The sequence below is a fragment of the Taudactylus pleione genome, unplaced genomic scaffold, assembly GCF_031769625.1.
Source record: "Taudactylus pleione unplaced genomic scaffold, aTauple2 ptg000010l, whole genome shotgun sequence".
In the NCBI taxonomy this organism is placed as follows: domain Eukaryota; kingdom Metazoa; phylum Chordata; class Amphibia; order Anura; family Myobatrachidae; genus Taudactylus; species Taudactylus pleione.
Genome location: NW_028284413.1, coordinates 6,820,539 through 6,964,717, shown reverse-complemented (window position 1 = coordinate 6,964,717; position 144,179 = coordinate 6,820,539). Strand labels below are relative to the sequence as shown.

The following is a 144,179-nucleotide window of genomic DNA, read 5'->3' as shown; positions in this document are numbered from 1 at the left end:
CTTGTTGGAGGAGGTGTAAAAGGGGATAGTGCATTAGTAGCCAATTATACAAGTAAGTATCTATGGGAAGTGGTAAGTTGATGTATTAAAAATCATTCATATTCTTTTATAAGGTAAATATATGATGTTTGAATAATGTCACCAAACATACAATATAATGTCCTTATGATGATAGCTAGCATTATTGGGAGCTACTTAGAAATACTATATAGAGTTGAGTGTCTTACAAGGTACCAGTGATAATATATATTCAGGGCGTTCTTCATCATTCTAAAATAAATGAAGATTTTACAGAGATTAATTCATATTTTCTAGCAGTCTTTATGATCAAAAATCTCCCCATGTAATCCTACAGCTCAGCTCATGTGTATCCTTATAAGGTTGTTCATGATCTAAAATAAAGACATAGAGGTGATCCCCCAGGAGGTTTTTCATTGTCCATAGAATAAGATAAGATGGGAAGTAAAGGGGGGTTCCAGTGAATTCAATGTACTGTGGTATTAAAACTATTTACATTGTATATAGTGATGGTGGGAAAGAATAAAAATCTGAAATCATGATTAAATATCCACAAATGATGGAAAATATTACACGGGGCTAGAACTGTGAACAATTGAACACTCACCTCAAGTCCATGCAGAGATAATGGGTGGATTTAGGACTGTAGAATTTGTTTGGTTATTCCACAATGAGGTCATAAGTGATGAACTAAATCCTGGGATTTAGGCATTACCTTAGCAATTATAACTAGAAAGATGAGAAAAAGGGAGTTAAGTTGATGTCTCATCTCACATTTCAATGTGGGGAATTAAGCCATAGCAGACTAGTTGCATCAGTCTAGATGTCTTCCTAAGTTCTTATGTTGGGGACTGAATGCAGTAGGATGCACTGAATGAGATTAGTCAACCTTTTTGTTAAAAAACATTGGGAACCCCTTGTCATTCCTACTAAACTGGTTCTATAAGGCATATGCAGATTGTAGGTTTTCTTGCAGATTATATAAATTTATTAGCTAGTTGTTAATGGAGTTTGAAGGTGTTATCTGTGATCATAAGGGGATGTGTTTGAAATAATAAGATCATGTGTGGTGATACATACATACTTAAAATGGTAATTCTATCTACTTAAGATGTTTAGACTTATACATTTATTTATGACAACAGTCATAAATAAAGCAATATTTCATACATGGCTACAATATGATTAAAAATAAATCTCTGGACCATACTATGTTATAGTAGCCATTGCTATAAAAACAAAATGTCTTAAAATGAATCAAAGCCAAATTAATCTAAGGCCTGTCCTCAGTAGTTATATATTGGTTTACTTCATTACTAAAATGTTTTCTAAATTTGAAGCAGTATGTTAAAAATAATAAAATATTCTTCTACCTGTTAACCCACTAGATTGACAGCAATGTAATACATCCCAAAAATGGGCAGTGCTGTTTCAATTTTCTATCCCACCCTTTTTGTCAGCTAACCCAAACAATAAAAATGGCTGCAAATGATGGTGGATAGGATTGAGTCTAGAACAATAGAAACTCTGGTCTGCTTTGTTAAAGTACTTGCATGAAAGTGAAGTAGGTGCAGCTGCTCTATTACTAAATATACAGTACAAAGATATTTAATGTTTGGGACCACTGACAAAGATCAGGGGAGATAATGTTTTCACTTATTTCTTAATTTATTTTAAGGTTACCATTCTGGTCCATACCTGTATGAGCATATAGGTAAAAAATAGGTATTATTGAAAATGTGAAAGCACTAATCTTTTGAATATCTTAATAAAGGCCCTTCTTGACTATTTTAAAATGTGCCAAGATTAAAGTTTACAGCATGTGCTATTGAAAGATATTGCTCCTATGTTTTCAAATAGTACCTGAAAAAGTGAAGGACCTAACAGCAGAGAATATCACCACCACTTCTGTATCTCTGATCTGGCTGCCACCTGATGTATATGCAAGTTCCTATATCATAGAAATCTTGGGAAATTCAACATTCAGTGCAACAGTGTACAAAACATTTACTACAGTTCAGAATCTTCTCCCTGGGAATTATTACACATTCCTGGTGTCTGCTCTTGTTGGAGGAGGTGTAAAAGGGGATAGTGCATTAGTAGCCAATTATACAAGTAAGTATCTATGGGAAGTGGTAAGTTGATGTATTAAAAATCATTCATATTCTATTATAAGGTAAATATATGATGTTTGAATAATGTCACCAAACATACAATATAATGTCCTTATGACGATAGCTAGCATTATTGGGAGCTACTTAGAAATACTATATAGAGTTGAGTGTCTTACAAGGTACCAGTGATAATATATATTCAGGGCATTCTTCATGATTCTAAAACAAATGAAGATGTTACAGAGATTAATTCATATTTTCTAGCAGTCTTTATGATCAAAAATCTCCCCATGTAATCCTACAGCTCAGCTCATGTGTATCCTTATAAGGTTGTTCATGATCTAAAATAAAGACATAGAGGTGATCCCCGAGGAGGTTTTTCATTGTCCATAGAATAAGATAAGATGGGAAGTAAAGGGGGGTTCCAGTGAATTCAATGTACTGTGGTATAAAAACTATTTACATTGTATATAGTGATGGTGGGAAAGAATAAAAATCTGAAATCATGATTAAATATCCACAAATGATGGAAAATATTACACAGGGCTAGAACTGTGAACAATTGAACACTCACCTCAAGTCCATGCAGAGATAATGGGTGGATTTAGGACTGTAGAATTTGTTTGGTTATTCCACAATGAGGTCATAAGTGATGAACTAAATCCTGGGATTTAGGCATTAGATTAGCAATTATAACTAGAAAGATGAGAAAAAGGGAGTTAAGTTGATGTCTCATCTCACTTTTCTATGTGGGGAATTAAGCCATAGCAGACTAGTTGCATCAGTCTTGATGTCTTCCTAAGTTCTTATGTTGGGGATTGAATGCAGTAGGATGCACTGAATGAGATTAGTCAACCTTTTTGTTTAAAAACATTGGGAACCCCATGTCATTCCTACTAAACTGGTTTTATAAGGCATATGCAGATTGTAGGTTTTCTTGCAGTTTATATAAATTTATTAGCTAGTTGTTAATGGAGTTTGAAGGTGTTATCTGTGATCATAAGGGGATGTGTTTGAAACAATAAGATCATGTGTGGTGATACATTCATACTTAAAATGGTAATTCTATCTACTTAAGATGTTTAGACTTCTACATTTATTTATGACAACAGTCATAAATAAAGCAATATTTCATACATGGCTACAATATGATTAAAAATAAATCTCTGGACCATACTATGTTATAGTAGCTATTGCTATAAAAACAAAATGTCTTAAAATGAATCAAAGCCAAATTAATCTAAGGCCTGTCCTCAGTAGTTATATATTGGTTTACTTCATTACTAAAATGTTTTCTAAATTTTAAGCAGTATATTAAAAATAATAAAATATTCTTCTACCTGTTAACCCACTAGATTGACAGCAATGTAATACATCCCAAAAATGGGCAGTGCTGTTTCTATTTTCTGTCCCACACCTTTTTGTCAGCTAACCCAAACAGTAAAAATGTCTGCAAATGATGGTGGATAGGATTGAGTCTAGAACAATAGAAACTCTGGTCTGCTTTGTTAAAGTATTTGCATGAAAGTGAAGTAGGTGCAGCTGCTCTATGACTAAATATACAGTACAAAGATATTTAATGTTTGGGACCACTGACAAAGATCAGGGGAGATAATATTTTCACTTATTTCTTAATTTATTTTAAGGTTACCATTCTGGTCCATACCTGTATGAGCATATAGGTAAAAAATAGGTATTATAGAAAATGTGAAAAGCACTAATCTTTTGAATATCTTAATAAAGGCCCTTCTTGCCTATTTTAAAATGTGCCAAGATTAAAGTTTACAGCATGTGCTATTGAAAGACATTGCTCCTATGTTTTCAAATAGTACCTGAAAAAGTGAAGGACCTAACAGCAGAGAATATCACCACTACTTCTGTATCTCTGATCTGGCTGCCACCTGATGGATATGCAAGTTCCTATGTCATAGAAATCTTGGGAAATTCAACATTCAGTGCAACAGTGTACACAACATTTACTACAGTTCAGAATCTTCTCCCTGGGAATTATTACACATTCCTGGTGTCTGCTCTTGTTGGAGGAGGAGTAAAAGGGGATAGTGCATTAGTAGCCAATTATACAAGTAAGTATCTATGGGAAGTGGTAAGTTGATGTATTAAAAATCATTCATATTCTATTATAAGGTAAATATATGATGTTTGAATAATGTCACCAAACATACAATATAATGTCCTTATAACGATAGCTAGCATTATTGGGAGCTACTTAGAAACACTGTATAGAGTTGAGTGTCTTATAGACAAGGTACCAGTGATAATAGATATTCAGGGCGTTCTTCATGATTCTAAAACAAATGAAGATGTTACAGAGATTAATTCATATTTTCTAGCAGTCTTTATGATCAAAAATCTCCCCATGTAATCCTACAGCTCAGCTCATGTGTATCCTTATAAGATTGTTCATGATCTAAAATAAAGACATAGGGGTGATCCCCCAGGAGGTAGTTCCTTGTCCATAGAATAAGATAAGATGGGAAGAAAAGGGGGGGTTCCAGTGAATTCAATGTTCTGTGGTATAAAAACTATTTACATTGTATATAGTGATGGTGGGAAAGAATAAAAATCTGAAATCATGATTAAATATCCACAAATGATGGAAAATATTACACAGGGCTAGAACTGTGAACAATTGGACACTCACCTCAAGTCCATGCAGAGATAATGGGTGGATTTAGGCCTGTAGAATTTGTTTGGTTATTCCACAATGAGGTCATAAGTGATTAACTAAATCTTGGGATTTAGGCATTACCTTAGCAATTATAACTAGCTAGATGAGAAAAAGGGAGTTAAGTTGATGTCTCATCTCACTTTTCTATGTGGGGAATTAAGCCATAGCAGACTAGTTGCATCAGTCTTGATGTCTTCCTAAGTTCTTATGTTGGGGATTGATTGCAGTAGGATGCACTGAATGAGATTAGTCAACCTTTTTGTTTAAAAACATTGGGAACCCCATGTCATTCCTACTAAACTGGTTCTATAAGGCATATGCAGATTGTAGGTTTTCTTGCAGATTATATAAATTTATTAGCTAGTTGTTAATGGAGTTTGAAGGTGTTATCTGTGATCATAAGGGGATGTGTTTGAAATAATAAGATCATGTGTGGTGATACATACATACTTAAAATGGTAATTCTATCTACTTAAGATGTTTAGACTTCCACATTTATTTATGACAACAGTCATAAATAAAGCAATATTTCATACATGGCTACAATATGATTAAAAATAAATCTCTGGACCATACTATGTTATAGTAGCCATTGCTATAAAAACAAAATGTCTTAAAATGAATCAAAGCCAAATTAATCTAAGGCCTGTCCTCAGTAGTTATATATTGGTTTACTTCATTACTAAAATGTTTTCTAAATTTGAAGCAGTATGTTAAAAATAATAAAATATTCTTCTACCTGTTAACCCACTAGATTGACAGCAATGTAATACATCCCAAAAATGGGCAGTGCTGTTTCAATTTTCTATCCCACCCTTTTTGTCAGCTAACCCAAACTGTAAAAATGGCTGCAAATGATGGTGGATAGGATTGAGTCTAGAACAATAGAAACTCTGGTCTGCTTTGTTAAAGTACTTGCATGAAAGTGAATTAGGTGCAGCTGCTCTATGACTAAATATACAGTACAAAGATATTTAATGTTTGGGACCACTGACAAAGATCAGGGGAGATAATGTTTTCACTTATTTCTTAATTTATTTTAAGGTTACCATTCTGGTCCATACCTGTATGAGCATATAGGTAAAAAATAGGTATTATAGAAAATGTGAAAAGCACTAATCTTTTGAATATCTTAATAAAGGCCCTTCTTGCCTATTTTAAAATGTGCCAAGATTAAAGTTTACAGCATGTGCTATTGAAAGACATTGCTCCTATGTTTTCAAATAGTACCTGAAAAAGTGAAGGACCTAACAGCAGAGAATATCACCACTACTTCTGTATCTCTGATCTGGCTGCCACCTGATGGATATGCAAGTTCCTATGTCATAGAAATCTTGGGAAATTCAACATTCAGTGCAACAGTGTACACAACATTTACTACAGTTCAGAATCTTCTCCCTGGGAATTATTACACATTCCTGGTGTCTGCTCTTGTTGGAGGAGGTGTAAAAGGGGATAGTGCATTAGTAGCCAATTATACAAGTAAGTATCTATGGGAAGTGGTAAGTTGATGTATTAAAAATCATTCATATTCTTTTATAAGGTAAATATATGATGTTTGAATAATGTCACCAAACATACAATATAATGTCCTTATGATGATAGCTAGCATTATTGGGAGCTACTTAGAAATACTATATAGAGTTGAGTGTCTTACAAGGTACCAGTGATAATATATATTCAGGGCGTTCTTCATGATTCTAAAATAAATGAAGATTTTACAGAGATTAATTCATATTTTCTAGCAGTCTTTATGATCAAAAATCTCCCCATGTAATCCTACAGCTCAGCTCATGTGTATCCTTATAAGGTTGTTCATGATCTAAAATAAAGACATAGAGGTGATCCCCTAGGAGGTTTTTCATTGTCCATAGAATAAGATAAGATGGGAAGTAAAGGGGGGTTCCAGTGAATTCAATGTACTGTGGTATTAAAACTATTTACATTGTATATAGTGATGGTGGGAAAGAATAAAAATCTGAAATCATGATTAAATATCCACAAATGATGGAAAATATTACACGGGGCTAGAACTGTGAACAATTGAACACTCACCTCAAGTCCATGCAGAGATAATGGGTGGATTTAGGACTGTAGAATTTGTTTGGTTATTCCACAATGAGGTCATAAGTGATGAACTAAATCCTGGGATTTAGGCATTACCTTAGCAATTATAACTAGAAAGATGAGAAAAAGGGAGTTAAGTTGATGTCTCATCTCACATTTCAATGTGGGGAATTAAGCCATAGCAGACTAGTTGCATCAGTCTAGATGTCTTCCTAAGTTCTTATGTTGGGGACTGAATGCAGTAGGATGCACTGAATGAGATTAGTCAACCTTTTTGTTAAAAAACATTGGGAACCCCTTGTCATTCCTACTAAACTGGTTCTATAAGGCATATGCAGATTGTAGGTTTTCTTGCAGATTATATAAATTTATTAGCTAGTTGTTAATGGAGTTTGAAGGTGTTATCTGTGATCATAAGGGGATGTGTTTGAAATAATAAGATCATGTGTGGTGATACATACATACTTAAAATGGTAATTCTATCTACTTAAGATGTTTAGACTTCTACATTTATTCATGACAACAGTCATAAATAAAGCAATATTTCATACATGGCTACAATATGATTAAAAATAAATCTCTGGACCATACTATGTTATAGTAGCCATTGCTATAAAAACAAAATGTCTTAAAATGAATCAAAGCCAAATTAATCTAAGGCCTGTCCTCAGTAGTTATATATTGGTTTACTTCATTACTAAAATGTTTTCTAAATTTGAAGCAGTATGTTAAAAATAATAAAATATTCTTCTACCTGTTAACCCACTAGATTGACAGCAATGTAATACATCCCAAAAATGGGCAGTGCTGTTTCAATTTTCTATCCCACCCTTTTTGTCAGCTAACCCAAACTGTAAAAATGGCTGCAAATGATGGTGGATAGGATTGAGTCTAGAACAATAGAAACTCTGGTCTGCTTTGTTAAAGTACTTGCATGAAAGTGAATTAGGTGCAGCTGCTCTATGACTAAATATACAGTACAAAGATATTTAATGTTTGGGACCACTGACAAAGATCAGGGGAGATAATGTTTTCACTTATTTCTTAATTTATTTTAAGGTTACCATTCTGGTCCATACCTGTATGAGCATATAGGTAAAAAATAGGTATTATAGAAAATGTGAAAAGCACTAATCTTTTGAATATCTTAATAAAGGCCCTTCTTGCCTATTTTAAAATGTGCCAAGATTAAAGTTTACAGCATGTGCTATTGAAAGACATTGCTCCTATGTTTTCAAATAGTACCTGAAAAAGTGAAGGACCTAACAGCAGAGAATATCACCACTACTTCTGTATCTCTGATCTGGCTGCCACCTGATGGATATGCAAGTTCCTATGTCATAGAAATCTTGGGAAATTCAACATTCAGTGCAACAGTGTACACAACATTTACTACAGTTCAGAATCTTCTCCCTGGGAATTATTACACATTCCTGGTGTCTGCTCTTGTTGGAGGAGGTGTAAAAGGGGATAGTGCATTAGTAGCCAATTATACAAGTAAGTATCTATGGGAAGTGGTAAGTTGATGTATTAAAAATCATTCATATTCTTTTATAAGGTAAATATATGATGTTTGAATAATGTCACCAAACATACAATATAATGTCCTTATGATGATAGCTAGCATTATTGGGAGCTACTTAGAAATACTATATAGAGTTGAGTGTCTTACAAGGTACCAGTGATAATATATATTCAGGGCGTTCTTCATGATTCTAAAATAAATGAAGATTTTACAGAGATTAATTCATATTTTCTAGCAGTCTTTATGATCAAAAATCTCCCCATGTAATCCTACAGCTCAGCTCATGTGTATCCTTATAAGGTTGTTCATGATCTAAAATAAAGACATAGAGGTGATCCCCTAGGAGGTTTTTCATTGTCCATAGAATAAGATAAGATGGGAAGTAAAGGGGGGTTCCAGTGAATTCAATGTACTGTGGTATTAAAACTATTTACATTGTATATAGTGATGGTGGGAAAGAATAAAAATCTGAAATCATGATTAAATATCCACAAATGATGGAAAATATTACACGGGGCTAGAACTGTGAACAATTGAACACTCACCTCAAGTCCATGCAGAGATAATGGGTGGATTTAGGACTGTAGAATTTGTTTGGTTATTCCACAATGAGGTCATAAGTGATGAACTAAATCCTGGGATTTAGGCATTACCTTAGCAATTATAACTAGAAAGATGAGAAAAAGGGAGTTAAGTTGATGTCTCATCTCACATTTCAATGTGGGGAATTAAGCCATAGCAGACTAGTTGCATCAGTCTAGATGTCTTCCTAAGTTCTTATGTTGGGGACTGAATGCAGTAGGATGCACTGAATGAGATTAGTCAACCTTTTTGTTAAAAAACATTGGGAACCCCTTGTCATTCCTACTAAACTGGTTCTATAAGGCATATGCAGATTGTAGGTTTTCTTGCAGATTATATAAATTTATTAGCTAGTTGTTAATGGAGTTTGAAGGTGTTATCTGTGATCATAAGGGGATGTGTTTGAAATAATAAGATCATGTGTGGTGATACATACATACTTAAAATGGTAATTCTATCTACTTAAGATGTTTAGACTTATACATTTATTTATGACAACAGTCATAAATAAAGCAATATTTCATACATGGCTACAATATGATTAAAAATAAATCTCTGGACCATACTATGTTATAGTAGCCATTGCTATAAAAACAAAATGTCTTAAAATGAATCAAAGCCAAATTAATCTAAGGCCTGTCCTCAGTAGTTATATATTGGTTTACTTCATTACTAAAATGTTTTCTAAATTTGAAGCAGTATGTTAAAAATAATAAAATATTCTTCTACCTGTTAACCCACTAGATTGACAGCAATGTAATACATCCCAAAAATGGGCAGTGCTGTTTCAATTTTCTATCCCACCCTTTTTGTCAGCTAACCCAAACAATAAAAATGGCTGCAAATGATGGTGGATAGGATTGAGTCTAGAACAATAGAAACTCTGGTCTGCTTTGTTAAAGTACTTGCATGAAAGTGAAGTAGGTGCAGCTGCTCTATTACTAAATATACAGTACAAAGATATTTAATGTTTGGGACCACTGACAAAGATCAGGGGAGATAATGTTTTCACTTATTTCTTAATTTATTTTAAGGTTACCATTCTGGTCCATACCTGTATGAGCATATAGGTAAAAAATAGGTATTATAGAAAATGTGAAAGCACTAATCTTTTGAATATCTTAATAAAGGCCCTTCTTGACTATTTTAAAATGTGCCAAGATTAAAGTTTACAGCATGTGCTATTGAAAGATATTGCTCCTATGTTTTCAAATAGTACCTGAAAAAGTGAAGGACCTAACAGCAGAGAATATCACCACCACTTCTGTATCTCTGATCTGGCTGCCACCTGATGGATATGCAAGTTCCTATATCATAGAAATCTTGGGAAATTCAACATTCAGTGCAACAGTGTACACAACATTTACTACAGTTCAGAATCTTCTCCCTGGGAATTATTACACATTCCTGGTGTCTGCTCTTGTTGGAGGAGGTGTAAAAGGGGATAGTGCATTAGTAGCCAATTATACAAGTAAGTATCTATGGGAAGTGGTAAGTTGATGTATTAAAAATCATTCATATTCTATTATAAGGTAAATATATGATGTTTGAATAATGTCACCAAACATACAATATAATGTCCTTATGACGATAGCTAGCATTATTGGGAGCTACTTAGAAATACTATATAGAGTTGAGTGTCTTACAAGGTACCAGTGATAATATATATTCAGGGCATTCTTCATGATTCTAAAACAAATGAAGATGTTACAGAGATTAATTCATATTTTCTAGCAGTCTTTATGATCAATAATCTCCCCATGTAATCCTACAGCTCAGCTCATGTGTATCCTTATAAGGTTGTTCATGATCTAAAATAAAGACATAGAGGTGATCCCCGAGGAGGTTTTTCCTTGTCCATAGAATAAGATAAGATGGGAAGTAAAGGGGGGTTCCAGTGAATTCAATGTACTGTGGTATAAAAACTATTTACATTGTATATAGTGATGGTGGGAAAGAATAAAAATCTGAAATCATGATTAAATATCCACAAATGATGGAAAATATTACACAGGGCTAGAACTGTGAACAATTGAACACTCACCTCAAGTCCATGCAGAGATAATGGGTGGATTTAGGACTGTAGAATTTGTTTGGTTATTCCACAATGAGGTCATAAATGATGAACTAAATCCTGGGATTTAGGCATTACCTTAGCAATTATAACTAGAAAGATGAGAAAAAGGGAGTTAAGTTGATGTCTCATCTCACTTTTCTATGTGGGGAATTAAGCCATAGCAGACTAGTTGCATCAGTCTTGATGTCTTCCTAAGTTCTTATGTTGGGGATTGAATGCAGTAGGATGCACTGAATGAGATTAGTCAACCTTTTTGTTTAAAAACATTGGGAACCCCATGTCATTCCTACTAAACTGGTTCTATAAGGCATATGCAGATTGTAGGTTTTCTTGCAGATTATATAAATTTATTAGCTAGTTGTTAATGGAGTTTGAAGGTGTTATCTGTGATCATAAGGGGATGTGTTTGAAACAATAAGATCATGTGTGGTGATACATTCATACTTAAAATGGTAATTCTATCTACTTAAGATGTTTAGACTTCTACATTTATTTATGACAACAGTCATAAATAAAGCAATATTTCATACATGGCTACAATATGATTAAAAATAAATCTCTGGACCATACTATGTTATAGTAGCTATTGCTATAAAAACAAAATGTCTTAAAATGAATCAAAGCCAAATTAATCTAAGGCCTGTCCTCAGTAGTTATATATGGTTTACTTCATTACTAAAATGTTTTCTAAATTTTAAGCTGTATATTAAAAATAATAAAATATTCTTCTACCTGTTAACCCACTAGATTGACAGCAATGTAATACATCCCAAAAATGGGCAGTGCTGTTTCTATTTTCTGTCCCACACCTTTTTGTCAGCTAACCCAAACAGTAAAAATGTCTGCAAATGATGGTGGATAGGATTGAGTCTAGAACAATAGAAACTCTGGTCTGCTTTGTTAAAGTATTTGCATGAAAGTGAAGTAGGTGCAGCTGCTCTATGACTAAATATACAGTACAAAGATATTTAATGTTTGGGACCACTGACAAAGATCAGGGGAGATAATATTTTCACTTATTTCTTAATTTATTTTAAGGTTACCATTCTGGTCCATACCTGTATGAGCATATAGGTAAAAAATAGGTATTATAGAAAATGTGAAAAGCACTAATCTTTTGAATATCTTAATAAAGGCCCTTCTTGCCTATTTTAAAATGTGCCAAGATTAAAGTTTACAGCATGTGCTATTGAAAGACATTGCTCCTATGTTTTCAAATAGTACCTGAAAAAGTGAAGGACCTAACAGCAGAGAATATCACCACTACTTCTGTATCTCTGATCTGGCTGCCACCTGATGGATATGCAAGTTCCTATGTCATAGAAATCTTGGGAAATTCAACATTCAGTGCAACAGTGTACACAACATTTACTACAGTTCAGAATCTTCTCCCTGGGAATTATTACACATTCCTGGTGTCTGCTCTTGTTGGAGGAGGAGTAAAAGGGGATAGTGCATTAGTAGCCAATTATACAAGTAAGTATCTATGGGAAGTGGTAAGTTGATGTATTAAAAATCATTCATATTCTATTATAAGGTAAATATATGATGTTTGAATAATGTCACCAAACATACAATATAATGTCCTTATAACGATAGCTAGCATTATTGGGAGCTACTTAGAAACACTGTATAGAGTTGAGTGTCTTATAGACAAGGTACCAGTGATAATAGATATTCAGGGCGTTCTTCATGATTCTAAAACAAATGAAGATGTTACAGAGATGAATTCATATTTTCTAGCAGTCTTTATGATCAAAAATCTCCCCATGTAATCCTACAGCTCAGCTCATGTGTATCCTTATAAGATTGTTCATGATCTAAAATAAAGACATAGGGGTGATCCCCCAGGAGGTAGTTCCTTGTCCATAGAATAAGATAAGATGGGAAGTAAAGGGGGGTTCCAGTGTATTCAATGTTCTGTGGTATAAAAACTATTTACATTGTATATAGTGATGGTGGGAAAGAATAAAAATCTGAAATCATGATTAAATATCCACAAATGATGGAAAATATTACACAGGGCTAGAACTGTGAACAATTGAACACTCACCTCAAGTCCATGCAGAGATAATGGGTGGATTTAGGACTGTAGAATTTGTTTGGTTATTCCACAATGAGGTCATAAATGATGAACTAAATCCTGGGATTTAGGCATTACCTTAGCAATTATAACTAGAAAGATGAGAAAAAGGGAGTTAAGTTGATGTCTCATCTCACTTTTCTATGTGGGGAATTAAGCCATAGCAGACTAGTTGCATCAGTCTTGATGTCTTCCTAAGTTCTTATGTTGGGGATTGAATGCAGTAGGATGCACTGAATGAGATTAGTCAACCTTTTTGTTTAAAAACATTGGGAACCCCATGTCATTCCTACTAAACTGGTTCTATAAGGCATATTCAGATTGTAGGTTTTCTTGCAGATTATATAAATTTATTAGCTAGTTGTTAATGGAGTTTGAAGGTGTTATCTGTGATCATAAGGGGATGTGTTTGAAACAATAAGATCATGTGTGGTGATACATTCATACTTAAAATGGTAATTCTATCTACTTAAGATGTTTAGACTTCTACATTTATTTATGACAACAGTCATAAATAAAGCAATATTTCATACATGGCTACAATATGATTAAAAATAAATCTCTGGACCATACTATGTTATAGTAGCTATTGCTATAAAAACAAAATGTCTTAAAATGAATCAAAGCCAAATTAATCTAAGGCCTGTCCTCAGTAGTTATATATTGGTTTACTTCATTACTAAAATGTTTTCTAAATTTGAAGCAGTATGTTAAAAATAATAAAATATTCTTCTACCTGTTAACCCACTAGATTGACAGCAATGTAATACATCCCAAAAATGGGCAGTGCTGTTTCAATTTTCTATACCACCCTTTTTGTCAGCTAACCCAAACTGTAAAAATGGCTGCAAATGATGGTGGATAGGATTGAGTCTAGAACAATAGAAACTCTGGTCTGCTTTGTTAAAGTACTTGCATGAAAGTGAATTAGGTGCAGCTGCTCTATGACTAAATATACAGTACAAAGATATTTAATGTTTGGGACCACTGACAAAGATCAGGGGAGATAATGTTTTCACTTATTTCTTAATTTATTTTAAGGTTACCATTCTGGTCCATACCTGTATGAGCATATAGGTAAAAAATAGGTATTATAGAAAATGTGAAAAGCACTAATCTTTTGAATATCTTAATAAAGGCCCTTCTTGCCTATTTTAAAATGTGCCAAGATTAAAGTTTACAGCATGTGCTATTGAAAGACATTGCTCCTATGTTTTCAAATAGTACCTGAAAAAGTGAAGGACCTAACAGCAGAGAATATCACCACTACTTCTGTATCTCTGATCTGGCTGCCACCTGATGGATATGCAAGTTCCTATGTCATAGAAATCTTGGGAAATTCAACATTCAGTGCAACAGTGTACACAACATTTACTACAGTTCAGAATCTTCTCCCTGGGAATAATTACACATTCCTGGTGTCTGCTCTTGTTGGAGGAGGAGTAAAAGGGGATAGTGCATTAGTAGCCAATTATACAAGTAAGTATCTATGGGAAGTGGTAAGTTGATGTATTAAAAATCATTCATATTCTATTATAAGGTAAATATATGATGTTTGAATAATGTCACCAAACATACAATATAATGTCCTTATAACGATAGCTAGCATTATTGGGAGCTACTTAGAAACACTGTATAGAGTTGAGTGTCTTATAGACAAGGTACCAGTGATAATAGATATTCAGGGCGTTCTTCATGATTCTAAAACAAATGAAGATGTTACAGAGATTAATTCATATTTTCTAGCAGTCTTTATGATCAAAAATCTCCCCATGTAATCCTACAGCTCAGCTCATGTGTATCCTTATAAGATTGTTCATGATCTAAAATAAAGACATAGGGGTGATCCCCCAGGAGGTAGTTCCTTGTCCATAGAATAAGATAAGATGGGAAGTAAAGGGGGGTTCCAGTGAATTCAATGTTCTGTGGTATAAAAACTATTTACATTGTATATAGTGATGGTGGGAAAGAATAAAAATCTGAAATCATGATTAAATATCCACAAATGATGGAAAATATTACACAGGGCTAGAACTGTGAACAATTGGACACTCACCTCAAGTCCATGCAGAGATAATGGGTGGATTTAGGCCTGTAGAATTTGTTTGGTTATTCCACAATGAGGTCATAAGTGATTAACTAAATCTTGGGATTTAGGCATTACCTTAGCAATTATAACTAGCTAGATGAGAAAAAGGGAGTTAAGTTGATGTCTCATCTCACTTTTCTATGTGGGGAATTAAGCCATAGCAGACTAGTTGCATCAGTCTTGATGTCTTCCTAAATTCTTATGTTGGGGATTGATTGCAGTAGGATGCACTGAATGAGATTAGTCAACCTTTTTGTTTAAAAACATTGGGAACCCCATGTCATTCCTACTGAACTGGTTCTATAAGGCATAAGCAGATTGTAGGTTTTCTTGCAGATTATATAAATTTATTAGCTAGTTGTTAATGGAGTTTGAAGGTGTTATCTGTGATCATAAGGGGATGTGTTTGAAATAATAAGATCATGTGTGGTGATACATACATACTTAAAATGGTAATTCTATCTACTTAAGATGTTTGGACTTCTACATTTATTTATGACAACAGTCATAAATAAAGCAATATTTCATACATGGCTACAATATGATTAAAAATAAATCTCTGGACCATACTATGTTATAGTAGCCATTGCTATAAAAACAAAATGTCTTAAAATGAATCAAAGCCAAATTAATCTAAGGCCTGTCCTCAGTAGTTATATATTGGTTTACTTCATTACTAAAATGTTTTCTAAATTTGAAGCAGTATGTTAAAAATAATAAAATATTCTTCTACCTGTTAACCCACTAGATTGACAGCAATGTAATACATCCCAAAAATGGGCAGTGCTGTTTCAGTTTTCTATCCCACCCTTTTTGTCAGCTAACCCAAACTGTAAAAATGGCTGCAAATGATGGTGGATAGGATTGAGTCTAGAACAATAGAAACTCTGGTCTGCTTTGTTAAAGTACTTGCATGAAAGTGAAGTAGGTGCAGCTGCTCTATGACTAAATATACAGTACAAAGATATGTAATGTTTGGGACCACTGACAAAGATCAGGGGAGATAATGTTTTCACTTATTTCTTAATTTATTTTAAGGTTACCATTCTGGTCCATACCTGTATGAGCATATAGGTAAAAAATAGGTATTATAGAAAATGTGAAAAGCACTAATCTTTTGAATATCTTAATAAAGGCCCTTCTTGCCTATTTTAAAATGTGCCAAGATTAAAGTGTACAGCATGTGCTATTGAAAGACATTGCTCCTATGTTTTCAAATAGTACCTGAAAAAGTGAAGGACCTAACAGCAGAGAATATCACCACTACTTCTGTATCTCTGATCTGGCTGCCACCTGATGGATATGCAAGTTCCTATATCATAGAAATCTTGGGAAATTCAACATTCAGTGCAACAGTGTACACAACATTTACTACAGTTCAGAATCTTCTCCCTGGGAATTATTACACATTCCTGGTGTCTGCTCTTGTTGGAGGAGGAGTAAAAGGGGATAGTGCATTAGTAGCCAATTATACAAGTAAGTATCTATGGGAAGTGGTAAGTTGATGTATTAAAAATCATTCATATTCTATTATAAGGTAAATATATGATGTTTGAATAATGTCACCAAACATACAATATAATGTCCTTATAACGATAGCTAGCATTATTGGGAGCTACTTAGAAACACTGTATAGAGTTGAGTGTCTTATAGACAAGGTACCAGTGATAATAGATATTCAGGGCGTTCTTCATGATTCTAAAACAAATGAAGATGTTACAGAGATTAATTCATATTTTCTAGCAGTCTTTATGATCAAAAATCTCCCCATGTAATCCTACAGCTCAGCTCATGTGTATCCTTATAAGATTGTTCATGATCTAAAATAAAGAGATAGGGGTGATCCCCCAGGAGGTAGTTCCTTGTCCATAGAATAAGATAAGATGGGAAGTAAAGGGGGGTTCCAGTGAATTCAATGTTCTGTGGTATAAAAACTATTTACATTGTATATAGTGATGGTGGGAAAGAATAAAAATCTGAAATCATGATTAAATATCCACAAATGATGGAAAATATTACACAGGGCTAGAACTGTGAACAATTGGACACTCACCTCAAGTCCATGCAGAGATAATGGGTGGATTTAGGCCTGTAGAATTTGTTTGGTTATTCCACAATGAGGTCATAAGTGATTAACTAAATCTTGGGATTTAGGCATTACCTTAGCAATTATAACTAGCTAGATGAGAAAAAGGGAGTTAAGTTGATGTCTCATCTCACTTTTCTATGTGGGGAATTAAGCCATAGCAGACTAGTTGCATCAGTCTTGATGTCTTCCTAAGTTCTTATGTTGGGGATTGATTGCAGTAGGATGCACTGAATGAGATTAGTCAACCTTTTTGTTTAAAAACATTGGGAACCCCATGTCATTCCTACTAAACTGGTTCTATAAGGCATATGCAGATTGTAGGTTTTCTTGCAGATTATATAAATTTATTAGCTAGTTGTTAATGGAGTTTGAAGGTGTTATCTGTGATCATAAGGGGATGTGTTTGAAACAATAAGATCATGTGTGGTGATACATTCATACTTAAAATGGTAATTCTATCTACTTAAGATGTTTAGACTTCTACATTTATTTATGACAACAGTCATAAATAAAGCAATATTTCATACATGGCTACAATATGATTAAAAATAAATCTCTGGACCATACTATGTTATAGTAGCTATTGCTATAAAAACAAAATGTCTTAAAATGAATAAAAGCCAAATTAATCTAAGGCCTGTCCTCAGTAGTTATATATTGGTTTACTTCATTACTAAAATGTTTTCTAAATTTTAAGCAGTATATTAAAAATAATAAAATATTCTTCTACCTGTTAACCCACTAGATTGACAGCAATGTAATACATCCCAAAAATGGGCAGTGCTGTTTCTATTTTCTGTCCCACACCTTTTTGTCAGCTAACCCAAACTGTAAAAATGTCTGCAAATGATGGTGGATAGGATTGCGTCTAGAACAATAGAAACTCTGGTCTGCTTTGTTAAAGTATTTGCATGAAAGTGAAGTAGGTGCAGCTGCTCTATGACTAAATATACAGTACAAAGATATTTAATGTTTGGGACCACTGACAAAGATCAGGGGAGATAATATTTTCACTTATTTCTTAATTTATTTTAAGGTTACCATTCTGGTCCATACCTGTATGAGCATATAGGTAAAAAATAGGTATTATAGAAAATGTGAAAAGCACTAATCTTTTGAATATCTTAATAAAGGCCCTTCTTGCCTATTTTAAAATGTGCCAAGATTAAAGTTTACAGCATGTGCTATTGAAAGACATTGCTCCTATGTTTTCAAATAGTACCTGAAAAAGTGAAGGACCTAACAGCAGAGAATATCACCACTACTTCTGTATCTCTGATCTGGCTGCCACCTGATGGATATGCAAGTTCCTATGTCATAGAAATCTTGGGAAATTCAACATTCAGTGCAACAGTGTACACAACATTTACTACAGTTCAGAATCTTCTCCCTGGGAATTATTACACATTCCTGGTGTCTGCTCTTGTTGGAGGAGGAGTAAAAGGGGATAGTGCATTAGTAGCCAATTATACAAGTAAGTATCTATGGGAAGTGGTAAGTTGATGTATTAAAAATCATTCATATTCTATTATAAGGTAAATATATGATGTTTGAATAATGTCACCAAACATACAATATAATGTCCTTATAACGATAGCTAGCATTATTGGGAGCTACTTAGAAACACTGTATAGAGTTGAGTGTCTTATAGACAAGGTACCAGTGATAATAGATATTCAGGGCGTTCTTCATGATTCTAAAACAAATGAAGATGTTACAGAGATTAATTCATATTTTCTAGCAGTCTTTATGATCAAAAATCTCCCCATGTAATCCTACAGCTCAGCTCATGTGTATCCTTATAAGATTGTTCATGATCTAAAATAAAGACATAGGGGTGATCCCCCAGGAGGTAGTTCCTTGTCCATAGAATAAGATAAGATGGGAAGTAAAGGGGGGTTCCAGTGTATTCAATGTTCTGTGGTATAAAAACTATTTACATTGTATATAGTGATGGTGGGAAAGAATAAAAATCTGAAATCATGATTAAATATCCACAAATGATGGAAAATATTACACAGGGCTAGAACTGTGAACAATTGAACACTCACCTCAAGTCCATGCAGAGATAATGGGTGGATTTAGGCCTGTAGAATTTGTTTGGTTATTCCACAATGAGGTCATAAATGATGAACTAAATCCTGGGATTTAGGCATTACCTTAGCAATTATAACTAGAAAGATGAGAAAAAGGGAGTTAAGTTGATGTCTCATCTCACTTTTCTATGTGGGGAATTAAGCCATAGCAGACTAGTTGCATCAGTCTTGATGTCTTCCTAAGTTCTTATGTTGGGGATTGAATGCAGTAGGATGCACTGAATGAGATTAGTCAACCTTTTTGTTTAAAAACATTGGGAACCCCATGTCATTCCTACTAAACTGGTTCTATAAGGCATATTCAGATTGTAGGTTTTCTTGCAGATTATATAAATTTATTAGCTAGTTGTTAATGGAGTTTGAAGGTGTTATCTGTGATCATAAGGGGATGTGTTTGAAACAATAAGATCATGTGTGGTGATACATTCATACTTAAAATGGTAATTCTATCTACTTAAGATGTTTAGACTTCTACATTTATTTATGACAACAGTCATAAATAAAGCAATATTTCATACATGGCTACAATATGATTAAAAATAAATCTCTGGACCATACTATGTTATAGTAGCTATTGCTATAAAAACAAAATGTCTTAAAATGAATCAAAGCCAAATTAATCTAAGGCCTGTCCTCAGTAGTTATATATTGGTTTACTTCATTACTAAAATGTTTTCTAAATTTTAAGCAGTATATTAAAAATAATAAAATATTCTTCTACCTGTTAACCCACTAGATTGACAGCAATGTAATACATCCCAAAAATGGGCAGTGCTGTTTCTATTTTCTGTCCCACACCTTTTTGTCAGCTAACCCAAACAGTAAAAATGTCTGCAAATGATGGTGGATAGGATTGAGTCTAGAACAATAGAAACTCTGGTCTGCTTTGTTAAAGTATTTGCATGAAAGTGAAGTAGGTGCAGCTGCTCTATGACTAAATATACAGTACAAAGATATTTAATGTTTGGGACCACTGACAAAGATCAGGGGAGATAATATTTTCACTTATTTCTTAATTTATTTTAAGGTTACCATTCTGGTCCATACCTGTATGAGCATATAGGTAAAAAATAGGTATTATAGAAAATGTGAAAAGCACTAATCTTTTGAATATCTTAATAAAGGCCCTTCTTGCCTATTTTAAAATGTGCCAAGATTAAAGTTTACAGCATGTGCTATTGAAAGACATTGCTCCTATGTTTTCAAATAGTACCTGAAAAAGTGAAGGACCTAACAGCAGAGAATATCACCACTACTTCTGTATCTCTGATCTGGCTGCCACCTGATGGATATGCAAGTTCCTATGTCATAGAAATCTTGGGAAATTCAACATTCAGTGCAACAGTGTACACAACATTTACTACAGTTCAGAATCTTCTCCCTGGGAATTATTACACATTCCTGGTGTCTGCTCTTGTTGGAGGAGGAGTAAAAGGGGATAGTGCATTAGTAGCCAATTATACAAGTAAGTATCTATGGGAAGTGGTAAGTTGATGTATTAAAAATCATTCATATTCTATTATAAGGTAAATATATGATGTTTGAATAATGTCACCAAACATACAATATAATGTCCTTATAACGATAGCTAGCATTATTGGGAGCTACTTAGAAACACTGTATAGAGTTGAGTGTCTTATAGACAAGGTACCAGTGATAATAGATATTCAGGGCGTTCTTCATGATTCTAAAACAAATGAAGATGTTACAGAGATTAATTCATATTTTCTAGCAGTCTTTATGATCAAAAATCTCCCCATGTAATCCTACAGCTCAGCTCATGTGTATCCTTATAAGATTGTTCATGATCTAAAATAAAGACATAGGGGTGATCCCCCAGGAGGTAGTTCCTTGTCCATAGAATAAGATAAGATGGGAAGTAAAGGGGGGTTCCAGTGAATTCAATGTTCTGTGGTATAAAAACTATTTACATTGTATATAGTGATGGTGGGAAAGAATAAAAATCTGAAATCATGATTAAATATCCACAAATGATGGAAAATATTACACAGGGCTAGAACTGTGAACAATTGGACACTCACCTCAAGTCCATGCAGAGATAATGGGTGGATTTAGGCCTGTAGAATTTGTTTGGTTATTCCACAATGAGGTCATAAGTGATTAACTAAATCTTGGGATTTAGGCATTACCTTAGCAATTATAACTAGCTAGATGAGAAAAAGGGAGTTAAGTTGATGTCTCATCTCACTTTTCTATGTGGGGAATTAAGCCATAGCAGACTAGTTGCATCAGTCTTGATGTCTTCCTAAGTTCTTATGTTGGGGATTGATTGCAGTAGGATGCACTGAATGAGATTAGTCAACCTTTTTGTTTAAAAACATTGGGAACCCCATGTCATTCCTACTAAACTGGTTCTATAAGGCATATGCAGATTGTAGGTTTTCTTGCAGATTATATAAATTTATTAGCTAGTTGTTAATGGAGTTTGAAGGTGTTATCTGTGATCATAAGGGGATGTGTTTGAAATAATAAGATCATGTGTGGTGATACATACATACTTAAAATGGTAATTCTATCTACTTAAGATGTTTAGACTTATACATTTATTTATGACAACAGTCATAAATAAAGCAATATTTCATACATGGCTACAATATGATTAAAAATAAATCTCTGGACCATACTATGTTATAGTAGCCATTGCTATAAAAACAAAATGTCTTAAAATGAATCAAAGCCAAATTAATCTAAGGCCTGTCCTCAGTAGTTATATATTGGTTTACTTCATTACTAAAATGTTTTCTAAATTTGAAGCAGTATGTTAAAAATAATAAAATATTCTTCTACCTGTTAACCCACTAGATTGACAGCAATGTAATACATCCCAAAAATGGGCAGTGCTGTTTCAATTTTCTATCCCACCCTTTTTGTCAGCTAACCCAAACTGTAAAAATGGCTGCAAATGATGGTGGATAGGATTGAGTCTAGAACAATATAAACTCTGGTCTGCTTTGTTAAAGTACTTGCATGAAAGTGAATTAGGTGCAGCTGCTCTATGACTAAATATACAGTACAAAGATATTTAATGTTTGGGACCACTGACAAAGATCAGGGGAGATAATGTTTTCACTTATTTCTTAATTTATTTTAAGGTTACCATTCTGGTCCATACCTGTATGAGCATATAGGTAAAAAATAGGTATTATAGAAAATGTGAAAAGCACTAATCTTTTGAATATCTTAATAAAGGCCCTTCTTGCCTATTTTAAAATGTGCCAAGATTAAAGTTTACAGCATGTGCTATTGAAAGACATTGCTCCTATGTTTTCAAATAGTACCTGAAAAAGTGAAGGACCTAACAGCAGAGAATATCACCACTACTTCTGTATCTCTGATCTGGCTGCCACCTGATGGATATGCAAGTTCCTATGTCATAGAAATCTTGGGAAATTCAACATTCAGTGCAACAGTGTACACAACATTTACTACAGTTCAGAATCTTCTCCCTGGGAATTATTACACATTCCTGGTGTCTGCTCTTGTTGGAGGAGGAGTAAAAGGGGATAGTGCATTAGTAGCCAATTATACAAGTAAGTATCTATGGGAAGTGGTAAGTTGATGTATTAAAAATCATTCATATTCTATTATAAGGTAAATATATGATGTTTGAATAATGTCACCAAACATACAATATAATGTCCTTATAACGATAGCTAGCATTATTGGGAGCTACTTAGAAACACTGTATAGAGTTGAGTGTCTTATAGACAAGGTACCAGTGATAATAGATATTCAGGGCGTTCTTCATGATTCTAAAACAAATGAAGATGTTACAGAGATTAATTCATATTTTCTAGCAGTCTTTATGATCAAAAATCTCCCCATGTAATCCTACAGCTCAGCTCATGTGTATCCTTATAAGATTGTTCATGATCTAAAATAAAGACATAGGGGTGATCCCCCAGGAGGTAGTTCCTTGTCCATAGAATAAGATAAGATGGGAAGTAAAGGGGGGTTCCAGTGTATTCAATGTTCTGTGGTATAAAAACTATTTACATTGTATATAGTGATGGTGGGAAAGAATAAAAATCTGAAATCATGATTAAATATCCACAAATGATGGAAAATATTACACAGGGCTAGAACTGTGAACAATTGAACACTCACCTCAAGTCCATGCAGAGATAATGGGTGGATTTAGGACTGTAGAATTTGTTTGGTTATTCCACAATGAGGTCATAAATGATGAACTAAATCCTGGGATTTAGGCATTACCTTAGCAATTATAACTAGAAAGATGAGAAAAAGGGAGTTAAGTTGATGTCTCATCTCACTTTTCTATGTGGGGAATTAAGCCATAGCAGACTAGTTGCATCAGTCTTGATGTCTTCCTAAGTTCTTATGTTGGGGATTGAATGCAGTAGGATGCACTGAATGAGATTAGTCAACCTTTTTGTTTAAAAACATTGGGAACCCCATGTCATTCCTACTAAACTGGTTCTATAAGGCATATTCAGATTGTAGGTTTTCTTGCAGATTATATAAATTTATTAGCTAGTTGTTAATGGAGTTTGAAGGTGTTATCTGTGATCATAAGGGGATGTGTTTGAAACAATAAGATCATGTGTGGTGATACATTCATACTTAAAATGGTAATTCTATCTACTTAAGATGTTTAGACTTCTACATTTATTTATGACAACAGTCATAAATAAAGCAATATTTCATACATGGCTACAATATGATTAAAAATAAATCTCTGGACCATACTATGTTATAGTAGCTATTGCTATAAAAACAAAATGTCTTAAAATGAATCAAAGCCAAATTAATCTAAGGCCTGTCCTCAGTAGTTATATATTGGTTTACTTCATTACTAAAATGTTTTCTAAATTTTAAGCAGTATATTAAAAATAATAAAATATTCTTCTACCTGTTAACCCACTAGATTGACAGCAATGTAATACATCCCAAAAATGGGCAGTGCTGTTTCTATTTTCTGTCCCACACCTTTTTGTCAGCTAACCCAAACTGTAAAAATGTCTGCAAATGATGGTGGATAGGATTGAGTCTAGAACAATAGAAACTCTGGTCTGCTTTGTTAAAGTATTTGCATGAAAGTGAAGTAGGTGCAGCTGCTCTATGACTAAATATACAGTACAAAGATATTTAATGTTTGGGACCACTGACAAAGATCAGGGGAGATAATATTTTCACTTATTTCTTAATTTATTTTAAGGTTACCATTCTGGTCCATACCTGTATGAGCATATAGGTAAAAAATAGGTATTATAGAAAATGTGAAAAGCACTAATCTTTTGAATATCTTAATAAAGGCCCTTCTTGCCTATTTTAAAATGTGCCAAGATTAAAGTTTACAGCATGTGCTATTGAAAGACATTGCTCCTATGTTTTCAAATAGTACCTGAAAAAGTGAAGGACCTAACAGCAGAGAATATCACCACTACTTCTGTATCTCTGATCTGGCTGCCACCTGATGGATATGCAAGTTCCTATGTCATAGAAATCTTGGGAAATTCAACATTCAGTGCAACAGTGTACACAACATTTACTACAGTTCAGAATCTTCTCCCTGGGAATTATTACACATTCCTGGTGTCTGCTCTTGTTGGAGGAGGAGTAAAAGGGGATAGTGCATTAGTAGCCAATTATACAAGTAAGTATCTATGGGAAGTGGTAAGTTGATGTATTAAAAATCATTCATATTCTATTATAAGGTAAATATATGATGTTTGAATAATGTCACCAAACATACAATATAATGTCCTTATAACGATAGCTAGCATTATTGGGAGCTACTTAGAAACACTGTATAGAGTTGAGTGTCTTATAGACAAGGTACCAGTGATAATAGATATTCAGGGCGTTCTTCATGATTCTAAAACAAATGAAGATGTTACAGAGATTAATTCATATTTTCTAGCAGTCTTTATGATCAAAAATCTCCCCATGTAATCCTACAGCTCAGCTCATGTGTATCCTTATAAGATTGTTCATGATCTAAAATAAAGACATAGGGGTGATCCCCCAGGAGGTAGTTCCTTGTCCATAGAATAAGATAAGATGGGAAGTAAAGGGGGGTTCCAGTGAATTCAATGTTCTGTGGTATAAAAACTATTTACATTGTATATAGTGATGGTGGGAAAGAATAAAAATCTGAAATCATGATTAAATATCCACAAATGATGGAAAATATTACACAGGGCTAGAACTGTGAACAATTGGACACTCACCTCAAGTCCATGCAGAGATAATGGGTGGATTTAGGCCTGTAGAATTTGTTTGGTTATTCCACAATGAGGTCATAAGTGATTAACTAAATCTTGGGATTTAGGCATTACCTTAGCAATTATAACTAGCTAGATGAGAAAAAGGGAGTTAAGTTGATGTCTCATCTCACTTTTCTATGTGGGGAATTAAGCCATAGCAGACTAGTTGCATCAGTCTTGATGTCTTCCTAAATTCTTATGTTGGGGATTGATTGCAGTAGGATGCACTGAATGAGATTAGTCAACCTTTTTGTTTAAAAACATTGGGAACCCCATGTCATTCCTACTGAACTGGTTCTATAAGGCATATGCAGATTGTAGGTTTTCTTGCAGATTATATAAATTTATTAGCTAGTTGTTAATGGAGTTTGAAGGTGTTATCTGTGATCATAAGGGGATGTGTTTGAAATAATAAGATCATGTGTGGTGATACATACATACTTAAAATGGTAATTCTATCTACTTAAGATGTTTAGACTTCTACATTTATTTATGACAACAGTCATAAATAAAGCAATATTTCATACATGGCTACAATATGATTAAAAATAAATCTCTGGATAATACTATGTTATAGTAGCCATTGCTATAAAAACAAAATGTCTTAAAATGAATCAAAGCCAAATTAATCTAAGGCCTGTCCTCAGTAGTTATATATTGGTTTACTTCATTACTAAAATGTTTTCTAAATTTGAAGCAGTATGTTAAAAATAATAAAATATTCTTCTACCTGTTAACCCACTAGATTGACAGCAATGTAATACATCCCAAAAATGGGCAGTGCTGTTTCAGTTTTCTATCCCACCCTTTTTGTCAGCTAACCCAAACTGTAAAAATGGCTGCAAATGATGGTGGATAGGATTGAGTCTAGAACAATAGAAACTCTGGTCTGCTTTGTTAAAGTACTTGCATGAAAGTAAAGTAGGTGCAGCTGCTCTATGACTAAATATACAGTACAAAGATATTTAATGTTTGGGACCACTGACAAAGATCAGGGGAGATAATGTTTTCACTTATTTCTTAATTTATTTTAAGGTTACCATTCTGGTCCATACCTGTATGAGCATATAGGTAAAAAATAGGTATTATAGAAAATGTGAAAAGCACTAATCTTTTGAATATCTTAATAAAGGCCCTTCTTGCCTATTTTAAAATGTGCCAAGATTAAAGTGTACAGCATGTGCTATTGAAAGATATTGCTCCTATGTTTTCAAATAGTATCTGAAAAAGTGAAGGACCTAACAGCAGAGAATATCACCACTACTTCTGTATCTCTGATCTGGCTGCCACCTGATGGATATGCAAGTTCCTATATCATAGAAATCTTGGGAAATTCAACATTCAGTGCAACAGTGTACACAACATTTACTACAGTTCAGAATCTTCTCCCTGGGAATTATTACACATTCCTGGTGTCTGCTCTTGTTGGAGGAGGAGTAAAAGGGGATAGTGCATTAGTAGCCAATTATACAAGTAAGTATCTATGGGAAGTGGTAAGTTGATGTATTAAAAATCATTCATATTCTATTATAAGGTAAATATATGATGTTTGAATAATGTCACCAAACATACAATATAATGTCCTTATAACGATAGCTAGCATTATTGGGAGCTACTTAGAAACACTGTATAGAGTTGAGTGTCTTATAGACAAGGTACCAGTGATAATAGATATTCAGGGCGTTCTTCATGATTCTAAAACAAATGAAGATGTTACAGAGATTAATTCATATTTTCTAGCAGTCTTTATGATCAAAAATCTCCCCATGTAATCCTACAGCTCAGCTCATGTGTATCCTTATAAGATTGTTCATGATCTAAAATAAAGAGATAGGGGTGATCCCCCAGGAGGTAGTTCCTTGTCCATAGAATAAGATAAGATGGGAAGTAAAGGGGGGTTCCAGTGAATTCAATGTTCTGTGGTATAAAAACTATTTACATTGTATATAGTGATGGTGGGAAAGAATAAAAATCTGAAATCATGATTAAATATCCACAAATGATGGAAAATATTACACAGGGCTAGAACTGTGAACAATTGGACACTCACCTCAAGTCCATGCAGAGATAATGGGTGGATTTAGGCCTGTAGAAATTGTTATTTATTCCACAATGTCATAAGCCATGAACTAAATCCTAGGATTTAGGCATTACCTTAGCAATTATAACTAGATAGATGAGAAAAAGGGAGTTAAGTTGATGTCTTATCTCTCTTTTCTATGTGGGGAATTAAGCCATAGCAGACTAGTTGCATTAGTCTTGATGTCTTCCCAAGTTCTTATGTTGGGGATTGAATGCAGTAGGATGAACTGAATGAGATTAGTCAACTTTTTTGTTAACAAACATTGGGAACCCCATGTCACTCCTCCTAAATTGGTTGTATAAGGCATATGCAGATTGTAGGTTTTCTTGCAGATTATATACATTTATTAGCTAGTTGTTAATGGAGTTTGAAGGTGTTATCTGTGATCATAAGGGGATGTGTTTGAAATAATAAGATCATGTGTGGTGATACATTCATACTTAAAATGGTAATGCTATCTAGTTAAGATGTTTAGACTTCTACATTTATTTATGATAACAGTCCTAAATAAAGCAATATTTCATAAATGGCTACAATATGATTAAAAATAAATCTCTCGACCATACTATATTATAGTAGAAATGGCTATAAAAACAAAATGTCTTGAAATGAATCAAAGCCAAATTAATGTAAGGCATGTCCTCAGTAGTTATATAATGGTTTACTTCATTACTAAAATGTTTACTAAATTTTAAGCAGTATGTTAAAAATAATAAAATATTCTTCTACCTGTTAACCCACTAGATTGTCAGAAAAGTAGTACATCCCAAAAATGGGCAGTGCAGTTTCTATTTTCTATCCCACCCCATTTTGTCAGCTAACCCAAACAGTAAAAACTGCTGGAAATGATGATGTATAGGATTTAGTCTAGAACAAAAGAAACTCTGGTCTGCCTTTTTAAAGTATTTGCATGAAAATGAAGTAGGTGCAGCTTCTCTATGACTAAATATACAGTACAAAGATATTAAATGTTTGGGACCACTGACAAAGAACAGGTGGGATAATGTTTTCACTTATTTCTTAATTTCTTTTAAGGTTACCATTCTGGTCCATACCTGTATGAGCATATAGGTAAAAAAAAGATATTATAGAAAATGTGAAAAGCACTCAACTTTTGAATATCTTAATAAAGGATCTTGTTGCCTATTTTAAAATGTGCCAAGATTAAAGTGTACAGCATGTACTATTGTAAGATATTGCTACTATGTTTTCAAATAGTACCTGAAAAAGTGAAGGACCTAACAGCAGAGAATATCACCACCACTTCTGTATCTCTGATCTGGCTGCCACCTGATGGATATGCAAGTTCCTATATCATAGATATCTTGGGAAATTCAACATTCAGTGCAACAGTGTACACAACATTTACTACAGTTCAGAATCTTCTCCCTGGGAATTATTACACATTCCTAGTGTCTGCTCTTGTTGGAGGAGGAGTAAAAGGGGATAGAGCATTAGTAGCCAATTATACAAGTAAGTATCTATGGGAAGTGGTAAGTTGATGTATTAAAAATCATTCATATTCTATTATAAAGTAAATATATGATGTTTGAATAATGTCACCAAACATACAGTATAATGTCCTTATGACGATAGCTAGCATTATTGGTAGCTACTTAGAAATACTGTATAGAGTTGAGTGGCTTATAGACAAGGTACCAGTGATAATAGATATTCAGGGCATTCTTCATGATTCTAAAACAAATGAAGATGTTACAGAGATTAATTCATATTTTCTAGCAGTCTTTATGATCAAAAATCTCCCCATGTCCTCCTCCAGCTCAGCTCATGTGTATCCTTATAAGATTGTTCATGATCTAAAATAAAGGGGTAGAGGTGATCCCCAGGAGGTAGTTAATTTCCATAGAATAAGATAAGATGGGAAGTAAAGGGGGGTTTCAGTGAATTTAATGTACTGTGGCATAAAAAATATTTACATTGTATATAGTGATGTGGGAAAGAATACAAATCAGAAGACATGATTAAATATCCACAAATGATGGAAAATATTGCACGGGGCTACAACTGTGAACAATTGAACACTCACCTCAAGTCCATGAAGAGAAAATGAGTGGATTTAGGCCTGTAGAAATTGTTATTTATTCCACAATGTCATAAGCCATTAACTAAATCCTAGGATTTAGGCATTACCTTAGCAATTATAATTAGATAGATGAGAAAAAGGGAGTGAAGTTGATGTCTCATCTCACTTTTCTATATGGGGAATTAAGCCATAGCAGACTAGTTGCATTAGTCTTGATGTCTTCCCAAGTTCTTATGTTGGGGATTGAATGCAGTAGGATGCACTGAATGAGATAAGTCAACCTTTTTGTTTACAAACATTGGGAACCCCATGTCACTCCTCCTAAACTGGTTCTATAAGGCATATGCAGATTGTAGATTTTCTTGCGTATTTTATAAATTTATTAGTTAGTTGTTGATAGAGTTTGAAAGTGTTACCTGTGATCATAAGGGGAAGTGTTTGAAATAATAAGATAATGGGTACATTCACACTTAAAACGGTAATTCTATCTACTTAAGATATTTAGACTTCTACATTTATTTATGACAACAGTAATAAATAAAGCAATTTTTCTTAAATGGCTACAATATGATTAAAAATAAATCTCTCGACCATACCATTTTATAGTAGCCATTGCTTTAAAAACAAATTGTCTTGAAATGACTCAAAGCCAAATTAATCTAAGGCCTGCCCTCATTAGTTATTTAATGGTTTACTTTATTTCTAAAATGTTTTCTAAATTTTAAGCAGTATATTAAAAATAATAAAATATTCCTCTACCTGTTAACCCACTAGATTGACAGCAATGTATAAAATCCCAATAATGGACAGTGCTGTTTCTATTTTTTATCCCACCTCTTTTTGTCAGCTAACCCAAACAGTAAAAACTGCTGGAAATGATGATGGATAGGATTGAGTCTAGAACAAAACAAACTCTGGTCTGCCTTGTTAAAGTATTTGCATGAAAGCGAAGTAGGTGCAGCTGCTATGTGACTCAATATACACTACAAAGATATTTAATGTTTGGGACCACTGATAAAGCACAGGGGAGATAATGTTTTCACTTACTTATTAATTTAATTTAAGGTTACCATGCTGGTCCATACCTGTATGAGCATATAGGTAAAAAAAATACGTATTAAAGAATAATTGAAAAGAACTTATCTTTTGAATATCTTAATAAAGGTCCTTGTTGCCTTTTTTAAAATGTGCCAAGATGAAAGTGTACAGCAAGTACTCCTGTAAGATATTGCTCCTATGTTTTCAAATAGTACCTGAAAAAGTGAAGGACCTAACAGCAGAGAATATCACCACCACTTCTGTATCTTTGATCTGGATGCCACCTGATGGATATGCAAGTTCCTATATCATAGAAATCTTAGGAAATTCAACATTCAGTGCAACAGTGTACACAACATTTACTACAGTTCAGAATCTTCTTCCTGGGAATTATTACACATTCCTGGTGTCTGCTCTTGTTGGAGGAGGAGTAAAAGGGGATAGTGCTTTAGTAGCCAATTATACAAGTTATGGTGCATACACATGGTCAGATTTTTCATCAGATTTGAACGATAACGATTTTAAAAATTGTTCAATCATTCAAATCTGATGAAAAAGTCGTTCATGTATACTACATGAACGATTTTCGTTTGAACGATGCGCGGTCACGTTTATCACAGAACGATATCTGAGATCTGACATGTTTGCAGTCAGATTTGTCAGATATCGTTCTTTTTCTTCAGATATCATTCAAATCGTTCACTGTTTCTGGTTTTGAACGATTTGGACGATTTGGATGATTTTTTAACTGGTAACCACTCCCCAGCCTCTCCCCGAGGTTCCATTTTGTGATCAGCATGAGCAGAGCCAGCAGTGCAAGCCGGTGGTGCAGATGAAGACGCCCAAGACACTCAAAATAAGGTAAGTGTTTTTTTTTTTTTAATAGCTGTATTTGAAAGCAGTGGGGGCCGCCAGCATGGGGGTTTAAAGGATTCCAGCGGGGCATCAGCAGCGGGAGAAGTGCGGGGGGGAGGGGGGGCTGGAATTGAGCACACATGCGGTGGCCTTTTTTTATATCACCTGCAGGCCCATCAGCAGTGGGGGCAGTGCGGGGGGGAGGGGGGGCTGGAATGGAGCATACACGCGGGGACCTTTTTTTTATATCACCTGCAGGCCCATCAGCAGTGGGGGCAGTGCGGGGGGGAGGGGGGGCTGGAATGGAGCACACATGCGGGGACCTTTTTTTTTATATCACCTGCAGGCCCATCAGCAGTGGGGGCAGTGCGGGGGGGGGGGCTGGAATGGAGCACACATGCGGGAGCCTTTTTTTATATCACCTGCAGGCCCATCAGCAGTGGGGGCAGTGCAGGGGGGGGAATGGAATGGAGCACACACGCCGGAAGCTTCTATTCATTATCACCTGCAGGCCCATCAGCAGCGGGGGCAGGGCAGGGTGATGGGGACATGGAGGAGACAGCAGTTGTGGACAATGTATTCAGCATGGCATTTGCATTGCCACTGCTGCAAAACCTGGCATGTTGTTATTTTATCATCTGCGATGTTATGGGAAAACCTGGCATGTCATATAGGACCTGCCATGTTGCTGCAACACCTGGCATGTTGTTATTTTATCATCTGTGATGTTATGGGAAAACCTGGCATGTCATATAGGACCTGCCATGCTGCTGAAAAACCTGACATGTTGTTATTTTTTCATCTGCCATGTTATGGGAAAACCTGGCATGTCATATAGGACCTGCCATGCTGCTGCAACACCTGGCATGTTGTTATTTTATCATCTGCGATGTTATGGGAAAACCTGGCATGTCATATAGGACCTGCCATGCTGCTGCAACACCTGGCATGTTGTTATTTTATCATCTGCAATGTTATGGGAAAACCTGGCATGTCATATAGCACCTGCCATGCTGCTGCAACACCTGGCATGTTGGTTATGTGACAGAAGCCCTCACAGGTATCACGGGAAGAGGCACAGCATGGGCTAGTGCATAAATGGATCTCAGCGACATAAGATATAGTATCATTGATGGTCCATTTTTTTTTTTTTTAAAAGGCTTTTTTTTTAAATTTTATGATAATTGATATACCTGTCTTTTGAATGTCTCTTTGAATCTTTGTATTTCAGACATGCCTGGTAACAGGGAACACTGGACAGGATTTCTTGAAATCTACCAAGCCAATGAGTGTCTGTGGAATTTGCAATTGAAAGAATACTCAGATCGGGGCTTGAAACACAAGGGCTATGTGAAACTGCAGGAGTATTGCAAGGCCCTGAACAAAAATCTAACCATTGACTGGGTAAAGCAGAAGATCAATAATTTCCGAACAACCTTTATGCGGGAGCACACAAAATATGAGAATGCCAAATGTTCGGGAGCTGGGGCAGAAGAGGTGAAGAAACCAACATTATGGTATTACGACATCCTGTCCTTCATCCTGACGAAAGAGGTGGAGACACAGTCAGTTAGCTCACTGGAGCCACCCGTGGAGGTGACTACTCCTATTGAAGTATCGGAGACTCAGGATTCTGTAAGTTCATGGACTATATAGTTTTTTAAAATATTGTGGAACCTGTTAAATATAGTTTTCCAATGCAATGTAGTGATGTTGGTGTTTTTTTGTTTTTTAATTTTACAAATGATTTTGATTTAATTTTTTTATTTTTTAGTAATAATTTAATATTTTCTTCCCTAGCTTCGTCCTATGGAGGAAGTGGATCCTGAGCCTCCAACCAGTGAGCTAACGGAACTTGAGGCAAGCATGGTGGAGGCGCCAGCCACAACACCGCAGCCACAGACAGCGGCGAAGAGGCGGAGGTTGGCAGCCAAGGGGGCACAAGCCTCAAGTTCCAGACCTGATCGGGCTGAAAGATTTTTAACACATGCTGAGGAGGTTCTTCAGACAAATTCGGATGACTTAACAGTTTTTGGTATCAACATGAGCAATGAGTTGAGGCAAATGAAGCCCCGAACCCAATTTCTTTGCCGGCGGCTTATATATGGGCTTATTTCTCGTGGTATGACAGATGAGGTGGATGAAACCACGACAATCAGCCCATACATACCCCAGCAAAGTATTCCCATGGAAATAAGCACCAGTCACCTCCTTGCGCTGAATCCCCCAATTCCTCCTCCACAAATGTCTCCCCGTTCTGCGTCGGGATCCCCTCCATCACGGCCAAACCTTCCTGGGCCGTCCTCAATTGGCCTTCACTCAGCTGTTGGGAGTGCATTGGCCACTCTTGCCCATGACGATTTTTTTGATACCTAATTTTTGTAACACGTTTTTTTATGGCATGTTGGTTAATTTTTTTTCAGCGCGATTTCTCCTTCTCTTTCGTCTGGATGTTGGACACTTGCTCATAATACCATAATGTTGGACTCTCTTCACCTTATCGTTGCCCTTCCTTTGGAATGTTTGGCATTCCATATTTTGTGTTGACTTCCGCTGACATTGTTCGGAATATTTTTTGATCTTTTGCTTTACCCAGTTTGGGTTGCATTTCTTTTTTGGCCCATGCAATACATCTGCAGCAGCTGATGAAGCCTTGTAGCCCCGATCTGAGTATTCTTTATTTTCAAGGCACTCATTTGCTTGGCACTACCCAGAATATCCTGTCCAGTATTCATGGGCGATTTATTTTTTTGTATATTACAAATTAAAAATTATATTTCATTTAAAATTCAAAATTTGTCTGTCTTTATTTAAAAACTTATTTTAATTAAATATTTTTAAGCAAAACAATTTATGTCTTTAGTATTTGCAATGTAAAACTATTGATTTAAATCATTGACAAGACAGTGTGCCTGATTTAGACCCCCTTGCACGTACAGAACACCTACAAGTGGGTCGATGTTCCATCATCCTGGACATTTGCTAATGCTGTGGGTGGTTACCCACAAGTTAATGAGTGGCCAGGAGTATGGTTTTAATAAACAAATTTTCCACCTAGATTACGACCATTTGTAGATGATTAAAAACAATGTTTTGGGAAATATTTTACAAAATACCCAAATTGTCCCTGGGGTGGTGGCTTGGTGAAAAAGGGCCGAAGATATTTTAATAATTGCATATATTTGCAGTCGGGGGGAAATCCACATTTATTTAAAATTTAATTTTACAATGAAATCACAGGTGCCACATAGCTGCTAGAATTTGAAGTTCCACAAGAGCATAATGACAGGCATGCTGGCACTTGTAGTTCAACTGTAAGATTCCAAAAAATAAGATCATTTCACCAACACATTACACCCATACACAAGGGAAATGGATAGGGAGACGAGCACCAGGCTTCAGCGTAAGGCGGGGATGGTGGTGAGGGGGGTAAACTTCTTTGAGGGGTTCCCCACTCCCCCAAAAACCCTGGCTTACCCTAAGTGATTTAGGGTGGTAATGCTTTGGACCTAGAGGCCAGGAGTTTGGGTCTTGGAAGCTTTGGCGGTACTCATGTACAAGAACAAAGTAAGTAAAGAGACAACTTAAAAAAGACAACACAGGAAAACATAACAAAGAAGGGTTCAATTTATTTTTCCTTGTAAATACAAATTGTCTGCCAGGTAATGTTTTAAAACATTTTATGCACGGTCTGTCTGCCAGGGAACGGCACCTTCACCATTAAAATAAGAGACGTATCGGTCCCTCATTTGCTTGGCCCCTCCTGTGACACCTTGGGGAAGCAAGGGAGGATTGACAGAGGACCAGTTTGGAAATGCCGGTTCAGTGGAAACTCCTGTTGTCAAACTGGGTTATCCTTGGGTTTTACGCAGCAAAAGGTTATGTAAGACACATGCTGACATAACCACCCAATTTATCTTATCCACACGCAGATTTATAGCCGTGTGGAAAACTCTAAAACGATTACTCAAAATCCCAAAGGCATTCTCCACTGTTCTTCTGGCTCTGGATAGACGATAGTTGAAAATGCGCCTTTCTGGTGTCAATGTTCTTTGGGCAAATGGCTTAAGGACATGTTTGTGCAAGGCAAATGCCTCATCACCCACAAATACAAATGATAACCCATGTGAACAATCATTAGCAGTAGGAAGTTGTAACATGTTCTTCTCCATCCTTTCATAAAATGTCGTGTTTTTAAATGATCCACCATCGGAGGCTCGACCATTCTTTCCTACATCAATAAAGATAAACTCATATTTGGCAGAAACTATTGCCATTAGGACGATACTGAAGTAGCCCTTGTAATTAAAGTACAAGGAGCCAGTATTGCTGGGTTGGGTAATCCGGATGTGCTTGCCATCAATGGCACCACCGCAATTTGGAAAATCCTATCTCCTTTCAAATTCTGCAGCAATGTTCTGCCAATCGCCAACTGTAGCAGGGAACTGAAATGAAAAACATAAAATATGTTTCAGCACATATAATTCTTAAATTGATGATCAAAAAATACCAATATTTACAAGGGTCAATTTACTACCCAGTGTTTTCAGAGACAGAGTGAAACAACAAAAAAAGGTGACAGGCAATTGGGGTATTTATGAAAAGACAATGTGAAACTGTTGAAATAGCATCCTTACATAACATCAAATTTGGAGGGGTATTCAATATGAAATGTTAACCTCGCCAGCAAGGTTTTCGCTGCTGCACATTGGAGGTTTTGACAGCGAAAAAGTATCGTGTCTGCTCCTGCTTATCCCCGTATTCTATTTGAAATAGTCAAAACGTGACCCGCCGATACTTGGATCTTAGAAAAAAAATAGGGATTTTAAGGAATTAATTGTAGGACCCCTCTAAAGATGTCCAGACCTCGGGGATCACTATGGGTACCCCCATTTTTGCCTGCAGAAGAAAGTCTGGGTTTTTCAATAGCTTTGAAAGGTGTTTTTTCCTGCCGCGGCTATTATAAACCCCGACTTCATTCATAAGTTAAAAATGGGGGTACCCATAGTGATCCCCCATGTGTAGACATCTTTAGGGGTGTCCCTACAATATTTCCAGAAAATTTTAGTTTTTGTTAACGCGTAAAAAAAATTATTAAATTTTTTTTTTTTTAAATGGCATAAGGTTCCCCCCCAAAAGCCAAACCAGCCCCAGGCTTGCCAGCCAGTGGTGGTTTCTAAAAATACGGGGAACAAAATGTGTAGGGTTACACCGTATTTTAGAAACCAACACCAGGCTGCAGGGACTAGTGCTGGTTTTAAATATAGGGGGCAAAAATGACATGGGGTAACCACTATATTTAAGACCAGCACCAGACCCAACTGACCAGGGTGCAATGCCACAGCCCGGAGACCCAATCACCGGGGCTCCAGGTCCAAAGCATTACATCCCAAGTCGGCCAGCGCTAGCCGGTGATCTCGGGGGAGTGGGGGACCCCCCAAAAAAGGGTCCCCCCTCTCCCGAACACCACAGGCTTACACTGAAGCCTGGGGCTCATCCCCATACCCCTGGAGTGGTGGGTATGGGGGTAATAGGGGGCCAAATAATGTCAGACTATTGTACTTTTACAGTGGAACTACAAGTGCCATCATGCCTGCCATTTTGCACTTGTGGAACTACAAGTGCCAGCAGACATGCGGCACCTGTAATTTTACTGTAAAATAAATAGTTAAAAAAAGACAAAACACACAAACCGTGTCCAGTATAAGTTTATTACACACACCTACCCATTCACACATATACTCACCTATATCAGATGTTCTGTCCTCTTCTCCAGTAGGATTTCCCAAAAACATGGCTCTGCAAGAAAAAATTCATACTCACCTACATCCAGCGCTGGTCTCCGCAGTAATCCATGGTATTTAAAAAGAAAAAACGAATTTAGCCGACCCACGCAACAGAGCTATCTATATGTGTGTTGCCACACATACAGCTAGCTCCCGAATGCCTGCCATCGGCACTTCACGGGGCATTGCAGTCCCGTCAGCCAATCAGCGGCCACGCTGACTGTAGAGTGCCCGCTGATTGGCTCCGGCAACTGACAGTTCCCACATGGTGTGAGTCGCCCACGTGGGAACTGTCAGTGGCTGGAGCCTATCAGCGGCCGCGCTACGGTCAGCGCAGCCGCTGATTGGCTCTCAGGACTGCAAGCTCCGTCGATGTGCCGTCAGCTGACATTCGGGAGTTATGAGTATGCGTGGGAACACACATATTCATAGCTCGTTTGTGGCTCGGGTAAGGCGTTTTTTGTTTTGCCAAGTACGTGGATTACTGCGGAGACCAGCGCCAGGATATAGGTGAGTATATGTGTGAATGGGTAGGTGTGTGTAATAAACTTATACTGGACACGGTGTGTGTGTTTTGTCTTTTTTTAAATATTTATTTTACAGTGAAATGACAGGTGCCGCATGTCTGCTGGCACTTGTAGTTCCACAAGTGCAAAATGGCGTGGCATGATGGCACTTATAGTTCCACTGTAAAGTACAATAGTCTGACATTGTTTGGCCCCCCTATTACCCCCATACCCACCACTCCAGGGGTATGGGGATGAGCCCCAGGCTTCAGTGTAAGCCTGTGGTGCTCGGGAGTGGGGGGACCCTTTTTTGGGGGGTCCCCCACTCCCCCGAGATCACCGGCTTGCGCTGACCGACTTGGGGTATAATGCTTTGGACCTGGAGCCCTGGTGATTGGGTCTCCGGGCTGTGGCATTGCACCCCTGTCGGTTGGGTCTGGTGCTGGTCTTAAATATAGTGGTTACCCAATGTCGTCTTTGCCCTCTATATTTAAAACCAGCACTAGTCCCTGCAGCCTGGTGTTGGTTTCTAAAATACGGTGTAACCCTACACATTTTGTTCCCCGTATTTTTAGAAACCACCACTGGCTGGCAAGCCTGGGGCTGGTTTGGCTTTTGGGGGGGACCTTGTGTAATTTAAAAAAAAAAAATTTAATAATTTTTTTTACAGGTTAACAAAAATGGAAATTTTCCGGAAATATTATAGGGACCCCCCTAATGATGTCTACACATGGGGGATCACTATGGGTACCCCCATTTTTAACTTCTGAAGGAAGTCAGGGTTTCTAATAGCCGCAGCAAGTGAATAAATGCCACTTTGAAGAAAGTAGTGCAGAAGAGCATTTAGAATATTTTTTGGTGAAAAATAACTATGCCCAGCAAATTTGGGGTACATCAAAATGGGGTTCAGCATATTTTAAAGTTGTTAAGAGACTTGAAAAAATTGTGAAAAACCCACTTGCGCAAGGAGCTGCAATGAAAAAAACATCTGGGGCATACTTGGGGACCCCCCCAGAGTCTAGTTCGCTTTTTTTTAACTTTGTTCCCCAACATTTATTTTTTGGCCCTCAAATTCAAAGTGCTTTTTTTGGGGTGTCCCGATTTTTTTTTTTTTACACAGATCATTTCAAGGGGTCATTCTGAAGGATGCTGGTTATTTTTTTAAAGCCTGCATCCCTAAACTGAAATTCTGCATTTTTTTTTAACTGCTAAAGGAAGAAAATGTTTCCCCCGATTTTACATTGACTTTTCACTGGCAAAAAAAACTTTAATTAAATGTAATTAAATTATATTGAATACGGGGATAATGAAAATCGTCAAACATATAACATCATCGCCCTTATTTTTGAGCCCAATCCGAACTTTTCCCTACAAATTTATTACCCCAGTCAGTTGGTTTAAAAAAAAAAAAAATACAGTATGTCATTACATGCAAATAAAAATAAAAAATTTAAAATACCTTTAAGTACTGGGGCTGGAGGGCTTGGTATATGGCCTTGCACGTCTCCGGTATGATGACGCCCAATGCCTGAGGTGAAATGAGGGAACCAAATTTCAGGTCAGCAAAGGATCTTCCGGTAGCCAAATATCGTAAGGTAACCACCAGCCTCTCCTCAGCCGATATGGCCCTCCTCATATTCATATCCTGTCGCTGAATAACAGGAGTTACAAGCTACAGAAACTCCTGAAAGATGACGTCGTCCATCCGCAAGAAATTCCGGTAGTCATCCGGATTATTCTCACGGATTTCCATGAGCAAAGGCATATGGGACATGGTATCCCTCCGCAAAAGCCACTCCTTTGTCCAGCAAGAGCAAGGCCTCCTCCTCCTCTCGGCCCTCTCCCTCTCAGACAAAATTGCGACTCCTGCGTAGGCCACCATCATTCGCTGACAAATGGGATCCATATCACTATAGCACAATAAACACACTTTGAAAAAGGCAAGCCAAAAACAAAGTGGAGCAAATTAGCAATGTAACGACGTTTAGCTGGTATAAACCGAACCAAACTAGCCACAGAGCAAGAAATGCAATGCTTTAAAATGGCCCCCAGCTTTTTATTCCCTCATGCTAGTCACACCCAGCATTTCACTGTCAATCATTAACTTTGGACCAATCTTTCTCATTTGAATTTCCACCCTTTTTTCTGTCAGATTTGTCCAATATCGTTTCAATCATCCATCGTTAAAAAAAAATCGTTCAACTCGTTGAGTAAATAGTTTCAAAAATCGTTCAAATCGTTGACATCGTTTTAAAAAAAAATCGTTTAAATCGTTCGAACGATATCGTTCAAAAAAAAATCTGACCGTGTCTATGCTCCATAAGTATCTATGGGAAGTGGTAAGTTGATGTATTAAAAATCATTCATATTCTATTATAAGGTAAATATATGATGTTTGAATAATGTAAAAAAACCTACAATATAATGTCCTTATGACCATAGCTAGCATTATTGGGAGCTACTTAGAATACTGGTTAGAGTTGAGTCTCTTATAGACAAGGTACCAGTGATAACAGATATTCAGGGCATTCTTCACGATTCTAAAACAAATGAATATATTATAGAGATTAATTCATATTGTCTACCAGTCTTTATGATCAAAATCTTCCCATGTGCTCCTCCAGTTCAGTTCATGTGTATCCTTACAGGCTTGATCTAAAATAAAGAGGTAGAGGTGATCCCCCAGGAAATAGTTCCTTGTCCATAGAATAAGATAAGATGGGAAGCAAAGGGGGGTTACAGTGAATTCAATGTACTGTGGCATAAGAAATATTTACATTGTATATAGTGATGGTGGGAAGGAATTAAAATCTGAAATCATGATTAAATATCCACAAATGATGGAAAATATGGTATAGGGCTAGAACCGTGAACAATTGGACACTCACCTCAAGTCCAAATGGGTGGATTTAGGCCTGCAGAAATTGTTGGTTATTCCACAGTGAGGTCATAAGCCATGAACTAAATCCTAGGCTTTAGGGATTATGGGCCTGATTCAGACCCACTCGCGAGCGGCTGTCCGCTCGCAAGTGGGTCGATGTTCTGCACTGAGCATGCGCACGACGGAAGGAGCTCCGTCGTGCGCATGCGCCAGACGCGATGAGCGAAGGACTTTCCTTCGCTCGTTGTGTCTGATCAAAGGGGGCGTTCATCCGATGTTGATTGACAGCACGCCCCCTTTGGTGGGCGTGCCAGGGGGGGTGCCTCCCTGACGGGGGCATTCCTATGGGAACGCCTACCGTCAGAAGCCGGCCCACTGACATCACTAGTGATGTCAGTGGGAGTGATTTTGGCTCTGATAGAGCCAAAATCACTCCGAGCCTTGCGGTTGAAAACCTCAACCGCAGGCTCCGGCTCGCAGTTTCGATGGTCGTGATGGTCAAGACCATCGTGACCATCAAACTACATGCTCGTATAGGCTGTGGGTGTTGACCCACAGCTATATGAGCGTCCAGGAGGACGCTCCATAGTTATGGAGGACGGCCCTCATTCAGAGCGTGCGCTCTGCTCAGAGCGTACGGCTCTGAATGAGGGCCTATGTTAGCAGTTATAACAAGATAGATGAGAAAAAGGAAGGTAAGTCGATGTCTTATCTCACTTTTCTATGTGGGGATTTAAGCCAAAGCAGACAAGTTGCATTAGTCTTTATTTGAGAAAGTTGACAACCCCAACTCCTCCCTCTTGAATGGGTTTTTATAAAATGTATAGATTTGGATTCAATGTTATCTTGTGGACCATATAAATTTATTGACAATTTGTTGAAGGAGTTTGTATGTGTTATCTGAGATAATAAGGGGAGGTGTTTTCAATAGGTAGAATAGGTGTTTTAGTATATTCATTTTGAAAGTAGAAGCTCTCCCTGCCCAATATATTTAGACTAATATAATTTATTTATGATAGAACTCCTAAAAAAATCTATATTTAATACAGGCTACTATATGATTGAAAGAGAAGCTGTGATCCATAACTAGGTTTCAGTAACTATTGCTTTCAAGAAATTTTCTGGAATTGCCCCATAGATAAATTAGTCTAGAACTGTCCTCATTCATTATATAAGGGTTTATAAAGCTTACTAATTTTGAATGTTGTATATATTGTCCTGGTGCACAAATGTTTTAAAGTAGGGGTGGCCAAACTCTGTCCTCAAGATCTACCAACAGTTCACATGTTCCAGGTCACCCAGCAGGTGCACAGGTGTAGTCATTACTCACTGACACATTTTGAAAGATCTACAGGTGGACATAATTATTTCACTTGTGATTCTGTGAGGAGACCTGGAAAATGTGAACTGTTGGTAGCAGGGGCTGGTTGGCAACTTTTAGCCTGGGGGGCAAATGCATGCAGGTGGCCCTGGCAGAGGAGTAGCATGTAGCCAGCGTGCCCTGAGCACGTGCATGCTTAGGCACCGCCCCCTCAAGTGATCCAGGGAGGAGGCATCTCCATTTGGAATTAATGTAAAGTAAAAATAAAAAAATGGGGCTGCCCCCTGTAGTGGTGCTCACGTGCAGTACCCCCTGTGCCCCAGGAGAGAACCCCCTTATGCAGGTCACCAGTAGTGCCCCTAGTAGTGATTCTCCTATGCAGTGCCCCTTATACAGTGACCCCAGTAGTTGTCCCCCCTGTGCATTGTCCCATGTGCCCCCAGTAGTAAGCCCCTTATAAAGTGCCCCCAGTAGTGGTACCCCCTATGCAGTGCCCCCAGTAGTAGTCCCCCCCTTGTAGCTTGTAGTGCCACCAGTAGTAGTCCCCCCTTGTAGTACCCTCAGTAGTAATCCTCCTTTGTAGTTCCCCCAGTAGTATCCCCTCTTGTGGTGCCCCCAGTAGTAGTCCCCCCTTGCAGTGCCCCCAGTAGTGCTCTCCCACTTGTAGTGTGCCCAGTAGAAAGTCCCCCCTTGTATTGCCCCCAGTAGTGCTCTCCCACTTGTAGTGCCCCCAGTAGTTGTCCCCCCCTTGTAATACCCCCAGTAGTAGTTTCCCCCTTGTAATGCAACCAGTAGTAATTCCCCCCTTGTTGTTCCCCCAGTAGTAGTCCTCCCCCTTGTAATGCTCCCAGTAGTAATCCCCCCTTGTAATGCCCCCAGAAGTAATCACCCTTGTAGTGCCCCCAGTAGTAGTCCACCCCTTGTAATACCCCCAGTAGCAGTCCCCCCCTTGTAATGCCACCAGTAGTAGTCCCCCCTTGTAGTGCCCCCAGTAGTAAAGCCCCCTTGTAGTGCCCCCAGTAGTAGTCCCCCCCTTGTAATGCCCCCAGTAGTAATCCCCCTCTTGTTGTGCCCCCAGTAGTAGTCCTCCCCCTTGTAATGCCTCCAGTAGTAATCCCCCCAGTAGAGAGACATGTAATTAAAAAAACAAAACAAACCCTTACCTGAAACCCTGCTCCTGGTCCCTCCGCTGCTATCACCTCCTCCATCCGTCCTCCATTATGGGAGAGATGTCATGATGTCATGTCATCTCTCCCATTACCCACTGCGGGAGCCGGAAGATGGCTCCCGCAGTGGGAGCAGCAACAGCCGATGAGAGTCTGACAGACTCTCATCAGCTGCTGAAACAAACACACAGCTGCAGGCACTGGCAGCTGTGTGTTTGTCACTGTGTAGCATTGACTGAACTCCGTCCGGTCAGCACTACATGCACGGAGCAGCTATGTCACAGTGACACAGACGGCCCATGGCCTGCATGGCGCTGCGGCCCAGGGGGCACATGACACCCTGCCCCCCGGCCCAGCCTGCCACTGGTTGGTAGCTTTCGAGGACCGAGTTTGGCTACCCCTGTTTTAAAGGATCATTGCATATTGAAATGAACCATTGCATGATTGCATTGTTTTATTAGTTGTTTTGCTGTGCACAGCATTTGCATTGCATTTAATAAATGTTTATGTTGTAAAATACCCCATAGTAATATTTTTATTTTGACTAGCGCCAGCACAATTTATACAATATGTGAATTATTTATATATACCAAAATAGAGGGAATTTATGTTAAAACCTTGTCCAACAGGCAGCTTGCAAAATAAAGGAGCAGCGCTGGTTCCTAACATTCTCAATTAGGTTGATTGTTTTAACTTACTAATTTTGAATTAGTTTTTTAAACTTCATAAAATGTCTTTCTATCTGTGAATCCTTAAGTGATTGTTCATGTTTTAAATTGAAGCAGTTGTACAGTAAATACTTATATGCCATTTATTAAGTATTAGATTGTAGATGTGAAATTTCAACTACACACGCTTGTCCTGGTCTGTGCTGGAGAAGTAGCTATGGCAGAGTGGATGGAGACAGAAAATGGATGTATTAGTATTGATGTCAATCCAGGTACGGGGGCTGCTTTTGCAATAAAAAATGGAAGAACCATGTCAGATATCTCCAATATCCACTGTCACTACTTTATATACAGTATTTGGGGACAGTTCAATTTTGCAGGAAGCATCCATAAAAAGCTGTTTTTGGAAGATTGTGTGCAAAATGCTTTTAATAATTATTCTCCTTAGACATTCGTATACATTTTATAACAGGACATACTAATGGACCAGTTAGTTATGTTTATGCAAAGTTAGATTCTCAGCTACATTGCTGTCTGTTAATGAAGTCAGCAGCAGTCATTCAACTTAGTAAGCTTGATGGTTTACAAGTGGTTTCACAACATTTTATATACATGAGAAAAAAAGTACCAAGGTACAAACAACTTGCAGTCAATTGCGCTCCTCCGGGATACAGGGATTCCCAAGGTACAGGAAAATTCCAGGAGCCTTTATCCTTAAAAATTTATTTCACAGTCCTATTCAAAGAACTTCTTAACCTCTTTAAATCAAACGCTTCTTCAAACGTATAGGTATTTTTCCTCAAAGAGAAGGTATATTCACAATACAGTGAAGCATAGTTTATATAAATTTATCACATTCAAAAAAATACAGAAAAACAATCTGATAAAATAGCAGCGTACCAGAATGTGTGGGGTGTAGAATAACACACACCCAAATAGGCATAAATGTGGGGTACAAACAGTTGCCTTCCAGGTATAGAGTCTCTGTGGTTCCCCCAAATGTTTATCCAGTATACTCCATTCCCACACAATGTCACCTGGTATAGTCTGCTCTTCTGAATTCACCAATGCGTTTCTGCTCCTAGAGCCTTTATCAAGGTGTACTTCTTATGCTGACCTTCTCTTAATATATACCCTGTGCACATACCTTATTGGTTCTTTACCAGCCTTCATTAATTAACACTTAGAACTTCAATTTTTATCTTCTCATTATCGAATTAAAATTTCCTCCTTCTATTCATTCATATTTCTATACATTTTATATTCATATAACCAGAAGAAGGCAGAGCCCCTGCCAAAATTCGTTGGAGACCCCCTACATTCTGACACCACAGCCAGCTTACACCAGAGCTCTTCATTCCTGCGGAGAACTCGGTCGAGCCTTACTGCTTCCAGAACCCTCTCTACCCACCACCCGCAGGGCCGCACTGGGCATCACACCTAGCAAAGCCCTTCGCACCCCTCTTGATCACTACTCCACCTGCTAGACCCAGGCGACCACGCACCGCCCCCTGGGAGCAACCAACACCAGCTCCACTAACAGCTGTTCATCCAGCAGCAATCCCTAAGCGATCCACACCAGCAGGCACCCACCAGGCAGCGGGAACAGAACACCAGCAACACGGTGCACCAAGCCCCACAGTGCACCAGCAAGCCACTACCACACACAGAGCTTCCTCCAACCGCTGACACCGCAACAGCCATCCAACACCACATCTGCAAAAGGAAACTAACACCAGCTACCAGCAGCCCAAGCCTTTTTCACCAACAAATCCTACCGGTAGGTAAGTGACTCCAAGACTTATACCCCTGCGCGGGACTCCACAGGGTGTACATCCACAACGGTCAGACCCGCTGCCAACCCACCACTCCCCTCCCCCCGAGACATCCTAAGACTGTTGACCAAAGGTCCAGCAGGGGTAATGTGCCGGTCTATTGAACTGCACGGAAAGGAGCCCCCTAAAAGGGTCCACTCACCTCCCCAGTCTCCACCCACACACATCCCAAAGTGGATCGCTCACCCCACCTGGGTGCCTGGGACCAAACAGGATTAGTACTGTTTTTTTCCAATAAACCCTTTGGCCCCCATTTCTGCCTCTGTCTTCATTTCCTCACCCACCACCTCCAGTCCATTCGACCCCCCTCCCTCCATACACCCCATGACTCCACAAACAACATCGAACACAAAAGACCACAACACACTATTACTCCAGCATTACACCCATAGGGCGAGCGCACCCTCCGCACCCTCTACCCCATTATATCGTTACACAGGACCCGGTACTCCTGCTTTTAGGAAGGAGCAGCACCCCGACACAAACAATACATCTCACATCCCATCTGCCCATACAGCAGAGCGCAGTTCTAACCCATCATTTGCAGAAACGGACAAAATATAACACGAAAACCGGCGTGCGTTCCATCTCATGTAACGCATGCTACTTCCGGTTCTGAGATGTAGGGCATTAACTTCTCCCATCCTCCCTCAAATATACCGCTTCCGGTTTCGGACTATTTCCGATTCCGGTCTGTGGATGTTTTGGCTATCCAGCGTGCGTTCCATCATGTGGGACGCACGTTCAACCACGTGGAACGCACGTTTCCAACACATGGAATGCATGCGCCCTCGTATTTCCGGATGCCTGGTACCCATCCGGAGAACTTAGTAAAATCCTATTGGAAAGACTGCTGTAATTATCGGCGTCAGGTATTCTGGAGATACTTTAGTAAACAGAAGTACCTCAACCTCCATCCATACAGTATAATTCAATCTAACTCTCCGACTTATTTATATAGCTCTCCACGGGTTTCTTCTACATTATCCATAACGGGTAATCTCTCTAATAAAATTAAGAGGTATAACCTCTCATCTTAACCCACATACAGTACGAGGATAGAATAAATACAATTGAAATCTTAGAAATAAATACATATAAAAAATATATATAAAAAGATCCAGTAAAATGTAAAACACATAAAACCATTAAAAAGGTACCAATAAAAACAATATCATAAAACCCATTTAAGTTCAAAATCCAAACTTAACCATTTTAGAGCCAACGAACCCATCTCATAGATCCATCTCATCTCTGTTTGGGCTAGGGTTTGATCAATTCTTTTCTTTCGCCAGTGGTTTTGAACAACTTGTATGCCTATAACATGTTTTAATGCTCTACAACATCTGTTATGGCTATCCTTAAAATGATTTGATAATGAATGATTTTCTACTCCATTACGTATATTATGGAGATGTTCACCCCATCTGTCTTTTAAGGGTCTGGACGAACGCCCAATATACTGTAACCCGCATTCACATTCCATTAAATAAATGCAATTTCTAGTATTGCATGTAATAAAATCGTTTATGCAGTAAACCTTATTGCTTGTAGATGATTGGAATTCTTCTATCTTACTTGATTGATTAATATGATTACGGCACATTAGGCATAAACCACACCTAAAAAAACCTTTTGTTTTAATTCTCCCAGATTTTTTAGGGGGAATGGCACTTTTAACTACTTTATTTTTTATATTCTTCGCTCTCCTATATACAAACTGTGGTTTGGATGGAATAATAGAATTCAGTTATGGATCGTTTATCAAAAGGTGCCAATGTTTCCTGACTACCCGTTCCATATCCTTACACTGTTTATTATATGTAGAGATAAACGGTAAACTCACTTCATTATGTGTTACATTTTTTTCAATTGGTTTTAACAATTCTGATCTTTCTATATTCGTTAAATCAGAAATATAGGAGTCCAATATTTTTTCTTCATATCCTTTTGATAGAAATTTTTCCTTTAGCTCCTCTGCTTGATTTTTGAATACCATCACATCTGTACAATTTGTACAAATTCTCCTAATCTGCCCTTTTGGTACATTCTTAATCCAAACTGGGTGATGATTACGTTTTGTTGATAAATAGGAGTTACTATCAGTGAGTTTAAAATACGACTTCGTTTTTAGTGACCCCTCTTCAATATATAGGGTCAAATCTAAAAAATTAACCTCTTTCTTACTGATTTGGAATGTAAGATTAATATTAAAATCATTTTCATTCAGTTTTTTACAAAAATATTCCAAATCTGAGTCACTCCCATCCCAAATAAATATAATATCATCAATAAAATGGTACCATAGCTTAATATTTTTAAAAAAATCATTATTGGTCCATATGTTTAGGTCCTCCCATCGACCCATAAATATGTTTGCATATGAGGGGGCAAATCTTGTGCCCATTGCAGTGCCTTTACATTGTTTATAAAATTTACCATTGTACCAAAAAAAATTATTATTCAGAATGAAATCAATACCATCTAAAATGAATTGAATCTTTTTTTCTTCTAAATGACTTCTCTCCAAATAATTTTCCACAGCTTTAATACCTTTTGGATGTTCTATTACAGTATACAAACTGCTAACGTCGGCCGTAATCAAACTAAAGTTCTCTTGCCATGTAATCTGGCTTAATTTGTCTAACACATCCATAGTGTCTCTAATGTATGATTTCACCTTTATTACCTCTGGTTGGAGAAAATGATCAATAAAATGTGATAGATTTGCTGTGATACAGCCTGTACCAGCAACAATAGGCTGGCCAGGAGGGTTATTTTGATCTTTAGGGATTTTTGGAAGTATGTAGAAGACCGGTAAGCTTGGGTCTTCTACATTCAAATTTTGTTCTACTTTATCCGTAATTACGCCTTCCAATTTGTATCGGGTTAACAAACTTCTCAATTATTTCTCAATCCGTTCACTGGGATTGTTCCGCAACAAAATATAGGTCTGTTTATCCTCTAATTGTCGTAATACTTCTTTCTCATAATTTTCCTTGTCCATGATAATAATACTCCCCCCCTTGTCTGCTGGTTTAATTACAATATCATTATTTTGCCCCAGATTATTAATAGCATCTCTTTCCTTTTTACTTAGATTCTGTGACTTATCCCATTTTATATCGATTTTCTCCATATCTGCTATAACTGCTTTATTGAAACTCTCTACAAAACACCCACGACTGAAAGTGGGATTAAACGTAGATTTGGCTCTGAACGGGTCCCTATCTAGTATGGATTCTCCTTTTTGGCTAAGAAAATATCTTTTCAATGACAACTTCCTGATAAACTTTTGAATATCCAGGAATGTCTCGAATTTATTAAGTTTGTTATCTGGAGCAAATTTAAGTCCTTTTTTCAGGACCTTACTCTCTTCATCCGAGAGTATATATTTGCTTAAATTGAAGATTTTTGTTTCTTCTTTAGCTCTCATTTCATTTCTTTCTTGATTCATAACATCCTTATTTTGCTTTCTAGATGGACCCTTTCCTCTTTTGCCGCTTTTTTTTGGTTTTCTTTTAAATACTAAAATCTTTTGGATCTCCTCCTGCTCCCGCCTAAAAAATCTTCATTATTAAAAGTTTCAAATCTATTCCTAGTACCGATCGGATACCGGCCATCCGTTTCTGAGTTTATGTGCCACTCATCTTTAATGAAAAATTCATTTCTCCTCAGTATTCTTCTAGTCTTTTCCCATCGCTCATTATCTCTTATCCTTCTATTATTGAAGTTCTGTCTATATGATTTTCATTTCTTAAAATATATTTTGATCTATACCTATCTTTGTAGTCTCCTGTTCTATGTCTCCTTCTATGACTTATTTGATTATTTTCCCTTCTTTCTGTCCTTGGACTGAACTCACATGAACATAATGAGTCTTCTCTCAATTTGTTTCTTTCTACTTTATGGGTATCCACCCAAATTTCTCTGACCTCATTCAGATTTTTATTTTCCTCCATTTCTACTTTATCTCTTCTATATTTCCTTTTTTTTCTTAAAATTATATCTTTCTCTTTTCTGACTATCCTTACTTCCATGTCCCTCTCCAATTTTATATAGTCTTCCATTTCTCTAACCGGTGTTAACATATTCGTGTAAGTATCTATCTCTTTTTCTAGATGTTCTAAGTTCACTTTCCTTTCTTGAACTATTAACTCCATAAGGGAGAGAGAGCAATTTTCTAAAATCTTGTTCCATTTTAAATAAAATTCCTCACTTTCACTGTCAGATGATGGTTTCTTATCCAATTTTAATCCTCTGGGTACCATTTTATCTACTAAATATTTCTCCAAAGTAATGGATTCCCACCAAACTCTTCTCTCCTTTAGTAGCGTATGTTCTAATTTTTTCATAAAATGATTAATTTCATCTATATTCATTTCTCTTTCTTCTATCTCCTCATCTATAACTTCTTCAAATATGGAATTAATCAATAATTTACGTTGGTCTCTGTAACCCTGCATGGTGCAGCAAGTATTAGAATGACAAAGAAGCACTATAAAATATACAAAGATTAATAAAACTTGCGCTCCACTACACACAGTGCTGCACTGACCACGAGGATGGTCATCAACACCCTCAATAAACCAGACAAAAAGTACCAAGGTACAAACAACTTGCAGTCAATTGCGCTCCTCTGGGATACAGGGATTCCCAAGGTACAGGAAAATTCCAGGAGCCTTTATCCTTAAAAATATATTTCACAGTCCTCTTCAAAGAACTTCTTAACCTCTTTAAATCAAACGCTTCTTCAAATGAATAGGTATTTTTCCTCAAAGAGAAGGTATATTCACAATATAGTGAAGCATAGTTTATATAAATTTATTACATTCAAAAAAATACAGAAAAACAATCTGATACGCTGCTATTTTATCAGATTGTTTTTCTGTATTTTTTTGGGTCTGCTGTATGTCCTGAACTTGGATTTAAAAATAACAAATATTGGGTTTGGATTGCACGTATACAGATCCAAACTACATAATTTTTGCTATTTTTAACAATTATAAAGAAATAAAAAAATAAAATAGAAAAAAACATATGAAGGAGGTTTTGCCAAAACTAAACCACACACAGGGTCTATGAACATCTACAAACACAAAGTATTATATATGTTAAAACAGTCAATTTTTTTTCAACCAGTAACATCAATGATTTTCCTTCTTACCCCATAGAGTTATGTTGGAAAATTTTCAGTGTTGCGCTACCATATGAACTATGATGTCTGCAGCCAGACATTGCAGTAGAAATTTTATATATATATATATATACATATATATATATATATATATATATATATATATATATTTATAGTAGTGATCCATCCGAAGAGCAATTTCATCTCACTACAGCCCCCTGCATCTCATTAAAGGAAGTAAAGTGCTCTCAACTGATTTAATTTTCTGTGTTTGTAATATAATTGATTCCCTTAGGCTAGAATGCATCTCATAACAACCTATGCCATGTTACCACAACCCCCTGATTCTCACTCCAGCCCCCTGCATCTCACCAGTGTCACCACAACCCCCATTGCTGCTGCCCTGAAGTTGTCTGGTGCCTGGCCACTGGGATGTGCTGGGAAGGGCAGAAGGATTACAGATTAGAGATTTGTATTGCAGTTACTGTAAACATTATCAGCACCATGTTCTCGGGTCTGGGGTACCTGTGCATATTCCGCAGCCTCTATGCACACCCCTCCCCAGCTGTTGAACATGGCTATGAGCATTGTCCTCTTTGCACAATGCATCCTATATTTCCTGGGCTTCCTTTTAGCTTCCTTGCTGTGGTGCCCCTGTCTAAGAACAGCACCGACTTCCATGGGAGGTGTCTCCTGATTAACAAGGGTAGTGGAGGAGGGGTTGCTGGAGCCTGTCTGCAGGTCCAGCATAGGGATGGACATTGAAGTCTGATGGTTACTAACCCTCAATGTTTTTGCTCCAATAGTAGTGTTTTTGCCATTTGATTATGGCATTCTGATGCTTGCCACCATTGTATGGAAATGATTCCATGGTGTTCCAAATTTTTTGTTTTTTAAATTCCCTACCTTGCTACTATATCTGCAACAGGGCATCTTAATGGGTTTGTTTTAGATTGTCTCTCATTCTGTGCCTGCCTGAGATGTGACTGTGCTCAATCCCTGACTGCATGCATTGCTATCTCTGATTGGCTATCACTGTCTCAAAGAGCCTATGACAGTGCAACCCTTGGCCCTGCAGCAGCAACAGTCAGTCACTTACACAGCTCAACATTTTGTTTATGTGACTTTCTTCATTCCAAACCTTTGTTTCAGACATTCTCTTGGTGTTTCAGCATCCTGGCCAGTTCCTATAAAGCAGCTTGGTGTAAGAATTTTTTGTGTGACTTGCTTTACTAAAATCATCACTGCTCAGATCCCTTTTGTCACAGATGAATGATTCATACACCTGAACCTTCCTTGACCAATGCTGTATAGAACAGTAAAAACTTATCATCCAGTGGTTCAAGAGATTAGTCCAAATGAACAGACAGACCTCTATACCTTGGACATATATATATATATATATATATATATCAAATATATAGGAAAGGGCGCTAATAATGATTTAAAATCTGCAATAGATGAATGATCTCAGTCTATTCTTTTTGATGATTCAATCTTTTGGTAGAAGAGGATACGATGATGACCCAGAAGTCTTGTTGTGCTCTCTGAGACTGTATGGTCCACGTTGTAACCTTTGTCTGGAAGGAATTTTTTTGTGGATGACCTTTTACTAGAAATGAACCCTCGCACCAAGGGAAGAACACACAAAGTATAAAAAATCAACCATTCATGTAAACATGAATATATTTATTCCAGTATAAAATCTTTTTTGATACAAGTAATTTTTTTACAGAATATTTTTCATAGTAAAAACAATACTCAAAATAATAAAGCGCAGCATTTGTTTTACAAATATTTTTTAAAAATATTTTTTAAAAAGGTTTCCCCACCTTTGCATTCTTTGATTCACAAATTGTGGGGACCCAAAACAAACGTGCCCAAAACTGTACCCAACGCGTTTCGCCCTAATAAGGGCTTCCTCAGGGGTAGTTTTAACACTATATTATAATAATAAAAATGGGTGTTAGATATAATAGTGTGAGGTATTATATCTAACACCCATTTTTATTATTATAATATAGTGTTAAAACTACCCCTGAGGAAGCCCTTATTCGGGCAAAATGCATTGGTTACAGTTTTGGGCACGTTTGTTTTGGGTCCCCACAATTTGTGAATCAAAGAATGCAAAAATATTTGTAAAACAAATGCTGCGCTTTATTATCTTGAGTATTGTTTTTGCTATGAAAAATATTCTGTAAAAAAATTTATTTTATCAAAAAAGATTTTATACTGGAATAAATATATTCATGTTTACATGAATGGTTGATTTTTTATATTTTGGGTGTTCTTCCCTTTGTGCGAGGGTTCATTTCTAGTAAAAGGTCATCCACAAAAAAATTCCTTCCAGACAAAGGTTACAACGTGGACCATACAGTCTCAGAGAGCACAACAAGACTTCTGGGTTATCATCGTATCCTCTTCTACCAAAAGATTGAATCATCAAAAAGAATAGACTGAGATCATTCATCTTTTGCAGATTTTAAATCATTATTAGCGCCTTTCCTATATATTTGGTGTGTTTTTCCTAATCCTTCTAACGGGATTTTGAGAAGGGAGCAGCTTGTGAACTTACTAAGTACTGGTATTTATTTTCTATACATTTTATTGTCAAAGCGCAAGTTGAAGGCACTGTTTTTGTGTGATATATATATATATATATATATATATATATATATATACACATACAGGTGTATATACAGTATATTATGTATATATCTAATTTTCTTTATTCTGTTTAGTAGCAGGGTGTCTCAATAGCAATCTCATTCTCTTGCCATCACCAGTTTCTCATCTATGTGTACAGGCCCAGTTTCCTGTAGATTCTTAGCAGATACAGACTACTATTGTCAAATCATATAATCATATGATTAATAATTATTTTTTCAATTTGACTAGGCTTTTACTCTGTCTTGGGATATTGAATGCTTGTTATTTAATAGTTTTTTTATTTTCTTTGCTTTTTATAGTTCAATTATTTTCACAAATCAATTTATTAATCAATCAATCTAATTTAGATTATTGTTCTTTAATGGTTTGTTCTATTTATAAATTTTTTTTATGCAAATGTTATATTCTATAATAAATCAAGCTTATTGGGATTTTAGATGCTTGTTTTATAATGTTTTCCATTTGTTCACTTTATATTTTTATAGTTAAATTATAAATACTAATCAATCAATTTAATTTGTATTCTTGTTTTTTAATTGTTTGTTCCATTTATCAGTTTTTTAATTATAGTTATATTCTGTAATCAATCAATACATTTAACAGTCAATTAATCAAAACTTTACCTGGCTTTCACTAAATACTACTCTTTCATTTACCTATGTTAGTTTTGGGTCTCTAATCTAGTTCTTGAATAATGAAAACATACTATAGCATCATATACTTTATAATAACCTTCCATCCTATCAGCCTCTGCAATGTCACTATGTTTCCTAGATGTGCTATATTCTTTTATAAACTGTCATGTGTTTGTGCTGCTGCTCTTTCGCTTGTTTAGCCAGTCAGCTTGCGGCAGTCTATGGCCGGTATGGGTAAAAATTGAAAACAATTGTCCTAATTTAGATACAGATGGTAATCCATATGTAATTGCATACTCTCACAGATTGCAGTAGCTAAAATATGCTAATGCAACAGGAGCAAGATTTTGTATTGAGACCGTACCGGAGCCCTCATAGCTGCCTGCAAATGTCTACACAAATGAAGAAATGTATACAGATTTTCAAAACATCGACAGCTCAAATAATTCTATGGTTGCTCAGAATAGCTATGGTAATTAAGACGCTGGATCAGTGGCGTCAGAAGGTGGGTGCGGGGGTGCGGCCCACACCAGTTGTCACCCTTCAAGGGGGTGACACCAAAAAGAGCAGCATACAAACCCGTGGGCCGCACCTGCTGGCAGCACACCCCCTTCCTCTGCACCACCGATGACCCCAAGGCCCTGCACGCCGCCGCCGCCGGGGGTAACTTGGTTCTCTCACCGCGGCTGGCGTCCAGCTCCATACACAGGCATAGAGCATCTCTATGTGACTGCCTGTGTGTGGCTCTGGACGCCGGCCGTGGTGACATCATCATGCATGCGGCATGCCAGAGGAAGAAGGAGGTGCGCGCCCAGAACCCTCCTGGTGGAAGCCAGCCTGGACATCCTGAAGATAGGTAAGTAGTAGGGTAGGGGGCACAGCATAAGGGCCATTACTGGGGGTGTTCTGGGGCCACTGCATAGGGGCACTACTGGGGTACTGTATAGGGGGTACAGTATAAGGGCATTTTAGAGGGCACAGCATATGGGGCACTACTGTCTGGGGGCACTGCATAAGGGGAGCTCCTGGGGGTACTGTATAAGGGCACTACTGGGGTACTGTATAAGGGCATTATAGGGGCACTGCATAAGGGGCACTACTGGGCCTACTGTAATAGGGGCACTACTGGGGGCACTCCATAAGGGGAGCTACTGGGGGCACAGCATAAGGGGCTCTAATACAGGAGGCATTGCATAATGGGCTTTAGTATAGGAGGCATTGCATAATGGGTTCTAATACAGGAAGCATTGCATATTGGGCACAACTACAGGGGGCATTGCATAAAGGGGTATTAATACAGGGAGAACTGCATAATGGGCACTAATACTGGGGGCATTGAACGAGGGGCACTACTACTGTGGGCATTGTGTATAAGTGTCAATAATGTGGTCATTGTGTGAAATGGGAACTACTGTGTGTCAGAACATAAATAAGGGACACTACTTTATGGTGTAATGTGAATCAGGGGTACTATGTGCGGTGTAATGTGGATAAGATTGTGCTACTGTGTGGCGTAATTTGAATTGGGAATAGTATTGTATGACCATTTCCCTTTCTTTCAAGATCACGCCCCTTTTTTGTGCTACACGCTTTAGGCGCACGCTGTCCTTTTATTGATAAATCACTTGGGGGAGGGGGGGTCATTCCACCACGTCTCTAGGACCACTTTTAGCACTGCTACCCAGAATATCGGGCGTGGCATAGTCACTGGTAAGGGGAAAGAGTTCGTGGAGCTGTGCACCTTGGTCCCGATTTTTACTTTTTTTTGTGGAGGGGTGGTGTCACCGTGCATTACAGCACCGGGTGACACCAACCCTAGTGACGCCTCTGCGCTGGAGGTTCACTCTGTGTGTGCGCGATCACAAACGCTGACTGGTAGATGCTCAGGAAATGGACCCAATATGCCAGCATTTTGGTCAGAACTCCTGTTAACCAACCACAGATTGGTCTCTTCCTGTCAATCAATTGCAAGTGAATCCTCACATTGTGCGAGTTCGCAATTCATTCGCTGCACATGTGCAATGCAGCTGGGATGCATAAGCAGTTGCTGAACTGCGTGATCATCAGAATAGCATTCAGCTCTGAATCTGGACCAATATTGTGAGCTGTGAGGTGGTCAAAATTGTCTGGAAATGACTGGAAATTAATGTTATTGAGGTTAATACTGTAGGAACAAAAACAGGCTCAGATCCAGACACAAAATCAAAATCAAAACCCTCAAAGCAGTTTAGCAAAACCTTTAAGGGTAGTTTTGTCAAAACCAAAACATAGGGGTCCACACACATCTCTATCATAAATAAATTTTTTGTAGCATGACACCCCTTCTCTTATCTGCTGGATGAATAATGATTTGATTATTGTCCCTCAAAAATTTAATTAAGCACTCTAAAACATGTAAATATGCTCTCTCCTCTTTACATATATTGCATAAATATTATTTGACTTTTCATGAATTTACAATGGGCCTGATTCAGAGGTGCAGCCATGACTGCATCCTTTGCCACAACTGCTACTGCATCTTCATCCTAATGCCCCAGTCTATGGTCTTTCTACTAAGATGCCCACTAACTGTGGTGCGAATTTGTCCCTGTGTGTAATAAAATGCACCATTAGTCACACCATCATACACATCATCTGAGATTGTACCAGCCCTATGGAGGCACAAAATCATCATCTGGAAATGTCCTTTGGTGTCAGCGCAACTGCGTGTTTGGATGCAAAGACCACAACATGACCGTGACATGCCCACATCTGGCTAGCCACTCCCCTCTTACCTCTCTCAAACTCCAAAGTCTCTCACACTGCAAGGGAGACGGGACAGACTTAAAAGAGGAGGACCAGCCTTCAAGGAAAAGGGGTTGGGATGGAGCTGTGATGGGGAGATGGGATTTGAGGTAGAGGACAACAGAAAGGAGACAGAGACTGAGCTGACTTAGATCCCATAAGCTAGTATGTGTGCGTTTATATATATATATATATATATATACACATTATATATATATATATATATATACTGCACCAAAACATAGGCGGCACTCGGAGACTGGTAAACAATGTCACCCCCTCGGCAGAGGGACTGTAATAGGTTGACGTTTCGGGGTCTTCCGCCCCTTCCTCAGGACAACAGAATAACACATGCACATATAAACACCTTATTTATACATTTCAACTTACCCCTAAATAGCGCCATGTCCACCGGAGCTCCGTCCAGCAGCCAAACTTCCGGACACGGCAACTCCGCAAAAACCGGAAGTGACATCACCGGACCGGAGTCCGGAGTCATAGCAACCTGCAACAACATCTCAATTACCAATGTGATCTTAACTGTGAAGAACATGCAGATAACGCATGTACAGTGAATATAAATCTCATTAAGATCTATGCTAAATAACTGCCCCCCCCAAAAAGTGTAAATACATATTACAATACTGAATAACATATGAAACACCCTTCCACAAAAACTATGTAATCATCACATAAATTTAAAAATACACATCATAATACACATGACACACTACAAATAAGTAACACTTACTCTTAGATCAGCGCTGCCTTAGATCATGCTGCATTGACCAAAAGAATGTCCCCCTGCTACCACATTGGAGCAGTGCTGACATCTAGTGGTCAAAGAGCTACAAATCTCACCAAAGCGGCACATAGATTAAAATACAGAGCACCTGTGTTCGTCCAAAAAAATGGACCTCTCCTTCAACATTTATATATAATTTGCGTACATATCAAGTAACAATACATTAAACAGCAGTACATGAAAAACTTCTAGTGTGTGTAACCTAATAAATCTAAGATCTATATACATCAATGTAATGTGAAAATTAATGGCCAATGCCTTTTGTCTAGCCACCAAAAGATCCGGTGGCTAGACAAAAGGCATTGGCCATTAATAGAAAAGATCTGCTGAGTCACAGAACAAAGGAAAAAGCGAGAGATCGTTTACCATGGGTACATGAATACGATGTGAAGAGTAGATATGTAAACAAAATAGCCAAAAATTATGGCCTATCATTACATCTGATCCCGATTTAAAATGCCTACACAATACCAAGCTTCTGCCAAGTTACACTAGGGGGAAAAATATCAAAGAGTTAAGACAGATGTGACCAATTTCTTAAAACCTAAATCCAAACCTAATTTTTTGACACGGAAAAACGGTTGTTTTAAATGTTTGGGGTGTACGACCTGCACATATCTTGAAACTGGGGATACTATCCTCCATCCACATTCAGGTACAAGATTTAAAATTAAATGGCCACTTACGTGTACTTCCAAGTATGTTGTGTATGTGATTATATGCCCATGTGGTATGTATTACATAGGCAAAACAGAATGCCAATTCAAAATCAGAATGGCACAACATAGATCCGCGATTAGGACAGCAATTGCGTCCAATAGCAGTGATCAACCGGTAGCACGTCATTTCGCGCAACATAAACATGGTATGGCCACGCTTAGGTATAAGATCATAGACCAGGTACCTATATCTTTAACAGGTGGTGACAGAGGCAAGAAATTGCTACAATTAGAAACACAATGGATCTATAGATTAGATACCCTGTTTCCACGAGGGTTAAATGATTCCCTGGGGTTGATTCATTTTTTATAATAGTATATGGGTCGAGTTTGATGTATTTTTAGCATGTTTTTGCAGATTTCATTGAAGTATATAGGGTTGATATAGTTAAGGTGAAAAGATATTGGGGAGTTATGTAGCATGTTTCCCACTAGGTGGCAATATAGCCTCAATTTTAGTAAGTAGGAGGTATCAATTTGTTTTACAAATATAGGTGAGTTATGAGGTTGTAAATATATGATATGTTCACAATATCTAAATGTTGTAATGTTGATTGGCCTATATAGATATACATTGATGGAGAGTAGTGGATTCTATAGATTCATCAGTGTTTTGACATTATAGTGAGGGTCTAGTATTATATTGCTGTTTTGGTCTATAATGTAGAGGTTTCACGAGTACTACAGATATAATTTTCACATTACATTGATGTATATAGATCTTAGATTTATTAGGTTACACACTAGAAGTTTTTCATGTACTGCTGTTTAATGTATTGTTACTTGATATGTACGCAAATTATATATAAATGTTGAAGGAGAGGTCCATTTTTTTGGCCGAACACAGGTGCTCTGTATTTTAATCTATGTGCCGCTTTGGTGAGATTTGTAGCTCTTTGACCACTAGATGTCAGCACTGCTCCAATGTGGTAGCAGGGGGACATTCTTTTGGTCAATGCAGCATGATCTAAGGTAGCGCTGATCTAAGAGTAAGTGTTACTTATTTGTAGTGTGTCATGTGTATTATGATGTGTATTTTTAAATTTATGTGAAGATTACATAGTTTTTGTGGAAGGGTGTTTCATATGTTATTCAGTATTGTAATATGTATTTACACTTTTTGGGGGGGGCAGTTATTTAGCATAGATCTTAATGAGATTTATATTCACTGTACATGCGTTATCCGCATGTTCTTCACAGTTAAGATCACATTGGTAATTAGGATGTTGTTGCAGGTTGCTATGACTCCGGACTCTGGTCCGGTGACGTCACTTCCGGTTTTTGCGGAGTTACCGTGTCCGGAAATGCGGCTGCTGGACGGAGCTCCGGTGGACATGGCGCCATTTAGGGGTAAGTTGAAATGTATAAATAAGGTGTTTATATGTGCATGTGTTATTCTGTTGTCCTGAGGAAGGGGCGGAAGAACCCGAAACGTCGACCTATTAAAGTCCCTCTGCCGAGGGGGTGACATTGTTTACCAGTCTCCGAGTGCCGCCTATGTTTTTGGTGCAGTGTGCATTGGGGGTGCTGTCCTCCTAAGGAGGGCACCAGAGCAAGAATTGACTACGTGTCTGGAGACACAGTGTGGAGGAGTGCCGGAGGAGTGTTTTCTTTATATATATATATATAGAGATAGAGAGAGAGAGAGAGAGGTTATGCAAATAGCACAGGCTGTGTTGTTTAAAGGGCTATGCTGAAGGGACTGTTAATATCACTGTTTAATAGGTACGTCTATATAGTATTATATTGTTCGTGACAGTGTCTCTGTTATACTTTCATCCTGTTAGTCCCCAATGGTATTTTATAAAGTTTTACGTGAACTGGTCACAGTAAAGTTTTCCCAAATCATTACCTATGTGTTTTGTGCTTTAGCAAAGCAGCTTGTTCTGTAACATAAACTGCTGTGCAATTTTCTCACTGTTTTAGCTAATTAAAATAAGAATATTGTCTTAATAATGTCAGTTGTATCATGTTCATGTAATTATTAATGTGGCAAACCTTGCTGAGGATCCAGGTTATTAAGAAATATGGATTTATTTTTTCAGTACCTGATGTTGTGCAGGACCTTATGGCAGAGAGTATCACACCCAACTCTATAACTGTGACATGGCGGAAACCAAAAGGAAGCACAAGCTCTTATCTCATCCAGATCTTAGGAAAGCCAGCATCCATTGCACCTGTGAACACAACAACATATACATTTGAAGGTCTCACACCTGGGTGTTATTATGCATTCCTGGTCTCTGCTCTTGTTGATGAAGGCACAATAAAAGGGAGAAGCTCACTTGTAGCTACATATACACGTAAGTGTCTATGGGAAGTGGTCAGCAATTATCGGATATGAGTTAAACAAAATGTTTGTGATTTACATTTGAACAGCTCAGTCATCCCTACCAAACACAACACAAATTAGGTAAAAAGCAACAAAGAAACATTACTTCTGACCCTATAATACAGTATATTGCACTAAAGGCTACACATATGAAATTGAATGTTTCTGGCATGTAGCAAATTTTACAACCATAATCTGTTAATAGATGAACTGCTGTAGTTGTAATTGGAAAATTACAGAATGCTGATTGCAGAATGGTGGCCTGCTGTTATACATTGATATTCATTATAGAGTTTCCTTAAAGGTTTGGTGCCTTTCTCAAGATTACTGTAGGTGCAATGTATATGACTACAACAGGGCCTATTTTCCCAAATTTTTCAGGACTATGCTATGATCAGTCAATACACTAACTCTGTAACATGTATTTTCCATACATTCCATTTGAACATTTATTTGTATTTTGTGAATACATTACATTTATTTTATTGTTGTATTTCCTACTATATTTGCTCACTATATATAGATGATATGCCATCCTAGATTATTCTGTGATCTGCCTGACAAATGGACTTCTGTAACTTGAAGGAGTGTAAATATTTCCTTTACAGCTAGTAGGGCTCCAGCACCATCCATCCATATCGATAAATCAAAATGAATGACATGAAAAAGTGACTGCAAGGATTAGTAGCTTTATTTCTTCTTCCTCCATAGGGGACACAGGCTTTACATTGGGTATGGGTTGCTGGAAAGCAGTCTGGGCACCACACAGTTAACTTTGTCAGGCACAGCCAAGGCTCCTCCTTCCCCCTATATCCTGCCCCCAGCCGCAGGCCACCTCCATTTTTTGTGTTGGTGACTGCAATGAGGCACAATTTGGAAGCTATATTAACAGCTTCAAAAGTTTTTTTTATTATTTTTTCATGCAATTGAGTAAGCAGTGCTAGGCATCCTACAGGACTCCCATGGTGCTACTCTATCACCCCAGCACTGGTGGCCGTGGCACTGGCGATGTGCAGGGTCCTTGGCTGGATGCTCTGGTCTCTGTGGAGCTCCAAGCCGTAGCTGGTGCAGCAATTGGAAGGTAAGTTCTGCTCCCTGTTTACAGGAGGCAGTGGGATTGCAGCTTATCACTGTCGGTATAGCAGACAATGGCGGTGCAGGCAGGGGAAACCCAGGTTGTTTCTACATCTTCCCTAAACCACCAGGTTAGCAGGCAGCAGGGCACCAAGGTGGCCATTGACCTGGAATCTATGCCTAAAGGGGGAGGTAGGTTCTCCCCGCTGGCTCCTCCTCCACCTCCTGATGCTTTTTCTCTTAAGAGGATTCAGGGTACTTGCTCTTCCTCTATCTCCTCCTCACAGACTCTGGGCAGCCATTATTTCAGGGCCTGCAGTTCAGATGGTCTTTGGAGATTACAGGCTCCCGGTCTCCCTGTATTCCTCAACATCACAGGTCAAGTTATACATATTGCTTCTGCCTCCCCTGTTGGGGCTGGTTTATTGAGCATTTATTGCCTTATATTGTCTATATTGCATTGAATGTTCTGTATGTTTGACTGTTAATGTGTTTCGCATAAGTCAGTCTCTGCATAGCCCCACTTATTTGTTTATCTGTGGTGCATTTAATTTCTCTGCTCTAATTTATTTTTGCACATCTCAGTTCTTGCTTTGGTGTGTGGGGTTCTCCTTGGATTCTGTGCTATGTCTTCCAGGAGTAAAGCTCCCAAGGAGGGGGTGCTTCTAAGCTAAGTAATTGTACATCTTGTGCTGTTGTGGTTTCTACATGATGGTCTCTCTGTTCGCTGTGTTAATACTTCACAGCAGGGGGTTATCTCCACTGCAACTTCCAGCCAGGAACCTGCTTGGATTTCCTCACTGTCAAAGGTAATACTATAATAGTGGATAGACTCTCAGCTACTGTGGTAGCTGGCTGGCCCTTCAGGTCTGGCCCAGGGTTCTAATGTGATGCCATCCCAGTTGCTGCCTGTTGCTATGGAACCTCCTTCGATGCAGCACATTATGCAGTCAGTTCAGAAATTAGTACAGGTGTCTGAGTCCTTTAAACAGATGCTGGATAGGGAGCATGCTATTAGGCATAGGCCTACTAAGAGGGACAGCTTTACACCATTGTCTGACATTGAATCAGACTCCTGTGTCCTTTCCGATCTTGCGGAAGATTTATCTGTGGTTTCTGATGAAGGATTCCCAGCCTCAAGTGGATGTGGTTTCCTTGATGAAGGCAGATAAATCTGTTTTACTAATCAAGGATGCGGAACCAACCCCCATATCCAATGCTCCAGTATTTAAACGACAAAGAAAGGCAGTGTCAGAATTTCCTTCATCAGCCCAGCTTGAGGATTTTTTGGCAGATGCTTGGTCTCACACTAATAAGCATTTCCCAGTATACAAGCTTATTATTAATTTTATCCTCTGCTGGCTGCCAATCGGACTTGATGGGAATCTCGTCTCCTGGTTGATGTGCATGTTGCCCTCTTGGTTAAGAATACTACTCTTCCTCTTCCTAATTCGGCATTACTTAAGGATCCTATGGAGAGGAAGTTAGAGAATTATTTCAAGTCTATTTACTCCAATGCTGGTGCTGTAGCTCAACAAGCCCTTGCTTCTGCCTGGGTTGATAAGGCCATCATTCTTATATTGGGGTATCTGCCATAGACACTGGTATATTAACATTCAAGGTGTCGGCTTTTTCAATGTCTGCCAGGAGAGCTCTCTGGCTATGTTCCTGGTGGACAGATTCTAAGATGGCCCTTGAGGCTGTCCCTTTTTTGGGAGTGTTCTCTTTGGTCCAGAACTTGAAATATTAATGGCTACATGGGCTGCATCTAGGACAGCCTCTTTGCCCTCTGAAGTCATGATCTTCTAATTTTTTGTCCTTTTGTCTGCAGTTTAAGGCCAAGGTGTGGTCGGTCTCTAGGTTCCTGGGTTCCTCTTCCAAGGGTTCTAAACCAGCAGGTAAGCAGCCATCTGGTCCTCCAGATGGCCCACTGCTAAGCCAGACAACAAGCCTTCTGCATGATGGGGCAGGACTCCTCCTGGGGTATCCCAGGTTGGCAGACCGGCTTCTTTTTTCTGAAGTTTGGAAGGAGACCAAAGAGGATGCCTGGGTAAGAGGGGTAGTCTCCCATGGGTACAATTGGAGATTCTAGCCCGGTGGAACAAATTCCATCTTCAGCTCAAGTCTCATATGCTTATTCTTTCTCAGTAGGCTTGTCATTCCCTGTTTTGATGGCTCCAGGAGTCCCATCTGCTCAAGGGACATCTCTTTTGGGTTCTGGATTGGGTCCTTCTCACCACCGATGCAAGTCTTTTGGGAGCAGTTTTCTGTCAGCAGACCTTTTAGGGTCTGTGGTCGGATTTGGAGAGTCGGTTGCTGATCAATATTCTGGAAATCTGAGTGATTTTCAGAGCTCTCTGTTGGGCCTCCTGTGGGGTAGCCCAGTGCAGGTACAGTCAGACAATGCAATGGCTGTCGCCTACATAAATAATCAAGGAGGCACTCGCAGTTGTGCAGCCATGAGGGAAGTTACTTGCCTTCTCCATTGCGCTGAGAAGCATCTTCCATCACTTTTGGCAGTTTACATTCCAGGAGTGCAAAATTGGGAAGCGGACCATCAGGACATTCATTCGGGGTGAATGGGCCCTACATCTAAATGTCTTTCAACTCCTGGTTCTTCTCTGGGGTTTGCCAGACATCAACATGATGGTGTCCTTGCACAATCACCAAGTTCTGAGAAATTGCTCTCGCATTAGGGATCTGGAGGCCCTTCTAGTGGATGATTTTGCTTTCCAGTGGACCTTCCTGCTCCTTTACATCGTCCCTCCAATCTCTCTGATGGCTCAGGTTCTCCCCAAATTGAAGTTGGAGGGAGGCAGGTTGATTGTATTGGCTCCCAATTTGCCACAAAGTGCATGGTACACAGACTTTAAGAGCCACTCAGTTGATGCTCCTCTGCATCTTCCACTGTGGCCAGATCTTCTGCCTCAGGGCCCTTGCTTGCATCCAAGTCTGGCCTGTCTGACTTTGATTGGGTGGCTCTTAAGAGCTAAAAGATTCTCCAGGTCAGTCATTAATACTATGCTTAATGCCCATAAGCCCTCCTTGGCTAGAGTTTACCATCAAGTTTTGATGACTTACTTTGACTGGTGTTCAACTAGAAACCTTAACCCCAGGTCATTTCTACTTTCTCAAATGTTTTCTTTTTTACAGGCAGGGCTGGATTGGGGCCTGCACCTTGCCTCACTGAAAGTGCAGGTTTCAGCTCTTTTGCTCATCTTTCAGAACAGATTGCACTGTTGCCTGATGTTCAGACTTTTCTTAAAGGGATCCTCCATGTACAAGCCCCATTTGTACTGCCAGTGGCTCCTTGGAATTTGTCTCTGGTTCTTAGGGCCCTGCAGGCTTTGCCTTTTGAGCCCTTGGATACTGTGGACATTTCTTGGCTTTCCTGGAAGATTGTCTTCCTCTTGGCCAAATCTTCTGCCCGACGGGTGTCAGAATTGAGGCTTTATCCTGTTGCTCTCCATTTCTAATCTTTCATAAAGACAGAGATGTCCTTCAAACATGACTAGGTTACCTTTCTAAGATTGTATTCAGGTTTCACATCAATCAAGAGATTGTGGTTACTTCTTTACAGGTTCCAGATTTTTATCTGGAGGTGACCTCTCTGGATGTCATGCGGGCCCTCTGGATTTATGTAGATAGGACAAAGGACCTGCATAGGACTGAATGCTTTCTGACACTGGCCATATGGATACATTTGACTGTTCACCATGCCTATGGCTGAGGGGGATCTTCCTGCACTGTTGGTGGTGAGGGCTCATTCATCCCGGTCGATGGAAACTTTGTGGGCAGTACCAAGTGGTGCTTCTGCAGAGCAGCTGTGTAGGAAAGCCATGTGGTCTTTTGCCAATATGTTCCTGGATTTCTATTCCTTTGATACATTTGCCACACCTGATGCGGCTTTTGGGCAAAGGGTTTTTAGCACAGCCCAGGAGCATGTCATCCCTTAGGACATTAGCTTTGAGACATCACAGCATAAAGCATGTGTCCCCTATAGAGGAAGAATAAAAGGATATATATGTGCTTACCTGTTAAATACTTTTCTTTGATTCCATAGGGGACACAGGGCTCCCACCCTGATGCACCTGGCCTGTGTAGCTTGCTCTGTTTTTTGTTCTCCTGGTCACATATATTGTGTGCTTGGACCTGAGTGTGTGACAGTCTTCCTTCTTCTTCTTCTTGCTCCTTGTTATAGACTTGTTAACTTAACTGAAGTGGCCTGTGGCTGGGGGCAAGATAAAGAGGGAAGGAGGAGCCTGGGCTGTGCCTGACAAAGTTAACTGTGTTGTGCCCAGGCTGTTTTCCACCAACGTATTCCCAGCATAAAGCCTGTGTCCCCTATGGAATTGAAGAAAATGATTTAACAGTTAAGCATATAAATCTCCTTCTTATGCAAGGAAAATTTTATAATAATATATCTACTGGAACAGGCACTCTGATGGGTACTCTTTCCTCAGCAGCTGTATGGAAAGGGGCTAGGCTACCCAATGGAAAATACAATAGCTAAAGGCTTACAGCACTATTATGAGGATATCAGTGTATTAACATCACAGTCAGATTGAGTGTAATATATAGATTAATATAATTTATTACCTGACATAATTAAAACAACAGTTTAAACTATACATAGTCTAGACATGCAATGCAGTAAAATAAACATTTGACATGAGCACCTTAACTCTGGATATGGATATTAATTGTCTGAAAAGATAGTAGTAATGTCCTATTCCTATTTGACTCCTGAATAATATGATTTATTAAATATTATCAATATATAAAATATATGAACATAAAATCTTCTAGACTAGGTAGAACTTCTTCATAGGAGTATCCACTATACATTCTAAATCTAGTCATTATTGCCAAAAAACTATATAAATGTGTAAAAATACTAAGTATCTGTTATAACATCCATGTATGTACCTTTTATTTCTAAAGAGAAACATTGTTTATCTAACCAATATAGGGAGCACGATCTCTCTCTATTTTAGATATTAATTACTATTACCATCTTGATGCAATTAATTGAAATGTATTAAACGACTGTGACTAGATGTTTGGAATCCAGAGTATAATTAGAAAGCCCTATAGAAATAAGGGCACTTCTCCTAAATACACGGATTAAGCAAACTGTGTGTCATGTGATGTGCTCCATCCGATCCCGCGGTCACGTGGGCTTTTGTTTACGTCACGTGACTGGTGAGTCAGACAGGAGCTCATGACATTACCAGAAGTACCATTGTAAGTAAGGGCAAACCCTGTATTGAGCAGGAATGGAGAACCCAATATCACACATCGAACTCCTTCCATTCCAGCGATCACGTGACCTGCTGTTACATCATGTGAGTGGCAGAATGGATGGATGCTTGCTAAGGGGTAAAGTAAGTTACTTTTTAATTAATTCTCTAAGTTTTAAAGCATGGCTTTTTTAATGATTAAAGTTTTGCCTCCAAATATTATCTATTTATCAGAATGTTTTGTTACAACTGGGCTCACGCAGATGAAGTGTAATTACACACATGTGTACCAATTAGCAGCCATATTGATCAGGGTATATAATACTGGTCTGTTAAAACAACTAAATACCTTTGATAAAGCTGGGAGTTGCCCAGCGAAATGCATCAGGTGTGAAGGACCCCTACTCCTACTCTGCTGGATTATATTGGAATACCACCTCATCATTACGGACAATCTGATACCTGAACCAGACTCCTGGACATTGCTGTCTTCTAACTTGAAAGTGGGCAAAGGTCGAATCACAAGTACTCAAGTCTGCAGGGAAGCTTTTCCCCACCACTCCAAGGGACCTGCCGGAGAGTGAGTTTGCTGTTCCGCTCATTCTAATGGATCCCCAAATTGTGAGTTGGCAAGAGACTGTACCATCCTTTTGGACCTAACACCAAGCCCTCACTAATCAGTGACTATTATTCAGGCATCATATAAGAACAGGACATTACTACTATCTTTTCAGCCAATTAATATCCATATCCAGAGTTAAGATGCTCATGTCAAATGTTTATTTTACTGCATTGCATGTCTAGACTAAGTATAGTTTAAACTGTTGTTTTAATTATGTCAGGTAATTAATTATATAAATCTATATATTACACAACATCTGACTGTGATTTTAATACACTGATATCCTCATAATAGTGATGTAAACCTTTAGCTATTAAATCTCCTTTTCAGTCTAAATAGTTACTCCTCCTAGTCTATGTATCCATCTTTGGCACTAGATGAAGCTGCTCACACAGGTTAAGTGAAGTCCACTGAGCCACACACCCCAAGGAAGGGGTGCACAAATATTATCTAAAACTACAGCCCAATATTCAAGTCTGTGGCCCTGTATTATCTACAATATAATCCCTCTGCAGTTTGTGTCTGACAGGGGAACTGAGAATCAGACAGTGTCATGCACTGGCGCCCATGCTGAAAGCCCCAACTCACATTAAAGAGAAACAAAATTCACAACATTCACATTAACACACTTGGGTCAGCAAGAGCAGTGCAGGCACCCACTTTCCCCACTTCCCTAATTATCTGCCAACTACTGCTATTTGCACACTTTACCATGGGGGCTGAGGCATGGGTGGGCACATTTGTGATTATGCATACTGTGCATGGTCAAAAATATTACAAAATACATTCAAATAATACAAAAGTACTTCCTGAACAGAAGAAATAGATAGGAAAGGACACAGGGAGGGACCAGAGAAAGCATTCTCACTATCAGAGGAAGAAAAACAACAAAAGATAGACAGAAAGAAAACTATAGGCAGGGAGAGAGGAAAGAGAGCAAAAGAAAAAAAGGGGAAAGAGAGAAAAGAGAGGGAGAGTGAAATGGTTGTGAGACAGGGTTAAGAAAGATGTGAAGAGAGGGAAGAGGGAGAGAGATATGGAGAGAGATGGAGGAAGAATGGGGGGAGAGAGAGATGTAATAAGAGAGTGGGACAGATGTGTAAAAAGATGGGATTGAAGGAGATTACAGGAAAAATAAATGCCAGGCACACAGTTATAGGTACCCATGCAGATCACATTTTGTGCTCAAAAGCTAGTGAAAGACAGGTCCAAAATATTAGGTACATATAATCTTTTTATATAGGATTACCACATCATCCCTTTAAACTGGGACACTCATGGATTAATATACTGTAGTGCAACTTTGGTTCATTTTTGGGGCGTGGTCCCCCTGGATTGCCTTTGTTGATCTGTTTCAGGTCACCGCATTATAACACATTTTTCTTTAATAACACATTTTAACACTTCACTGTTTGTTTATTATATATGTACCTCACTTTTTATTTTCATTCTTTATATGCAGTAGTATCTGCTCCTAACTATCTATTTCACACTGCACTTACTATGGCAGTGCCCTGGGGCGGCTTAGCTGGGCTAGTTTGGGGATGTCCTGCGCTCTGGATTTGAATTGTAGTATGTTAGGGACCTACCCTACAGAGGTTACCTGGATATGGTGGGTAGGCCCATAACCTTGGCCAAGATTATGCTAAAAACCTCTACTGATTGCAAAATTCTATTGCATTTATATATTATTAACAGTCTGGAGTTGTGCACCTGAGACTTTTCTGTTTTTGTACACTCATGGACTACACAGGTTCTGTGTATTTCATGAGTGTCCAGGATTAAAATGATAGTATGGTAGGCCTATTAATATTTACATATATATATATATATATATATATATATATATATATATATATAAACTGCAACAGGATAAATCAAAGATGATGCATATTTTATGAGCATATAGCAGGAGTAACACTTTTGCTGTTAGGCTAAACTAATCTGACATGACAGTTTAAACCCTGCTCATGTTCACTATTAGAGGGAGACAGGCTAAGACTGGCCTGCTGGGGGAGCCAGGGTATTCCCCACTGGGCCCCACTGATTCTAAGCCACTCACTCTGTTTTGAGGGGGCAGTGCCTACAACGCTTCCAATGTCTGCAGGGGCCACCTGCAGTGGGTAATAAATATACTTTATTTTTTCAAAGTCTTAACACTCAGAGGGGTGGAGCTTCAGGAGAGGGGAGAAGCTTTGGGTGATGGGCGGGGACTTCAGTGTCACAGGAAAGACCAATGTGAACTGCTTTCCTCTTTCTGTGACTGTTCCTGTTGGCTGCACGGCCGCAGACAGGATGTGACAGGGATGTCGGGCTCAGTGAGTAATAGCGCAGGAGATTTCTTGAACCCAGCCTCTGCTTGACACACAGCTACAGTAGGATTGGATATCCAGAGCTGTGCCCTGCTGAAGTCAGGATTCCAACCCGTCGGGCTGTCGCTGTCAGTATTTGATCTGTCGCTGGCATTACATAATGATCCCCTTCCCAGTCTATTTCTCCCTATATTCATCTCTCTTTTCCCCATCTCTCTCTCTCCCCCATATACCCCTCTCTATCTCTCTCTCACTCTTCCCCATCTTTTTCTCTCTCCCCATATACCCCTCTCTCCCAAGTTACCTCTCTTGCTATATACTTCTCTCTCCCCATATTCCTCTCTCTATCTCCCCATACCTCTCTCTCTTGCTATATACTCTCTCTATTTTTATCTCTTTCCCCATATACCTCTCTCCCCATATACCTCTGTCTCTTTCTTTTTCTCCCCATATATCTCTCTCACCTTACTCCTCTCTCTCCCCATATGACTCTCTCCCCATACCTTTCACTCTCTTGCTATATACTTCTCTCTCTATTTCTATCTCTCTCTCCCCATATATCTTTCTCTCCCTTTCTCTCTCTCTCCCCATACCTATCTCTCTCTCCGCATATATCTCTCTCCCTATACACTTCTCTCTCTATTTCTATCTTTCTCTCCCCATATATCTCTCTCACTTTACTCCTCTCTCTCCCCATATACCTCTCTCCCCATACCTTTCTCTCTCTTGCTATATACTTCTCTCTCTATTTCTATCTCTCTCTCCCCATATATCTTTCTCTCCCTTTCTCTCTCTCTCCCCATATCTCTCTCTCCCCATACCTATCTCTCTCTCCGCATATATCTCTCGCCCTATACACTTCTCTCTCTATTTCTATCTTTCTCTCCCATATATCTCTCTTTCTCTTCCCCAAATGTCTCTCTCACTCTTGACTATGTCTCTGTCCTCTCTCCTGACTATTTGTATATACAGATGTGTCCTCATACACCTTTCCTTTCTTTTTTCATTTGGCACAAGATGCACCATGACAAGTAGCAATTAGATAACTCCCAAAAATTTTTTTCCTGCAAAAGTATTCACATAAAGTATCAGATTAAAGTAGCAAATTTTAGGAAAAATCACTAGGTGTGGATAATACACAGATTCAAAGGCACGGCACATTTGGTGACACGGCTCAATTTTAGGAAAGGTGTATGTGTAGGTTTAGGATGCCGACACCAGTCAGTAGGAATCCTAACCCTCCCCCTTCTCCCTACCTCTAATGCTAACCCTCCCTTCATGGTGCCTAAATCTAACCTCCCCCTAGTGCCTACACCTAACCTCCCCCTACCTGCACCCTAAACCTAACCTTCCTCCCATAGTGCCTAACCCTCCCCCTTGTGCATATCTCTAACCCCTAACCCTCCCCCTAACATTGCTTATTACCTTCCAGTTGTAGACAGTCAGGATGCCAGCACTGGGATTCTGACAGGTGTCAGGATACCATCGCCAGCATTATAAGTGCTGGTATCCCTTGTGCTGGGATATTGAACATATCCCAAAAGTATACCCCACCCTTTTTACTGTGACAGAAGGAAAGAATAATCACTGAGATGAGGTAACTATGGCAGTTATTCTTCTTTCTGCCACCCAGGCTGCTAACCGCACCTATTGAGCTTTGTGGGGCCCCACTTCAGGATTCCCCCACCATCGCATTTCCCCTGTGGGCCCTGCATGCCCCAGTCTGACACTGGTGGGAGGAAAGTCCAACTCTTTGAGGCATATTTATCAAAGTGCCATGCCCCAGTAAACATGCAGAAACAATAGATTCCACATAAATTGTGCATTTTCAAATATCCTACCAATTTATCAATCTTGTTAAGCAGGAGCTAACGCCTGCATTGATAAAGTTACGATGTGCAATGCTGTCCCTATACCCTGTTAAAATCTTATTTATCAGCTTCAGTTTTCAGAGCTTGACTGTGGGACCAAACAGTCCTCTCTATTAGAAGAGGGACTGCATTGTGAAGAGGAATCCACATGGATCCCTTAATCTCATCCAACCCTCCAAGTATGCATATGCAAATTAAGGTTAACCATGCGTAGAATGACTGTCGGTATGAAACTCACAGTATAAACTTTCACTGTTACTATTAGCAGTGAAACTGTAAATGTTACACATAACAGGGACATCTGCCTATCAGAGAAGCTTTCCCGGAATTGAAGCAATGATAATTTGGCCCAATAGAGTAGGGTCTGTCACCGCAGATTGTGGTGGGTTAGAGTGTTCAGTTGTTTGGGGCCATTATGTTAATTGATAGTTAGGCTCCTTTGTAAATTATAATTCTCTTTGAAATGAAAATCTATGCTTGAATTATTATTTTTTTAATTCAAGTAAGAAATATATAGTATATCCATGTAGATCAGACCAGGCTAATATAAATAGGTAAATCAGGAATGATTTTTATGCATTGATACATTTGTCAATATCTTTCTTTTTAAAACATAATGAATGTAATGTTCCAATTGCAGAACCCTCCATGGTAACAAATCTAACAGCCTATAAAATAAACAGCAGCACAGTTAATGTCATCTGGCAGCTTCCGGAAGGAAACAGAAGTTCATATCTGGTGGAAGTGTTGGGAGATCCACCTCAGAGGTTTAATGCCATGTCAGAATCAGTGACCATCATTAACCTGACTAGAAGGAACCAGTACACAGTGAGGATCTCTGCAGTAGCAGGCGATAGCATACATGGCAGCAGTAGTAAGATCCTAGTATTAGGTGAGTATAAGCCTCTGCTTTACCAGTGTGTTACCACGTGTGCAGAATATAACTAAATGGCTATATATAACCTGTAAAATATAGTTTTAAGCATCATGTTACCAAATGTACTTACTAGGTGTTGAAGACAAGAGGCACTTGTTCTTTATTTTTCCACGTCCTATAAATCCCACTTGCTATGACAGTATGTAGTTAGGAAGCCAACGGTCAAAATGCCAACCGCCAGCTTCCAGACTGTCAAATCCCGACATGGGACTAATGATAGTTGTCAAAATCCTGATTCCTATCAATATCCACCTGCCAAAATCCCAATGCCCGGCATACCAAATGAAAGTAATCTGGGCATCGGAACATCTTAACCACGGAAGGGGGGGTTAGGTTTAGTGACTTCCGGAGGGACTTAGGGTTAGGCTACCCCCTGGTGCGTTAGGGTTAGGCTAGGGGAATGGGGTGTCAGGGCTAGGCACTCCCGGGGGCGGTTAGGGTTAGGAACACCCTGGAAGGGTTAGGTTTAGGGTGCGGGGAGGGGAGGGGGGTAAGATTTAGGCACCACTTTGGGGAGGTTAAGGTTAGGCACTAGGGTTAGGGGGCGGAAAGGGGTAGGGATAGTCTACTTACTTCCATGGTCGGGATCTTCACCCATCGGCTGCCAGCATTGGGATTTCAACCACCAGCCTCACGTCTGGTGGTCATACATAATGATTACGCTGTGACATTATGGAGCTCATTCTGAGTTGCACGCAAAGTGACTGTACTGTGGTAACAGGCAGCCATGGAATCCATATTTACTACCTAATATTAATCCAAGACTGTGTTTCTAATGCAGGAGATAATGCATGTGCAAGCAGAAACCCAAGCTGTTTATTATTTTTATGCCAATAGTCATAACCATAATTATTATTATTATCCTTTATTTATATGGCACCACAAGTGTTTCGCAGTGCCTTACATAGAATAGGTGAACAAGAAACAAGTAACTTACAGTACATTACAGTGCAGGACAAAGACACGATTTATATACATTGCTGCAATAGAGATTAAAGAACTCACTATAAGCAGCCAGGAGTTGGCAGTCACGTGTTAGGTGCACTTATGGGGAGTAAAGAATAGAATAAAATGTAAAGAGAAGCACATGAGGAAAGAGGTCCCTGCTTGTGAGAGCTTACATTCTAAACGGGAGGGGCAGACAGACAAGCGAGACACAGAAGGGGAAGACAGGGAGGAAAGAGCATGAGGTGAGTTAGGATGAGTGCTGGAAGGTCTTGATGAAGTAGTGGGTCTTGAGAGCCCTTTTGAAGATTTGTAGAGAGGTGGAGAGTCTGATGGGGAGAGGTAGAGCATTCCAAAGGTAGGGAGCAGCACAGGCAAAATCTTGGATGCGGGAGTGGGAGGAAGTGATCAGTTGGCAAGAGAGGTGGCATGCATTTGTTGAGCAAAGTGGACGGGCGGGAGTGTGAAGGGAGAGAAGGTCAGAAATGTATGCGGGAGATGATTTGGTGAGGGCTTTGTAGGTGAGTGTAAGAACCTTGAATTGGCATCTGAAGGGGAGGGGAGCCAGTGTAGGGCTTGGAGGAGAGGGGAAGCAGGTGTAGAATGTCTGGAGAGGAAGATGAGCTGAGCAGCAGTATTGAAAAAAGATTGTAGTGGAGAGAGGTGAGAGACTGGGAGGCCAGCTAGGAGAAGGTTACAGTAGTCCAATCTGGATATGACCAGTGAGTGGATGAGGGTTTTGGTGGCATCCTGGGTGAGGAAAGGTCTAATCCTGGAGATATCTTTTAGGTGGAAACAGAAGGACTGCGAGAGGTGCTGAATGTGTGGTTTAAAGGAGAGGGAGGAGTCTAGGATAACTCCAAGACAGCGCACTTTGGGACTAGAGGAGATATTTGTGCCATCAATGGATAATGAAATTGTGGGAAGTGATGCAGTGGAAGAGGGTGGGGAAATGATCAGCTCTAAGACAGACATGTTAAGTTTAAGAAAGCGCTGGGATATCCTTGAAGAGACAGCAGAGAGACAGTTGGAGATACGGGTAAGGAGAGATGGGAAGAGCTCAGGGGTGGAAAGGTAAATTTGAGTGTCATGAGCATGGAGATGATATTGGAGGTCAAAGAAGTTAATGAGTTCACCTAAAGAGTATGTATATAGGGAGAAAAGGAGAGGTCCAAGAACAGAACCTTGGGGAACTCCTACTGTTAGTGGAAGTGGGGGGGAGGAGGAGTCATGAAAGGACACAGAGAAGGAACAATCAGAGAGGTAGGAGGAAAGCCAGGAGAGGGCAGTGCCATGTAAACCAAGAGAGTAAAGGATTTGCAGGAGGCAAGGGTGGTCTACAGTGTCAAATACAGCAGGAAGGTCAAGGAGAATGAGCAGAGAGTAGTGGCCCTTGGCAGCAAGGAGGTCGTTGATGACTTTCGTGAGGGCAGTTTCAGTGGAGTGGAGAGAACGGAAGCCAGATTTAAATGAGTCAAGGAGGGAGTTGGAGGAAAGAAAGGTGGTAAGATGGTTGTAGACAATATGCTCAAGGAGTTTGGAAGCAAAAGGGAGAAGAGAGATGGGTCGATAGTTGGAAAGTATGTTAGGATCAAGGGTAGGTTTTTTAAGAATGGGGGAGACAAGGGCATGTTTGAATGCAGAAGGGACAGTGCCAGATGATAGGGAGAGATTAAGGAGGTGAGCCAGATGGGAACAGGCAGAAGGAGACAGGTAGGAGAGGAGACGGGAAGGGATAGGGTCAAGAGGGGAGGTGGAAGGAGGGGAGGACTGGATGAGGGCCATGACTTCCTCTCCAGAAGCAGGGGAGAAGGATGTCAGAGTTGGTGAGATAGAAGGGGAGGGGTGGTCAGGGCAAGGAGGGGGAGGATTGCTGATGGGATATGATGTCTTCATGTATGGAGTCAATTTTAGATGTAAACTAGGTGGCAAAGTCAAGGGCAGAGAGCGAGGAGGGGAGGCGAGGAGGGGAAGGGCAGAGGAGGGAGTTGAAAGTGGCAAGGAGACACTGGGGACTGGGAGGAGATGAGGTTCTTGAAATATGTTTGTTTGGAGAGAGACAGGGCAGCACTAGGAAGAGAGAATAAATTTGAAATGGAGGAAGTCAGCCTTAGAGATTAATTTTCTCCACTGATGCTCGGCAATTCTTAAACACTTTTGCAGGTATCTGGTGAATTTGGAATGCCAGGGTTGTGGTGTGGATCTGCGAGGGTGAGTAGTTCTTGCCGGAGCAAGAGCAGAAGTAAGGAAGGCATTGTACAGGGAAGTAGCTTGTTCAGGACAAAAGAGAGAAAGGATAGGGGAGAGAAGACAGTCTAGCACAGAGGAAAGGGCAACAGGGTCAATAGCCTCAATATTACACGTAGCAATGATAGCCATAGGAGGTAAAGGAGGGGAAGGAGAGAGGGATAGGTTAAAAGAGAGAAGGTGATGGTCAGAGAGGGGTATTGGGGAATTAGAGTAGTCAGAAATATCACAATGGTGAGTAAAGACCAGGTCAAGTGAGTGCCCACTCACATGGGAGGGTGATGAGGTCCATTGGGCGAGACCAAATGAAGAGGTGAGGGTAAGGAGTTTAGCTGCAGAGGATTCTGTGGGAATGTCAATAGGAATATTAAAATCACCTATGATACTGGAGGGAAGATCTGAGGAGAGAAAGTGAGGGAGCCAGGAAGTGAAGTTGTCAAGGAATTTAGAGGGAGAGCCAGGGGGGTGGTAAATGACAGCTACTCTGAGGTTTACTGGTTGGCAAAGGCATCTAGCATGAACCTCAAATGTGGGGAATGTAAGGGATGGTTCAGAGGGTATAAGCTGGTAGGAATAACTTGTGGATAGAAGGACCCCAACACCACCACCATGGCGACCCCCAGGCCGGGGGGTGTGGGAGAAGGCAAGGCCCCCAGAGGATAGAGCAGCAGGAGAAGCAGTATCAGAGGGTGAGATCCAGGTTTCAGTAATGGCTAGGAAATTCAGGGAGTTGGAGATGAAAAGGTCATGGGTGGGAACCAGTTTATTACAGACTGACCTGGCATTCCAGAGGGCACAGGATAGAGAGATAGCATTTGTGGGGGAGATGTGAATAAGATTATCTGGGTTGCAGCAACATGGAGGTAAGATTAATTTGGGGGACCGATATGAATAGAATTTAGTGATGGTGTGGGCACCTCAGCTAGAAGGGGAACCTGTAGGAGGTGGGCAGGGAGGGAGATATGGATGGCAGTGGGGTGAAGTGACAGGAAGAGGAGTGTAGGAGAAGGGTTTGGTGGTGGGGTAGTAGGATATAGCAGGAAGAAAGTGGAGTAATGGAAGAGGAGGGAAGAGTAGGCAGACAGAGGTGGGGGGAGAAGGGGAGGAGGTGGAAGAGATAAGGGGGAAATGATAAATGTGGAAGCAGGGGGCAGAACAGAGGATTAGGTAGAGACTGAGGACTTCATTCAGAGTCGGTCGTTGCGGCCGCACGGTCATAAGGGAAAAGGGGCCGGATATGCAAATGATGCACTCGCAAGTTGCGTCCCTAAGATCGGATCGTTAGCTGGCCGACCAAGGGGAGGATGCGGCCGTAAGACAAAAAAAACGCCCCTTTCCCGTGCATATTACACGTCATCTCCGGGCATATAAGGATTAATCGAGAGCATCGGGAACCAACGGAACTGGTCGTAGAGCTTAAGGTTGACCATACCCTCTCTTAAGCTCTACGATCAGGTCAGTGTACAAACCACCCATGTCACGTGTGCCATGACACTGCTTTGTTAATTATGCACTCCATAAAACGCCGTTCACATAATTAGGCACACCTGCGTTCGGATCTCCACTCCCCCGTTTTCAAGCACCTTCCCCTGTTACCACCCACAAATGCCTCATTCTGTCACTCAAACTACCGACCTGGCTGTGTTCAAGGAGAGAGAAATTTCTGATCGTAGCCGCTAGTTTGCGCATGCGCATTGTGACCTTTACACATGCGCAGTTTAGCGAACATCGGTGGCGTACGACCATGCGGCCGCAACGACCGACTCTGAATGAGGTCCTGAGTGAGGGAGGGAGTTGACGAAAACCTTGTCAACCTTATAAACAAAAGGAATGAGATTGGAAATGTAAATGAGATATGAATGCAAGAGATTTGTGGAAATGCAAGAGAAAGAACAGTGATGGTAAATATGTATGGAGATTAACAAGTTTGTTATAGGGAGGATTAAAAGTGGGGAATTAATGTGTGCAGAATTTGAAAAATAACACAGATTGTAAGCAGACAGAGGATGCGAGGCAAGGCAGGAGAGTTAAGATAAAGGACAGTGGGCCTGATTCAGAGCCGCTCGTAAGCAGCCGCTCGCTCGCTCCAAGCGTGTTCGCACATCAGCGCATGCATATGGGTCATAATGCGCATGCGCCAACCAGTCATTGCGGTCGGAAATCGTGCGCTCACAAAACAATGAGGGCCTGCTAATTTGAGTGACAGAATGAGGCGTTTGTGGGTGGTAACAGGGGAAGGTGCTTGAAAACGGGGAGTGGAGATCCAAATGCAGGCGTGCCAAACGGTCAAAACGGGCGTTTAATGGGAGTGCATAATTAGTAAAGGAGCGTCATCGACCACTTCACTTGGTTGTTTTTTAGCCTGAACTGCTCGCAGTGATTGCGGGAAGTAAAACCTACCACAAGCACTGCGTGCAGTTCAGACGCCTTTCGATGTACTCGATTAATCTAATGAATAGTGGAGATGACATATGATGCAAACGGTCAGGGGGTGTCTTTACAAAATAGCGAGCGCATGTTTTGTATGCTCGCTCAGACATAGAGGCGTCAACAGACCGCAAAGAGCGAGCGCTCAATTTAAATAGCCGGCCCCTTTTTCTGATTGACCGCTCGCAAATAGCGTCCGGCTCTGAATCAGGCCCAGTGTTTCAAAGTGGAAAGATGTAAACTGACATGTGAACAAGTAGGACAAGCATTAAGATATATGCGAGAATCAGAAGGCCAGCATTATTAATAGCAGTAGAAGTGTTCTTGCCATGACTGTACAGGGAGTCCAGTTGTAGCCTGTACTTTTAGTCCGTTGAGGTTTGTTTCTTGACTAAACGTTTTCTCCTTCTGGTTATCCTTGGTTTAACGCAGGTCTAACGCTGGTTTTGCACTTAAAAACCACTGCACTTTGAAAAACTGCACCACCCAGCCAAGGCTTCCAGTCAAACTACTGACACTTATACAGGGAAGCAGGCAATTGTGGACACTGATTAATGAAAACCCCCAATTGGCCAACCAAAGAAAGCTGGCAATAAACATGGCTAAAGTCAACAAGGAACACATATCAAAGAACTAAGGCTAGAAATAAATCATGCCTTCACTTCAGTCAATAGACTGAGAGAATCCTTATAACAATTTAACTATTAAAAATCATAAGGCATTAGAAACAATAGCAAAAGGAATCAGTAAATAATAAGCTAGTTACCTATATGTATAGTTAATAAAATAGGCACAGAATACTTTGCAATCACATCAAATTCAGTTACCTGTGGATAAGGAATAATCATTAGTATTGGTACCAGCACTTGCTAGGTGCAATAGATCCATCAGAAACAGGCTTCCCTTCCTGGTGCACACAACTCAGAACCACACAGAGCTTTTCCTAAATGCCAACAATACTCCCATGACACTTCCACAAGTCAGGATAGTTACATGCGATTGCTTTGTCATCACCCAGTTTACACCCTGAAATGCCCTATTTCATGTTAAGACAGATCCAACCAAGTCCAGAACAGGACAGACCTAAATACAGTATGCAAAAATACGGACATTTGCTTCTTACCATGTGCTGTATGCAGCAACTCAGTTTGTATCCAGGTTAAGAGTCTGCCCAACGCAGAATCAGGCCCAATAGGATGTTGAGTTAACAGACATTGGATGATATTCTTGTACTATATATGTGACTTCATTACACATTAGTGAGTTTGGTCTACTCGCCTGAATGCAAGTCACATGTCATTTGATCACAATTTTGTCTTCTTTCTGTGATAAGAAGCCCCATGCAAATATCTGACATCTGACACTTTTTTGAGACAGACACCCACGGGCGCCGAGAGGGGGGAAGCGAGTACAGTTTACCCAGGCCCGGGCTTCCTGAGGGGCCTGGCAGGGGCCTGGTGGCCCGGGTCTGGAGCCACCCCCCCTCCCTCACAGCAGCCCAGCACACAGTGTGTGCTGAGCTGCACTGGGAGACTGCTCGTGGCTGCTGAGCAGCAGCCACAGCAGTCTCCTATGCCTCTGGGGGGAGCAATCACCCTGATCATGCCACCCCTGGCTTTGAGCAGGGCTGAGGGGGCTCAGAGCGCCCCCCCTCCCCAGCATGCAGCGACGCTTTGCATCGCTGCAAAGTTTCTTCTTTATCGGGAAGGGGGCATGGCCACACCTCCCGCAATTAGTCCACGCCTCCTGTTACCCGGGCCCGCAGCGGCTCTTGGCGGGCCTGCAGACACCTATATATGACCAATTGTTTCTCAATATCAATATCAATATAATCAGCATTTGCATCAGCCTTATACTTGGACCTGCAGATCATTCTGAAATCAGATAGATTTTTGAATAGACAACTCAGAATAGGATGCACAGTAGCTGTGTACATGCCCATGACAAACCCATTGCAAATTTATTCTAATTGCAAATGTCCCATTACTGCCCCATTCCCACCCAGTAATGCCTTCCTAGCTGTAAGTGTGAAGCATCCATGATGCTTAAGATGCATGCGCAGTTTGCTAAAAAAAATGCTTGATCTGTACACATTTGGAATTGTATATAAGTCAGAAACTGTCACAAAAGCCATTAATATTTATCTATCAATCCTTCTAGTAGTAAGCTAAGTAATAAGACAATTCAACATTTTTAAATGAATAAAAAATCCAAACCAGTTGCATGAATATTTCTTAAATGTAATATATATTTTCTCCCCCAGTGTCAGATATCATCAGTGTTACAAATATCAATACTACCTCTATCTGGCTCCACTGGGATCCTTATGTTGATGAAAACACAACTTATAGAATCTCTGTTTATGGAGAACCATCCATCAATGTAATTGTGAATACCACCCAAGAACTAATTCGTAATCTGACCCCTGGGTATTTCTATCAGATCTGGATTTCTGCGTATAAAGGAAACATGTTATTATATGGCTACAGTGATGAGATCACCTTGTACACACGTAAGTAGTTTTCATTAAATCATTTTCCACCCAAAGTACAAAATATCAAAGCAGTCTGTTTACTCTATATAAAATGATGTCCAGTAATGGCTGACAATGTGCAGTACATTTTTCTACATAATTTTTATATATCACAATGGGGCAGATGTATGAAGGTCTGGAAAGTGATAAAGTGCAGAGTGATAAACGACCAACCACTCAGCTCCAAACTGTCATGTTACAGGATGTGTTTGAAATAGACAGTTGGGATCTGATTGGTTGATCGTTTATCACTGTCCACTTTACCACTGCCCAGTGCTTCATACATCTGCCCCAATGTCCGTTGTATGTGCCTGTATCTTTCTCATTGTGGTGTAATGTACCTGAGAACAGAATTAGAGGAAGTACTTTTGGTGATTAATTAATGGGTGGTTTTGTACAGTATATGATTTGCACTCACAGAATATACTGACAGATATTAAATGAATCTGCATCAATTTGGGTTGATGCAGAGTTCATACGAACACTATGATGGTGATTTAGAGTTGGATGCAGGGAAAGCACCTAGCACAAGTAGCCAATGTTTTCCCTCTGCTCATGCATCTGAGAAACACTGCACATGCACCCCTATGGTTGCCACACAAAGACGCAGATAGAAATTGCACGGTGATCCATGCAATTCCGATGGGCATTTCTGGGTGGTAACTGCGGGTTGGCTAACAGATATGTGTGTGTCACAATGCTGTTACCTATGGTGTGTAGAGAGTGCATATTTCTATGCAAAATTTGCAGAATCATGCCACAGCCAATGGGCATCTCAATAGGATGCCCATTTGTTGTAGCATTATTTTAAAGATGCCATAGCGGCTGTGCCAAAAGCAACTGTGTGCACCTCTGAATCACCCCTAGAAGAGATGGCAATGATTTCACTAGGATGCCCATTGGCTTCAGCATTGCCTTAAAGATGCAATGCCTTAAAGACGCTGTGCCAAAAGCAACTGTGTCCACCTCTGAATCAACCCTAGTAGAGATGGCAATGATCTCAATAGGATGCCCATTGGCTTCAGCATTGCCTTAAAGATGCAATGCCTTAAGGATGCTGTGCCAAAAGCAACTGTGTACACCTCTGAATCACCCCTAGTAGAGATGGCATCTGAATCTGAATCACCCCTAGTAGAGATGGCAATGATCTCAATAGGATGCCTGTCAAGGTTCAGCCAAGGATCGTCCTTTTCTTACCTCTGGGCCGGCTTCCCCTGACTTCTTGTGCAGTCAGACATCTGGTGCAGCAGTGGGTGATGCACTGAGTATTCTGCCTTATGCACTTGTGGACTTCCATGGTCGGTCTTGTGTCTTGGGGATCATGGTTCCCGTCATGGGTGCTGCCATGACAGTCCTTCTCCTGTGACAGTATCTCCAACCAATGGTACAGTAGCATGGTCTTGGTCAGCTGACACTGTTCTCCTATCAACTACTACACCTGAGTAGAATTTGAACTTGGCGGGAAAATTAGAACCTATACGAGCCTGCGCATCCCTAGTCTAAACACCTTTACCTGTGGGTACCTCAAGTACCATTTCCTGGTGCAGCTGTGCCTCCTGGGAGGCATATTCCATGGGCCACCATATGTGTGTATCTCTGTTCCCACGGGGTTTGGATACCAGATCAAAGGACCGTGACCTGATAAAACCCATATCCTGATTGGTAGGGGTCACTGGTGAATGCCTCCCAGCAGGTTAGACTCCGCACCGTTGATAGGGTCTCATTAACATCCAAACTCTATGGATGAGGAGATCATACTTTCAGGCCCCTCACCTCTGATTTCTCCCCCAACCTCGGACCTCTGCTTTCAACCCCTCAGTGGCAAGCGTGACAATGTCTATTGGCCACAGCACTGCCTTAAAGACGCAATGCCTTAAAGATGCTTTGCCAAAAGCAACTGTGTCCACCTCTGAATCACCCCCAGTAGATATGGCAATGATCTCAATTTTAATTAGAGATGATCAGTTCAGTTTTTGAGAAACAAAACTAGAACCAAAATATGGGGTTCCATGCACATCTCTCATTTTAACCACTAAAAATACAGTAGGATGTGAATGCAGTCAGAAAGGCATTTGCTGATATGCCCGCATCCCATGCAACTCTGCTGTCTGCTTGTGATTTCAATCTAGCATAGTATTTTTGTCGGTTTTAGTTGTTTTATTTGAGTGAATAAGATGCACATTTTAAGCAACAAAGACATTCGGTGTGTGCCTGAAGTGGGGCTGTTTGGAGTGACTGAAACCACAGTGTATTATGGCACATCTGTATATTAGCATTGTGGGTAGGAGATAGTATTACAATGGGGGCCTATGGACATAGGGGGGATGCACAACACCCCCAGGCTTTTCAATAAGATATTGAAATACATTTTTAATAATGTTTTCAACTTAACTAATTTAAAAAATCAAGTTTTATTAAATAAATAATATATTTGTTGAGATAAATCACTGGTCAATAACTGGTCAAACTGCTGTGACAGCTCAAAACAAATGCTACATATGTGAGCCCTAAATAAATGCAGCACTAATTAAACAGTGTAAGGTACTTGTTACAGTACGTCACATTTTTGCAAGATCACCTGAATACATGAAAACACCCAATATGACTGCAAATCAGCTTCCTTTTGTAACCTCTCATCCTTCAAAATGTACAGTATCTAATCACTAGTGATATTCAGGAGTGTACACCTATTTACAAACCTTAGCCAAAGATTATTAGTACAATTCTGATGTCATAGATAGCACAAATTTAACTTCTCTATTAGCCTGATTGTATCCTGACCAGGCTCCTTCCTAACCAATGCTTTGACTGTTTAGGATATAGGACAATGTTTATTTATATGTGCAATATTTATGATTTAGAAACAATATATAAATATATATATTTGTGGTGGACGATGAGTAAGGGCCTGATTCAGAGCCGGTCGCTATTTGCGCTCGCTCGTCCAGAAAATAGGGGTGGCTATTCAAATGAACCGTTCACTGTTTGCAGTCTGTTCACGCCTCTAGGTCTGAACGAGCGAACAAAACTTGCGGTCGTTTTTTGGGAAACTACGCCCCCTGGCCGCTCGCATCCTACGTCATGTCCGCTATTTATTAGATTAATCGAGTACATCGAACAGGGTATGAGCTGCTCGCTATTCTTGTGGTTGGTTTTTGCTACCACAATTTTGTGAGCAGTTCTGGCTAAAAAAACACCCAGTGACTTGGTCAATGACGCTGCTGTTTTAATTATGCACACCCATAAAACGCCCGTTTTGACCTTTAAGCACGCCTGCGATCGGATCTCCACTCCCCGTTTTCAAGCACCTTCCCCTGTTACCACCCACATACGCCTCTTCCTGTAACTCAAATTATCAGGCATTCGCTATTTTGCGAGCACATGAATTTCGGCCGCACTGACTGGTTCGCGCATGCGTATAACGATCCGTATGCATGCGCAGTTGGGCAAACATCGCTCGAAGCGAATGAGCAGCCACTTGCGTCCGGCTCTGAATCAGGCCCTAAGTCTTCTCATCTACATAGACATGAAAACTGGGGATGATACAGTAGGTTTCAATCACTGTTCTGAGCAAAGAGACCAGAAGAAAAGAAGAAAAAAAAACTTACCCTCAACACACTCAGGGGCTGATTCAGCAAGGATCGCAATAGCAAAGACGCACATAATCGGTCGGTTAATTTGCATTACGCATGCGTATGCATTGCAGTGCGTGTGTGCAAACTGGCAATTGGGATGGGAAATGCATTTGCAGAGGCTACGCATACCCAGAGCACATTGATTGACAGGAAGTGCCATTTGTGGGTGGTTACGGAGGGGTGGTCGGGCAAACGCTGGTGTGCCAGAGCTTTGCAATACTGTTGCAGGGGTGTGCATAAATTATCCACTGTATAACCATACGCAGCATGAGGGCTCATAGCGTGTGCTGAAGTAAGCAATTCCTGAGTGAGGTCTGACCTGCCTTAACTGTGCGTATGGGTCTGATGTTACTCGATGTTACTGACTGTTTTGCTATATTGCCCAAGTATACGGATGTGTGTAAGGGGAAGTGGACATCCATATGTTAGGCTGTGATCGCAATGCAATTGCAAACATTTGCATTTCACCACTAATATTAGCAACTGCAGTGTGTGCGTTCTAGCAGAATAGCGATCCTTGCTGAATCAGGCCCTCAATTTTAAGTCAGGGAATGATGAAGGATCTTGCCATAATTTTTTTTAACTATTAACATACAAAAAGTTGTTTAGGGGCATTACAACACATACAAGTAGGTTGAAAATATATATTTTTTCTATCTGTGAGTTTTAGATTACAATTACAGTGTTATTGTTTTTTTAACTGTGTTTACCCCTGGATGTCTCACTCAACTATATGTAATTTTACTACATTGCATTCTTATTTTTTGTAGTGACAATCAACATTAATTGATTTAGGACTGCAAATCCCCTATGCTCTGTTTCCCTCATCCAGTGGAAGTACCCATAATTGAAAGAGTAGTGTATCATCCATTAAAAGATCTGGCCCCTTAGTAGTTATTTATCTGTTGGTATTAAACTGTCTTACTCTTCTGTTTCAAAAATATGCTGTGTTTATCAACTATAATTACCAGACATTTACATACAACAAAAATTTTAATTATCCAGATACGGGGCGATAGAGTGTAAATTAAATAGCATAACCCACAAAAATTGCATATAGTGTTGGGGTGTGCATACCTCCCAACAGTAGCATAAGATCATGTCATACATGTAAAATCATAACAAAATAAAACCAACTCTGATCTGCCTAAACACTTTCCCAATCTGACTCAAAATGCCCACTTTATGGAAGAGCTCTGCCCAATTTACCTGAAGCCTTTCCGTGGATATGTAGACAATTTGGGACTACCAAAATCGGGACAGTTTGAACTTCTGGGTGTATCACTATTTTGCCCCTCTTCTATGTGAAAACCTTTCTGAGCATAATCCTCTTTAAACCTTTATGTATTGTTTCTTTATTTTCTTATAGTACCAGAAAAAGTGAAGGACCTAACAGTAGAAAATATCAGCACCACTTCTGCAGCTCTGAGATGGCTGCCACCTGATGGAAATGCAAGTTCCTATATCATAAAAATCTTGGGAAATTCAACATTCAGTTTAACTGTTACCACAACCTCTGCTATAGTTCAGAATCTGGTCCCTGGGAATTTTTACACATTCCAGGTGTCTGCTGTTGTTGGAGTAGGAATAAAAGGGGATAGTTCTCCAGTAGCTGATTATACAAGTAAGTGTCTATTTGAAGTGGAAAATTGATGTCTTAATTATCATTCCTATTCTGTTAAGAGATAAATATATGATGTTTAGTTTTCAATGGTTTGCATGTTAAATAATATATAAAATCGTCATTATAGGTAGAGGTTTGAATCAAATATCTTGTACCTGAAACTTTGTTTTGTAGTACTCAGCATTTCATTTTTTTTATTTTTGTGTAGTCTGCTTTATGTCTGTAAGACTATTGCGTTAGGCTACTAACTGCCTTCGTTATTTTTTTTAAAACAAAAAACTTTAATGAATGTTTTTTAAAGAATGTATAAAAAGAAAAATATTTGAAGCTAAATCTATGGCTATTATACAAGTAGTCCTGATATATTTTCAGGGGCAAACATTTTTTCACAGATAATTCCCATTTTTTAGGTGAACAAATAGGATATTTCAGCCAGAAAACCATAGGATTTATGATAAGTTGATGGAGCTATGTGTTTTTGCCATTGCGCCAGCGAAAATAAGGCACTTTTCTGGATAATTTTTTGGGACACATCAGGTCCTTAAAAAGATCCCCAATAAGTGCTGGCTTCAGGCTTTGCTTAGGGGCTAATTGGATTGCCATTAGTGCCCAAATAATGTTTGGGGCTAATTGGATACCGGCCTATGATGTTTAGGTTTTACCAGAGTTCATGTTAAATAAAACATAAAATCTTGATTGGAGGCAAATGTTTTTTTTCAAATATCATGTACTTGAAACTTTGTTTTTTAGCATTCAGTATTTATTTATTTTTATTTTTGTGTAGATTGCTTCAGTCTTCTGTTATTTTTTTAACTTTGTTAAATACTATTTAAAAAAATTATAAAAAAAACAACATTGAAGTGGTAACAAAATTAATAAATATATTTGAAATCTTACATTTGCACCACAAAGACATGGATTAAAACAAATAATTAAATTTAAACCAATACTAATGAATGCTGTATTTGAACAATGTGATCCATACAATTGAGAGAACAAAGGAAGAACACTGTAAGAAAGATAAGGGACAAGGAGAAGACCAAAATAGTGGAAGGGGGGAATGACTGCTGTCACTTGAGAGTACATACCTCCCCAGACCCCCCCCCCCCCAACAGAAAAATTGGAACGTGTCTTATATTCCATTTGGTAGACTTGCAATATTCTGTAAATAATGCATTAAAAAAGGTGGTTTAGGATTTTTTCATTAGAATCGAATTTGGGATTTAGTGCTGTTGATTTTTTTTTAAATAAAAGGCTATAAGTCTCAGTGTAGGTTTACATTTATCTGGAGTAACATGAGATTAAAGTTAGTAGGAGAAAGTGTTCATTATGTGCACATTGGTATTTCAAGTTATGACAAAGTAGACCTCCCTCCAAATGGGTGATATGTTTGAGCAATGTCTCCAAACATAAAATAAGGGGCTCTACTATTGTGGCTTGTGTATAAGGGGCACTACTACTGTGGAATTATGTGTATAAAGGGCACTGTTAGTTTGTGGAATTTTGTGTACAAGGGGCACTTATGTGATTAAGGGGAACTACTATGTGATGTAACATGATTAAGGGGCACTACTGTGTGTCATATATTGAATAAGGGACAATATGGTTGTGTAATATGAATCTGGGACATTACATGCAGTGTAATGTGAAAAAGATTGCACTACTGTGTGGCGTAATTTGAATTGAGGGTACTTTTGTGTGGCCACACCCCTTCCTTGTGAAACCACACCCCATCGGAATGTGTTGTCCCTTTAAAAAGTATGAGAGGGAAGTGGGGCGCAGAACACCCTAGCATTGGCCTTGCTGGTCTGCCTTCTTGATAAACTGGGATATAAGTCAAGCAGATACAGCTGTATTACGACCACAAGTACAAAGATTTTTACTGCTCGGACCACTGACAAGGGACAGAGGAGGTAAAGTTTTAACATACTGCTTCCTAAATTACTATGAGCTGGTCAATAACTGCACAAACAGATAGGTGATAAAATATTCTGCATTGTAAAAAATTTAACAAATCTTGTAAGTTTTTAAGTAAAAAATCTACTGCAAGTCCTTAGTAGTAAGTGATGTACTGTACAATAATTATTGAGGTTAAAATATTTATCATATTCTCTTTTAATAATTGCTCCTATTTTTGCCTAATAGTACCAGAAAAAGTAAAGGACCTAATAGCAGAGAATATCACCACCACTTCTGTATCACTGAGCTGGCAGTCACCTGATGGAAATACAAGTTCCTATAATATACAAATCTTGGGAAATCCAACATTTAATGTAACTGTAACCACAACCTCTCCTACAGTTCAAAATCTGACTCCTGGGAATTATTACACATTCCTGGTGTCTGCTCTTGCTGGAGGAGGAGTTAAGGGGGATAGTTCTCCAGTATCTAATTATACAAGTAAGTGTCTATGGGAAGTGTTAAGTTGATGATAATATAATTAATATTTTATTTTTAGTTCAATTCTTTGGTGTTTAGGTTTTTTTTAGATTTGAGGATCTCTGTATTATGACTTGGAGAGACATAAAGTGGATGGAGATAAAGTACCAACTAAACAGCTCCTAACTGTCATATTTTAAACACAGGGCCTGATTCAGCAAGTAACACCGTTGCTATAATGCAGGCAACTGGACGATTAATGTGCACTGCGCAGTGCTCAAACTAGCAATTGCAATGGGAACTGCATTTGCAGAGGCTATGCAGACCCAGAGTAGAGTGATTGACAGGAAGTGCCATTTGTGGTGGTGACGGGGGTGGTCAGGTGAACGCAAGCGTGCCAGTGCGTTTCAATGCCATTGCAGGGGCATGCATAGATTAACCACTTCGTGGCTATAAGCAGCCAAAGCACTGATAGCAATATCTGAGTAAGGTCAGGGCTTGTGCAAGTGTGCATGTGAGTCTGATGTTACCGATAGTTTCTCTATGTTCCCCTAGTATACGGATTTGAGTACTGGAACGTGGGCATTTTTATATCAGGATGTGATCTCAATGTGAATGTAAACATTTAATTAGCACCCCTGATATAAGCAACTGCGGTGCATGGGTATAAGCAGAATAGCGATCCATAGTGAATCAGCCCACAGCCTGTAAAGGAGCTGATTGATTGGTACTTTATCTCCATCCACTTTATCTCTCTCCAAGGCTTAGTCCACTGACCCCTTAATGTTAAATAAAACATAAAATCTTGAATGGAAGCAGATGTTTTATTCATATTCTTGTACCTTAACTATGTTTTGTATTGCTCAGCATTTTATTTTTGTGTAGTCTGCTTTATATATGTCATATTCTTGTGGTAGGCTCCCTCCTTCTCTCAATGTATTCAAATTCTTTTCAATCCTGTACTATTAATATTTGTTCTATAAGCCTCTGTGTAGGTTTAGAAATGTCTGGAATAGAACAAATTTAAGTACTAGGGAATGTTTGCAAATTGGAATTGCGGGAAATGAGACAGTAATCCTCCCTCAAGAAGAGAGATATTTTTGGACTTGTTGTGTATGGGATTTTGATGGTCACAATGTCAACAGTTAGATTCCTGACAGTGGAATCCTGATGGTCAAAATTCAGATAGATTTTGGTAAGTATTTTATCTTACTTTAAACCTTAAGCCTAACCCATCCCTCCTGAAGCCTAACCCTAACCCACCCATCCTGGAGCAGAACACTAGCAGGACTACCCTGTAGTGTAACCCTAACCCTTCCCTCCCACAGCCTAACCTTACCCCCTAGTGCCTTACTTTAACCCTAATACTTATTTTTGGGATCTGTTGGGCATGTGTGTGTCTGTCGGGATGCCGCTGTCGGTATTGTGAGCATCGGCAACCAGACTACATCCCCTTTGGACAGTGTCATCAACCAAGAAATATAGTGCCTTCATGGCCACAGCCAGCATAATTGGGAGTAGTTGAGGATATTGGAGTTGAGTCTTTTTGCATCAAGATACCAGTGATAATAGATATTTCTGGCATTCTCAATGATCCTAACAAAAACAGAGGTCTTAGAGAGATTAATTCTGATTTTCTCTCAGTTGTTATAATAAATAATCTCTGCCATCCCTTCCTGCAAGCCAAATATCTGCAAATCCTTATGTGGCTGTTTATGTTTTAATATAAATCTGTAGAGATGAGCCACCCTAGAGGAGGATAGTTGCCTACAGAAAGATATAAGAGGAGAAAGACAAGGGGAGTCACAATGAACATGATGTAATGAACCTTAAAAATATTTAAGATTAATGGTGATTGAGGCAAGGAGTCAATATCTCAAATCATGATTGAATGTCCACAAATGATGGGAAGATATGAACACCCCCTTAAAGTCCATTCAGATAAAGAAGGTGACCTTAGGCCTGTGGAAAATGTTAATTACTTACCAATGGGGTCCTATAACATGAATTAAATCCTAGACAATAATATTAATTGTGCAATAACTAATAAATGTGCAGATGTGTCCACATACATCTATCCTCCGTGTGCTACAAGTTGCATTACACATAATGCGACTCGGTAGCGCCAAGCATCTTTTTGTGCAATTTTTTTCTTTCCAATTGCTTCTTATTCGCAGAATGATGTGAATTGAAAGCACAAACAGCTTCTGCTGATTAAAATTATATGGGAATTTTTTTTAGTACTGAACAAAGTAAGCCATCAGTTTTGCTCAAACTGTCATCTCATATGAGCATAATACAGGCTGTACTGATCATCATTTATACATTGTGTTATCAATTAATTAAGGATTACTGCTAAATATTGCTTCAACTATTTTCTTATATTATATCACTGTGTTTTTCTGTCATTGGGTTTGATTTTCTGCGATCCCTTGATTTATGGGCATACAGGAGCAGAGACCAAACAGTTTCAGCATAATTACTCCAAAAGGGAACAGGTTATGACATGTTCTCAGGATACTGGTTATATAATAGCCAAAGTATTTTCTGACCAAAGATATCAGTAGGTGAATTTGGTTGATATACTGTTACTTAATAATATTGCACCTTGTGATGATTTGACATTATGTATCACAAGGATTACATTTGGAAATTACTAAATTGTTACCACTTTAGGTGTATGTAAAATAGAATAATTAAAAAGTTTTATGTTTATGTCTGTGAGGTTCTGGTTTTGTTGTGGGCCCGGAGTGGTTACAGGAGCAGACACTGAATCAGGTTTAAATGAAAATGTAGAACTTTTAATGAGTGGTTTGGTAGACATGAATATGACAAAAACTAAAGTCCAGGTATAGCACAAAGTGCACTTGGGAGCTGTGGTGAAGTAATGTGAGAAAGTCCAGTTAGTGACCGACAAATGGGAAATGTCCAGGTAGTGACTGGTTAATAGAAAATGTCCAGGTAGTGGCAGGCAATGGGAACTGTCCAGGTAATGACTGGTTAATAGAGAAATGTCCAGTTAATGACAGGCAGGGGAAATCAGGTGTAGTGGTTGAAATGAAGAATGCAGGCTGAGGAAGAATCATCCAGCAGAGTGTCAGTGGAGGAAAGGTGCAGGGTGAGCAGCAGACTCAGGTACTCAGGCAAGGGGAAGGTAATGGAGGATGCAGGGTAGTCCAGCAGGGTTGGAGAAGACAAGCAGCAAGGCAGGTAGCGTTTCACAGGAACAGATGGTGAGCACAGGGAACTCTCTCTCAGCTATGCTGAGAAACACATTGCACTGGCAATGAAGTTAGGCCCTAAACCTCCCTAAATACCAAGTGCTGTGCCATGACTGGCCAGAGAGAGCATGTGACAAACCAGGATTGGGCAATTAGGTCACATGAATGGAGGCAAGATGGCGGCGCCCATGCCGGAGCGGAATGGAAGCACCACCAGGCCTCACCAGCCCAAAGTGATAACATGCCCGCACAGAGCCACGCACAGCCAACACCCCTCACCAAACACCAACGCCACCGCCAGACGTCCCCCCGCCATAGTGACCTCACAGGTAATACCCGTTGACCACCATGCCGAGAAACTCTGGTCGTGACAATGTCCCACGGATAAAGTATGCTTATGCATAACTTTTGTGAATTTATCTTTCCAAACAATTGGACTTTTCAAATGTGATGGTCCTACATTTATACTAATCTGCGAAAACCATGTACAAGGGAATGTGTTGCCTCCGCCATTCAAATTGCAGCCTACAGCCACACTTTACTGGATCTGCCCAATCTCATCTGATCTTGGAAGCAATACAGCATTAGGCCTGGATGGTACTTGGATGGAGACCTCTAGGAATACCAGGTGTCATAGGTTTACCCACACTGGAGGATGTTTGGAACAGCACATGGTATAGCAGTGGTATATTAATTTTGTCTTATTTTGGAAGCGATAGAGCAATAGGCTCTATAGTACTTGGATGGGTAACCACCTAGAAATACCAGGAGTCACTGGTTAACATAACCTAGAGGATGTTTGGGACAGCACATGTTACAGAAGCGCTATAATTAACGTGCTATATATATATATATATATATATATATATATATATATATATACATATATATATATATATATCAATTTAACATAATCCTTGAAGACAGTATGATATTTATTGAAGTGTATTAGGTGTTTATTTATTATTTGTCCAAGTGTGCCCCAGCAAATAGCCTTTCTTTTCTCTAAGTGTTAATGTATGTTAATCTATAGGCTTTGGGAGTACCACCAACACCATGAATTACAATATTTGATAGATATAGGATGGTTGGTCTATTCGGACGTAAGAACAAATCATTCAATATATAGTTATTCACATTTTTGGTTCTGTGCGGATTCTCCCCTTTTTTTTGTTTGACAACTTTGGAAAATTGCAATGCCACAACAACATCTGAATTAGAAGTCAGTGATGCCATGTGGGGGTGGCGACAGCTTCTGTTACCTGAAACAGAGGTGTGTTGCTGCCATTGGGTGGGAGGGAAGAGGCCAGGATCTCCGTCGGCTGACAGATTTTCTGGCCTCTTCCTCGCAGCCAAGATGGGTGGATGTGTGACCCCATGTGTCTCCTTAGGTGGCCGATGGTCTGCAGAGTATCCGATGCTGCGTTGGACAACGCAGCTTGGATACATAATGCAGCAAGAGGTGTGATGCCTCCTGCTACATTACCATATCATATCATTACCATATATGCACAAATGGAATAGCTAAGCTGCTTGCGAGCAGCTTAGCTATTCCATCTGAAGCTGAATCAGGGCCCACACCCATAAGACGCCACATCTCTAAGCATCTTTTTAGCCACTCCCTTGTTACCTCCCAGTCACAATCAATTTACAGCCCTTACATTTCTGATACCATGGGCCAAATGTAATAGGGTGAGAGTTTAGAAAAGTGAGAGTTTCTGACACTTTTTAAACTTTGCCAATGTAATAGAGTCCAAAAACAAAGTAACAGTGCGAAATTGCATGTTTTTTTAGACTTAAAAAACTCTCACGATTTAAAATCTCATTCAGATGTTTTCCCATTTTGAAGATAAAACTCAACCAATGTGAGAGTTTACTGCTAAACTCTCACATTTTCTAAACTCTCACCCTATTACATTTGGCCCCATATGTCCAAATCTGTACTACAACTCTGTATGCACAAAATTAGTACACATGTGCAGTGCGACTCTGATACATGCACTTACAAAAAAACATTGCTCCACAGCTCTTATTGGAGGAATAGTAAAAGGGGATAGTTCTCCCGTAGCTAGATGTATAATTGTTTTTTCAAATTGATAAGTTGATGTCTCTCTCATGAGTTAAATATGTGTTGTTTAGATTTTATCAAATGTCCTGTTACTTAAAATAAAATCTTCATTGGAGTAAGCCACTGCAGAGTTGTTGGAGATAGCAGATTAGTTGCATTAGTCTTGATGTCTACTCAGGTTCTTGTTTTGGAGTTTGAGTGCAGTACTTGTAGGTACAGTAGCACTGAATGAAATAAGTCAGCATATATTGTTTAAGAAATTTGGGAATCCAGAGTCCCCCCTCGTGATATGGTTTAGAAAAACGCACATTCTAGGTTGCAAAAACGGCATTAGCTATAAGGGCCAAGCTCCTGAAAGCGTAACATTTTGACACTTGATACATTTTATAATTTATCAGGCCCTATAGAAACCTAAGGGCACTGCTTTTTCAATTGAAAACTAAGGGACCCAATTAGATGTTTACAATTACAGCTGCTGTGTTCGGTAATGCAGACAGCAGCAGTTACTCAACTTGCTAAGTTGGATGGTTTTAAAACATTTTATAAATACACAGTGTTGGAAGGGCTCACCAGGAAATAATAATGGCAGTGTGTTACAGGGTCATAGTCAGTCACCAAAGAGGTGTGACCAGCTCAAAAGTAGAGTTACAATGTTTATTAAAGTATGTATATGCCTATGTGTATGAGGCACAACAAATACACCTGTGTATGAGACACAACAAATACACCTGTGTATGAGACACAACAAATACACCTGTGTATGAGACACAACAAATACACCTGTGTATGAGACACAACAAATACACCTGTGTATGAGACACAACAAATACACCTGTGTATGAGACACAACAAATACACCTGTGTATGAGGCACAACAAATACACCTGTGTATGAGGCACAACAAATACACCTGTGTATGAGACACAACAAATACACCTGTGTATGAGACACAACAAATACACCTGTGTATGAGGCACAACAAATACACCTGTGTATGAGGCACAACAAATACACCTGTGTATGAGGCACAACAAATACACCTGTGCATGAGGCACAACAAATACACCTGTGTATGAGGCACAACAAATACACCTGTGTATGAGGCACAACAAATACACCTGTGTATGAGGCACAACAAATACACCTGTGTATGAGGCACAACAAATACACCTGTGTATGAGACACAACAAATACACCTGTGTATGAGACACAACAAATACACCTGTGTATGAGACACAACAAATACACCTGTGTATGAGGCACAACAAATACACCTGTGTATGAGGCACAACAAATACACCTGTGTATGAGACACAACATATACACCTGTGTATGAGACACAACAAATACACCTGTGTATGAGACACAACAAATACACCTGTGTATGAGACACAACAAATACACCTGTGTATGAGACACAACAAATACACCTGTGTATGAGACACAACAAATACACCTGTGTATGAGGCACAACAAATACACCTGTGTATGAGACACAACAAATACACCTGTGTATGAGACACAACAAATACACCTGTGTATGAGACACAACAAATACACCTGTGTATGAGACACAACAAATACACCTGTGTATGAGGCACAAGAAATACACCTGTGTATGAGGCACAACATATACACCTGTGTATGAGACACAACAAATACACCTGTGTATGAGACACAACAAATACACCTGTGTAAGAGACACAACAAATACACCTGTGTATGAGACACAACAAATACACCTGTGTATGAGACACAACAAATACACCTGTGTATGAGACACAACAAATACACCTGTGTATGAGGCACAACAAATACACCTGTGTATGAGACACAACAAATACACCTGTGTATGAGACACAACAAATACACCTGTGTATGAGACACAACAAATACACCTGTGTATGAGGCACAACAAATACACCTGTGTATGAGACACAACAAATACACCTGTGTATGAGGCACAACAAATACACCTGTGTATGAGGCACAACAAATACACCTGTGTATGAGGCACAACAAATACACCTGTGTATGAGACACAACAAATACACCTGTGTATGAGACACAACAAATACACCTGTGTATGAGGCACAACAAATACACCTGTGTATGAGGCACAACAAATACACCTGTGTATGAGGCACAACAAATACACCTGTGTATGAGGCACAACAAATACACCTGTGTATGAGGCACAACAAATACACCTGTGTATGAGGCACAACAAATACACCTGTGTATGAGGCACAACAAATACACCTGTGTATGAGGCACAACAAATACACCTGTGTATGAGGCACAACAAATACACCTGTGTATGAGACACAACAAATACACCTGTGTATGAGACACAACAAATACACCTGTGTATGAGACACAACAAATACACCTGTGTATGAGACACAACAAAGACACCTGTGTATGAAGCACAACAAATACACCTGTGTATGAGGCACAACAAATACACCTGTGTATGAGACACAACATATACACCTGTGTATGAGACACAACAAATACACCTGTGTATGAGACACAACAAATACACCTGTGTATGAGACACAACAAATACACCTGTGTATGAGACACAACAAATACACCTGTGTATGAGACACAACAAATACACCTGTGTATGAGGCACAACAAATACACCTGTGTATGAGACACAACAAATACACCTGTGTATGAGACACAACAAATACACCTGTGTATGAGGCACAACAAATACACCTGTGTATGAGGCACAACAAATACACCTGTGTATGAGGCACAACATATACACCTGTGTATGAAACACAACAAATACACCTGTGTATGAGACACAACAAATACACCTGTGTATGAGACACAACAAATACACCTGTGTATGAGACACAACAAATACACCTGTGTATGAGACACAACAAATACACCTGTGTATGAGACACAACAAATACACCTGTGTATGAGACACAACAAATACACCTGTGTATGAGGCACAACAAATACACCTGTGTATGAGGCACAACAAATACACCTGTGTATGAGACACAACAAATACACCTGTGTATGAGACACAACAAATACACCTGTGTATGAGGCACAACAAATACACCTGTGTATGAGGCACAACAAATACACCTGTGTATGAGGCACAACAAATACACCTGTGTATGAGGCACAACAAATACACCTGTGTATGAGGCACAACAAATACACCTGTGTATGAGGCACAACAAATACACCTGTGTATGAGGCACAACAAATACACCTGTGTATGAGGCACAACAAATACACCTGTGTATGAGACACAACAAATACACCTGTGTATGAGACACAACAAATACACCTGTGTATGAGACACAACAAATACACCTGTGTATGAGGCACAACAAATACACCTGTGTATGAGGCACAACAAATACACCTGTGTATGAGACACAACATATACACCTGTGTATGAGACACAACAAATACACCTGTGTATGAGACACAACAAATACACCTGTGTATGAGACACAACAAATACACCTGTGTATGAGACACAACAAATACACCTGTGTATGAGACACAACAAATACACCTGTGTATGAGACACAACAAATACACCTGTGTATGAGGCACAACAAATACACCTGTGTATGAGACACAACAAATACACCTGTGTATGAGGCACAACAAATACACCTGTGTATGAGACACAACAAATACACCTGTGTATGAGACACAACAAATACACCTGTGTATGAGACACAACAAATACACCTGTGTATGAGACACAACAAATACACCTGTGTATGAGGCACAAGAAATACACCTGTGTATGAGGCACAACAAATACACCTGTGTATGAGGCACAACAAATACACCTGTGTATGAGACACAACAAATACACCTGTGTATGAGACACAACACATACACCTGTGTATGAGACACAACAAATACACCTGTGTATGAGGCACAACAAATACACCTGTGTATGAGACACAACAAATACACCTGTGTATGAGACACAACAAATACACCTGTGTATGAGACACAACAAATACACCTGTGTATGAGGCACAACAAATACACCTGTGTATGAGACACAACAAATACACCTGTGTATGAGACACAACAAATACACCTGTGTATGAGACACAACAAATACACCTGTGTATGAGACACAACAAATACACCTGTGTATGAGACACAACAAATACACCTGTGTATGAGGCACAACAAATACACCTGTGTATGAGGCAAAACAAATACACCTGTGTATGAGGCACAACAAATACACCTGTGTATGAGGCACAACAAATACACCTGTGTATGAGACACAACAAATACACCTGTGTATGAGGCACAACAAATACACCTGTGTATGAGGCACAACAAATACACCTGTGTATGAGGCACAACAAATACACACTCAGTATAGTTTTAAAATTAGACTTAAAGCTGTATTAAAATAACACAAATATAGAGGCCTTACAGTGCTACCTTCATGTATAAGGTGTCCATTCTCCAAATACAAACTTTAATGTTAAACATGGGGCACTTTTAGCCCAACAGTTCCTAATAGTGTATTAAAAGCAGTATTCGTTCAAGTGTAGTCTTAATCTACTTCACACTGTTGCGTATGGTGTAGCCAAAAAGTTAAGAAAATATAAATCAAAATAAATAGTCTTAGGGGTATATTTACCAAAGTATGCGTTCATAAAAGTGGAGATGTTGCCCATAGCAAACAATCAGATTCTATCATGTATCTTCTAGAAGGTGCTAGATAAATGTTAAGTAGAAGCTGATTGGTTGCTTCGTGCAACATCTCCACTTCTAAAAACCCACACTTTAGTGAATATACCCCAGCCTCAAAAAATTGTACTGTGGTTGGTAGATGCCATCAAGATTATCTTCAAAACTCTAAAAACATATATAAGAGGATAATGTAGGTAGCGTATTTGTGTATGAGTGCAATAAATGTATTTGTATGTGAATTATTAATTGTCAAATACTGTTGAAATTATATAACAAATAATAACTGAAATTTGACAATGAGAGCATAATGAAAACTAATAAAAGTTGCATTGAATTATTATTTGTACTCTACACCATTTTCTTCTATGCCACACTTATTGTTTGTATTAACAATTAATATTTTGCATAATAATACATTTACTACACTCATACATCTAGCCAAGAGTTGGTGCCCCCACAGATAACCTAACTACATCATCCTCATTTTTAGTCCAGTAGCAGCAAGAAGTTAACACCATAAAAAACATAACACATAATCTTTTAGGCAAAGTAGTGCAGTAAACCACATCTGAATAATATATGAGTATGTCCAAACTACAAAAATTTCCACTGTTATTATACTGTTTATTTATTTGGTTATAGTGTCAAATCACATATGATATCCACTGATAGTCAGAGGTGGATTGGGATGATAAACCAGCCTAGGAAATAGCATCCCTAATGGAGGTGGTTCTGTTGAGGGAGTGGGGACTGTGGAGGGGCAGGGATGCTCACTCCTCTTACGGATTAATTCTGAGTCAGTTTCAGTTACTACCTCCTTTGCATCCTTGCTGCAGTTGCATCTGTGACTTTATGCTAATGCCACTTCAAAACTGGCATATCAGGGCAAACAAACCTGTTAGTAAAAGCTCAATTTTCAAAGAAGGAACCAGCTTCTAATTTCATCTAGGAATGCTTTCTACTAACAGGCTTTTTTCTCCGGATAAACCATTTTTAAACTTTTGTGATGTATGCGATTTATCCCAAGTAAACAATTTTGCTTTTAACATACTGTACTACATTATCTGCATCCATATTTATTTTTGTATTTGAGATATATATATATATATATATATATATATATGTGTGTGTGTATATATCTTAAATATTAAATATCTATTATACATTATGTAATTTCTCCTGACTGTATCTCTATTAAGTGTGTGATGCAGTCAGAGCAGGTGTCAGCCACCCCTTATTTCCTTGTGTTGCTGCAGGAGCTGTGAATAGTGAATCATGGAGAATGCAAAGGCCCATGTTGGACATGTGCCACAGCTTCCTCTCAGCTACTTCACTCATACTATACAATGAGTCCCCCTTCCCAACCATGTGTCTTCTACAGGTACTGCTTATGGTTACAGGATCATCCCTTTAAAATAGGATACAAATACATTACACAGGTTCTGTGGCTGATTAAATCAAGTGAAATGGAGACTTGAAGTCAGCCAGCCACATAATCTGTGTAATTCATATGTGTCCTTGGTACAGGCCAGTCAGCTTAAGAGTCTTTCTTACCTATTTGGTGATTTCTCTGCAACAGGGAAACTCTGAAGAATTGATTCTCCATGGGCAAATGGTGACTTCAGTCAGTATTCACTATTTACATAGGTGATCACATGGTCTGGAAGTTGTCTGTTTGTGTAGAAATATAACCAATTTCAGTATCATATAGCAGAGGTTCAACCAGCTAATAATACCCTGGACTTTAAAGTAATGCCAATAGAACATAAGGGGGTGATCAGAATAGATGGCACCTGCAGCTAGAAAGAGGTGGATCTACGAGTTACAATCGCTGGCTCTGAATGGTCTTAATGAAAAATTAAATTTCACCTGTTTTCTTTCAGTAGATTGATAAGGAATTGATTTTTTCAAAATTATATTTGTTTGTTCATTTTTGGTTTGTTTATGGTTTGTATATATTTTATATATTACTGTATCCTGGAATGGTTGCTCTTTGCACCCTACCTAATCTGCCACTGCACCAAGCACACCTTTTAATCTATCTATTTTGTTATGTATGGATCCTTGCATTTATGCATGTTCTGCATGTGTCTGCGTGGAACCCTTATAGTAGCGATGATTATTAATAAGACATTGTGAGGTTCTGATTTTGTTGTGGACTCAGGGTGGTGATAGGAGCAGACACAGAAGCAGATTTAAATAAAAAGGTGGAATTTTTCATAAGTGACTTAGTAAACATGGGAATGGCAAATGAAAAAGTCCAAGTATAACACTAAAGTGCACTTGATAACTGTAGTGGGGTAAATGGGAGAATGTCCAGATAGTGACAGGCAGGAATAGTCCAGTATGCAGGTATGGTGAGCTGTAACAGAATGCAGAATGCACAATGTGGGTTTTATATACATTCCCTTTTTTAGTAAGTATGTGACAAGATAAATTTACCAAAAAGAAAGGAATTTGTTTTTGATCCAACATGTGGTCATTGCCATTGATTGGATAGCTAGTAAAATGCTATTGTTTCATGTTTTCTAATGTGTTTGAGCCCTTAGAATCATTACTCTAAATTTACATATTTAAATTCAAGCAATATTACATATGACCATGCTTGGAGGTGTTCTGCTACTACAGTATGTGTCATAAAAGGACTTTTGTACAGAAGACACTAAAAGGACTGTAGGATACCCAGACAAGATGAACAGAATTATAACATTTGAGGGAGGTTTTGACAAACCAAACACAGTGGTCTGTGCACAGTTCTACCACAAAATATCTGCCAGAATAGTCAAAGTAATGGAGCATACACACGGTCAGATTTGTCAGATTTGTCAGATGAACGATTGAACAATTTGAATGATTTGAACGATTGAACGATTTTTGACTGCATTAAAATGAATGGAATCGTCCAAGTCTGACTGCAAACACATCAGATGTCAGATATCGTTATCTGACAAACGGGAACGCACATCGTTCATCGTCCATCGTTCAGGCATGTCAGATATGTCAGATTTTCCTTCAGATATGAACGAATGAACGATTTTTAAATCATTATCGTTCATATCTGAAGGAAAAATCTGACCGTGTGTATGCACCATTACTTTGTGACCAGTAACATCAATCATTTTCCCTATAACTCCATAGAGTTATGTTGGACAATTATCAATGTTGGCTGACCGTATTCTATCATGATGTCTGCAGCCAAACATTGCAGTGGAACATTGAGTCTCATACTAAATGATTTTACAAAATAAATCACCTTTTAATATATTGCTTCTTTTTTTCCTAATAGTACCTGATAAAGTGAAGAACCTTATAGCAGAGAACATCACCACAACTTCTGTATCTCTAAGCTGGCAACACCCTGATGGAAATGCAAGTTCCTATAACATAAAAATCTTGGAAAATTCAACATTCAGTGCAAATGTGACCACAACCTCTGCTATAGTTGAGAATTTGATTCCTGGGAATTATTACACATTAATGGTATATGTTCTTGTAGGAGAAGGAATACAAGGGGATAGTTCTTCAGTAGCTAAGTATACAAGTAAGTGTTTTTTGGAAGTAGTAAGAACATCATAGTGGCACAGTTATGAATGTGAAATCTCCCACTCAGTGTTATTGTTAAAATCTGCAAATATTCTCTCAGGGAGGAAGAGTAAAAGTGGCTAGTTCTCCTGTATCTCATTATATGTTTTCAATTGAAGTGGTAAAAAATAAGTTTCATTGTTATTGTTCACCTGCATGAGGATCTTTTTTATATTGCATCTTCTAATGACATATAGAATATGTGGCTAGTTTTATTTCTCTCTTCCAGTTCCACTTTTTATTTTGTTTTGAAAACCAGTAAAAGTTTGCAAGTTTGGACTTACAGGTTAGATCTTAGCTCTGGAAAGACTCTTCTCAGCCTCTTTGAAGTATTAACGTGAAAGTTGGGAAGACACAATGGAGTTCCCACAGTGTTGGGACCAAATGTACAAAACTTGTTAACGGCTGGGAACACCAGTAAAAAATATGGGGGATAGTATAGTCCTTAGGGGCAAACATAGGATTTCCACATGGGTTTCTTCTGTGATTGATTTTGGAACAACGCAATGAAAAACTGCTGCAAACCGCCTAAAACTGATACTTTTTAGGTAATTTGTTTTATACATAAAGTAACAAGCACAGTATACTTGAGTTCCAAAGTGTTGCTTATTTTTACAATCCTGTCTAATGAGACCGATATAAATAGATGTTAATTAAAAGGTAAAACAGATATAACATACAATTACCTATATTTTACCTGAGGTGAAGTTAGTTGCATGTGCCACACAATGAGTGTTTTATATACAGTATAAAGTAAGTTTGCAGTAAGTATGTGACAAGATACATTTACCAAAAAGAGAGGAATTTGTTTTGCATCCAACATGTGGTCATTGCCGTTGATTGGATGGTATGTAAAATGCTATTGTTTCATGTTTGCTATAGTGTTTAAGCCCTTAGAACCATTACTCTAAATTAATATACTTATAATCAAGCAATATTACATATGACCATGCTTGGAGGTGGACTGCCACTCTATATCATAAAAGGACTTTTGTTCAGAAGATACTAAAATGACTGTAGGATACCCAGACAAGATTAACACACAGACATAGATGGACCGAAAATACACAAGAGCAGAACTTAGAGACAGACACACTGACAGTGCTTGATGATAGGACACAGATCATGTAACAGTATAGGCAGACAAACTTATAGTTTACACCCTCTTTACCTTGTAGGTCAAGTAGCTTTTGATCTATTTCTTTTCTGAATGCAGATTCTGATGTTTATGAATCTGCGCAAGCAGAGCACCCATTCTGCAAGTGTGTAGAATGGGTCCTGCTATCTCGCTCGCAGACTGTCAGTGATTGACAGTCTTCTGTTGATTGTGGGTGGGGAGGAGGTGGTGATGCCATTCCCAAAATGGAGACATGTCACCACGAATGTGGGGGATGACAGAAGCTAGGATATATGTTGGGTGACAGAGATATCCTGGCTTCCTCTTCTAAACTGTCATGACCGGCTACGGTAACCCATGGGACACCACAGCCAGCCGAAGGTACACAAATTAACTGATGCTGCGTTTGGCAATGCAGCTTGGTTAAGTAATGCACAAGAAGCATTATGCCTCCTGTGCATTATCATATCTGCAAGGATCGCAATTGCAAATCTGCCTGCGTGCAGCTTTGCAATTACAGTCCTTACTAAATCATGCCCTCATTTTACTAATTCATGTGCAATGCAAACTGCTGACAGCATCTCCAGTGTAATTGAATCTGCCCCTATGTCTCTGATGTAAGTCTAACACAGAAATCCTACATAAAGCAATAGTCGCCTATCATTAGTAGCTATTTTATGACTCAGAGAAAATCGAGACCATAGTTCTGTTTCAGCACTATTTGTTACTTTCAAGTAATTGGCTTGAATTGCTATGAAGATAATATCAGACTGGGGCTGTCCTAATGGGTTTTATAAGGTACGCTACCATAATGTCTGCAGCTAAACATCATAGTGATGAAAATGAAATCTCCCACAAGGGGCATTTTCAATTAGGTGTGAAAAGCCATTTTCGTCGAAAAAATGTCAGTGATGACATCATTTTGCCAGGCGAAAACTTATGCCCGTATTTGATTCCAAAGACTTTTCGACGGTGCAGAAAGTCAATGCATTGGAATAGGTGAAAAAGATTCAGCTATGAAAGCAGGCGGACAAAAGTGCAGAATTGGGGTTTAGGGGTGCAAACTTGCTGAACCCCCCTTGGGACAGTTCCCCAAAGCTAAACTGTCTAAATAAAATAAAAAAAATGCTTAAGAACAAACCAAAAAAGTACTTTCAATTTGGGGGAGAAAAAGACCAAATTTGGGGGACAAACATAAAAACTAGGGAAATAGACTCCAGGGGGGTCCACGAGTATGTGCCAGGTGTTTTTAAGATTGCAGGTGCTTGCAGCAGGTGGATTTTTTAGGTTTTTTAAAACTTCACTTTAGCAACTTTTATATATGCTAGCACCCATTCTCATGTACCCCAAATTTGCTGGGACTAGTTATTTTGTTGAAAAAATATTGCTTAATGCCATTCTTCACCACTTATGCAAAGACGCTAATAGCAAGCTTTTTTAAAAACTAAAATATCCAGATTAGCTTTATTAGGGGTTCTAGAACTCCCCTTGAGTGATCCCCTATGTTAGTGCATCTATGCAGGGGTTCCAGGATGTTTTCACAATTTCTGACAGGACTTTTCACCAGGTCCAAAATCACTGGGTTCCATTTTCGCCGATAAGTGGGGATGCACGGGATACTTTTTCGCATGGAAAACTAGCAATGACGGCGAAAAGTCCAGCATGTGAAAAGTACTCGACTTTTTGCGGCTAATTGAATACAGGCCTAAGTATTTATTTTAAATACTATTTTAAAGTCTACAAATATTCTCTTGTAGATGAGTAGTAAAAGTGGATATTTCTCCACTAGCTGATTATATAAGTAAGTGTTTATTGGAAGAGCTAAATGAATGTTAATTCCTATTCTGTCACCAGTAAAACAGTATAATGGAAGGGTTTAAAAGAAGCTAAAGATAAAAATAATGTTTTAGAAATATTTAATTGTTTCACAGAAATTTACTTAAATTGCGCATAAGAAATGATCACCTTGGAGTCAAAGTGGTTTCTTCTAATTTTTCAAAAGTTTAGTAATACTGAAGCATTGATCTTATAATAAAATAAAAGTTTCCTTCTTATAGTTCACCTGCATGAGGGGCTTTTTTACAGTGTTTCTTCTAATGACATATAGAATATGTGGTCAGGTTTATTTCTTTCTTCCAGTTCCACTTTTTGTTTTGCTCTGACAACCAGTAAAAGTTCTGCAAGTGTGGACTTACAGGTTAAGTCCACGGCCATGGCCAAAAGTTTTGAGAATGACAAAAGTATTGGTTTTCACAAACTTTGCTTCTTCAGTGTTCTTAGACCTTTCTGTCAGATGTTACTATGGTATACTGAAGTAAAATTACAAGCATTTTATAATTGTCAAAGGCTTTTGTTGACAATTATATAAAGGGGTCAATTCAATTAGCCGCGAAATATGTGAGTTGCCATTGCAATGGCGTTAAAATACCCGCAACGGACCGGCATCTTGCACCCTTCTTGGCCCGCTCTGAGCCCAAATTCGCATTACTTTGCATGCATCCCTATGGGGCTGCGAACAAAATTCCACAAATTCAGGCTGCCGTAAAGTGCGCCTATTGCCACGATGACTCATGCCGGTGAAAGCATCACGGAAAATTGGAATGATCCTTACGTTTATGCAAAGAGTCAATATTTGCAGTGTTGACCCTTTTTTTAAAGACCTCTGCAATTCGACCTGGCATGCTGTCAATCAACTTCTGGTCACTGACTGATGGCCATCCATTCCTAATGCCGAATCAATGCTTGGAGTTTGTCAGAATTTGTGGGTTTTTGTTTGTCCACCCACAAGTTCTGCAAGTGTGGACTTACATGTTAGATCCTATCCCTGGAAAGACTCTTCTCAGGCTTTTTGAAGTATTGATGTGAAAATTGAGCAGACACAATGGAGTTAACACAGTGTTGGCCTCATATGTCCACATATACAAAACTTTGTAATGGCTGGGAGCACCAGTAAAAAAGAACGGGGGTTAGTGTAGTCCTTAGGGGCAAACATAGCATTTATTCATGGGTTTATTCAATGATTGATTTTGGAACAAACCAATGAAAACTACTGCAATATGCCTAAAACAGATTTTGGGTAAATTGTTTTATACATAATGTAACAAGTATAGCTGAGTTCCAAAGCGTTGCTTATTTTTACAGTCTTGTCTAAAAAGACTGAGATTAATAGATGTTGATTAAAAAGCTAAAACAGATACAACATACTAATAACCTATATTTTACCTGAGGTGAAGTTAGTTGCATGTTGCACACAATGGGCCTGATTGAGAGACGGACTCTCTGAAAGAGCGCATGCTCTGAATCAGGAAGTGATTTTTTTTGTGCGGCCTCCTGGCCACTCGCATAGCTGTGGGTGACCACCCACAGCTATTGTGAGTGGCCAGGATGATGGTCGCAATGGTCAAGACCATGGCGACCATCGGGGCTTGCGACGAGACCCTTGTGGTAGGGTCTAGTGGCAGAAAGCCCCAGAGAGCTTCCTGCTCTAATAGAGCCGGAAGCTCTCCCACTGACGTCACTGGTGATGTCAGAGGGGCCGCCCACAAATGGCAGGCATTCACTTGGGAACGCCTCTGTTTGTGAAGCCACCCCCCACCATGCCTCCAAAACGGTGCAAGCTGTAGATTAAAATCAACAGCCGCCCCCTTTTGGTGCGAGACCCGCTAGCCGGGTCTCACGCATGCGCACGTCGGAGCCGGCTCCGGCGTGCACATGCACAGTGGCCAAACATCGAACCGGGTCTGAATCAGGCCCAATGTGTGTTTTATATACATTCCCTTTTGCAGTAAGTATGTGACAAGATGCATTTACCAAAAAGAGAGGAATTTGTTTTGCATCCAACATGTGGTCAAGCAAAATACTATTCTTTCATGTTTTCTAGTGTGCTTGAGCACTTGGAACCATTACTGTAAATTTAAATATTTAAAATCAAGCAATATTACATACAATTATTCTTGGAGGTGTACTGCCACTCTATATCATAAACAAACTTTTTTGCAGAAGATACAAACAGGGCTGTAAAACACACATACAAGATTTACAAACAGACATAGACAGACTGAAAAAAAACACAAGCTAAATTAAGGGACAGACCCACTGAAAGTACTGGGAGACAGGCTCACATATATTATGAGAGTTTAGGCAGACATGCTGACAGTTTGCACCCTCTTTCTTGTGTAGCTCAAGTAGCTATTGGTCTCTTTTTGTAAACTATATGCTGCATGCCTCCCGATAACATAGTGGAGACTATTAGGGTTCTTAGGTTTTGGGAAATAGGAAACCCCCCCATTATAGTACTCTAGGTCCTCAAGTACTCTTAAACTATTGTGAGTATTAAAATTTGGACCATATAGAATTGTGGAGTCTTTTATTGTTGTTTGTTGGAATTTGTGACAATAGCTAAATATATTTTTTTTAAATGTTACAATTTCTATGTGATAAACTGATATTCAACTCTAAGAGGTATATTATTTAAAATTCAGTTTTGGTCAATTTTATGTTGAGGGTAATCTTGCATTTGACTTGCATTCGATTTTGAACATCAGAGATTTACTAAATTCAAAATCGACTGTGAAATCAAATATAAAACCAAATCCCTTTTAAAATCAAATATTGTGTAAACATTGGTACTTTTACATTGACCAACATAGAACCCCCCGATTTACTAATATTTGATTTGAAATTAATCACCGGATCGAGCACAAAATAACCAAAATTATAGACCTACTTCATGTTGGCAATTTTACCATGAGCAGGTGCAAGTTGCACAGAAACATGCCTAGATTAATGAGATCCATAAATGTTTTTACGTGAACAAACCTATTAAAAGTATAAAATAAAAAAAATAAAAATGACTTGGGGTCTCCCCATAAATGTGCAACCAGCACTAGGCTTTTCTGAGCCAGTCCTGGTTGGAAAATATGCGTTGGGAAAAGACATAGGGTTTCCCTGTATTTTCATAATCCATCACCAGGCTCAGTGAGCCAGTCTTGGTTTTGGAAATACAGCGGACAAAAACAGTATGAGTCCCTCACAGCTGTGGGATCCTTTCAATGTGTTTGCCAGCCAAATCATTATCACTTGACTGCTAGTCAGCCAAGGCTGGGGATTCCTGGGGAGGTGAGGACCCCCCCCAATAAAGTGGTTCCCCTCTCCAGGGCACTGTAGGTGGGTGTCAGGTTGATTGTTTCATAAAATAGATGAATTAATATTGTCTTTTACAGTAAATGGTCCCAGCAAGCCTCCCCTGCATGCTGGTACTTGTAGAACAACAAGTAGAAGCTTGTGGGAAATTAAAGGCCAACTGGTTCCTCTAGTTCACTTGCAAAAGATATATTAAAATAAAAATAAGACACAACTATGAAAGTACAACTTTTCTACACTCACACAAATACTCACCTATATTCCTTGTAGCCATTCACATCCTCTTCTCCAAGTAGGCATCCACGTCTTTAGAAAACAAAAAAATGACAATACCCAAGTAATGGACATAAGTACCATCCTCTAAGGATGGTACTTCCCGAATTGTGGCTCAGCCATGGCATTTCACATAAAAATGCATTGGCTGAGCTTTAATGGCTGAGAGAGGCGAGTGCCCACCTCTCTCAGCCAATGAGTTGTTCCCACCATTGGCTTCAATGGTGGGAACTACTAGGTAACTTTTAGTAAAGAAATTATTGATGAAAAAGCACACATTTATTAATACTTGAAAACCAATTCAAAAATTGTCTGCTAGTAAATGTGTGATCTAGCCTCAGAAACACATCATAGATGTTGTTCAATTTTCATCTATGTTAAATTGATCAAAATCGATTAAAATCAACCTTTAGTAAAAATAAGAATTATCTATCATAAGACTTAGGGGTATATTTACTAAGATGGGAGTTCTATTAAGAAGTGATGTTGCCCATAGCAACCAATCAGATTCCAGGTATTATCTTCTAGAAGGTGCTAGATAAATGAGAAGTAGAATCTGGTTGCTATGGGCAACATCGCTTCTTAAATAGAACTCCTATCTTAGTAAATTTACCCCTAGGTCTTATGATAGATAATTCTTAGTATTTTAAATTGTGCTGACTATTATTCCAAAATATATTGCTCCTACAAGTATATTTTGTGGTGGTAAGCATTTTTTGACCATTATTTTTTTTTATTTCAATAATTTGTTTTATTGAATTTTCAAGCAAATATAGGATACAGAAAAAAAGAGGATTAAGGGAAGGGAGGGGGGAAAATATTTTTATGTTAGTCTGCTATTTATCTTCTTGATATCTTTGTATGTACTTTTGTCTTCCTGCGATGTATGTAATATAAGTCTAAAACAAAAGTCCTAAATAAATGAAATGATTATAAACAGCAACTATTTTATAGAATGTCAGTGAGAGAAGATAGGGACAATAATTATGTATCAGTGGCACTTTGTTGTTGGAATAAATGAAGATACTGCTCTCATAATTGGTTACATATATCTATTTTTTTACTTTTGTACTTATGAAACGGAAAGCTAAATGATTTAGACAAAGGAATTTAGGAAAGTTACATCCTACTTGTTAACCTAGTAAAATTTCCATGATTTAGGGGCACTAATAGAAATAGTTAAGTAGGATATATGGGCAGCACTATTTCTCTTTTTTAGCTGCCTTTTTTGGTAAACAGCACAAAACAACTATGTAGTTATGTCATGATGCACTTAAGAATACTTTTTATTTTATTGAAATTTCTTTAAAAAAAATTATTAATTTATTCCTGAACGATATAGTGATTTAAAAAAGTTAAATTAAAATATAGATCATGACAAAATAAAGTTAATAAAATAATCTGTTGCTTGTCCAGATTTAGTGGAATATGTGGAATTGCTGTTTTTAGTAAACTATGAGTACAGGATAATTGTTTTTTTTAGTAATTCAAATAAATGGAGATGATACACTCTATCCTCATGTTTTCTTTATAGCAGTCAAAACCTATACAATGCAAGTGCTCATATGCATTATATAAAAAATGCAAAATTCCCCTATTATTTATCCATAAAAATTCTGCATTTTGTTGCTAATGTAGAAGGGTGAGGCTTGTGAATAAACATGGATAAATAATAAGAATAAAGAACTTATATGGACAGAAAGATAAGTTATAGACCAATCTATTTGAAAAACACTAAAATGCCTCCAAAGAGCTGGCTTAATTTACTAGGAGTACATGCGGTTTTATTTTTTTATTCTAAAATATAGTAGATTTTAAGCTGTTTTGATCTCCTTAAACTCTATGTGCATGATTCAAATTTGGGAATAGAGTGAGAAAGAGCAAGTATTGTAGCTGTGCATCTTGGTAAAACCATGCAGCACTGCAGGTGGGGGAGATTTTAAATGTGCAGAGAGTTTTAGATTTGGGATTGACGTGTCCAAACTGAAAACTAAATTGCAGTGTAAATATAAAGTGATCCAGCATTTGTGGTCTACATACAAAAGTAGCCAGTAGTTACCTCACCCAATACTGTAAATTCATCAAACTCTGAAAATGGAGTTTGATTGCGGGAATTTATGCCATCTTCAGATGGCGTTTGTTTCTGGACTACAGTTTCTTCCCATTCGATTAACTCCACCCCCATCCGGCTCCTTCAGCCGGAGGCCTTGCGTATATGAACTAATGGGGGAGACACCAGTGAAGAATATCACAGAGACAGCTGATTTTCAGATCAGCAGTCTCAGCAACGGAGCAATGTTGAATTGTTCTGGTAGCTTTGTATCTAATGCTGCTTCTTGCAGCGAGTTGGATACCTAACCATCTGGGGCCACCCGGCCCCTAATAATTAGTATAATGATTGGACCCCTATAAGAGCTAAATATATATTGTCCCTTTTGTCATTATTATTATTATTATTATTATTATTATTATTATTATCATCCTTTATTTATATGCCTCATTTATTGCTTGTGCCCAGGTCCAACCCATATTGTTCTTCCCCAGATCATGTCTGAGCCCCCATGAACGCTATTGATTCAACTTTATAGTAGTTCTTGATCATTGCCTTATTAATTCTCCCCCATATCTAGGCTCGCCCTGCACTTGATATCCCTCTATCTCTCACAAAACCCATTCAACTCCAGATCATTATTGCTGACTGATTCACAAAGATATAAATAGTGCCAGAATAGTTGAGACAATACTGGTATTATAAGTGTGGAGGTGCAGATTCTATGTAGTAAGTCTTTCTGGTATCTGAGCAGCAGCAGCAGCAGGAACACATGCCACAGGCTCCTAAATAGCTTCCACTGTCAGCAAGTTATGAAAGAAGAGGATGTCACTGGAGTGTAAGTATAACGAGTCATGAGTGGATTACAGTGACAGAGGAGGATGCAGAGAGGGAACACAAGCAGAATAGAGGGATAAGGTGGAGCAGGGATAGAGGGTGGAGGTGGAACAGATATATGGTGTGGAGGATGGAGGCAGGAATAGGGGCAAAGAAAGGATTGCCTTCTCTCCCTGTATAGTACTGGGTTTCCCTCTGCCCATTGTGTCTCTTCCTAGCATTCTGCAGAGAGTATCACCTGCTGCCTTCTGTAATTAATGTTTTCTCTCATTCATTCCACTACCCCCTCACTTTGGCCCATGTTTTCATGTTCTCTAACTCCCATACAAATCCCAGCTGACTCATCTCTAGTTTTTGACATCTTTGAATTTTATGTCAGTGATCCAATTGCAGCCCCACTGCTAATCTTACTTACTTACTGTAATAATGTATGGATTTGTCTGTCTTTGCTGACAGTCAGAACTGGGAGTGGCATCCAGGACACAGATTAAATTGTGAAACATCTGGACCTTCTAAGGCTATTTTTCTATTTTCTCTCTCCCTCATGTCAAAAGTTGGCTATGCCACTGCTCACTACTTACTTGTGGTGAGGTCAAAATGGCAGCAAAGCTTAGTAGAATAAACAAATTTTACAGTGAATTGGAACATATGTTGCTGGTGCAAATCTTAGTCTCATGAGTTAAGACTTTAATCATGTTGCACTCACTAGAATAAACTCTGCAGTATTGTATGTGATAGTCTGAGAGCAAACCAGAGCCAATTCATTCCTATCTTGTTGACTGTTGGATATCTCTGAAGAATGGACATGTGCTTCCTAAACACTACTTCCACAGTGAGTCTCTGGGCATTGCAAAACAAGACAGGAATGGATTTATAGTATGTGGGACCACAGGCGAAGGCTGCTGCATTTCTCAGAAGATGTTTCTCGTGGGCCCAAATAACAAAGTATATAGTGTGTATTGTCCAAAAGTGAAGTGCCAGAAATATTCTCCATATGTGTTGAAATAATTCATCATTTAAATAAAAAGATAAACAGACAGCCAATGGTGTTCACTGATTAAATAGTGATAAAGGTGATTGCAACTACTCTCACCTTCCTTTGGTAAGAGGATAGGCAATAATTGTGAACTATTTATCTTAAAAGGTTTGTTTTAACCAATTTGGGAAAGGTCTGCTTATATAAGTGTAACTGAAGAAAAAAATACACTGTGCAATTGATAAGAGAGTGTTACAAATTATTTTGCTTTAAAATCACGCTCACTCAGTTGTATTACTAGACATGTCTTTTACTCTGACCCATGTTTGGTAACACCACTTTCTTGCAGAGGATGTACTTCTAAAATGCATTAAAGTGGTAACAGAGAGGAGATCTTAAAGGTGGGCTGACCATGTTAAATACAAAACATGATTTAACTTCTGGGCCACTGTAAGTGCATCTCCAAATATATACAGTCAGGTCCATAAATATTGGGACATCAACAGAATTTTCATATTTTGGCTTCAATTCACCACCACAATGGCTTTGAAATGAAACAAACAAGATGTGCTTTAACTGCAGACTTTCAGATTTAATTTGAGGGTAATTACATCCAAATCGGGTGAATGGTGTAGGAATTACAACAGTTTCAATATGTGCCTCCCACTTTTAAGGGGCCAAAAGTAATGGGACTATCAACTCAAAAGCTATTTCATGGACAGGTGTGGGCTATTCCCTCGTTATTTCATTATCAATTAAGCAGGTAAAAGGTCTGGAGTTGATTCTAGGTGTGACATTTGCATTTGGAATCAGTTGTTGTCAACTCTCAATATGAGATCCAAAGATCTGTCACTGTCAGTGTAGCAAGCCATCATTAGGCTGGAAAATCAAAACAAACCCATCAGAGAGATAGCAAAAACATTAGGTGTGGCCAAATCAACTGTTTGGAACATTCTTAAAAAGAAAGAATGCACCAGAGAGCTCAGCAACACCAAAAGACCCGGAAGACCACGGAATACAACTGTGGTGGATGACAAAAGAATTATTTCCCTGGTGAAGAAAAACCCCCTTCACAACAGTTGGCCAAATCAAGAACACTCTCCAGGAGGTAGATGTATATGTGTCAAAGTCAACAATCAAGAGAAGACTTCACAAGAGTGAATATAGAGGGTTCACTACAAGATGCAAACCATTGCTGAGCCACAAAAACAGGAAGACCAGATTAGAGTTTGCCAAACAACATCTAAAAAAGCCATTACAGTTCTGGAACAACATCTTATGGACAGATGAGACAAAGATCAACTTGAACCAGAGTGATGGGAAGAGAAGAGAAGGAAAGGAACTGCTCATGATCCAAAACATGCCACCTCAACAGTGAAGCATGGTGGTGGTAGTGTCATGGCGTGGGCATGTATGGCTGCCAATGGAACTGGTTCCCTTGTATTTATTGATGATGTGACTGCTGATAAAAGCAGCAGAATGAATTCTGAAGTGTTTCGGGCAATATTATATGCTCATATTCAGTCAAATGCATCAGAACTCATTGGACAGCGCTTCACAGTGCAGATGGACAATGACCCGAAGCATACTGCAAAAGCAACCAAAGAGTTTTTTAAGTCTAAAAAGTGGAATGTTATGCAAAGGCCAAATCAATCCCCTGACCTGAATCCGATTGAGCATGCATTTCACTTGATGAAGACAAAACTGAAGGGAAAATGCTCCAAGAACAAGCAGGAACTGAAGACATTTGCAGTAGAGGCCTGGCAGAGCATCACCAGGGATGAAACCCAGCGTCTGGTGATGTCTATGCTTTCCAGACTTCAGGCTGTAATTGCCTGCAAAGGATTTGCAACAAAGTATTAAAAAGTGAAAGTTAGATTTAGGATTGTTTAATTTGTCCCATTACTTTTGGCCCCTTAAAAAGTGGGAGGCACATATAGAAACCGTAATTCCTACACCATTCACCTGATTTGGATGTAATTACCCTCAAATTAAATCTGAAAGTCTGCAGTTAAAGCACATCTTGTTTGTTTCATTTCAAAGCCATTGTGGTGGTGAATAGAGGCCAAAATATGAAAATTCTGTCAATGTCCCAATATTTATGGACCTGACTGTATTTTATATACTGATGTTACTCCACCATTAAACAGAAATATACAGTTTTTTACTTTGAACAATGGATTACTGAATTATACATTTAGAAGAGAGCTTTAAATGGATGTCTTCAACCCTCCCCCTGAACTATTTTTCCTAGATATTTAATGACTCTACACACTGTAAGATTACTAAGGCACTGAGGAATTAATTTGAGATGTAGTCCATTGACAAGAGATATTTCCCAGTTCCATGCACTGGGATACCCATTGGGTTATCATCTGTGGCAAGCTGATGAGCCTCTCTGTGGCCAAAAAGAGACTGTATTGGCTCTGTGGCCAAATATAGACTGTATTGGGGCTTTAGTTTGGACCTGGAATCGCAGTCTCCTCAACTTTACCATCAAATTGCTCTCTGATGACACTTGTCCATTGCAGATTTTGAAGAGCTAGCTCAATGTGACCTTGTCAGATGTGACAGCTAAAAAGCTCAAGTGACAAAGCCAAATGTTTCATGAGAAGAGTGATAAGACAGGCTCCCTTATAGCTAGCAGACTTTGATAACATTGTGCTAATAATGCTGTTGGTTCCATTCACACCTCTGCCAGAACCCTTTACCCATCAGTAAAGAGAGGCCAAATTTTGCTTAATTTATCATAGCCTCTGTAAATTGCTTATCCCACCTCTGATCCTCATGATCCTGTGTGCTCTGTGGACAATTTCTTAGCTTACTGCCAACTCCCCCAGCTTCCTCCAGAGGCTGTTTTATCTTTTAATCCCCCTCTGATGATGGAAGAAACCCTGGCTTATGTTAAATCAATGAAATTGGCCTTATTCCCTGGATTGTACAATTTTGGGGTCTCTACTAAAAGAAGTTTAGAGGTATCCTTGCCACTAATATTAGTAGCTTATTCAACGCTATCAGGAATGGAGCCAGATTTTCATTCTAACCAATCAACTATTTGGATGGTTGGACAGAAAATCTTTATGTGTGGATACAGCTTTAGGAGTTTTCTTAAGCTATTTTAAAACATGTTAGAATTGTGGATAAAATAAACAGACCCTCTGAGGGGAGCGGATGGAAGAAAGGAGGTGTTTCTCCCTCTGAAAAACTCTCAACCAGTAAAGACATCTGGAATGATCTGTAAGTGTTCACCATGTGCAGATTATAGCCTATCACCATGCTCTTTCCACTACTGATATAGGCCCTGATTCAGAGCCGCTTGTTAACAGCAGTACGCTCGTTGCATTCCGATGTTGCCTAACCGCGCATGCGTCGGTGTTACACTGCGCATGTGTGTACGGCAGATTGCGAGCTTTTTTTGTCTCATTCATCAAATAGCGTACAGGAAGTGACATGTCAAATGTGATTGACAGAACATGGCGTTTTTGGGTGTTGACGGGGGAGGAGATGGAAAAACGCAGGCGTGGCGAGGTGTTTTTTGGGCGTACATACATTAACAAATGTGAACGTCAAATGTGTTCGTACCAACTCATACGTCACTGGATGATCCTCTTTCCCTTCAAAATGCTCGCACAGCTTAGGGGCTGGATAACTCGACCACAGTGGCGATGGCCTTCTCCTCCGTCCCGGCACTCCACGATGTTGCATCGATTAATCACGGCTTGTCAGAAAATCAATTAGTGTTGGATTGAAAAGCGGCTTGGTATGTGTTTGGAAAGCAGTTTTTTTGGATAGCACTAAACCGAACGCAGGTGGAAATCATAGCTTCTAATGTCTGGATTACACAATCAATTAGCGTACATTTGTGGGGGTGTATTTTGGCCGCAATGTGTTGTTTTTGGAATATTGTAACAATAATGTCATCATGTTTAGGTTTGGTGCCTCATTTTGTGTTTGCAAGGTGATTTTTCCTCCTTAGGTAATGTTTTAAACGTTCCTTAACGAGCCCTTTTTTTCCAATGTGTAATTTTTGAGGTTGAACGTTGTTGGCTTGTGGGCCCGGATTAAATGTAACCCATTTTTACAATAATGTCAGAATACATAGTCGTACATTTGATGTAAATTTATTGGTATCCCCCAAAAAATAAATGCACATATTTAACCAAAACATTTTTGGCAGTGTTCATTCCACAATATTTATTAATTGTGCAAACAATAATTTTTTGGTAAACGTAAATGCAAAAATGAAAAACAATTCACAAGAAAGGAGAGGGAAGTTTTGGCCAGAAAGGAATATGAGGCAAGCACAGAAGGAGTGTGGGAAAAGTAACCAATGCTGTCACCGTTTTTTCACCCGTTTGGCTGGGGGAGGGAGTGCGCCAGACCGGGTCCGGGATGTCCTCTGGCTGGCCTGTCCAGAGGCAGATGTTGTGGCCTCTGGACTAGGCACAGGGCTAGGCACATTTGGAGGATTGGCTGATGTTGTGCCAGAGGTGGAGGATCCTGATGTTCCGGCAGGAAGAGAGGTCAGCTCCACCATGTGCTGGCGAACGAGCTGCTCCAGGGCAGTGGCGATGCGGATGTTGGCACTGGTATTTTCCGCCAGGGCCCGACCAATGGTCACGTTGGCCGCAGCATTTTGCTCCAGGGCCTCAGCCACCCGTACCAGACTGGCGTCCATCCTCTGCAGAATCTCCATATGGAAATCCGATTTAAAATTGAGTTCTGTGAGGAGGGACACTGCCTGCGAGGGGGATTGCCCTGGACTGGCTTCTGCAGGGTCCTCAGCCGGATGTACTGGTTCTTCCCCTGCAGAGCCAGCAGAAATTCTGCGGCCAAGGCTCCCCTCTTGAGCAGATTCATCCGCCTGTGTCTCTGTTGGAAAAATGAGAAAAGACTCACATTAGAATCTACATATTGGCACAATAACATTTCAGAGTTGGTGACCTCACAATATTTAACTGGGACAACATGAGGAGCCGCAAAGTCTGGCATGTCCGTATCCATGTTGGACACGCCAAACACCTCCACAGGCTGCACACACCCCTGTGCCAACTCTTCTAAATCAGTCAACTCCAAAGACACAGGGGTGGGACGCCCACCTGTACCCCTTGCATGCCTAGCCCTGTCCGCCAGTTTTTGCTTCAGGCGATATTTGAAGTCGGCCCATCTGTGGGATGAAATTGGAACCATTATCCTTTTGTTTAAAATGGGTTTTGGTTTTAGGGGGGGCAAGTGTTTACTTACCGCCGTTTGACATCCCGGGCTAGACGGACATAATCACCCACCCTATTGACATCCACGGCTACCTCTTCCCACATTCTCCACTTCTGGCTTGCACTCATATCCCTGTCTGCCTGTGGCAGGATGTCCACACACTTCTGAATCAAAACCTCCATCTCCTTTCTTGTGAATTGTGGCTGCCTTTTCTTTTTCCCTGCTTTGCCCGGAATACTGGGCCCAGCAGCCTCTTCCATGTCATCCTCCTCACCTATATGTGTAATTTTGGAGAATTGTCAACTTCACAACTTGCACAATATTATGTTTCTAATTAATCATTGAGTCAAAATGCCTGAAATACTTACTTCCAGGCTGTTGTCCATTGTTTCCCTGGTCTGTTGCCATGTCTGAGCTCCAAACAAGAAATACACCAGAATGTTTGTTTTGGCTCATGACGTATTTATACATGCAACCTTATTTTTCGGCCGCATCATTGATTGTGCATTCCTATGATCCCTCCTTAATTTGTGCGGGAAACTAAACACTATTTATGGCTTGGGGCGTCTCGAGTCGAGGTGGCGTTTTTTGAATGTTGGAGGTTACGTTGGTTGGAGTTGATTGTTGGCTGGTGTAGGAGTTTTCGTTTTTGGAAGGTTTTTTTTTGGATATATTCGTTTTTTTAGTTCCGTTCGCTTTTTTTCGTTTCTACTTTTTTTGGCCGTTTCCAGTTTTGGTAAGTTTTGGGAAGTCAAACTTTGGTTCAATTTGTGTCTCCTTCTGTTTATGATTTTTTGAACTGTTTTTTGGCGTCATTTCATCTCTCTTAGGTTGTTTTTTGGCCTAGCCCCAAAGACCTTTTGATCCGGATTCTTATATATTATCTCTTGGTAAGTTCATTTGTTAAATTGTTTTGTAAATGTTCTTGTTTGTCTTTACGCAACTTTGGTTGGCCTTACACATGTAACATTTGATTTTCCAGATCCGAAATTTTTATTTTTTGTTTTTGTTTTTAGGTGCGTTTTTATAACTTGTATTTGCGAACTAATTAGCGCATTTTTACTACTTACTATTGTGACTTTTATTTGCGAACTAATTAGCGCTTTGTGAAATGCTTATTCATCCAATAAAATTGTTTGTGTTTTCTCGGTAGCATTAGTTGCTTACATTTGGCCTCAATTTGATGTATTGTGCGCAACGTCGTTTTGCTCTTTGGCCAAATGTGTTTGTCTCCCCTTTTATGTTTTGTCTTGCTTAAATTTTAGAAACAGAAATGGCCAACATAAAATGATGTATATTTATGTTGTGATTATTTCCAGTTTCCACATATCATGACAATACCCCGGCATGTAAGCATCAATGGATGGTATCTTCAAGCTAAGTCAAATTTTTTATTTTTGGGGGGGTTAAAAAGCCTGACATTCCAATCTTGCCATTTCAGGTTGATATGGGTCGGATTGTTCTGGCCCTGCTCCCGGAAGCCGTCCAACCTCAAACTCGTCCCAGGCGTGCAAGGCCCCAGATATTTCGAACACGTGTCACCCTTTTTGGAATGCCCGATGATGAGGTTTTAAGACGCTACCATCTTCCTCCCAAAATCATCATAGACACTCTCTCATTAATAGAGAGTGATCTTGAGCGGCAAATTGACAGTCCTACAGCAATACCACCACTTACGCAATTTATGGCGGTGTTACATTTCTCTGACTCAGGATCGTTCCAAACAACGGTGGGAATAGTGGCGGGCATATCACAATCCTCCTTTTCCCGGATCCTGAGGGCAGTGATGGAGGCACTTTTCAAGCACCTCCATCATTTTATTCAAATGCCTTTGGATATGGGTGCCCTTAGTGTGGCCAAGGCCAATTGTTACCAAATAGCTGCCTTCCCACACATCATAGGGGTTGTGGATGGTACTCACATACCACTTCAGCCTCCAGCATGGCTGGAGGCAATCTTTAGAAACCGGAAACACTATCACTCCCTCAATGTAATGGTGGTATGTGATGCCTCCAGATCCTATCCCTGAATGCAAAATTACCAGGAAGTGCACATGACTCCTTCGTCATCCGACAATCAGGGATATGGCACAAATTAACCAACCTACAAGCTGGTGATCCGTGGCTTCTGGGTAAGTGGAGACCTTTAGTACATAACAATGTTAAGCTTCATACAGAGTGATCCTGATGTTGACTATTCTTTTTCACAGGAGACAGTGGCTACCCTTGCACGCCCTGGCTGCTCACTCCTTATTTGGCTCCCACACCAGGGCAACAAAGTGAGTATAATTCTGCACTTACAGCCACCAGGCAAGTGGTGGAGCGCTGTATCATCCTTTTAAAAGGCCGATTCAGATGCCTCCACCGCTCTGGTGGCGAGCTCATGTATTTGCCGGATATGGTTTCGAAAATTGTGGTCCTGTGTGGGATATTTCACAACATCGCCATAAGGAGTGGAGTCCCAATGCAGCCAGAGGATGCCTTACCTGAGGATGGCCCCCCCGAGGTTGGTCGGAGGTCAGTATGTGGGGGGGCCATACGTGATGATGTGGTGGCCAGATTTTTTAGGTAATTATTGACAAAACAACAGTGTTTATACCTAATGTGGTAGGGTTTGTTTGAGAACATCTAATTATTTATTTTTATTTTCTCCATCTTCTGTTTTTTCACATAATCTTTGGCACTCCAACGATGACTACTTCCTGCTACCCTTACAAAACCTGTATGTGGACATTTTGGGGATATATTATGCAATCCATATTGCAATGCCATATTTGTGGAATCATGTTGGCATGGTCCTTCGTCAACCAGTTCTTGATTTGTTGTTTTTTATTTGATTTTGTTGGTATGTGTTGTATTTGTGATTATCACTGTGTGTTTTGTTTGTGAGTGACCACTTTGATTTTTCAGTTATGTTGTGAATAAATGTTTTGAGAGTGAAATGTTGTACCTTTTTTGGAATGTTACAAGCAAGTGTAACCAGGTTCACACACGTTACATTTGACTAAGGGGTAATCCAGTACTGACGCCAGTTGAGCTAAAATGTAATATGTTTTCAGGGTCCAAACCAACACCCAAAGGAAGCCTGTACAATCATTTGGCTTCGTAAGATTGGCCTAAGCAGCTTGCACCCCAACTAGGAACCTGTAAAATGTAGTAATATCTAATTGTGACTACACCAAAAAAGGGAAATGAGATTGTTACTGTTATATGTTTCTTGTGGCTGTTTTACATAAAAATACAACACACAATCTTAGTGTCAAAAATTGGTAATCCTTGCAGGAACAGTCTACTTATGTCAGGGTAAACAATCTGTGATTTAGAAAAAACAAATGAGCCAGAATGTTACTTAGAAAATAACACTTTATTTATAAAATGGCCAAAAAAAAACAACTAATCCCTAAGGAGGACCGACATATGGTCAAGGACCACCAGCACACCGATTATATTGTGGCGCATCCGGGCCACACAGGCTGATAATTCTGCCCGACGCCTCTGTTCCTCTGTGGGTGAGAAAAGTGTGGGGATTAATAAAACAATACTGAAACCACATTAAAAAACAAGCCAAAACCAAAACCCATCAAAAATTTGAAAAATAAAAAAAACCATAATTACACCATTAAAACACATCAACCAAAAATGGTGTAGGCCAAAAATACAAGGCCAATGTACAAATTCCAACAGGTGTGATATGTGTATGTTGAAATCAGCAGTACCAGGTAAAGGCAATCGGCAAAATCCCCAAAAGTGTAGCCAAAAACCCCCAAAAAAGGAACCACACATGATTACATACAAACAGTTTGTGTCGATAAAAAAACGCAAAGAAAAACATACCGGAAGATACAACGCCAGCTCCGGAAGGCCCTCCATCGTCCTCCTCGGAGGTGCCTCCATTCCCCAAAGATCGGGGCAGGGTAATTACCGACTCCGGGGAGGGGGCAATGCTAAGAGGGGTGGTTGGAGGGGAGGGGGAATTGGGACGGAGGGGAAGGAGCCCCGAAATTTCTGCCAGAGGGTCTTGGAAGGCTGGGGAGGAGTGGGGAATAGGGGAATTAGTGGTAGTGGAGTGTTGGCTGGGGGTTGGGGAGAGTGGCCGTGAGCGCCATCTGGCTGGACGATGACGGCGTAGTCTTCGCTGGGCCCCTAAAAGATGTGAAACAAAATGTGGTTAGTTTCAACACAAATCCGCGAAGAACACCATTTTCGAATCCCCCCCCAAAAAAAGGACCATGCAGATATGAGTACAATGAATAAATATGAAATACAGGGAAAACATGGCCATGCAGATATGAGTACAATGAATAAATATGAAATACAGGGAAAACATGGCCATGCAGATATGAATACAGTGAATAAATATGAAATACAGGGAAAACATGGCCATGCAGATATGAGTACAATGAATAAATATGAAATACAGGGAAAACATGGCCATGCAGATATGAGTACAATGAATAAATATGAAATACAGGGAAAACATGGCCATGCAGATATGAGTACAATGAATAAATATGAAATACAGGGAAAACATGGCCATGCAGATATGAGTACAATGAATAAATATGAAATACAGGGAAAAATGCACACGCAGTTAGGGCCACAAAGACAAACATGAAAACCACAGTCCATAAAACTTACTTTCGGCGATCTGCATGCGAAAGCATGCCAGCAAGCGGGGCGTCCGCCATTGCAGGTCCGACCACCTGCGCTCCAGCTGCCCGATCTGGCGGCGTGAGCCGAAGGAGCGCAGGCGGGCCCGTACCTCCGCATATGTGGAACGCTTTTCGCGGTTGGTGATGGGTGGAGGCTGGCTGGTGATCCGCCTATCCATGACCTCCGTTAGCACCAGCAGCTCGCGCCTGGTGAATGCGGAGGCTCTCATGATGGCAATGGTGTTTTTACTAAAAATCATTTTTAATAAAGTGCCCCAAAATTTTTTGATTGGCTAATGTATTTGGGTAATTAACAGGACCAATTCTATTGGTTAGTGTATGAGTCATGTGTTCGACAGGGCCAGAAATCTCTTGAGACTTATGATAGGCTTGATGCAGTGACATGCAAAAGCAAATTTAAAAAAAGAAATGAACTCCGAGAAATATGCGGGTCGAAAAACAAATAGAACAATTATTTAATTGGGGCTAACATGTATTTTGACAATTAAAAGCGAATGTTTAAGCCGTACGTATTCTGCGGGTAAACACAAACACGGACATGAATAAAGTTTATTACATTGTGTTAAAAAAAAAAAAAACAATTTAGAGAATTGATATATTGATTGGCATGATACGATTGAGGGAGGTAGGCAGAATAAACGAGCAGTTAATCGAAATCTGACAGTCCAACTTCCGGGTAGTACTAGTGCGTGCGTTCCCTTCAAGCCACTTCGGGGATGTATGCTCGCTATTTGGCACGCTCGTTAGTTAGAGGAGGGGTCGCTTGAGTTTGCAGAGGATGTTTGGCTGCGAGCGAAAATACGAGCGAGTGCTTGAATTAAAATCTTTATTTAAATACGCCGAATGTACGAACGGCCACTTGCGTCCGGGTCTGAATGAGGGCCTTAATTCACAACAAACTTGACTAGCAGCATTAGGTAGTTTGAGACCCATAATATTCTTCATCCCCTCTCACTGCAGCAACCCTTTATATTCAGACAATAGCTGCATGCTTCTATAGAAATTGTAATGGTGTGACAAGAAGCAGCTATAATTCTTTTTTATGAGCTACTTTCCAATTATACGCAGAGCCAGGCAGTGAGGTCTATTTGTTTTAACTCAGGAGAAGCACAGCTTCTACAGAACCATTTAATTAACATATTTTAGTATTGAGTCTGAATTGGATAAATGCCTTAGCTATTGTTATATTTAAAGATGTGTTCTGCTACATCTTTGCTCATAGCGCGGCATTCTGGCTTCCTTGCCATCGCATGGCAATACGCATTATGACGATGCATGGCGCACTATATGCTGCAATAAACTACATGCCATGCAGTACTCAGTCATATGCAGTGATGATATGGCCCCCACAGAGCCTTGATCTCAACATCATCAAATCTATCTGGGAGTACATGAAGAGACAGAAGGATTTGAGTAAATCTATGTCCACAGAAGATCTGTGGTTAGTTCTCCAAGATGTTTGGAACAACCTCCTTGCCGAGTACCTTCACAAACTGTGTGCAGCTGTACCTAGAAGAGTTGATGCTGTTTTGAAGGCAAAGGGTGGTCATACCAAATATTGATTTAATTTAGATTTCTCTTCTATTCATTCACTTTGCATTTTGTTTATTTTTATCAATTAACTATTAACACTTCTATTTTTGAAAGCATTCCTACTTTGCAGCATTTTTTTCACACCAGCCTAAAATGTTTGCACAGTACTGTGTATATACAGATTCTCTAGAGACAGAGAGACCTATTTATCATTAAATATTTGTGGAATATTCTTCGAAAACACCCATTTTCGGGGGATACTCACAAATATCAGGTGTACCCCAGATGTACTATGGAGTGATTTCAGGCCCTCCATTTCCAACAGCAGCAGCAACCCTTATAAGTTTCTGTTGGGGTTGGAAAGCTGACATTAGCTGCTGCACCTTATAGGCTACACTTAGCAAAACTTACCTGGAGAGGATTCCTCCCTGGCAATGGCCATCACAAATGTGTGGTCAGTAGACTGCACATGTGCATAAGTCCCAATGGAGGAGTGAAGAGACCACTAATGTGGTCACTTCACTCCAAGCACATCGCATGGATGGGCTACTTTTGGAGCCCCTGTTCCTGCAAATGCTATTTCATTCATTCAGGCAGTATCCCATACTGGGGTGTGGACTAATAGATGTACAGGTCGACAGATTCTAATGGTAGACAGGGTCATAGGATGAAACAAATAGTCAACACCGAAAATGTCAAAACATTTTTTTTGGTATTTTCACCATAATCCTCACCCTATCCATAAGTCACCCATTAGTGCCTAACCCAAACCTTCCTCTCTTGCCTAACCCTCTCCCTAGTGTCTAGTCTAACCCTGACCATCTCATTCTACAGCATAACCCTAACCCTCCACCAAGTACTTAACCCTAAACCTAACCCTCATCTTAACCCTAACACTAAAATTCCTGAAAAATTATGAAACAACCATGTGTCACACTTTTCTGTGTTGTCAACCATTTAGTTCCATCTTCACACATGCAGCCCCACCATCCCATAATAAAATGATGGTGTGGCAGGTGGGTGCTGGGCCCCCTAGGTCCTCCGGGCCCTAGACACCCAACTGTATCACCTTGTCAATAATCCTGTTCTGGTTTCCCAGGTCTATCTGGTCCCTGCTTCCTGCTCTTATCTTGTAAAAATGTTATCCTGATTCTATGGCTCAGATCACATGTTACCTACTCTGTATCTGCTGTTCCCTCTATTCTTTACCCCTTTGGCACAACCCAGACTTCCCTCCTGGACACACCTAGTCTTTCTGGATTAAACCAGTGCTTCAATTTAACAAAGATTATTCAGAGACTTTGATTCATTGTGATAATTTGATACTATTGTATTATCACTTGGCTGTTATAGTTATATAAATGCAGTTTTTTTACTCAATGAATGTATCTTTCCAAATGATCATAGTACAATACACTGCCAGATTGGACAAGAACAGCTGTAAAATCTGTTTAAGTATAGGGTTAGTGTTATGGAAAAGTGTCTCACCAGATAAGGCAGGAAACTTGGCTTGTAGAGTAGCCTGCGAGCAGTGCAGGATAACTTGGTTATATGAGTTGCCTGCCAGGAGGGCAGGATTTCTTTGCTAGATGAGTTGCCTGCCAGGAGGGAAGGATTACTTGGCTAGATGAGTTGCCTGCCAGGAGGGCAGGATTTCTTGGCTAGATGAGTTACCTGCCAGGAGGGCAGGATTTCTTGGCTAGATGAGTTGCCTGCTAGGAGGGCAGGATTACTTGGCTAGATGAGTTGCCTGCCAGGAGGGCAGAATTACTTGGCTAGATGAGTTGCCTGCCAAGAGGGCAGGATTTCTTGGCTAGATGAGTTGCCTGCCAGGAGGGAAGGATTTCTTGGCTAGATGAGTTGCCTGCCGGGAGGGCAGGATTACTTGGCTAGATGAGTTGCCTGCCAGGAGGGCAGGATTACGTGGCTAGATGAGTTGCCTGCTGGGAGGGCAAGATTTCTTGGCTAGATGAGTTGCCTGCCTGGAGGGCAGGATTTCTTGGCTAGATGAGTTGCCTGCCAGGAGGGCAGGACTACTTGGCTAGATGAGTAGCCTGCCAGGAGGGCAGGATAACACAGGCTGAAAATAGTTCAGGTGTAAATGTACAGTTTGATTACACACAGTAGGGCTGAGAAAGCTGTAGCTGCTGATTATACAGAGGAAGCACGGACCCAAAGGCTTGGGCCTGCATACACTGAGTACAGCATGTGGATGGTGAAAACAGACAGCAAGCTAACAGCAATCAGAGCAGAGTGGAACAACAGTCTTGAATAATTGTGCTACCTGCTGTAGCCTGGAAGGCAGCATGGAGGGAGACAGAGAGTGGTAAATAGAAGCAGCGGCTGAAGTGTAGACAATCACGGAGGATAGCTGGAACAACCAGACCGAGCTGTAGGAGGAAACTCTATAACCGGCAAGGGGGAATGAATCTGGAAGCTACAAATAGGAGGAGCAGCCAATCAGCAGCATATGGAGTATGAGTCATTCTCTGCAGCATCCCCGATGCTTGGTAATCAGCGGAACCGGATTCTGAGTCAGTGTAGGTCCCGAGCCGGTGGAAAACAAGCCGCTGCTACGGCTTGTGACAGTTAGTCAATGTTACTGTGTAACTACCAAATGATCATGGTTACTTGTAACACCACAGTGTCAATCCCCTTATATTATTAATTTACAGAACACACTGCAGTGGCAAACACAGTATTTCTAGAGGGGGGTTCCAAATGATTGATTTTAGAGTGAGTGTGGCCAGTCCATGAAGAGAGCATAATTACCACTTATCCAGCTTTAATATGCATCATACAAAGTGTATTGTGTGTCATAACTCCAGCATATACAGGACCAGAGATCACAGTAAGCCATTAAATGCGGCAGTAGGGCCATCCTGCCTGAGCTGAATGTTTTTTATATTATATATGGGCACCATTCCAGGGCATGGGAGCAAATCTGGGAGTCTGGGGGAGCAGCAGAAGAACCTAGCACTGCCCTGGACATATATGCACATATTGGTCTCTATAGTAGTGCATCCCTAACAGTGCATGTTTTCCAAATCTCCTAATTGGTGCACAGGTTATTTATTACTGGCTGATACATGTTAAAAGATCCACAGGTGATGCTATTTATTTCATTTATGATACTGAGAAGAACATGCAGCGCTAGTAAAAATCCATTATATAACTATTTCTATTGTGGTCATGGTGTGGGCTGGGATGGGAGTTTCCAGGCAGACGGAAACCCCCCTGCGTTTGCCTATGACTGGTGGTACAATAAAGCATGTGAGCTAAGCTATGTCATATTAAAAGTAAGGATTTCAAGCATATCATTCAGAATAAGGATAAACTCTGAAGGAGCATACACACAACGATTTTTTTTAATGATTATCAATAAACGATATCGATCATCATTCATCATTGAAAAAATTGTTCACTTTCTAAGTTAAAATGATGAACGATTATCATTCATGCCTGTTCAAGTTTGTAGTTTGTATTTCAGTCAGACTGACCAACTCAATGATTTTCATTAAGGGAATATGCAAAAATCATTTGTCGTTCAAAAAAATTGTTCATTACTTTTAGTAAATGAACAACTTTCGTAAAAGCTATTTTAGTTAATTTTTCCCTTGAAAAAATGAGCAAAAATAGTTTACTAAAATCATTAATTTACTAAATCGTTGTGTGTGTATGCAGCTTAACAAAATTGTTTATATACTAAGTTGATTTTTGTGTACCGATACTATAAATAATGTAGAACTCCCTGCTTAACAAAAAGCAATATATATATATATATATGTATATATATATATATATATATATATATATATATATATATATTAGGGGTGTGCACCGGCCACTTTTCGTGTTTTGGTTTTGGATCTGGATCTTTCTTCTTGTTTTGGATCTGGATTGGTTTTGCCAAAACCTCCCTTCCGTGTTTTGGGTTCTGGGTTTTTTGTTTTGGATCTGTATTTTTTTTAAAAAAAAGCATAAAAACAGCTAAAATCACAGAATTTGTGGGTTTTTATGCTCCTATTCAATTATTAACCTCAATAACCTTCATTTCCACTCATTTCCAGTCTATTCTGAACACCTCACAATATTGTTTTTATGGCCAAAAGGTTGCACCAAGGTAGCTGGATGACTATGCTAAGCGACACGAGTGGACTGCACAAACACGTCGCCCATCTAGCAGTGACACTGCAGTGGCAGACAGGATGGCAGTTTGAAAAACTAGGCCCCAAACAGTACATACTGCAAAGAAAAAAAAGAGGTGCAAGATGGAATTGTCCTTGGGCCCTCCCACCCACCCTTATGGTTGTATAAATAGGACATGCACACTTTAACAAACCAATAATTTCAGCGCCAGGGTCTGCCACATGACTGTGGCTGAAATGATTGGTTCGTTTGGGCCCCCACAAAACAAGCTGGCAATTAATGTGTCCCTGCACAAACTGACTCTACGGAGGCAAGATGTCGTCCTCATCCTCCTCATCCACCGATTCCTTGGATAAAACAGGAAAAAGGGATTTAGGTGTCCCTGGACTGCTTACGGTCTTAGCCAAAGTTTCTGAACTTGACAGTAACTTTTTATGAACGCGCTGCAGGTGCCGTATAAGGGAGGATCTTCCTAGGTGGTTAACGTCCCTACCACTACTTATTTCGCCTTTACATAAGGTACATATTGCAAGACAGTTGTTGTCCAGATTTGGATAGAAATATTGCCAGACCAAAGAGGTGGAATGTTTGGTCTTCTGCCCAGGCATGACCGTGATGGGCTTTTTCATCCCACGGACAACAACTGTCTCCCCCGGAGCCTGATTTAAACAAACCACATCACCATCAGAATACTTCTCGCCAACTTCCTCCTCAGCGCCAGCTACACCAGTATCCACATCCTGTTGTACTTCAACAGTGACATCTTCAATTTGCATATCAGCAAGTGGACTGTGGGTGCTCCTTTCAGCACTTGCAGTAGGCGTGCAAATGGTGGAAAGAGCCACCTCTTCCCGTCCAGTGCTGGGAAGGTCAGGTATCGCAACCGCCAACACACTTGGACTCTCCTTGGGGATTCGTGATATCTTCTTAGAACGCATAGTTCTTCGCTGTGCTTTTGCCAGCTTAACGCGTTTGATTTTTTTAGCGGGAGGAGGGCTTCCATCGTCATGTGAAGCTGAACCACTAGTCATGAACATAGGGAAAGACCTTTGCCATTCCTTGCCACTCCGTGTCATAAATGGCATATTGGCAAGTTTACATTTCTCTTCAGATGATTTAAATGTTTTTTTAAGGTCATTTTCCTGAACTTTGTCATTTGGGATTGTATGTGCCCTCTACTATGACATTGGGCATCGGCCTTGGCTGACGACGTTGATGGCATGTTATCGTCTATGTCATGACTAGTGGCAGCAGCTTCAGCACAAGGAGGAAGTGGTTCTTGATCTTTCCCTATTTTATTTTTATTGGAGAAAGTTTGGTCCTCCATTTATGTTATATTGATTTGATATATACGTGCGGCTATGGTGCACACAAACACAGAAAATATTTTTTTATTTTTGCTGGAGAGTAGTGCACTTTGTGGTTTACACCACCCTTTAAGAAATGAGCCAGCTGGCTCTTTACTTATGGGACACAGGCGCATGCTTGGCTCTGCTCCTTTGTTGATGCACGTGCAGCCACAGTGCACACAATTCACAAACACATAAAATATTTTTTTATTTTGTTTGGAGTGTACTTTGGGGGTTACAGCACCCTTTAATGGACAAGCCAGCCAGCCCTTTACTTATGACACAGGCGCACGCTTGGCACTACTTTGTTGATGCACGTGCGGCTACTGCGCATGCAATTCACAAACACAGAAAATATTTTTTAATTTTGTTTGGAGTGTACTTTGGGGGTTACAGCACCCTTTAATGGACAAGCCAGCTGGCCTTTTACTTATGGGACACAGGCTCACGCTTGGCCTGCTCCTTTGTTGATGCACGTGCAGCCACAGTGCACACAATTCACAAACACAGGAAAAATATTTTTTTTTTGCACTTGGGGGGAGCACCCCTGATGGACAGAGCACCCCCTGGACAACACTACAGCACCCCTTTAGGACTGGGACACTGCACAGGACTTTGGAGTAGACACAGCTCCTATGGACAACGGACTGCACAACACAGTCCATTCAGGCCCTATGGACTTTGAAGGAGTGGACACAGCCCCTATGGACAACAGCAGCACAGCGCAGCACAGCACAACACTACACTGCACTACACTACACTGCCCAGCCAGCCCTAACTCCCACCCTCCCTCTTCATTGTCCACAGCCGAGTGAGAAAATGGCGCCGACGCGGGTTCCTTATATAGGATCCAAAACCTGCGAGACCCGGAAGGTGGGATGATGACGTTTTGCCTCGATTTCAGATCCGAGTCATGCTGGAAAAGTTGAGCCTGACTCGGATCGGCCTCGGATCGGGGGGGCTCGGGGGGGTTTGGATTTCAGAAATCTGAACCCGCTCACCCCTAATATATATATATATATATATATATATATGTCTAAGCAATGGATGTCACTCAGATGAAAAACATAAAGTCAAGCTGCAGTAGATCAACGTTTCAGTGCGCAAACCCCTTTATCAAGACGCACAAAGAAGTATACACATACCTTATATAGACTTCATACAAAAGTGCTCCCCGCTCACCGATCCACGCTGCTGCTCCCGAGTGAGACCCGATGACGTCACATGTGCGCCACAGCGCTGGCGTCCCGGTCGTCTCTAGGGGGCGTGGTAAATCACCATGGTGACTTCATGTAAAACAAACAACAATATGTAAACATCAATGTATAATCAAGAAACTGAACTGCTAGATGGAAATACAGGTCCAACAAACAGCAAAGACTAAATGATTAAATCAGGGAGGAATGAATCCTGCTGATGTAAACTAACTGGCGCAAAAATATGCTGTGCTGTATAGTATGGAAAAACATAATGCGTAAAAACAGAAAAAAATAGAAAACATTTTTTGAAAAATATATATACCTATAAAAGACAAAACAGGTCAAAATGAGAATAAATATAAAATGAGGGAACACTTTGTAGAAAACTGGAAAAAGACAAAATTTCATTGAGGCCATGTGGATTCACTGTCTGTAAAGTGTGGATCCACCATGCCTCTCTCTGCAAAAGTATACGATCCCAGTTGCCTCCTCTTTTGTTAGAGGGAATCCAGTCAATCATTTTGTATCTAATTGTAGATAACGAGTGTTTGTTGGTATGGAAATGTCTCGCAACTGGGTGGTCAGATGGTTTGCCTTCCAGGGCGGCTCTAATATTGGACCTATGGAGGGCCATTCTCTCCTTAAATTGTCGTGAGGTTTTGCCGATGTAAAGAAAACTACAAGGGCATCTGATGTAATATACGACAAATTTACTTGAGCAGGTTAGCGAAAATTTAATCTTAAATATTTTACCCGAATGGGGATGAGCAAAAGTGTTGCCTGTCTCAAGAAAACTGCATGTAACACAGCCCGTACATTTGAAGTTGCCTGCTTTGCGTGTAAGAAAATGTTCCAAAGGGCTGCTTTTCATTCCTGAGATGTCATTGTAAACTACAATATCTCTGATATTTCGTCCCCTCTTAAAGGAAGGTAAAATAGAACTTTCCATGAATCCAGGTAATGAATAGTCCGATGTGATCACTGGCCAAGCATTTTAGCTGAATGTATTATCGATTGACTAATCGGAGTATAGTCCTGTGTCCAAATAATTTTATTGGCTGACGTTTTATTCTTAGTACTTCTAGTCAGTGCTTCTTGCCGCGATAGTCTCAGAGCTTTTTCTTTAGCTTTTTTTAACTCTTTTGGAGAATATCCCCTAATGAGGAATTTATTAAGCATCAAATTCATTTTAGTTTCTGCATCCTGACTGTCACTGCAGATCCTTTTTATTCTTAAAAATTGTGACAGAGGGAGTCCATACTTAGTGGCATTGGGATGATAACTGTTACTGTGAAGGAGAGTATTACGATCCGTCGGTTTAGTGTACAGAGTAGTGTGCAACTCTAACCTCTCATTGACTGAAATTTCTACATCCAGATAATGTATTATGGATGTACTGGCTTGCCAAGTAAACTTAATGGCAGTGTCCTTTAGGTTAATCTCATCCATAGCTACCTGGAAACTGTCCTCATTCCCAGTCGATAATATAAAGATGTCATCTATGTAGCGACAATACCACTGTATGTGGTCAGAAATTGATTTGTTAGAGAAGAAAAGTTCTTTTTCTACCTTGGACAAAAAAAGGTTAGCCAAGCTAGGGGCCACACAGGACCCCATAGCACATCCTGTGCATTGAAGATATATTTTGGAATCAAAAAGAAAATAATTTCTAGTAAGGGTGATTTCTAACAGACTCAAAAAGAAATCAAGATTCGGTCCTTTATAGAGGGCATTGTCTGTTAATATAGTTCTTATAATCTCCAACCCCCGTACATGTGGGATACAGGTGTATAAATTGACTACGTCAATGGTACATAACAGCATGCCTGCTGGAATAGGTGAAAGTTCCAATAATTTTAACAGAAAACTTGTAGTGTCCTTTAAGAAGGTATCCTGAGCTTTCACAATAGGCTGTAGAAAATGGTCAAGATATTGTGACACAGTGTAGTTCAGGGAATCTCTAGCCACTATGATCGGCCTGCCGGGTGGAGTTAATGCGTTCTTGTGCATTTTGGGAATAGTATAAAATACAGGAATGATAGGCCAATCTGTGGACATAGCGTCCCGAATATTTGGAGTAATGATATGTTCTGTTACTGCATTCATCAGAATGAGATCCAATTCCTTTTTAAAGGTCTCCGTAGGGTCCTTGGAGAGTATAGAATATGTGTTATTGTCCAACAGATGTCGATATGCCTCTTCCTTGTATTTGCTGAGATCCTGAATTACAATGCCTCCGCCTTTGTCAGCGGGGCGGATGACAATGTCCTGGTAAGTGCCTACATTTTTGAGGGCTTGTTGTTCTTTAGTGGAAAGATTGTGAGAGGATGGGGTATAACACCCTATTTTTTCAGTCAGATTATGATCAATTTGTGCAGACAGGTATTTGATGGATTGATTATGTGATGGTGGGTCAAAATTTTATTTTTTTGTGAATCGGAGAATATACTTCTATTTGTTGTTCTGTATTGGCAAAGTATTCCTTTAATTGTAATCTGCGGTTGAATTTGTGGAGATCCACCTTAGATTTAAAGAGATCTGGATGATTCGTAGGGACAAAAGAAAGACCCTTATTAAGGACTTCGTATTCCTCTTGAGTGAGGTTCCGTGAGGATAGGTTGAAGACTAAATCCTCCGTTTGTAAGTTCTTTTTCCTCTCCCTCGCCCATTGGCCACTCCTGCGTGTCTTGGGTCGTCTATGGGCCCTGTCCTGGCTCTGGTGGCGACCCCCGTTGGGGGTTTCACAGTCGTCTTGTTGGTGGACGTTTCTGCACATTCTGTGTCGCTTGATGTTATTCCCCCGCTGGAAGTCTCCATGTCTAAAAAAACTTGTTTGTGTCGTGGAATAAATCCTCGTTGTCTATCCGGTCTCTTGTCCCTGTGGTATGCCCAACTATAAACTCTGAATTCTGCGTAGTCACGGTTCACTGTTTGGAGTTTGGCCAGTTTGAATTGTATTAAATCGGCTTTATATTTTTCTATTTGGCTTTGAAGATTTTTATACGGCTCGTTATTGATCTCGTTTTTTAGTTTGTCTGAATGTAAACTTTCAAATTGTAGAATTTTATCCTTAGTGCTGTTAAGCTTACGTGCCGACTCTATCACCAATAAAATCAAATCAAAAGAGCATTTGTTTAATACTGCAGCCCATTTTTTACAAAAATCGGGGTTATATCTGCCTATAGTTGGAATGTTTTTTATTCTAAAACCTCTCGGTATTTTTTTGTCTCTGAAGTAATCCGACAAGGTAACTCCGTGGAGATAGTAATCTATTTCTTTTTTCTTCAACCTAAGCAGTTGGGCAGTTAATTGTTCAATGGATTCTGCCCCTGCTGCCGATTTGAGGTTATCCTTAAAAAGGATGCCTTCTGCATCCGAGTCCGATAAACTGAGGATATCTCCCATGGGTAATATAGTATTAAACAAGCCACTTGCAGTCAGTTCTTGATTATCAAGAAAAGACATTACTGTCAATAAAGTTCAGAAAATATCTATATGAACGAGAGGCAGGTTTGCTGATGATCACACAACTGCAGGGGTGCCTTGACTCCAAATCACCTGAAAACAGGTTGATGAATATAAGACAAACACAATGTCCGGCACTCCACTGGTATATATAAAAAGCAACTGTCCCGGTGCTCATCTAAGATAACCCAATATCATATATGTCAAAGCAATGGATGTCACTCGGATGAAAAACATAAAGTCAAGCTGCGGTAGATCAACGTTTCAGGGCGCAAACCCCTTTATCAAGACGCACAAAGAAGTATACACATACCTTATATAGACTTCATACAAAAGTGCTCCCCGCTCACCGATCCACGCTGCTGCTCCCGAGTGAGACCCGATGACGTTACATGTGCGCCACAGCGCTGACATCCCGGTCATCTCTAGGGGGCGTGGTAAATCACCATGGTGACTACATGTAAAACAAACAACAATATGTAAACATCAATGTATAATCAAGAAACTGAACTGCTAGATGGAAATACAGGTCCCAACAAACAGCAAAGACTAAATGATTAAATCAGGGAGGAATGAATCCTGCTGATGTAAACTAACTGGCGCAAAAATATGCTGTGCTGTATAGTATGGAAAAACATAATGCGTAAAAACAGAAAAAAATTGAAAACATTTTTTGAAAAATATATATACCTTTAAAAGACAAAACAGGTCAAAATGAGAATAAATATAAAATGAGGGAACACTTTATAGAAAACTGGAAAAAGACAAAATTTCATTGAGGCCATGTGGATTCACTGTCTGTAAAGTGTGGATCCACCATGCCTCTCTCTGCAAAAGTATACAATCCCTGTTGCCTCCTCTTTTGTTAGGGGGAATCCAGTCAATCATTTTGTATCTAATTGTAGATAACGAGTGTTTGTTGGTATGGAAATGTCTCGCAACTGTCTTATATATATATATATATATATATATCTCATGTATATATATATATATATCATATATATATATATATAATTACACACACACACACACAATTCCTTTAATTGCAGTGCTTATTGCAGATTTAACGATACTTGCAAACATAACATTTCATTGCAGGGGCACCCTGACAAAAAGGCGACAAGCAATGAAACGTTGGTAACCTTCTGTGTTTGCAAGTGTCCTTATTTCTGCAATGAGTACCACCATTGAAGAATTGTATTCATGTCTGTAATGTTTTTAAAGGCTGAAAGGGGAGGGCACCGGCATCCATCTGTATTAGATCAGGTATTGAGCAGTGCTGCCTGTTCCAGGACTTTAGGAACTGGTTATTTAGGAACCAGTGTTTCTACATAACAATGTCGCAATTTAAGTCAAAACATAACTATCTAATGCAAATTTTGGAGTATTAAGCATAATAAATTATATGGATGTATTTTTGATTAGGAATGGCTTTTAAGTGGGGTGAATATGCATATGTGATGTCATAAAACAACTGGTGACTTATTATACACTAGTGGGGTCTATACTAATACACACATACAGTATAAGTAAACATAGCTTAGTGCTTTAATAAGTATATGTCTCCATATTAATGTACTAGATTTCTTAAATAACAAAGTTACAACTTAAGTTAAAATAGACTTCCTTTAATGCAAATTATGGAGTAATAAGATCGATTGCTTACAAATGGGGTGCATGTGACCTGTAAGTACTACTCTTTTGAGCACCATAAATACTTTTTCTTGAGAAATTACAGCTTCTACAGTATGTTGAAACTCAAACATTTGAAAAAAAAACAAACAAACCAATATCTACATATGCAGTACTGACTTGCCAAAATATTATATTTGGAATCAATGCCAATTAATTTCTTAAACTTATGCACATTCTTCAGTTCAACTATATTTTAACCATATAGTTTAACCATATAGTTTGCTATTAATTTATTCAAATTTGTAATGATTTAATTAAAATTGCATTTTAATTGAAATTTAGTGCACCTCATACAGGCCTCTCTTCTGTCTTGTATTTAATAGTTTTTGTTTGTCTGTGGCAGCACACGCTGTTCCTTAATAAACTTAGGGGTCTATTTACTAAGCCTTGGATGGAGATAAATTTGATGGTAATAAGGTGCCAGCTAACCTAACTGTCATTTGTAAAACACAGCCTGTGACATGGCATTTACGAGCTGATTGGATGGTACCTTATCACGTGGACTTTATCTCCATCCAAAGCTTAGCAAATGGACCCCAATATCTTGAAAGAATTTGATATAAATAGGGATTCCATGAATCTAAAATGTATACATATCTATACGAATTCCGGTGCAATAGAACCTTTTTTTTCTCTCCAACTACTGAGATTTATGGTCTGGTCTGGTGTCTCCAAGTCCTCCATCTGTGCTGGCATCAAAGAGAATGGATACATTTAGGTATCACCAGCGTAGAGTTGTTGTTGGAGTCCAAAAAGTTGATTAGTTCAGCAGGGAGTAATTGTACAGAGAAAATAGCGGTGGACTAAGGATGGAGCCTTGAACATTCCTAAATAGTTATATAATGAATGGCACAAGCAGCACTTATTTTGCCTTTAAGTATGGGGTATATCAAAATGTAACAGTAGATTTCTTTCCTTTTAGGACCTGGAGTAGTAAAGAACCTGACCACACATGGTATCACCACCACTTCTATATCTCTGAGCTGGCAGAAACCTGATGGAAATGCAAGTTATTATCTGATCCAAATAAAGGAAAATCCAATATACACTATCACCATTTCTACAAATAGCTCAACTATTGGAGACTTGACTCCAGGGAATATTTACACATTTTTGGTGTCTGTTTTGGTTGATGGATCTAATATACAAGGAAACACCTCAGTAACATCTGCTCGCACAAGTGAGTATCTGGTAAAATAATTTTACAAAATAATGAAATCCCGATTGTAAATTATTCTGTACTTTGTTGCAACTGTATCATAGTCTGTCAGACACTGCACAATTACAAGAAGTGCTGGACTATTGGTAAGACAACATAAATCAAAGGCTCATCACATCAGTTCATGACCCGCAGACATGATGAATGCACTTGAAGTAACTTTTGTATTATTATTATTATTATTATTATTATTATTTTATTATCATTGTTATTTATAATAAAGCACCAACATTTTTCAAGAAATTTAAATTTATAAGAGGTACACAGACAAAACTACTACTGATTGAGTGAGATACAGTATATGGTGTTTTGCTTCATTGGGAGCAAGCAGGTTAAAATAGCAGTAGATGGAAAGTTTAAAAGGGAAGACGGTTATCTAAGATCAGTTTGGTGAAAAACTTCTGAAAAGATCAGTTTTCTGTGACCTCATCTGTCTGACTATATAATAGAGTGAGGGTGAAAGCTCTAGAAAAGAAGAGGGATTTTGGATAAGTCCTGGAAATGTGCATGCAAGCTCACAGTAAGGGAATTAGTGAGTAATAGGTCTTAGATATATAGGGGTCTAGTTACTAAGCAGTGTTAGGAGACAGAGTGAAAAGTGATGTCTGTGATAAGGTGCCAGCCAATCAGCTCCCAACTGTCATCTCACAGGCTGTGTTTGAAAAATGACAGTTGGGAGCTGATTGGCTGGCACCTTATCACAGACTTATCACTTTTCACTCTGTCTCCTAACACTGCTTAGTAACTAGACCCCATAGTATCCTTATTACAATAAAAAATATGCTATAAGCATATCATAATGTGGCCACATTCTACAAATGCCATTTATAAACTTATTAATAATAACTACACATTTCATAAAAATATGTGGATAATAAAATTTAGCAAAGAATGGTTGGGGTACAGGGGAGGGAGGATAAGGAGGCTCCCTAGTGCCGGCAGCAAGCTGTTATAGGTCACACAAGGGGATGTAGTGAATAATCAGCAATTAGTGAGCTTTTACCCATTATCAGAGACACACAGGATCAGAGTGAAGAGAACAGTGTAGGGAGATATAAAATGCTTTCCAAAACCTTCTACACACAGTATGAGAGAACATTTGAAGCAGCACATGTTTATTATTATTATTGTTATTATTTATTACCAGTTATTTATACAGCACACACATATTCAGCAGCGCTTTACAGAGAATATTTGGGCATTCACATCAGTCCCTACCACTTGCTCACACACATACACAATAGGTAATTTTTGTTTTACTTCTGGGAGCCAATTAATTTACTCGTGTGGGAAGAAACTGAAGTACACAGAAGAAACCCACGCAACCACAATATACAAACTCCACACAGGGCAGGGCCTTAGTGGCAATCAAACTCACAACCTCAGTGTTGTGAGGCAGTGACACTATTACACTGCCTGTGCTAGTACATGTTGTATTATTTCTATCACTATGCAGTAATCTGTTGCCTAGGAATATTACTTTAAGTGAAACAAGCTACATAAAGTGTTTATGTCTCTTCTTTTGCAGATGCCTACAGTCTCATTGTTTCTTTTTCCTTTTCCACAAGAGATGAGAATCATAGTATCAGAATAATAAAAATGGTGAGTTATAGGAAACATAATTTCTTAAATGAATGTATACTATGTTTCTTATATGAATAGTTAGTCTTAAATATTCTAACAGAAAAAACGGTCTAACAGTATTGTGCGATGGGTAGTTCTGAAAATTTTCAGATATGGAATTCCTCCCAATATGGTTCCAATATGTGGAAAACATAAATAAAAAACTACAATGGTGTGATAACATTTATACACAAAGTCTCAAGACCCTTCATGTCACTCTCCACAGGAAAGGGTGATATAGTCCATATCCAAGAATATTTTTGGTTTAATAAAGTTGTTGTAATGGTGGAGTCAATCCAACTTTATTCCACCATTACAACATGGTGGCTATATGAAACGTGTTTGAGCTTGTGTTTTAGAAGACACTCATCTTGACAAAGATGCCACAGTGCATTGAAACACGTTGATAGAGGTCATTTTAGTAAGAGGACTACATACCTATCTGGACCAACATTTTCACAGTAGTGATATACCCGGGTTCCATCTACCTACGGTGCAATTTATATTGTCCACATATGGTATGCACTTTTTGCCCCATTCTGTTTTTATAATTAAATATCTTTTAATTTGCATCATCCATACCATTTCTTAATCTCCTTTCTTTTTGACGCTGGTCATATATATCATTGTGAAGATTATGATCATATACACCAGAGTGTGAATGAAGAGTTAAAGAAACTGCTACGTGCAAGCATCACATTTATATAAAGTAAGCATACATGTAAGCATTTTCACTGCATGGAATATCATTTTGCACACTGGGTACCCTTTTTCGGAAGTTGGATAAATTAAAAATATGCTTGGATATGGACTATTTCACCTTTCCTGTGGAGAGTGACACGAAGGGTGTTGAGACTGTGTATAAACGTTATCACACCATTGTACTTTTCTATTTATGTTTTCCACATATTGGAACCATATTGAGAAGAATTCCACATCTGAAATTTTTCGGAACTACCCATCGCGCAATACTGTTAGACCGTTTATTCTGTTTGTATTTTGTGCATATAAGTTGGGGACTTATTTTACGGCCTTATTTTGCTGCTTGGGGAGTGCAGCGCCAGAGGTCAGAATCTTTTTTCTGCACTGCAGTCTTAAATATTCTGTTTTCTTTTCATAGATCAACAGTCTTCTTCAATCTAAACTTGTTAATCAGAATGTGACAGCTGTCTGGGGACCGGAAACATTAATAAGCAATTCACATTGGTAAAATCATCAGATCCACTTTAATTAACTTCTCAAAGTGCAGAAACATTCTCAATATTTAGGAAAAATGTAAAATGAATTGAGGGATCTCTTATTTTAAGAGCAAAGCATTTACTTTATTCAATTGTATGGCTCTACAAATAAGATTAACATTCTTATGATATTCCTGTTTACTAAACCTAAGGCTGCACTTACAGTACCATTTGCATATTAAAATAAAAAATATTTGAGCATATTGTTATATGCAGTTAAATAAAGGCATTATTTGGATAACTATGTATTCTACTCATCTGTGACTGAATGTAAATTATAGCATAATTTATTATTCAAATGAAAGGTTTGAATTTTGGGCTTAAGATCTGAAAATTGGCTATAATCAAGGTAAGATATTTTCACCACCCTTCATCCCTTACTAAGGGCCATATCCAATTAGCCTTGATAATGCAAAAACTTAACATGTGTTAAGTTTTCGCATATTTTGCGCCTTTTGGTGTGATAATTTTACATCTTTTGCCAATGCACGCTCCCGTTTCTCGCACTATCCTATCCTAAAGGCGCGATGCGGCATTTGCCCGAAAACTGTCCGTGGTGTAACCTATGAAAATTACATCTGAAAATGAGGAAATCAGCTTGTACCCTGTAAAAAGTCAAACTAAGATAGGCCAATAGTGTATTAATGGCCATAATCAAAGGAATTGGGGTTCTTAAATTGTGTCAAATGGCTGTTATATGCATTTTTCTCTAACAGTGAAAAAATTATAAAAAAAAATTATTTGGACCCAAAATAAATGCTGTAGTTAATTAAGATGTACATTAAAATGGGTTTAAGTATATTTTTGTAATTGAAAGGCATTTTTCTTTTATTTTAAAAATACACCTGTAATCATAAAACAATTGTTTGTCCCATCCATAAAGCCCTCCAAAATACCTATCTCAGTACTGTAAACCCATTTTCAAACACCTTTTTTTACCCCAAAAATGTCATGTCATTATTAGCCAAATTAAGCTAATTAAAAATAATTTTTGCCTAATTAGTTATTAAGGGGGGGTGTCCAAGGGGTTCTGAACCAAGCCCAGACATTTTTAGCCAAAAATAGGGATTTTGCACAACTTTTCACCTGTTTTGAGATGGTGAAAACTTTTCTGTTCTCTATGGATAATTCAAATGTGCGAAAAGCCATAGCTAATAGGATAACAACATACGCTTTTTGTGTGAAAAGTTAGTACCGGTGAAAACTTTTCTCACAAACGCGGCTTATCATAGCTAATTGGATATGACCCTAATTCTAAACTTTCGGTGTAGCTAAGCAGGTGCATAGGCAAACGCGGGAGGGGGGGTTCTGTCTGCCTGGAAACCCCTCATCCCAGCCCACAACATATCACAATAGAAAAAGTAATAATAATTTTACTATCGCTGCATGTTCTTCTCAGTATCATAAATGAAATAAATAGCACCGCCTGTGGATCTTTTATCATGTATTAGCCAGTAATAAATAACCTGCGCACCAAGTAGAGGATTTGGAAAACATGCACTGTTAGGGATGCACTGCTATAGAGCCCAATATTTACATATATGTCCAGGGCAGTGCTAGGTTCTTCTGCTGCTCCTCCAGACTCCTGGATTTGCTCCCATGCCCTGGATTGGTGCACACATCTAAAATAAAAACATTCACCTAAGGCAGGGTGGTCCTACTGCCGCATTTAATGGCTTATTGTGATCTCTGGTCCTGTATATGCTGAAATTATGATACACAATACACTTTGTATGACGCATATTAAAGCTGGATAAGTGGTAATTATGTCCTCTTCATGGACTGGCCACACTCACTCTAAAATCAAGCATTTGGAATCCCCCCTCTAGAAATCCTGCATTGCCACTACGGTGATGTGTCAAATCAACAAATACCTGTCAAATAATTAGAGATCACATGACAGTGACTGCTTTCTCCTCAAGACAATAGTTCTGTCTTAAAAAGGGCACTCAGGGAATAAATTCCTTTAAACTTTGCAGAAATTTTGGCCTTGGTCTATATACTAAGCTTTGGAGAGAGGTAAATTGGATGGAGATAAAGTTCCAACTTAACTGTCACTTTACTGACTGTGTTTGAAAAATGACAGTTAGGAGCTGATTGTTTGGTTCTTTATCTCCGTGGCTTAGTACATAAACCCTCAAGTCTTATTGTTCATTCTGTTCATTATACTACTATTCTTATTTACAAATTACAGATGTGTCCTTACCGGGTGTCCGCATGCCATATGGCGTATGTCGCCCGGTGCTACTGAGAAGCTCCCAGGGGAGTACTGTACTGTGGGCCTGATTCAGACCCAGACACTATGCTGCACTCGCTCACATTGAGCGATTTTTTGCAATCTGCGCATGCGTATGATTCGCAACCAGTCATTGCGATGGGAAAGTGCTCGCCCATAATTGGGCTGCTATTTTGAGTGACAGATAGTGCCATTTGTGGGTGGTAATAGGGGAAGGTGCTTGTAAATGGGGATGTGGATCTGCGAATGCAGGCGTGCCCAACCGTCAGAACGGAGTTTAATGGGTGTGCATAATTAGCAAAGTAGCGTCATTACACATGTGACTGGGTTGTATTTTAGCCTGAACTGCTCGCAATGTTGTGCTGTGAAAAGGCTACTACAAGCGCTGTGACCAGCTCTGATGGCTTTTGATGTTACCGATTACTCCTACAACTGCCGGAGATGATGTGTGTTGCGAGTGGCAAAGAGGCATCTTTATACAGGTGCGAGCGCATAGTGCGGCCGCTCGCTATTACCAAGTGGGCAGCTTTACGTGACACAGTACGAGCACATGATTTAAATAGCCGGCCCCTTTGAGCCAGCGAGCGGCTGCAAATAGCATCCGGGTCTGAATCAGGCGCTGTATTTTTTATTTTATTTTGCATCTTAGTCAAATCACAAATGCAGTGAAAAGCAACTCACAGTGTGCCAGAAATTCTACTCTGTGACTTTACCCACACATGATTTGGTTTTACAAACGTACAATGTCACAGATGAAGCAAAGCGGAGCTTGGGGGCATATTCATTTGTGTGCGAGAATAGCAAAAAACCCACACCTGCGAGGTTTTTCCTGCAGGTGCGGGTTTTTTGCTATTCTATTAAGTGCGTGGTTTTTTTAGAAAACACGAACCGGGAGTTTTTTTTTCACGCACCTCCTGGGCAAGCGTGATTTTTCCTTAAATCGATGATTTAAGGAAAAATCACTGGGACTTGCTCTGACACCCCCGCGGCACCCCTCCTGAGGACTAATTAAGCAATTGGAAGTATCCAGTTAGCTTAATTAGTCCTTAATTACTCACCTTCTGAAGCGCTGTCTTCTGCATCTTCTTCTGCATCCAGCGTCGGGAGCCGACTCTTCTGCAGCATGGTGAGTATGTCAGTGTGTGTGGTGTATGTAAGTGTGTATGAGTGAGTGAGTGAGTGTGTGTGCATGAGTGTGTGTGACCACCGGTGCGTGTGTGTGGCCCTCCCGGAATGGGCGCTGGGAAAACTACATCTCACAGCAGCCCTTGCTCCTCCCATCAGCCCCCGGGACTCCCACCAGCAGCCACCTCTCCAGTAAGAAGAGAGAGGGGAAGCCACCGGGAGCCACGGAGACCCCCTGCCAGGTAGGTGTTTTTTTTGCTTTGTTTTTCATTTTACGCGGCGCGGGTTTTTCAGAACTGAAAACCTTGCGACCACTATTTTTCTAATTGAATACCGTGGGTAGCAGGCGCGCGCATACCCGCGGTATTCCGGAATTGGGCATGAGGTGCGCAAGGTTTTTAACTCGCTAAACCTCGCGCCCAATTGTTGAGTTAGAAAAAGCCACAGCTAATCGCATTGAAGCTCTTATTACACATAGATGTACACATTTCAAGCACTAAATTGATCACTGTAAGCTAGTAAGAAAGCAACAGTAAAAAAGGACAGAGCCGTAACTAGACTTTTTGGTGCCCTGTGCCAGAAAGAGCAATTGCGCCCCCCTCATTTTTCAAAAGGACATAATCCACTTAAAAAAGGGCCACGGCTTCATGGTGAAGGGTCAGGGAAGATATATGAGAGGC

General features: G+C 39.3%; 1 protein-coding gene across 1 annotated transcript; it reads left to right on the top strand.

Moving 5' to 3' along the window:
* Nucleotides 1-28,999: 28,999 nt before the first annotated feature.
* Nucleotides 29,000-140,360, top strand: LOC148542666 (receptor-type tyrosine-protein phosphatase eta-like). Its single transcript, XM_088467455.1, has 10 exons — nucleotides 29,000-29,236; nucleotides 60,659-60,916; nucleotides 72,708-72,959; nucleotides 80,887-81,135; nucleotides 86,161-86,415; nucleotides 88,561-88,815; nucleotides 102,092-102,346; nucleotides 136,981-137,238; nucleotides 138,806-138,879; nucleotides 140,021-140,360. The coding sequence occupies exons 2-10, from the start codon at nucleotides 60,682-60,684 to the stop codon at nucleotides 140,108-140,110; spliced, it is 1,923 nt and encodes a 640-aa protein (XP_088323581.1). The 5' UTR covers nucleotides 29,000-29,236; nucleotides 60,659-60,681; the 3' UTR covers nucleotides 140,111-140,360.
* Nucleotides 140,361-144,179: the final 3,819 nt, after the last annotated feature.

Excerpts from the sequence above, each read along its gene's own strand:
- LOC148542666 (XM_088467455.1), top strand. The coding sequence starts at position 60,682 with ATGGCAGAGAGTATCACACCCAACTCTATAACTGTGACATGGCGGAAA. Across the intron at positions 60,917-72,707 it reads ACTTGTAGCTACATATACAC|AACCCTCCATGGTAACAAAT; the intron begins GTAAGTGTCTAT and ends TTCCAATTGCAG. Across the intron at positions 86,416-88,560 it reads TCCAGTAGCTGATTATACAA|TACCAGAAAAAGTAAAGGAC; the intron begins GTAAGTGTCTAT and ends TTTGCCTAATAG.